General features: G+C 42.6%; 2 protein-coding genes across 7 annotated transcripts; both read right to left on the minus strand.

Moving 5' to 3' along the window:
• Nucleotides 1-52,542: 52,542 nt before the first annotated feature.
• Nucleotides 52,543-78,927, minus strand: MAPK9 (mitogen-activated protein kinase 9). 6 transcript variants are annotated; one of them, XM_041482231.1, is made up of 12 exons: nucleotides 78,820-78,927; nucleotides 74,838-75,012; nucleotides 70,859-70,988; nucleotides 69,655-69,713; nucleotides 68,620-68,758; nucleotides 68,238-68,403; nucleotides 66,915-66,986; nucleotides 62,952-63,134; nucleotides 62,318-62,442; nucleotides 61,722-61,785; nucleotides 60,149-60,220; nucleotides 52,543-59,411 (listed from the first exon to the last, which is right to left on the minus strand). In XM_041482231.1, exons 2-12 carry the CDS (start codon nucleotides 74,957-74,959, stop codon nucleotides 59,269-59,271), a joined length of 1,275 nt encoding a protein of 424 aa, XP_041338165.1. In that variant the 5' UTR covers nucleotides 74,960-75,012; nucleotides 78,820-78,927; the 3' UTR covers nucleotides 52,543-59,268. The 6 variants fall into 6 exon arrangements, 4 of the variants coding, with proteins under 4 accessions (XP_041338165.1, XP_041338166.1, XP_041338167.1 ...); XM_041482232.1 differs by having other exon boundaries at nucleotides 52,543-59,416; XM_041482233.1 differs by lacking the exon at nucleotides 78,820-78,927 and adding an exon at nucleotides 74,182-74,416 and having other exon boundaries at nucleotides 74,838-74,971.
• A 1,459-nt stretch (nucleotides 78,928-80,386) lies between these two features.
• GFPT2 (glutamine-fructose-6-phosphate transaminase 2) lies at nucleotides 80,387-97,276 on the minus strand. The gene is made up of 19 exons (XM_041482115.1): nucleotides 97,236-97,276; nucleotides 92,634-92,741; nucleotides 91,942-92,040; nucleotides 91,134-91,259; nucleotides 90,505-90,563; nucleotides 89,860-89,994; nucleotides 88,391-88,452; nucleotides 87,093-87,172; nucleotides 86,699-86,816; nucleotides 85,833-85,996; nucleotides 85,209-85,304; nucleotides 85,013-85,110; nucleotides 84,549-84,669; nucleotides 84,222-84,379; nucleotides 83,977-84,091; nucleotides 83,243-83,370; nucleotides 82,430-82,597; nucleotides 81,839-82,000; nucleotides 80,387-81,245 (listed from the first exon to the last, which is right to left on the minus strand). Exons 1-19 carry the CDS (start codon nucleotides 97,240-97,242, stop codon nucleotides 81,201-81,203), a joined length of 2,049 nt encoding a protein of 682 aa, XP_041338049.1. The 5' UTR covers nucleotides 97,243-97,276; the 3' UTR covers nucleotides 80,387-81,200.
• Between the last annotated feature and the right edge of the window lie 46,903 nt (nucleotides 97,277-144,179).

The raw sequence follows: 144,179 nt of genomic DNA on the forward strand, positions 1-144,179 counted from the left end.
TTACACAACAAATCATTGTATCTGCATGAAAATAGCACAAACTAAGGAAATCACAGCAAGCCAGAGAAACCCTTTACTTAAAAAAAAATAATGTGTTCACAAACACTTCTAGTAGCAGTGCAATTTTAATCTTGTCATAGTCTGTACTTTAAGTCAGTAATGAATATCTGCCTTTTTTCCTCCTGCATTCAGAGAGGTACTCAGGAACTCAGAGCAAAGAGCTAGGCTGTCTGAACTTGCACAGCTTGGGGGTTTTAATGGGATTAGATCAGTTTTAGTCTAACAGAGCATGCCCTCACACTGGATATGGCAGAGCTAAGAGCTGTGACTTCCTCATGTTTGTGGGTGTGAGCACTGCACTGACCAGCTGTGTGGGAAGGAGAGAAAGGATATGGCCCTCCAACAACTCAGCTATCCAGGGATTCATGGCATTTTTCAGACACATGTGGGGATAAGGAGCTTGCTTAGATGGCACTAATGAACAGGATAGAGTTCAGTAACCATATTAAAACTCAGTTTTGGTGACATACAGGCCTTCTGCAGATGAATGAATGTTATCTCTGTTGACACCAGATGCTGGAGTCAACCTCAGAAGTCAAGTAGGAACTTGAGCTTGTGAGGAGAGCCAGCCCTCACTTGGTCATCAAAAGCAGCAGGCAGATTATCAGCAGGTATCAGTATATTAGATTTTGAAAATTTGGTTATCTCATTTCCTGTAATTGCAGGATGACAGAGTATCAAAACACTAGTTCCCAAAAAGCTGACCTGGTTTTCATTCTTGTCTTGCTGGTTGCGTCCAAGATACCTGAGCCTGTTGGGTTCCTGAATGTCTGAAGATGAAACTCAGCATGCAATTGTCAAGTCAGGAAACTCTCCAGGAGATTTATTGCTGCATTATCAGAGGATCAGGGCTCTGCCAAATGCAGCTTGGAAGAAAAGAGCCATGCCCTGCCCTGGAAACATATAGGCTAAATAAACAAATCGAGGCAGGAAAATAGGAGCCCAGGAAGGTGAAGGTTACAAGAGGAGTGACACCATTCTCATTTTCCAAGATAGGTGTCCCAATTCATTCCATCCAGTAGTTTCCTCAGAAGCTGCTTTGCCCACCAGCATCTGCAGGAAAGAAATGGACAGAAGTCTGCATCACACAGGAATGAATGAGAGGTTGGCACCCTGAGCATTAAAACCAAAATAAAAATGCAGTGTTGTTTGCTATTTGCCACAACAGTGATCAGCAGAGCTTGTGGGTCTCTGTACCTCCACAGCCAGTCAGAAGGCACGAGAGGCAAGCAAAGCCCCCGATTTCCAAACAGGAGCAGTTTTAACAGGCCACGAAAGTACTACAAGCTTTGAGTCTGGAGTCTCAAGCAAAACCATCCAGATAAAATAAGTTTTAGCAGTGGTCAGTTCCTGCCATGGGGAAGGCACAGCTCTGCACATCCCTGGGTGAGAGGCAGCCCTGGCTGGTACCCATGAGCTCCATCAGGAACTGCACACACTCTGCTCTCTGCAGGACCAGGATGAGAGATTTCTGACTGCCTGCAGTAACAAGCATCCTCCAGCCACCAAGGCTAATGCAATAAAGTGAATTTCATTTTGGCGTAAGAAAAATTGAGGGAACAACATGATGTATTGGCAAAATTTTAATCATAGAAGGCCAAAGAGGCAGCTTAAAAGAGTTAGGCTGTTATTGATTGGGTCATAGTGATGCAGCATTTCAAAATAGGCTTAACACCTGCTAATTTCATTTCAGTGCTGCTGAAGCTGAGTCAGCTAACAAAGCCTCTTCTGGATCAAGCACGTTCAGAGCAGTACAGCAGTTCCTTGCCTTCATGAAAGTGCCTCCTCTCTTTGGTAAGGGCACTAAGAGGGAAGAGGGGAGAAAGGATGATCCGCTCCCTCCTTTAAGCCTGCCTGTGCAGCCAGAGCTGAGAGGAAAGAGGATAAGAAGCATCATGGTATTGAAGAAAATCCCTTAGATAAGGGCTATTATATTTGCTGCACTGGTGAAGATGAGGGAATGTTTCCCTTTCCCTGCAAATGGGGACTGAAGCAGCTTGAGTTTCCCAAAGTCAGAGCAGGTCAGTGAGGATAGGAACAGACCCAGGCCCTGATCCCTGCTATTGCAGCAGACCACACTCTCATCCTCTCATTGCTCTCAAACCCCTCCTTAAGAATTATGTCCTTGTTGCTCCAGTTACCTTTGCCCTGCCCTTGACTTCGGGAAGACAACATTGATCTCTGGATTGCTGTAGTGAAAGCAAGATGCTGATGTGAAGGAAGCTGCCCTAGAAATAGAATGAAAACTGGCACAGCAACCAAGCAGTGTGGAGGCATCCAACCACTTCTTCCACTGCCCACAACCAGCTCAGCAGGGCAGCCCTTCCAGTGGGACAGAGCAGCCCTGGGCAACAAATTCCTTTCTTCTTTGTGAAGGGAACAGTGAATGGGAATGTTCCATTCCTAGTAAACCCTGATCTTATCAAGAAGCCCAGGACTGAAAGAAGTCAGTCACACCTCTTGCACGTTCCTAACCCTGATTGTGCTGCTGTAGCTGCCATACAGTGCTTCAGCACTGCTGTCCTAGGTGCCTTATGGACGCCCAGGACAAGCATGGACAGATGTGGAGCCAGCCCAGATGTGGAGCCAGCCTGAATCTGCTGGGGCTCATTAGCAGAGGTACACCATAGTTGGAATATGACAATACTGGTGGCTTCACAGGACCATCCTGGCTCAGAGCAGCTCAGTGACTCCTGCCCTCTAGTGAGAAGCTGTTCTGTATTAGTTCTGCTGCTTGCAGAGTATCTTGTTGCAGTTCCCCATGTTTGTGCAAAGTCAAGGTTTCAATAACTGGGCAGAGGAAGCAAATTTTGCAATAGAAGGACTGTCATAGGGAAAATAATTTATTTTCCTATTGCTTTCATACTGTTTGGAAACAACTTTCATCCCAAGGCTAAAGATGAGAACACTGAGTCAGAATCTTATGATGGAAGCCATTTTGCATCCCTAACTACAACATTTGCTATCAGTGGAAATGATAATGCTAAAGCTGTGAAATAGCTCAGTAGCTGGCAATACAGCATCCACCTCCTCCTCCTTGACAGAAATGTATGGTAACAGCAAGAAACACTGCAAATCAACCATAATATACTGAAACAGGTCTCACTTTACCAGGATTGGCACTTACTACAGCCTTTCTGCTCCATTTACACAGTACAAAAGACAACTGTGAAATTACTAGAAATGTAATATGGAAGAATATAATTAGTTTTGCTGGAGATAGATGATAGAGGATCTTTTATGAAAAGTAACCATCAGAAACAAAGGTTGGATTGTCTTCTCAGTTTCACCAAGGTAAAGCAACCTGATTATGAGAGTAGAGACTATACCAGATATTTACTGTCCAGAGAGATTAGGCTGATATAAAGCAAGTGTTTCAAGAGATAAACTTTTTGGATGCTCCCACAGTTCTTGCCAGCCAGCTGGAATTTTGATATGCACATGTCTAACTGAGGGCCAGTATTCTCACAAAGTACCTGATTCTGATGGATTACTTGTGTTTTTTCAGCCTATAATTTCAGTACTTATCACATATTGCTTTTGTTGTTCAAATGCAGATTTCTTCTGTCCTAAGTAGGGGAATTGCCTGAACACCTCATGTGAGGTTCATTCCTAGCATGAAAACAAGAAACTTTGAGGTTCTAGGCAAATACCTCAATTTTTACTTTCTGATGTAAATTCAATCAAGTTAGCTAAGTGACAGTACCACCTTTGCAAGAATCCCAGGGTTACAGGGCACAGAGCCCAGGCAGCTCCTGCCTGGCCGCCACACACCTGAAATATGCAGGTGAGTCACTGGGAAGAAAGTAATTTCTATGCAGTGAGACACTGAGCCCTTTGCTCTGGGGCTGGAGAAGCTCTGCTGTGAGCCAGAGGTCCTCACCAAGGCAAGGAGAGTTACAGTAAATATTCAGGTCACCCTTTAGTCACTAGCTGTAGACCAAGAAACACTTCTCTGCCAATTCCACACACCCCACCCTGACCCCCCCAAGAAACTCAGAGTCACAACAAACCAGGTAAAGATTTGCTTCTTCTCCAATTTTTTTTCCCCCCCCTGAAGTCCTGGTCCTATATAAGTTGTCTGTTCCTATACTAGGACAAACCACCACAAACTGCTATGAACTCCACCAAGAGAAAACTGTTATAAATAAAAGGAAGACCTGAATAGCTTAGAAGTTCAAAATATTAGGGAAGAAGCAACAAAAAACCCCTTTCTTATTTCAGGTGTAGAACGGGTCCTTCATAAATGTGTCATGTATCCTACAGCAGAGACAGCCCAGAGTGACAGGAGGGTGCAGCAGACACAAAAGGTCAAGTACTTTCCCACCTCAGGATCAAACATCTTTCTTCATCTGCTCAACTTTTTGTGTTTTCAGAGTTGTCAGCACAGTAGATGTTGAGCACTTCTGGAAAATCACTAGGTACCTGCCCCCCAAGAGCTGCAAAGTACTTTTGTAGCTTCACCCACATCCCAAGTGATCGTTATTTTATAGGCACTGTATCAAAGTTCAAATATAATGATTGTGGGCAAGAAGCCAGTACAAGCATGACAAAGAAAATTCCAGTAATACATTAATTAATTTGACCATATGTCACTAAGCTTTATTGTATACCCCAAGTAACCCACAGACAGTAACTGCTTTTAGCTTTACAGAAGATAATATGCAACCATAACCAAAAGTAAATACAAGTCTCATGGTTTTTAGCTGTCCATGAAGTACAGAAGTTCATCCCACTCTTACCTTTCCTGGGACACAGACATGCTTCCCTGGCAGATGGTCACAGAGACCTCACATGAGCCCAGGAGCAAACTGTGGGAAAACAACCCACTTGATTTCACCCACTTCAAAACCCACAGGAGTGAAACACTCAGTGAAAGCTCTCAGCACCAAATTAACCCAAGAACTGCTGCTTACCCATGACTGAAGAGCCCCACGTGCTGCAAGAGAGCTTCAGAAAGTGCAGAAGTAAGGGGAGAAATCTCTCTCAGACACACATGCCCTTAACTGCAAGGCCACTGAATGCATACAGCATCTGGGACAGGTGTGTGGCAGGTGGGGACAGTGCACAGCTGGCAGTGATTCAGGGCTCCTCATCATCTAAAAGATGTTCCCCTGCACCCCCAGATGCTGGGAGGGAAATGGAGTGACCCAGGTGAGGGATTGTTCACACCTGGAATAATTTACCCAATTAATAGCTCTCAGAGGCATCTCAAAAATGTAACCCCTCTTAAGATACAGCAACCTGGAGAGGGGGGTTCACTGCCAGGGTGAACCTTCTGGGCTCTCTGTGCCTGGCTGTCCTATGCAGCAATTAGAGCAGCTGAAATCAGACACGGTGTCTGACCTGATTTCCAGCTTGATCTTTGGTATTTTATTGCCAGCAGTGCACCAGCCTGGGCTGCAGGACAGCACAGACGAGGTGCAGTGATGAAACACAAGAACTAGAGCAGCCACACACATTCCCTTGGGAGATTTTCCTTCAGCCTCTATCAGAACAGACAAGATGTGAACATGAATGAGTGTCCCACCAATACTACAGATCTGCCTGGGAGCAGAGATTTCCTGGGAGAAACAAGCTGATCTCTCTAGGGGGAGATTTCTTTTTTTAAATGACTTTTAAAGACCACATGACCCCTTTGTACTTCAGGTACAATAGCTAAGCAATAATATTAATGCTTTGAACTTCCCACCAGCAGTCTTAGCATGCTTGAGAAACACTCTTAAGTGGACTTTTCCAGAGTATCTGTAGGAATTAGTAGTGTAAATTACAGAATCTGTAATGCTCTAAAAGGAATTACACTCCTAATGTTAACTTCCTTCTTGTGTGACTTTGGTGTAATCAGGGCCAGGGTTCTCATTGCTGCTAAACCTGGGCCTAGAATTAGAAGCACTGAATGGCTCCTTAAGAGGGAAGTGCTGGTGGGATGAGACGTGACGCTCAGAGCTCCTCAGGACATGCTGTCTTTCCCTGCTCCTCTTTGAGGGGTGACTCCGCTCCCTCTCTTCCCACTTGTGGAATAGCCAAGGCCACTGTGGGGGTTTCTCAGCCACCCCTGCAGCAGCCAGGCACAGAGAAATCCAAATTTATCACTGAACTTAGGGGCAGTGAGCTGCTGCCTTCCCTTTTGTCCTCATTGTGACAAGCACAGGTACAATCTTTGCTAGAAAAATGATTTTTCACCACGTACCAGTGGCTTTGGCTGCTCTGCTGGATCAGGGCTCTGCATGGAGCTGGGAGCTCTGGTGGGAGCCAGACCTTTGCCAGGCTAATTTATATATTTTGTCAGCATGCTGGAAAGGAGTCTTTGGATATATTTTGAGCTCATGTCAAAACAGCACGCATGTTTTTCTGATCCCAGCACTTACGTTCTAAAATGCTTTGAATCTGCTTTCATACTTGATATTTTTAAAGAAGGAGTGTTTACATACACAGCACCATGGAGACAGGAAAATAAACTCAGGGAAAAAGTGCACTAGTGCATCAAACCCTGTTTAGAACACACACTCAATTAGCATATCTAAATTAATCAGTAGGATTCAGATGTCTTGTCACTACCATTTCAATCAATAACAGGATAGGATAATGATAAACTCCCATTACAAACCTTACAGATATTAAGGTCTCTATCCAGTCTATCAGCATCCACCATGTAATTAACTCCAGAGAACGTGAATCAATCTTTTCCTCCAGAACACTTTCTCCAAGATCTTCCCCCCCATCCTGAGCCCCCACCCTCTGACCATGGTGTTCCAATACAAAGCCCCTGTGAGGTGGTGATTCTTTCTTGTGCCTTGCTCTTGGGAGCACTGAGGTACCCCAGTGCACGTGAGTGGAGCTCCCAGTGCTCAAGGAACACAAACAACACAAGTACACTCACTTATAACATGAACATTTGCAAAACATAAATAAATGTCCTTAAAAATTTCCCAGGCATCTAAGCAAAAACTCACTTTCAAGACAGTTCTATTTTAAAACATGAGAAACACAAGAAAAAAAAAAAAAAGTAAAAAAAATTATAATAATAAAAACCATTGCTCCACAAAGTCCATTTTCATTGAGCCCTGAAAGCACACTGACTGCACTTGCAGGCAATATTTTTTAAAGTCTGGTAACAGGATTGAAAACACAACAATCATCTTCCTCCCACTGCCATTTGGTATGGGAGTAGTAGACTACAGTTCTACTACTACTTGGATCTTAGCTATTGAAGTCACAGCCCCTGAGGGCTGTAAAAAGTTGCTACTGTCATATATAAATCAGTCTTCTTCATAAAAATGACATGGTTGACATGTAGGGATAATATTATAAGGTAACTACCATGGAGGTTTCATGCTTGGATATGTTCAAGAAGATGTTTCTCTTTATCTCTGACCACAAATACTTATTGATGGTTTCTTGTCAGCTGTTTGAAAGCTTTAAAGAACTGCTGTCTCTGCTGGGGTCTGCTCCTTGGCTGAACTTTTCATTAACCTTTGATGACTCTTCAGAGCATTTTTTTTAGCAAGCAAGTGAAGAATTTCAAGTCCTGCAGTGAGTCCGTATGTGTGGGGGAGAAGAAGAGGAGGTGAAGATTTTTATAGATGTACACATATATCTTGTACAAATACACACCCAAGTCTTTAACTCTGACAGGATTAGAGGAAAAACAAATGGATACTTCTATTTTTAAGAGTTTGCAAAAATGTGAAAATAAAGAAGATTTCCTGTCCCTAGCTAAGTTACCTCTCTTTCAGCATCTTCACCCCAGGGAAAAGAACAGGAATGGCTTAAAGAGACTTGATTTAGCAGATGCAACTGGTGATGCAAATCTAATTAACCCAGCTCTCCTCTGCCGAGGGGATGAGCACTGGCAAGGCTGTTTCTCTTCCCAAACTCTCAGGTTTGCAAAAAGCTAAACTCTCACACACACTTAGATAGCACCCAGCTACACTTTAGTGTGGAAATCATGGATGAGGTGCCTGCTCCCTCCGGGGGCACTCGCTGTGCCCTGTGGTGGCAGCTGGCTGGCAAGACTGGCCCCGAGCTTGGCAGCAGCACAAAACCCCTTTGGGGAGGTCAGCACGTGTGTCACAGAGCTGCAGCTTGTTGGCATTGTCCCCAAAACGTGGAACACGGGTTCATTCATTAGGTGGAACAGCTCATTAGTGCGCTGGGGATGCCAACACCCATTGTGACACAGTTCAGCTTTTGCTCTGCTCCTTTGCAAGTTTAACTTAAAGCACTATCTCCAAAGCACTAGCATTTGCTCACAGAGGTGCTTTTTTTTGCATTTAAGTACCTTCCTGGGATATCACAGCATTTACCGAGCCCTCCACTAGTCATTTTTAGCATCCCTTTTCCTCCTGACGACCAGCACATCAAACAGCTTGCAAATTTTCACTAGCTGTAAGTGCAGGGCTGCCTTGCAAGCTGGCAGCTGCACTGAATTTTCAGGAATACGTAGCAGCTGTGGCCATGATTCTTCCCACTCCCCCCTGTTTTGCCAAGGCAGGTTAATTGCTTCTTCATGCAAGCTGTCACCCTGGTTCCAGAAATGCCATTGGATTTGGTGCACGCTGGGGGCTGTAGTCTTTTGGGAGGTTTGTGTTTGCAAGGAGGATATGAAACTGCAGTGCAGCTTTGGAGACTCACCCTGGACTGTGGTTTAGATATAAACCTTCAGATGTATCTACAAGTACAGGGCTGTAATGAATTTTAAATGCCTGAAAATAAATATGGCTCTTCTTTTCACAGCAACTCTACTGTTTCTAAAGAGGATTAAATAAATAACAGCATGCTGCTTAATCATAGCAAAATGTGAAAGATGAATTGATTTGAGGATTTAAGGGTGTTAATTTTGTTTGGGGAAATGCCTAAAGAGAGTGCCATTAAAGATAAATAAATGGTTCTGGTCTCTAGCTGGCTGCTGGAGAATTGTATGAAGGTTTCAGGTCAGGTTTTTCACTGCTTTCAGGCTTTGCTTTGGGAAGTGCCTGTAAGCAGCAGAAACAGCCTTTAGCTGTGTCTGAAGATGTGGTTCCAAGGACACACTCCCCGTCTCCATGGCAGGGGTCAGTGCCCCCTCTGATGTGCTGAGACATGTGTTTTCAGAGCACTGGGTTTAATCCACAAGGATCATATTCATGGAGACCCCCCTTCACTCCCCCTCCAAGGTACACGTGAGGGGATGGAAACTGTACATGTGGGCAGAAACAGGTCAGGAAGGTGGGAATGTCTTAGATTGGCTCGGCTGCAAGAGAAAATGCCTGAATAGCTGTACCAGAGCTTCCTTCTGATGGGAAAAGGCTCCATTTTAATGATGTATTTGATATGAAAGGGCACGGTGCTTCAGTGCATAGCTTGCAATAAGAGGAAAGCAGATATGACAGCTGAGGCTTCACAATGCTAGAATAGGCCTTTCAGACTTTAAGACAAGAAAAACAAACACCGAAGGACAAATTTATGGTTGGAATAATAGACTGGTGGGTTTGGGGGGACAGGCTTGAAATAAGCTTCCCTTGACAGCTTCTATATTTGTCTCACGCTGCCTACTTTTCATGTAGCATCCCCACCCCCACAAACTGCTCAGCTCTAGGTAGAGCTGGAGGTTTAACTAATTCCTCAAAGCACAGCTAAATTGTCTTGGGAATTATCCCTGCAAGTGCATACACTGCGCTGCAGAGCAGGAGACACACCTCAGTTACAGCCTGGCTTTGCTGGGGTGGCAAGCAGGGCTTGTGGGGTGCTCAGGGTGTTAAGGGCCAGAACTAAAATACACAGAAAGTTGTTCACAAAAGGTACTAAAATATATTATGGTCACTGACAGGGAGAAAAAAAAAATAAAATAAAAAATCCAGCTTGTATTCAGGGAGGGAATCACAGAAATGGGAAACCAGTTGAAGAATTCGAGCCAGGGTACTGTTACCTATATTTATATATGGGAGGGAAAGGAAGACATTTAATATATAAGTGTGTGTGTGTGTATATATAGATATATATATGTGTGTGTGTGTGGAGTTGCTTGGTTACTCAGGCAGCTTGACAGCCAGGCACAGCTTGGCATTTGTGCCTTTGGGAGCTAGGAAGCATGTGGAGAGATGGACAAGCATTTGATGGCAACAGAGGAGGAGAATTTTTTCCTCACTACCCTTCCCTGCCAGGCATTCCTCTCTTCCACAGGTTCTCCCAGACACGTGTCACATTTCTCTGCATTACCATTAACCCCAGAAATTAATTGCTGGTAGCTCTTTCTAGTACACTCAATATTCTATTTACTTTGAATATGCTTCTGTCTTCTTTTTATCCCCTTGAACCTTAGGGACATTGTTAGTACTCAAAGTCACTTAACCTACCCTGTCTTAAAATTGACTTGTCTATATCTGAGTACTTTCCTTTTTACACATTGGCAAGTTGTAGCCATTTAAGCACCGTCTTAAATGCATAAGAAGAATATACACCATTATGGATTTCTTCTACTAAGCTCTTGATTTCTTCTCAATTTATTTTCTTTCCAAGAATTATATATATGCCTTTGCTTAACAAACCCTCAGCTTCTGGTTACTAACTTTTTAGACACATCTCTTGATGAGCTAATTGCTGAATGTTCTAAAATTGAACAGAATGTCATTCCAATTTTTAAACATACCAGTAAATTCCCTGCATATTGTGGCCTTTTAAAATAATGATGAGTTTAATTTCTATATAACCACACAAAGCTTTATAAAGAAACTGTGTCATGTTCTACATTTTCACAAAGTTGAAGGGGTAGAAAAACTACCAGGGTGACTGCTGAATAAATGACTGTACAAATAAAGCAGCTCAAGCGTGTGACACACTCAACTTTCAGTATCTCCTGGTATGCCATAGACAGTTTTCCATTAATAATTCTTTACTGTCTGGACTCACCATAAAATTTTCAGAGTTACCCATGCTCAGGATTTTTTGTTTCTACAAAACAAGATTTTCAGAGAATATGACTGTATAGAAATGTAGTTATGGCTTTTGCAAAGAGTCATACATTTTTTCAGGTACTGAGGCCTTTAACTGATTCAGATTTTCAGGAATGGGTCCTAAGTATTTCAAGCTGTTTCTTTTGTCTAGCAGAGAGATCAGAATACAATAGAAAAAGTCTAAAGATAAAAAGAAAAAAAAAAACAACTCCACCACATTTGGAATTACTAAAGCTTTGCATTCCTTTACTGGACATCTTGGGGATCCAAAACCAGTGACTTCCCTGTTCTTCCAGTTTTCACCCTTACCATTATAACTGTACTTTCCAGGAATACAAACTCACTGTATCCACCAAAATGTTTTCTGTAGTAGCAGCTATTTACAGCCAGGGGAATATATTTGGCTGCTCTTTCTGCTGCCCTGTCTGGTTTCCTCTGACTCCAGGGAGTGTGTCCACACTGTGTTGTCAGAGCAGGGTCAGTGTGGTGCATGGACAGCCAAGCTACTGGAGATTCATTTTAGTCCCCCTGCTCCCCAGGATTACCCACGTGCTGTGATTAGCTTTTCTGTCACACAAACCTGAACACGATGCTGCAGCCTCTGGCAGGAGGGAGAAGCCCAGAAACTGCCTGGAACACCAGTGCCCTTCAAGGACAGCACAGCTAGCAGAGATAATGCACACTCTATTATCTTCCCAAATGAAGGACTGTATGTGCAAGGAATATTTTGCTTTTGTAGTATTTAATTTGGGGTTTCACTCTTGCTGTGTGTGCTGCTCCCTTTTCATGTTAGATGAGACAAGTCAGTACAATGGGCTCTGCTTCCAGAGCTGAGGCAGGGAGATCTAAGCTGGTGTTCCATTCCTCGGGGGCACAGCCATCCCCTGGGAACACTTCACCCATGTGGTGGGATGTTTGACTCTGCCTGAGGACAGGTGGTGTCAGCTGTAATCTTTATGGAAGGGTTTTCAGTGATGTCTTCCTTAAAACCAGTCGAGGGTGTAAGCTTTTCAAGATGAAGCTTAGATACTTCAAAGGCTTGATGATGCAGGGCTATTTCAGTAGTCAGGAAACCCTGAAAATACCTTGTCTTTTTAAAAAACCTCTTTCTTACATAACTGCCTTGCAAAAAATATACTTGAACCTTTCAATAGCAGCAACCAAAAACTAAAAGGAAGTGAGTGCATCAGCTCAACTGCTGTTGTGACAGGTAATTTTATATATTGGCTCGCTAAATAATAAAGTAAAATAAATTAGTTCCTATCAAAAGTTTCCTGGATGCATTCAGCTGGAGATTATTGTTATTTATTCATCTGTTGGATTGCTTTTGTAAAAGCCAAAGCTGCTTTTGAGAGTGTATGTGACTGGAATAGTCTAAATAGAGAAGCTGTGAGTTGGGAAGGAAGCCAGCAAGTCATTAATTAAGGAGCTGTACAGTTTGCAGTCAGACTTTGTGTATTGTGAAAACTGCCTAAAAATCAGTGACTTAGCTGCTCCAATTGCAGAAGTGTCCCCAAGGGCTGTCCCCAGGTGAGCAGTGCTGAATGTGCAGCTCCTTGTGCTCAAGGTACAGGAGCCTGAGCTCAGAGCAGCTCTGGGTGAGGGCAGGACTGCTGCCAGGCAGGAGTGTCTCGTCCAGGGCTGCTGCCAGGCAGGAGCGTCCTGTCCAGGGCTGCCCACGGGACTGGATCACCCATCCCACCCCACGAGGCCATGCAGTGCTCAGAGGAGTTACACTGCAATGGATCAGCTTTCTGTGTCTAGCTTGGCATGGCTTTATCTTCCTCTAAGATACAGAGGATTCTTTGCACCCAATCTGTGCTGCCAACTCTGCATTTCTGGCCACATCTAGTGGCCACCCCTGCAGAAATAGCTGGGAGGGAGATGGGGAAGCAAATGACAGAACAGCTGTACTTTAAGAACTAAAACCATTTCAGATCCTCCAGGTCTTATTTCATGGTGTTACTTTTCTGTCCTCTCTCAAAATCCTTGTGTAATGCAGTCAGGAGACATGCCTGGCTAGCACAACTGGCCTTTTCTGTGTCACTACACTTGTAACCCTTCCGACTACAGTATCAAACTCTGGTTGGTGCAATTTCAACGGCAACAGAATCATGTATTTAAATTATTCCTTATCTTTGTCATTTGAAATATATACAGTTAGCCAATTTGCATTTAAAAATGATGGAGAGGAAGATTCACCAGAGAACAACAGCTGCTCAAACAAATGAAAAGCATTTTCTTCTTTTATTTATCCTGGAACAGTGAGTGTGCATACAGCATCTGGTCCTCCATGAGGTCTTTGCTTCTTGCCCAGCTTCCAGCTGGAAAGACTGAGAGTCAGTGTGATCTGCTGACCTTCCTCAAGGTCTCCAGCGATGCCACCCAGAACAGAACAAAGCATCCTAGCTGGATGCCTTTCATGCTAATCCCCAAATCAATACATTTCCAAGATCATTACTGGGCTTTCATGCACTGCCAGAAGATTGTGTTCCAGCAGTTCTCTCACTCTCTGTGTTGTGTATCCTTTGGAGCATTCTACATTATAAATCATTTTAACTCTCATTGTATGTTGCACTGCCCTTGTGTAATAATCAGAAATGTGGGAAACCATTCCTTCATATCTTCCCAAACAGAGACTGGAAATGCTAAAGATAAAGAAAGATGGAAGAAGTTGCAGCTCAAATCCTTTTGAGTCCTTGCAATGAAGCAGAGTGTTTGGAGGGTGCTACCATGGCCTCACGTTCTGCCACATTCCTGTCAGGAAAAGCCAGGTTTCTCTGGTTGCCTAACAGAAAGGCACCTGAATAACAATCTCCCACGGCTGGGATATTTATTTTATGTTTAAAAAACCCCAAAGACATGTCAGAACGTCAGCATCCTACAGGCGAGGAGTGTGTTGCGAATCCTCGTCTGTTCACAGGATGGGTAAATCCTCCACGGCTGAACCTGCACCCTTGGGGCGGTGACTGCTGGCAAAGGACCCGTGGGAGGAACAATGCTATTGTCTCCTGGGACATCAGCAAAAACAAACTGCCTGTTATTGTGAGCGAGAACAAAGTCCGGGAGAGCAGCAGGCACCTTTGTCTTCTAATTAGCACCGATGGCTAAAGCTCTTTAGAGAAGGGACTTTCCCACTGTGTGTTTGCACAGAGGGAGCTGATCCGATGAGGGCAGCTGAATGCTGCGGTATAAATAATGAACTACACAATAAACACTATGAGACTGGTTCAGTTGAGGGAGGAAAATAAACACAGCAAACAAAAGCATTCATCATGTTAGTTAGAAATGCCATGTCGAGACCCAGCAGAGATTCTTACAAGCTTTCTCAAGAGTTCAGGTTAAAAACTTCATTCCATAAGTATAAAAAAAAAAATACTTTGCACACCAAACTTTGTGATGTCAAGTATCCACCCAAAGGGAGAATGAGCACTGATTTCCTTTTCTATCTATATTCAGTGTCTGGTGTAAGTCTGACCTTTTGAAGAGCTGGCTTTGCATATTCTTTCCAGGTGGCAGTGAAGAATTACTGCTTGATCTCTCCTCCAACAAGAAAAAATTAACAAAATATTTATTTCAACAATGGCAGTATATTACCCAGCCAGGGAACCTCGTGATGCACAGGGAAAACATTTCTGTAGTAAACCACGATAAGGGCTGAGAACACTGCCAGTGCTGCAGAGCTCTGGGCTCAGAGCCACTCTCCCGGCTTTATTCAGAGCTTGTTACTGATCTGATCTACAGCGAGATGATCACAGGAGACACTCCTTACATTATTTAACTTGGATGGGGATTGTTTTGTTTTGTTCTTTATTCTTCATTTGTGCTGTTATTAATGCAACACATCATTAGTGAATTTCACAGGTAAGTGACTCTTGTCTCTCTTGACACATTATTAATCAAGAGTGATGAAGATGCTGCATCCCTCACACACTTGAGCTACGTGACCATCCCCAGGCTTGTGAACTCTCTGCAGTGCACTGCAGGGATGAGCCACAGCAGCACACGGGTGACAAGGGCACACAGGAACATTTTGTGGGGCAGGCAGCAAAGCAGGCAGGGCTTCCCAATTCCTACACTCCTCTAAAGTGAGCAGGAACCAGCAGACCCACTTCATGCAGACACACAGACAAGCCAAAGCCAGGAAGGATATGTGAGATACCAGCTCTCCATGAGATTGATATCTGACAGGAGGGAAAATACCCGCCCTGCCAAAAAAAGACCTGCCATTCTGAGGGCCTGCTCTGCAGAGATGTGATACTGGCCATCTGCTCAGCTGCACATGGGTGCCTACCAGTCCTGAACTGGGGAGGCTCAGCATGCTGAACCCATTATTTGGGTCTGGCATTCCTGCCCCTGCTGCTCTCCAGTCCAATTTACTCAATTTAGGCACTCACAAGCAAGATTTTGAGGACAGCTGCAATCATAACACCATAGATGGAGGGAATAAACAGACCAACTCTTAATAGCTATTCGTGTTTGTTTATTTTTACAAACAGGCATTTCTCCTGGAACTCATACTGCAAGCAAGAAAATCCATGAGATCTCCAGAAGCTAAGGATGAAGTTAAGCTCACAGAGGTCCCTTCTAGCCAGGTCACTGAGCCATTGGGCAGCCTGTGACCCTGGTCCGTGGAAAGGACAACCTTTGTTTTCACATGTGCTCCCAGATACATGTGGAAATTGAGCAAGAATAAAATGCACAACTGAGCTTCCAAATTTTAACAACTTATCAGACTTTGTGTGTTGGCTCTTTGGAAGAGTTTAATGTCATTGGGTGGTATGGCATCTGGCTTAAGGGGACTCTGGATGTGGTGGTGAATCTGCAATAGAAGCTGTATGGAGAGCACACAAGGTACCCCATCAGTACTTGCTTTTTTTCTGTGTTTATTTCCCCTTTTATCCCAACTAAAAGTTGTTCATAATGAAAATACCAGTTTGCTCTTTGTCTGTGGAAGGCCCTAACACATACCTCTGCTGCCACACTGCCTCCCCTGCACACACTCACATCCAAAATGTCCAGCTCATCTCCTGAGCCTGTCAGAAATAGTTACCATCATAGCCTGGGCTCTTGAGCTTAGGAATGGTAATGCTGAAACATCCAAACAGGAGATGTCATCCTGTCACCACGAATGACAGATGATTATGGCCCTTTCTAGATGCCTGTAATTAAGGTTACTTTTAAACTTGGACATGAACATCCAGGAGCACAGTAAAAGGGGAAATCCTCCAGCAGCTTTGGATTTCTTTTCCTCTCTCTGCTTACTTACCCTACAGGTCTTTCCATAAATTAAAGAAATCACTAGCTGTTGCCTATAAAACATCCTAGAAGGGGAGATGAAATTCAGAGCTCCAGATAAACACGCAGATAAGCATCACAGCTAAGGCTGAAGCCATGGGTTGGGCACATTTCATCCCTCCCTGTCAGTGTTCACACAGGAACAATGTGGGAACAGTGCCTCAGAGACAGGCTGTTATCTTGAAAATCAGGACTGACTGCTACCAATCTCTCTCTTTGCCCTGTGCCTCCTCATACCAGTGCCACTGCTGGCTTTTATCACCTTTTTGCATCTATTTGTTACCATTTTTGTTCTCAGCCTGTGTCAGAAGGTTTTGTTAGGGCCATTCAATTTAATATGAGGTAGATGAGTGATGTCAGCAGTGGGCTCAGGTAACTGAGGACTGTGGTTCAGAATAACAACTTACTGCACATCCCATATCCCTGTTTGACTACGTGACACTGAACATCAGTCAAAGGAGGATTAGGACTTTCTTGGTAACAGCTAAACAGCAAAATGAAAAAGATGCCTAAGCTTTTCCAATAAAATAATGTATTTTTAGTCTATGGAGATTCACACCAAAACTCAGCCAGCAAATGGGGAAAAAGGAAAACAGAGATTATTGAAGGCTTATGTTTAAACAGTTTCAGCCCAAATATTTACTGATCACACACACAGAAAAAAAAATGCTGGTATGTTTTGCAATGAAGAGCTAGAGCCTTTAATTGCATAGGAAGCCAGGCTTGGGGATTCAAGAGAAAATAAACATGCCCCCTGCAGAATTCACTGTGAAGACTTTACATTTATTTACATTCCTGTTTTTCTTTAACCTACATTCCCCCTGACAGAGGGGTTGTTTTGGGTAATAATCTTTTCATATAGGCCAAGTCTACTAGAAACTATTTGCAATTCATTTAAAATATGGATTCTGAAATATACTGCAAATCCCTTCTACTAAGATAAAAAAAGCAGAGAGAAGAAATAACATGCCATTTAATCTTTGGGCTCATCAACTCCTGGAAGATTATTTTGACAGTTAATTTGATGTATTTAACTGAACTTCCAGTCTACTCTCCTTGAAGAAAGCCATCATTTATAACTTGCTGTTGTGTAGGAGCATCCCAGATAGCTGTAGTCTTTTGAAGAAATATTTACGAGGGGAAAGAGCATATATTAGTGTTTCCTTGCTATTCAGGCTTAGTTCTAAAATCCACAGTGCATCCTGTGTGCCTCCTCTCTGGCTCACATCAGCTGCCCCAGGGAGAGGGCAGCCAGGGAGTGCTGGTGGATGGCCAGCAGGAAAAACAAAATGTATGAGCTCAGAAAAAAAAAGGCTGATGTCCCCATGGGGACACAGGGACACACAGAGCCATGGCAGGCTGGTGCTGCAAACCAGGAGCAGCGTGTGCTGCTGCCCTGCACGGAGGCACAGCCACGGGAGCCACTCCTGCCCTTCCACTTGCCCCTCTCCTCTTGGCAATGTTGTCTTGCCAAGTGATGCTGCACAGGGACTGAAGAGCTCCCCCACCCCAAGGCGGTTTAACCATCTCTGTCCCTGCAGAAACAGGGAGAGGCTGTGGCCACACAAAACATGATTTTGCAGGATTTATTGCTGAGGGTTTGCACTTTTGGATTTTGGGAGCAGAAAGGCAGCAATCCCCCCACCCTGAAAGCCCTGACTGTGGGAGGGCTGGCTCTGAGCAAGGAGAGGCAGGACAGAGATGCCAGGCTGGGGACATGTCCTGGCACTTAGCTTCCCATAAACCACCTTCCTTCCCTTGGAGGTTTTTCTGAGGTGAAGCTCATTGCACTGCAAGACACCGGGACTCTGCTGGAGCTGCTGGGACTCAGGCACTGAGCACTCCTGCAGAAGCTCCCTGCAAGTCAGAAAACAAGGGAGGCTTTTGTGTTACAAATAAGAAGTAGGTCAGATCCCACAAATGCAAACAGACAGGGAAGAAGGCGCTTACAGTTCTTTACAGTCATCTTTGGGATCAGCTTTGTAACAAGCACCAAAACCCCTCAAAGCACTGCACCCAGGCACAGAGATCTGGCTCTTGCTGGGGTGCTCCTATCTGGGCATCACTTGTGGCCAGCACAATCTCCTTGCACATCCACAGGCTCTGCTCCTTTCACATTAGTGTGAAACTCTAAAAATAAACCACATCAGACTGTAGGAGCTGGGATCAGAGCCTTCACTTGGTTCAACAGAGCTCCCTGCTCAAGGTGATGTTCTGCAGAGCAATCCAGTGAACAGCACTCAAAGAAACAGAAGCATTTCTGGACCCAGAGAGAAAAGCCAGGCCCAATTTGAGCTCATTAGCATTTTTAAAATCCAATTGATAAAGCTGTGTTATCCCTGTGTCACCTGTGGCTGGAGGGCTGAGGAGAGCAGTGACTGCCCATTGGTTTAACACAGTTTGGATTGTACCTGGCATGGCTGTGGGGAGAGGACAGGTGGCACCAGCCTATGACTGAAGCACCGTGTCCCCTCTCCCTGGCTTGCTGTAGGTTCAGCCTCACTCCTTTGCCATTTATTCCCCCCTAATGCCTGTTTTGGACCAGCCCATCCCACAGCCTCTAGGCACAGGCAGTGCTGCCCAGGTGGGACTGAGGGCAGTGTCAGCTCTGCTCTATGCAAGCCAGCTTTGTCCCTGCAGGGACAGAGTGAAGGAGGCCCAGAGGGCAGGGGGCACTTAGAGAAGCTGCCATCAGCAGAACCAGGGTCATTCTCCTAAAGCCCAGCCAAATGCTGTACCCCCTGACTGCATTTTTAGGTATTTTTGACATGCAAGTTTTTGACTGTGCATGTTTTTATTCTTCCCTTTCTCTAAAAGCACAGTTTAGAGGAAATAAGCAAATTATTTTCCCAGGCAAGATTAAGACTGTAGTACCATTTAATTAAGCTGTTGTTTTAAATGTGCTCTGATGTTTACCAGCCTGTTGAAGGCCTGGGAGATGATAAATACTTGTCTGCAACCTCTTTCTGTGTTCTGAGAGCACATTTTAATTACAACCCTCTATCCCATTTGCAGCCAGACACTTTACAAGCTCTCCACCGTGGTGCAGATGAACAATGGCACTTTTTGCCCTCCAGACAATGCCAGGCACTTGCCTGGGAAGCAGCTGAACAAAGAAGGCTCCTGGAGAGAAATAATTGAGAGCACCAAACAATTTACAGGACAGCATCCCCAGCTTGTCTCTTCATGACATAAGAAACCCATAAATAGGTCAGATCTTCCAATACAGAGTTGTGTGGAGCACAGATAATAAATAGGAACCAAGTAACAGCGTCTTAATCATGTGCCAAAATCTTTGGGCCAAATTGTTTTGTTGCCAGACTTTGACCTCCCAGCCCCAAATTACAGCAAAGCCTGAAACACCATCAGCTGCAATTTGCAGAACCCACCCCAAATGTGGAGGCTCCCAGGAATGTGTTTCTCTTGTGAATATTTTCCCTCCAAATGCTGAAGTATCAAACAGTTAAAGAGCTGACTGTGGGTACAGTGGCATGAGAACAAATTCACCTGGCTGCAGCCTTCCTTGATAAATATCCTTCAGGCCTGGTTGCAAATCAGTAATTGCAGCAAGAGAAGTCAAAATTAATGAAAGGCAGCAAGGCAGCAGCCTCCAGAGCATGATTTGGGATGATCCACCAGTGAAGTCTGGGTCACCCTAACTGGCAAAAAAAAAAAAAAAAAAATCTTCTGAGTTCTTCTCCCAGCCCACAGACACTTCTCAGCTTTTCAGGATCAAGGAGTGAGCATCCAAGGGAGGTGCAAGTGCCCCAGAGGTGTCTGAGCACCAAGGGGGTTTGGGAACACAAGCTCCCCTCTTTTCCTCCCTTAATTTGTGACCTTAGCCGCCTATGTGGCAGGCACCTGGAAACCCTTTGGGCTGATCTAAGCCCATTAATTCTTCTTTCTGCTGTCCTGGGACTATTTAGGACACAGCTCTAGCAAGGCAGAGTCATCTGGCTGAGAAAAACAACCCTCAGTGCCAAAATCACACCTAGCCCTTCTGCTGATGCTCAAAGGATAATGCCAGGTAAGGATTGGTCCTGATCAGTTTAACCTTCACTGTGCTCATCCTTGGGAAGTACCAAATTAGTTAATCACAGCAGCAGTAAGAAAAGAACAATTCTCATCATAAATATTCACAGCATCATGTGCAATACAGAAAATCCTGTCTAAATGAAGGAAAATAAATTAGGAGAAGATACTGGCCTGCTGATTAAAACTTAGCACACACTCCCCACCATCAGCTGACATTTGCCTGCTCTTCAGATTCTGCAGTCACACAGACACAGCCCCTCTGGCTGCTGGTGACATTAAAGGATGAAACTCCCCAGATTTGAGGAGGAACAGGGATGATGGGAGCGACACTTGCAAATGTTTAGTCCTGAGATTCCTCCAGGCACCTGCTGAGCCCAAATCCTGCCTGTATCAGGGCAGAGCATCAAGGCAAGGGAAACCTGCAGGAAGGGCCAGGGCCATAAGAATCAGCTCAGAATTGTCTTGCTGATGCCAGAACCCCAAAGTGCAGCACCCTTCAGGTAATGGATTTGTTCTGAAACTCACACCTGAGAAATATATTCAAATATTGCTGGGCTTGAAAAATCTGATTCCCCTTGAAATTACCCTTTGGCATCTGTCTATACCTTTTCCTTACTGTAATTAAAATCAAACTTCATGGCAATTGTAACACTAGACCCAAATTTGATTCAAAGAAAGCAAAATTATAAAATAGGAGGAAAAGGAGCACCCCTTGTACTCCCTACCAAGCCCTGATTAATTTTTCATTTACAATTATTTTCTGTGCAGCACTCAAGAGTTCAGGTAGTAACATTAAAAATTCCCTGTGCCCTCAGATTTCCCTAATTAAAATTGACAACCCTCATTTTGAACCACAAACATAATTACCCAGTCCTCCTCACTGACTTGATAGCTGAGGTTGTTTGTTGATAATTTATGAGCAGTGGAGAAGATGAACAACAAAGCTGAGGCTCTGGAAACCTCTCAGTTCCTGCCTTTGAAGTCAGGGACATGCCAGCAGCTCGGAGGCTGCGCACAGGGTCCCCTCCTCAGGCTGTGCTGTGCCTCTCACCTGTGACGGACACCCACAGGACTCGTGGTCCCACTATAGGGGTTGGGAGAGATCCCTCTGAACTGCTTTTCTGGAGCATTTGCAGAAACATCAGGGCATGTTCTAAATTCCAGCTGGTTTGGGGGGTGGAAGGTGAGCTGGGGTTGCCTCAGGACACCCCAAAAGGAGAGGACATCACTTGTGTGGTCACTTTGGTGTTTGTCTGTCCCTGTCTGAGAAGCTCCTGCCATCACCCCAGCTGAGCTTGGCTTTCTCTAATGGCATCACACCACACATGCCAAGCCACTCTTTCCAAGAGTCTGAAAAAGAGTTTCCACACACAAGTATAATTAAAAAAAAATTCTCACAGGTTTTCCAGCATTTCCTTATCACCTACAAACCCCCCACATCTCAGCACCTGCACAAAATCCTGGCTGCAATGAATACTTTCAGTTTGAGGTGAAGTAAAACCAGCCCCACACAACCCATTCATCCCTCCTAGTCTGGGTTTTGGGGAATCTGAATTTCCTCCTTCCCAGGAGCACAGTTATACCTGAGCCACACGATGCAGCCATCCCTCCTGGTGCAAAGGATGTTAATGGCACACAGGATGTAGGTGACAGGCACAGGTGTCAGCCAAATAACAGTTTACATCAGAGGTGGGGGGTAGGGAAGCAGTGAAAAGAAAAAAAAGAGATGCATTTCAATGACTGTTTATGTCTATTTAGAGTTTTTCCCAGCCTTGCTCTCAGGGAGAAGGATAGAATCTCATTTTTGCGATGTGAAACTCAAATGCTGCTTAATGCAGAACAGCAAAGCTTTTTCTCCAAGCCTATATTTTTCCTGTGTTTAAAGGTGATGAGAACATGGTGTTGTTTTGTCTACCAGCTCTTGGACAGCCCAGCCTACTACAGCTGCCAGGAATGTGGGGACTGGGGGGAAAATCTAAAATGGAGAAGAGGCTGAAGCACAGAATGAGGATTATTAGAAATGCATGTATAAATGAAATAGCATGCTGAGAGCTAGGCAGCATCACTGAGCAGCGCAACATGCAAACAGACAGAGCAAAGCATTATTATTCCCTTTTTGGTCCAGGTTTTCCATACATTCACAGCAAAAGCAATTCAAGTCCACTCTGTTCTCCCCTGGACTTTCCCACCAATCAAAGGATGTTGTAGCTCTGCATCTTTAAAGAAGCTGTAACTCTGTCTGTGAAGGGCAAAATAATTTGGTTTCTTCTGCTGTTTATAGGAAATGAATAAATTTCATTGAATATTTGTACCTGCTCATTGCTCCCCTCTGAACCAGGAGTAGCACTGAGTGCCACTGATGGCAAAGAAGCACTGCCTCTTCAGGCTTATTATGCTAAATTGGAGGAGTGGATAAATGAAAACCTAACCTGGGTAATTAAGATTTCCCTCCCTAGAGCTGGCCCAAGATGATCATAATGATATTTGGTTGGATTCAGCACACACCAAAGCACCAGCATTTTTCATCTAAGCTTTATCCACTCCACAGTCTGCTGGACCCACCATTTCCACTGCAACACAGGAATTCATCCACAGCAGAGAAAGTAATGGCATGATTCTTATTATTTTAGTTTATTTGCAATCCCCCAAAAGAAAGCAGATGTGCTGAAAGACAAAAAAGAGAAGTTGCAAAACTTTCAGGAATCCACCACAACGCTCTTCTCTATTTAAACTAAAGTTATATTGTTCTGCTCTCAATCTGGGGCTGAATGAGATTTAGATTTTGGGGGTTTCTTCCCCCAAAATTTGTGGCTTTCCTAATAAAAGGAATGTAAAGTGATAGAAAGAATAGTCAAAATGGCTCATTTTGAAATATTGAAAGGATGTTCTGACCTTCAGAAGAAATTTTTCTTCCAGCAGTGGTATGAGGCAGCAGCATGGTGAGGCCAAGAGTTGATGAAATATTTGGAAATTAAATCTACTGGAAGGAGCTCAATTTAAAATGCAGCCTACTTCTGCTTCCAGCCAATATTGGGTTTTTCCTCTGACTTCAGGTTGTTCCTAACATTTGTGTCTCTTCTGCTGTTTTCCCTCAGGCCACTGCTATTTCATCAATAACCAACAGGAAGAATGACAAACTGCCAAAGAGCAATTAATATCCATCCATTTCCTATTGCATTAGCAAAACACTCCATTTACAAACCAGCTCTGCATGCTGAAAGCAGGGCACGTGCCACCATTGTGCCCATTTGTCACAAACCCAATACCTGCTCAGAGGGGGAACGGGGACACTGCCAGTCCAGGGTCTAATCCCAAACTGAGACCCTGGAGAAGCCCCTGGAAAGACAACTGAGATTAGGGTAGCTCAGCACCACTCCAGCTATGGTGTGGATGAATGAGGATTGGGATTTCCTCTGGAGACTTGAAGAATGTAGGTGTGCGCAAGCAGCAGAGTATAGCTCAACTCCCAACTCCTGAGTGCTATCACGACTCCTGAGTGCTATCAATCCTGCACAGCAGAAACCACCCAGACCTGTATCAGAGCTGCAGGGGAGAGATTCTCCTGCTCTGCCAAAAACCAGGACAGGTGGAAGGTCACAGCAGATGCTTTGCTTTTTCCCACAAGCACAGGAGAGGTAAAAGGAGTTGCAGAAGTTTATGAGTTGGTTACAGACAGGTCCTGGGAGAGTTTTGGGAAAGGACTTTTCTTCATGATCACATGCCTGTGTTGAATTAATAAGCACAAGTCTTTGTGTGCACAGCTGCTGTCACCAGTTCTGATCACAGGTTTGTCATCAGCACAAAACCCAGCTTTAAGAACATCTCATTAAAAACAACATGGGACAGGATTTCCCCAGTCCTCACAAACAAATTACACATCTCTGCTCCTGCTGTGTGGATGAACAAAAGAGCTTCTTTCTGGGATTGTGCTGCTCCTCAAATGTATACTAATATGGCTGAAAAAACTAATCCCTGAAGTGAAAGCACAGCAAGAGAAGCAGAGAGCTGGGCTGCAGAAGTTCCCACCGAGGTGGTCCCTTGCTCGCACTGAGAGAGGCAGTGACCTCCCCCTGCTCCTGCCACAGAGGGGCCTGAGCCATGCTCTGCCTATCCCATCACTCCAGCACACAGCTGAAAGTAGTTATTCAAGGCTTTACCACCAGCACAGTTGCCAGACAATTATTATATTTTTAATTCACTCCATACAGCATTTTGACTGTGTTAAGTCCAAAATGCTGCTGTACCCAGACCTCAGGGATTTGGCAAGGGAGGCACAAGGAGAGTGATACTGCTGACAATGAGGCAGGAGTGACATCTCAACATCTTGCTTATGAATGAAAATAAATTTGTGTTTTTCTGCTATTTAAGTGCATGTATTTTGTTGTTGAGGCTTAGCTATTATTGATTTTAGACATTTTTTAGTCAGATGTGGTTTACTTCAGCAAAGTGAGATGGAAGAAAATGTGCTTTTTAGTTTTTATGTCATATTTACACTGCTCTTATCATTTAAGAGAGTCCATTACAGTCACCAATTACTTCTCTTTCAGCACTTACTCTGAAATAGGAAATCCTTGTGTCCAGCAAAGGATGATGAACAGAAGCACTGGACAAACTCAGCATTTTGCAGAGCCAGGGGACTTCAGGCAGTGAAAAACAGGACTAGAACCAAAACCTAGTCCTGTTTTGGTTTTGGTGCTGTGGGGACCCCTCCACTCCTGCCTGGCACCATTCCTGAGCCTCCTTGTGCCACCAATGGCAAAATCTCTTGTGAAGCAGCTCCTGAGTCACACTTCATAGCCCAAGAAAATGAAATAAACTGGCAGCAATTTTACAGTTTTCATCTGCAGACCATAAGTTCAGGGTGACCAGTGAGTCAGTGAAATGGGCACAAACACCCTTCAGTCCTGCTGATGAGAAAGGTGTGGAGAATTTGGAGCACATCCACTGCCTGCTCTGCCTCTTTGCAGCAGGAATTTTTTGCTGCTCCTTCCTGGACAAACCTGTCTGAGCAAGGTGCAACCTGAGGGCATGTTGGGCAACTTTCTCCTGACTCATGGTCCGTAGGAGTGCTCCAAAAGCACCACTGACAGTGTCCAGGTGAAACACTTCAGTGACACATCACATTTCCCTACCACCCAGGAGCTCCCCGGCCCTGCTCCCGAGCTGGGAAGGCCACAACAGGTTCTGCCAGCCAGGGATCATGTCCTGCTGTTTGCCACAGAGCTGATCTCACCCAGCTTGCTCTCGTAGCTAATTGGCAATGACAAATCCATCTCTCCATTTCTAACAGTCCTATTTCTGCTGCTCCTAAGGAGAGCAGCTCCCCTCAGGCCTCAGCTGGGGAACCATCAGTGGACCTTGCCCACAGCAGAGCAGCTCACCCCTAGAAGCTTGTTAAGTTCACTGAATTGGCATCTCCCAAGAACACCAGTCTCAGCAAAACCACCCCACATGACCCCTTGCACTCCTGCAGCCTTCACAAAGTTTGTGTTGGGGTAGGAAAGTCCCACACTGGGATGCCACAGCACGGGCCTACCCAGGCCCACACACCAGCACCGCCAGGCTGGGGGTTCTACGAGTCAGGAAAAAATGCAAGTTGCTGAAACTGCTATAATTCCAGACACCCAGGACTCAGGTGGGTGTTTTTGCTGGCAGGGTAAGTCACCTCCTCACTCCTGCCCCAGGCAGGGGGACATGCAGAGTGTCCCTCGGGTGGGGACAGGCTGTGAGCAGCCCAGTGCCAAGAGGAGTGTGGAGATTACAGCAATTTGGACCTGTCTCCTTGATGCACACTGTTTTGCTTTGTGGTCACAGGCCTCTTTCAGTAAATAAAATCAGGGATGATTTCCTTTACCCCATGGGATTTCTTGATGCTACAATTAGCATGTGAGAAGGTTTAAAAACTCAGGAGTGTGAATTTATAGACACAGCTGTCAGAAAGGCTGAAAAACTCTCATCCCCTAAATTACCAGCATCCTTGGCTGTTCAGTACTGATACAAAACCACAGAAGGCTGTGCTGGCAATGCCATTCCTTGTGTCCTCAGAACAACTAAAACAGGATAATACATGTAATACAAATAAAACTGAACATAATGCAGTCTTCACAGTTATAATTTATTTTAAGATCTACACATGGGTTAGGCTTTCTATATAATTAAATCTATAGATTGCCTTTGAATGCTTACCTTGCAATTCCTCAAGCTCTGATGAAAAGTGTGCTGTTTGCAATGACAAGATTTATTGCATCTAGCACTCTATATTATAGCTGCTCCGCTAACCACAATAAACAAGATATGAAAAGCAATCATACAGATAATGCCATGGAGGAACAAGTACCAGCTTTGTCTTTAACCCCTTCACCTGCCTTTCTGCTGGAAACTCCACTCAGCGTTCCTGTTGCACCATCCAGCCCTGGTGGATTAAGGATTTTGTTTCTGTAGTAACAGACTCAGGGCCTGGGCTCCTTTTCCCTCATTTCTAAAGCTCCAGTATTGCTGGGAGAGTTTCCCTCTGTCACTAGGAAAGGTCACAGTCCTTGTCTGGAGGAAAAATAACTAAGCAGAGCCAAGCCAGCTGCTGTGGTGGGTGTTAGTGAGGAGTAATGGGACAGAACCATGGCTGTCCCTGTGGGACTGGAGCTTCACAATGCTTCAACACACACTTAAAAGCATCATTGTTTCTGAATTTAAACCCCTTCCCAAAGGCTGGAGGTGGGTTCCCAGCAGAGCTGGGACATCCCAGCACTGCTCTAGGCTCAGCCTTTTACAGCCCAGCAAGATGTTGTCAGCTCAGGACACAGTAATTTCATTAGTCATGTTTTGCATCACAGAAGCCTGGATTTGACCCTGGAGACTTATAAACATTATTTAAAGGGGGAATTTCCATGTCAAGGTCACAAGGAGATATATAAGCTTAATAAAGACACAGCTCAGATTGAATAGTCCTTCACTACCCACATGCCTGAGAATATTTTATCAAATCCCGCTCCACACCTTTAAATCATCACCAGATGCAGAAATAAACACTCCAGAGGCCAAGGAGGCAACCAAAGGCAAGAGTAGCACTGATAAAATTCTATTTTCTTGCCATCCTTGTTCATGCAGTGTAAACAATGAGCCCATATTCCTTGTACCTAGCCAAATAAATAAAGCCCTGCTAAATATGGCACACAGGAGGACAAGAAAGCAAGCAGCCACTTGTTTTCTGCCTCACACATGAAGACCTTTGGTAATTTCAACCCAGAGGAATGAGAAATGCTCCACAAGTTGGAATTCACTGCTCTATTACAAAGTTTTCTGTCCCAAAACTCAGTTAACCATTGACAAACAGAATAAAACATTTCTGTGCTCTTTATTACTCCTTTGTGTAGGCACAACTGATTTCCTTTTTTTTTTTTTTTTTTTTTTTGGCCCATATTTTTTTTCTAGTTTTAAGTCTGTCTCCAGTCAGTCAGAAGCTGGCACAGTCCTTATCCGTACAGAAGTACCCCAGAATAATAAACTCCTTGTAAGTGATGCCAAAATGAGGCAGTGGCAGGAGAGGGGGCAGCAAGGTCTTGGGTTTAAGAACAGACCAAATTGTTCTACCCAGGGTAGAAAAATTAAAATATGCTGGAAATAAATATAAAAATAGACTGAGGTCTGCAGTCCAAACAGAGAATATATTTAGTAGTTGTGAATGGGAAAGAGCAGAACATTCCTGGAAATTGTTCAAAAAGCATCCAAGCAAGATTACAAGATTTCCAAGCAGAGATTCTTAAGGCAGGTTGCTATGGATGCTGGGAAGGGTGTTATTCTCTGACCCTCATAACAAAATATGTTTCCCAAAAGCCATTAATTCCAGGAAATGCAAGGAGGACTTTTATTCTGGAAACCTCCAAAAAACAAGCAGTTTGGAACACAGCACCCTGCACAGCACAAGACCTTCAGCACTGGTGACAAATAACCCTGGGAAGGACCAGGAGAAGTGACCTAACCCTTTCCTTGGGCTGTCAGTCAGGGAAAACACTTCTGACTAAACTTATCCAGCTGTTCTTAAAAGTTTCTCAAGATGAGACTCTCCCATCCAACCAAAGAAACCCAGTCCCTGCCCACACCTCTAATGCCCAATATATGCCCCAGGTACTACAGCTGAACTCCTCTGTCCCTGCCCCACCCACCAGGTGTAAGGAAACCAACCAGGTGTAAGAAAACCAAATGCATATAAGTAGGTAAAATGATTTTTTTCAGGATTGGAGCAGAAGGAGACTGATCTATGAAAATGACGATAGTAAGGATCATGATTTCCTTGTATTTTTTCTAAGATCAGGTTTTGTGGCATCTGCTGCTTATCAGCTCCTGAGCTTCTGGAGAAATGAATTGTGAGAGAAAGTGAAAGGCCTGGCAAGTCTCAGAGCCTATCAAAACCTGCTGGTGTCCAAACTCTTGCCTTTACAGACAAGGTTTCCTGTGACAGAATTACAGAATGGTTTGGGTTGAAAGAGACCTTCAAGGCCACCTTGTTCCAAGCCCCTGCCATGAGCAGTGACACCTTTCTCTAGACCAGGTCGATCAAAGCTCTGAACAACATTTCAAGAATAAACAACCTGTTGATTTTTCCCCCAGATGAGAAGTCCAAGAGGTGTTTGTAGAAATGAGTATTGCAACATTAAAATATTAATGACAGAAACGTTTGTGGCTGGCCATGTGTCACTCTGGGCTGCTCGAGGACAGTCACTTCATGGCATGTTTGCTGCTGGTGGCACTTGCTGAAGAGCTGTTTGAACTCTTCATGCCCCACCAAGCTTGGATCTGAAATAAAATTGGCATGACAAGAAAACTTCTATGCTGCAACCAAGGAAAATTAGACATTAATGTTCTTGGGGAGGGAGCATGAATTTATTGTCATTAAATGATCCTCTTTGGTAAATGTTTGCATAAACAAACACTAAGTACCCCAGAAAACAGCTGATAGGCAAAAAAAAGTTTTGTTCTTATAGCCCAAGGAGTGAAAAATCAGCCACCAGAGGAAGCAGCCCAAAGGTGATATTTGCAGAAGTGCCTTTTTGACCAAAGTGCTCCCACAAGCATTTGTCCTGGACATAAAAGCAATGATCACTGCCACCTGGTTTAGGGGGTTAGTCTATTTGTAATTTAACACAAGAATTTCACAGAGATTTCTGCCTTATTGATTTTGCCTAATGGAACAAGCTCGTTTCCTAGGGGCACTGTGTACTCCACTCTGCACAACACATCCAAAGGGCAGGAGAGCACCTCCACCCCTATTCTAGTAGACTGTCAGCATTTAATTAATCCAGGAGCTGCAGGGCAAATTCTTAGTGCAATGAAAAAAAAAAAAAACGCAAAGACAAAACATCAATTTATGCTCTGAATGCCCCTGTGCATTATGATCGTACTCTTGGAGCATTTAAACTGGAGGCTACAAGGCTGGGCTGCTTGTAGCACTCAAGTGCCTGTCAGATTTCCCCCCTCTAAGGCCTCTCCCAGATACTCTTTATCCTTTATAACATCAAATGGTTTCAGTAGGAGGCTCTCTTTGATGCTGATTCTCTCTCTGATTCTCCAGGCATGGATAAATGAAGGTTTCCTTTCTATTTGGAAGTGTAATGAAAGCCCTTGGCATTCATATATGTGAATACCATGCATTCTCACACAGCAAAACAGAGCTGGGCAGGTTTTTTAGGAGCCTCCCATTGCACACCAGTGGATCAGCCCTGGACATCACCACCCCATGTACACACAATTGTCATCCCTGAACATAAATAAAACCTGCGTGGGTGAGGGGGTGCAGAAGATCATGAACATATTTTTTGGATTAACACACATTTTTCTCTGCCTGTGAGATCACTGACCAGTTGTGCCATCTACCCTTCTTCTATAATCTTTGAAGCTAAATTTAGAACACTAACCTTTAAAAATCACTTGTGCTTTGCTTTTTGTTAAAGGTTTCACTCCCTGTTATACTACACACTGTCAACTGCTGGACTGTTAAGTCCTGTCCACATGGCTGCCACTGGGAAACACACTTGTTTGGTTCTCTGCAGGTCAACCAAATAAAACACATTTTTTTACAAGAAAATATTTAATAAGCTGTAACAGCTTATCCATGCCAGAGCAAAGCCAATGCCTCCACACTCTGCCAGGAAACCACACAGATCAGGCCAGGGTTCTGCAAATTGTCCAGCAATTTGAGGTCCTTGGGAACTCCCTCCCAGATGCACAGAGCTCTTGGCAAGGAGCATCAGCCAGCAGAATGGCAAAAAGCTTCACAGGGACACCACGCTGCCCAAATCTGTTTCCTGTCAGTCTGAGCACAGGGTACATGGAAAACCACCTTTGGCTAGGAATTAACCAAAGGGGGAAAACCCTGTCAATACAGTTTTGGTTTCAATCTCCAAGACTTGACAAGGAGTATATCATCTAGGGCCATGTCCAGAAAATAAGTGATTTTGCAGCCTGACACGGCATACTACAAATTTAGGTGACAACAAGCCTTTTCTGGCACAAAACACAGACCAGAATTTGACACCAGAAGTTGATTCACTGTGGAAAAAATGGGTGTTGATTGCCTTGGCTTCTTCCAAGCACATTGCTACCCAGAGATTAAAGAACACACATGGTGGGGATGTACAAAACTGCTGAATTTTATGGCAGCACCTCTCAGCTGCCGAGCAACAAAACTAAAGTCAGTGCCTTTAGTGTTTTCAAACTTGTATGTGCCTTTCTAAACTTTCAGAATCAGGAGGTTGGGAAGGTGTTAGGGTTTTTTTTTTAAATGTGATAGCAAAACTTATTCCTGCACTGCTGCAAGGAGTTCAAGAGGGTTGTTCTGGTATATTCTGGTATATCAAGCTGAATTCTCCTTTGTCTGGGGCACATTCATCACTGCACATTCACCCACAGAAAGTCTTCATCCTTCTTTGGCTTTGGAAGAAATAGGGCAGCATGGGGACCCACGAATATGAAAAGGCAGAAACCCAACACCCAAGTACAGTCTGGGCCATTAAGAAAATTTTGGGTTCAAGACTAGTGTTTGTTTTCCTTACTGTTTAGGGAGAAGCTTAATGGGACTGTAAGGGCTTACTTGGGCTAAAACCTCAGCCTAAGTGGTGACTGATGAACAGTAAGAGAACCATGTCACCAATTGCCATTAATAGTTCCTCTGTGGGGGCTCAAGGATGGTCAAACTGCTCCTTCAAAGGTTACTTTGTGTTCTACCACTTTTAAATGCTTGTGTACACAAAATATTGACCTTTACCAGGAAGCAACAAAGTTCTTGAACATCATGGGAGAATGAGCCATTGCAACCAGGATCTTTGTCTCCTGGCCACTGGCTTGGGACAGGCTGCTTCTTTTTCTGCTCTGTTTGATGAGACAGCAAGAACCAGCACACTCCAGAGAAGCAGATGGACAACAGAGACACCTCAGCCAGAGCAGACATGATGCCCAACAGGGCTGCCACTATCCTAGTAAAATAACATGAAACAGCAAGGAATTCCAGGTGTACCCAAAACCCTTCCTGTTCTATAACCCCTGCTACCCATCACCACAACTGGTGGAATAAATAATGGTTAAAACAGAGTATTGGGTGCCTGATCTTTAGTTCTTACATTAAAAGTGGGTGCAGCAAGTGTAGGAAGGAATTTACCCCAAGTAAATTCTCTGCCATCCATCTGCCTTCCCACGAGTTAAATCCCAGAGACACCACCAGTGTGCAGATAACTGGATATTGGATTGCAGCCAGCCCTGCACAAGTAAAGGCACATTCAGGCCCAAGATGTTTTCTGGCATCAGTATCAAGCTTCCTTTCTAGCAACTAAAGATGCTTAAAGGGCATTATAATTGCTGCCTGAATATCAGAGACACTCCCATCACTGTTTGATTTCCTTGTGCAATAATAACTCGTGGTCAGATTCACACAAGGTTTGCAAAGGATCAAATCTGCTCTTTTCAAAGACAGCTGGGAATACCCCTGGAAAAATGTGAAAAACACAGCATGTGTTGGGACCGGTGCCTCTCCCTCATTATTCCATGTAAATACAAGCAATCTGACCCCTCCAAAGAGACTTTGCATTTCTCAGAAAATGACCATCTGTCAGGCAACAAAGGGCGCTCATTATTTAAATTAAGAATCTATTCCCTGCTGCCATTTTCACTCACTTCTCATTACAGCAGTCTCAAACACCCCATTCCCTTAGCTCAGAGAGCTGAGATCACCACTTACCCCCCCCTTCTTCAGCAGCCATCACCCATAAACACCCAGCTAAAGGATGCCACAGTCTGCAGCCCAAGAGAACCCCGGATTTGCCACCCAGAGGAGTCATGCAAATCAGAAAATATACACAAAGGGCCCCATAAACCAACTGTGTAATAGCGACTTTTAAGCATATTGTTATAAAATCTAAGTTTCCTTGAGTGGTGGGACCACAGAGATCCATCCTCAGGCTCGGCTGGCAGGGGCTGCTCCTCAACACTCCCAAATAACCCGCACTGTACTGGGGAAAGGAGGCAAGGCCACCAAAATATTGCGTAAGTCCTCATCTATGAGCCACAGCAACACCTGCCATGAAGCTACAGAAACAGAGGTGGAGGAAGCTCAGCAGAGCCCAAACTCCCTGGCACAGCTCTCTTGCTTTTGCAAGTATTTGCTGCTGAAGAAAAGAGTTTTTCTTGCTAGTCCTTCTTGTTAATCAAGAGGCTTCCTCCTCCCCACCCCCTCCCATCAAGCCAGAAGAATCATAACAACAAATCCTCAGTTTGACATGATTTGCTAAATGTCACTTGTCACAGGGATGCAGAGCTCAGGGAAATGTTAGTGAGAAGCCAGAGCAGGGATGAGGCCACAATGCCACTGCACCTCCGTGGTGTCCTGGCTCTGCCTCGGGCTCTCTTGAGCAGCCCCCTCCTCTCTCTGGGCCTCAATTCCCAGCTGGACTAGAGGAAACACTGAAAAACCTCATGCCCTGTCTGGGGGAGGTGAGTAAATGAACAGCTATGAGATACACAGATACTTCAGTGGTGTAAATAATGGAGGCTGCTCTTAGAAACACCTAATTCCTGTTTGGTTTGTGGAGTAGGTCCAGCTTCTAACAGGCTGCTGTCTCCATCAGGAAATACCCAGAAATTCAGTGGGTATGGAAATGTCTGACTTCCCTAGGGCTGGAATGACAGCAGGGCCAGCTCCTGCCAGCCACGATTAGAGCGTGCTGGGCTGGGGCTGACAATTGCACATGGTCGGGAGGTACTTTGTGAATTGAGAACTCTCTTTGCTGGAGGCAACTCACATGGCCAGACACAGGAAAGGATTGGGGAGTACTCATATTCTCTGCTGGAAAGAGCCTTGGGACTGCAAACTATTTATTAAACAATAAAACCCATCAAACTGCTTTTAATATTTTATGTGAGGGGAAATGCATTTCTATTATTTTTAATAAGGCAAGGTTTAACCGTCTTCAGAGGAAAAAGGAAAGGAGCTATTCAAAATAAAGGTAGATTCTCGACAAGCAACCCCAGCCTGTGTTTATTATGGATATTGTCACATCCCAAGATGCAAAAATAAGACCCAAAAAAGCCTGTTGTGTTAAATTGCTTTATGTTGGGGGGGGGGGGGGGAACCAACCAAAAAAAACCACCAAAACAAAAAAAAACCAAACGAGCCAAAAGGGAGGGTGAGCTTTAGGAACGATGCAATGACATCAACTCTTCTCCTGATCAAAATCAAGACTGAACAAGTAGAAGTATGTGAGCTTTCCCAGAGCTGGATCCCAGTGACCCCATACCAGGAAATCCTGAGAGCTGTGTCTTAGACTGAGCCTGGCATCAACCAAGGAGACACAAACAAACATTCAGTGACTGTATGGAGGTTGGCTGGAGCCTGTAAGAGGTGACCATGAATGCTGGTCAAACTCCAGCATTGCTGAACAGCTCAAAAGCATGAGAAGAAATCCCATTAAATGTGACTAATCAAAGATTTGGAGGGAATGGTCTGGCAGTGCCTGCTGTTTGCCTCCAGCACGGCTTTTTCATGCTGCTGGATGCTTTTGAAGATCTGCAGCCTGGTCATTTGTGTGTTCAGTGTCTGGCCACAAAAGCACCCTCTGCATGAGCTTGTTCCTGCTGCTGCCAGCTACTTTCTGGGGGAAAACAAGCAAGAAAACAAAAAAAAATTTCTGGTACAAATTCAGAAGATCTGGACAAAAATAAAGCACAGAGCTCATCTCTGGAGCAGTCTTCAAAAGAAATTACTTGAAAGTAAATCAAAGGTTCTCATCCAAAAACAGCAATGAAAAAACCGTTATAGAGACACCATTCCAGCAGTCACTTCAAGAGATGGGCAAATATTGGCAGAAGAATATGGCACTGTGAGCCTTCCCTCTGGAAGTCTTTGTTTCTGTCACAAGATGCTTTGCCTCAGGGCCTGCCTCTAGGAACCTGCTGTGGAAGATCCCAGAAAGCCCCAACTGCACACACAAACAAGGTTTGCCTCTCGCAGCCCAGATTGCCCACACCAGCAGTCACAGTGAAGCTCTGCTGAAAATGTGGGCTATTGCCTGCAAAAGGGACCTTCCTTCCATCTTGCACAGGAAGAACCTCAGCTCAGTTACTCTGTCTAGCTGGCCATGACACAGCAAAGCTGTGATCCCGAGGAAAACAAAACCTGCCTGAAAAACTCATGGAAAAAAGAGTGAACAAATTTGGATTATTTAGATGGGGGAAAAAAAGAGCAAGCAAGGAACGGGTTTCAAATGCATAGAGGGCTTCCCTGCTAAGATGGAAAATAGGACCTAATTTCCATGTTGAAATTGCTAAGGAACATTTAATAAAATAATGGAATGATTTGGGCTGGGAGGGACCCTAAAGATCATTCTGTTCTGACCACCTGCTATGGGCAGGGACACCTTCCACTAGACCAGGCTGCTCCAAGCCCATCCAACCTGGCCTTGAATATTTCCAGGGATGAGGCACTTGCAGCTTCTCTGGACAACCTGTGTCAGTGTCTCACCACTCCCACAGAGAAGACTTTCTTCAGTTTAAAGCAATTCGCCCTTCTATTCACATTTCTCCATGTAGATCTGAGCTTTTCCAGAAAATGATGGAAAATTAAAGAGTAAGATGTGCACAAGGGGTCAGATGTGCCAGACTGGGGGCTCAGCAGTGTCCAGCCTGCACCTCATGAGACATGGGGACACTCACAGTCACACACAGCCCTTCAAGAGCCCCTGTGCTGTGCCCAGCCTCTGGCACCAGTGTCACTGTGCAGGTGGGGACAAGGGAGCTTTGACACCTCACAGCACAAGAACTGCTTCCACCCCTCTCATGGCCACAGCTCCTTTTTCCCCAGGTGAGCAGAGGGGAATGTCTTGGCCACTCCATACCCATGGCCCTCAGGAATTGCAGCTGTCTCCTACTTCTCCTTCCAGCTCCCATTTAAAGCAGCAACACATTACATCTCCCAGCCAGCACAGCACCTTCACTATCAAATAGGTGGTTAAATGAAAATCCAAAAGAACATTTAAAAATTTCATCAATGCCACTTGGACATATGCCTTCAGGCTGTTTATCTTTAAATGAGATGTCACATGTAATTTAGTGGCTATATTAAGTATTGTTTTTCACTTTTAGCTGCATTGCTGTGGGCAGCCCTGTATCAGTGCACACCTTCATTCTTCATTAGGGGAGATAAATGAAAATGGCATCATTTTTCTGAATTAAAGTCCAAATACCTGACATGTCAATACCATCTAATGGAACAAAGCACTACAGATTCCTAGAGCAGGTGTTTAATTTGCATGTTATTACTGACAAGCAAGATTAATGCTTTGTTAAATACTTGTGGTGCAGTAACAAGAAAAGCAGAGGGGGGTTATACTTAAACCTGCAAACAAGGACAAAATATTGTAACTCCCTTTCTCTCTTCAAGTGATTCAGCCTTTACAACAGAACTAAAATATTACAGTTTTGTATTTGTTCCTATCTCTCTGCTGCATCTTTGCATTTTTGGATTGTGCCACCCACATGTTTCACAAAATCTCCCTATAACCCAAAGCTATGGAATGGCAGCAATGCTCTCAGTGGGAGCAGGGATGTTGCCTGCTGCTCCTCTGCCCCATCCCTTCCTTCAGGGAAGGGCTTGGGAGAACTCATGAAGAAACTGAGTTTAAACCTTGTCCCAGAGACACTCAGGCCCCCAGGACATTTCTTTTTGCACCACAAACTTGTTCTTACCAGACTGTTACCTATTTATACACTTAACACCTGAATAGCACAGGAGTCCAAGCTGCTTCTGGAATAATAACAATAAAAAAAAAAAAATCTGAACTGCAATTAAATTACAGCTCAGGGCCATTTGCTGCACAGGAACTCTTTGCTCTGCAAAGACTTGCTGCAAAGATTCATCTTGTTCTGAGTAACACCATGTGAAACTGGAGTCTCTGCCACTCTTCACGAGATATTCTGAGTTTGTCCTACCACCATTGTTTTGACAAGGATAGTGGGAACTTGCTTACAGTTTTAAAATTTTACACTAGAAATTTCAAATTTGAGTAAGCTTATACATGTTGTGTACCCAGCTCCTTTTCACCCCAACCAAGCTAGCAGACTTGTGCATCATCAGATGTAGGAAACTTTACAGGACAGGGCTTGTGTCAAAAACCTGCTATTTTATAGTAAGTACACCATTTGTCAGCCAGAGCACATGGTACCCCCAGGCAATCAGAACATGAAGAAAGTGGGAATTTCTCAAACCCAACCCAGATACATCCTGTCCCAGAGCAAACCTAAACCAGTAGGTCAGACTCTTCCCTTGACACAAGCCAGCAAAGCTCTGCTGTCTTCAGTAGGGATTAAGAGCAGGACCTTGGTTTTTCAGTGCCTCACCACAGTGCTCCTGCAGGACTTTAATAACCTGATCCATTCGTTTTCCAGAAAAAGGCCTTCTATTGTTTTGAAAACAACAAAATAAAGGCCACTACTCACTGGCTGTCAGGTTAATGGGTCAGAACAGGTCTGCGTGCTTTGAAAAAAACCAAAAGTTCAAGGCACAAACCCAGCATTAATTGCAAATAAAAAGCAAGAGTGATGTTCACATCCATCAGCTGCTCTGTCAATAGTGCAGTGATGCTTCAGCATTGCTGGGAAACATCATCCCCAGCAAGCAAGTCCAGCCCAGCAGGCTGGCACACAGCACATCTGTGTGGACAGGGCTCACAGGGGGACACCAGCCAAGCCCCACCTCATAAATCAGACAGCAGGGAGCAAAGCAGCAGGGACTGATGGACCTCAGCAAGAGGGCAAGGCTCTGAGCTGCCACCTGCAGCAATCTCCTTCCAAGGTTTCTGAAAGCCTATGACAGCACCATTTGGCCACTTCCACCCCTGCCCATGCCAAATGTTTCCAAAAGGAACCCAACCCCTCAGCTCCATGGTGGCCTCAAGCTTTAGGGGAGGCTCCCAAGCTTTCAGGATATGCCAGCACTTCCCCCATACCTGGCACCAGTCTCCTCAGAGCAGTCACTTGCAGCCTTTTAGCAGAGCCAGGCACACACAGGGAACCCCTCCAGCAGCTCTCCCTGGGGGCATGGGACAGGCAGTGCTGACAGGACACTGGGCAGGGATCAGGGGCTGCTAAGGACACCACTGTCACCCTGCTGTGTTACTGACACACAGCTGTCCCCAGGGACACATCCTGTGTGGATCCCACTCTGAATGTTTCACTGTGTGGCCACCAACCCAGGGAGACCCTGGGCCCCCCACCTGAGCCATCCTGCTCACCCCACACACGAGCCTTCCACAAGCCCAGCACAAGATTCCCAAGTGCCTGGTGGGGCACTTAAACACCTGCAGCTCCTCTGTAGTTTCCTGTGTTAAAAAAACTTTCATTTTCCTTACCTGGTATTTCCTTTAGGCAGCTTAAGGGTCCAACTCAGCAGCTTCACAGCATTTCAAATCAAGAAAAAACTCTTTATTCACACACCACAAACTCAGCCCACCTCCAACCTCACTGCAAACCTTGGATTGTAGGTACTGTCTCTTATTTATACCCACCCCAGGGCCATCAGGTGGAGTGCTAAATTGTAGCAAGCTCATCCCTGTTGCCAGGCAATTGATGGCAAATTGGGCAAAGAATTTATTGGCCCTGAATTGATGAATGCAGCTGAGAGCACCCCTAGGCCAGAGGGTGCAGAGAGAGGATCCAGCCCCACCTGTGCCTGATGTGTCCCATGAAAGGCTGGTGGAGGGAAGGTGTCCCTGTTTAGCCACGGCCAGCATTTTGTGAAAAGCCTCGGTCAACAACCAGCTCCTTCAGCTGCTGCTCTGGCACTGCCTCACAGCCTGCGAGAACTGATTCAGAGTCATTAAACAAAGTAGAAACCTGTGCTGCTGGGTTCCTGCTGCATTGCATATCATAGAAAAAAAAGAAAAGAAAAGAAAAAACACTGCATTAATTACTGTTGGCTTAAATAAATGTGCTTATGTGCAGCAGCCAGTGGCCATGGCATGGACACTCCTTCTCAGAAGCTGCTCCTGCAGAGCTTCCCAGGGGCCCAGCAAAACCTGGAGACAAATGGGGCATTCCAGCCTCCCAGCCCTAATGGAAAAAGCTCATTACTACGATCAAAAACTTCAGTGCCTTCAACCTGTTCCTATCCTGAACGTGCACTTTCAGTGATTGCTTTAATGTTTGGGGAAGTAAAAAGGATTTTAGCAAAAGCCCATCTGGGCTGTGGCACTGATTTCTCCCTGGAGCTCCCATGTCAGGGTGCTGGTGGCTGAAAGAAGCACTTTTGCCATCAGTCATTCACAGTATTTTATTATCCTGGAGGAGCAAAAATAGGATGGTAACTAATTCTGCAGCTTCGGTTGTGGTTTTGCTTTTATTTTACTTAAAAGTAATTACAGACTGAGAAAAATGAAAGATAGCACGTGGGCTGTATCTAAATAACTCCTTTGCCCACCACTGCGCCCTTGCTATAATCTGCAGGCCTGTCTGCACTCTCAGTAAACTCTTTAAAGATTTAATCAAACAAATTAATCCCTTAACTCGCCCATTCCCTCATAGCTGTCATTCAGGAGGCAGCTTATTTTCTGATTTCTAAGAGCCTGATTTCTGCCAAGTGCAATTTTAAATGACACAGTCCTTTAAAAATGGCCAGATAAAAGATTTGCTCTGAAACCCCCAGTTTATATCCTGGAGTTTGCTGTAAATGAAATTGAGATCCATTTAAATTCAAGCCCATGCCAGTGAGCTCTGTGAAAGGCAGGGCCTGCTCAGAGCTGTGGGAGGAGGTGATGGGATTGAGCAGGACTGGATCTCCTCCCAGCCCCACTGCTGCCTGCTCTGACCTTGGCCAAATCATTTAAACTCTCTACGCTGTTTAGTCATCTGTAAAATTAGTATATTACTATTTACCCACCTCCAAGAGATAAAGTGAAGGTCACCATTTGTGAAATACTTGGAGACCTCTGGGGGAACAGAACTCAGGCTGTGTCTGCTGGTTCCCAAACAGCACCCAGAGCCCAACCCTGCAAATCCCAGCTCTGTGGCTGCTCTGAGGGGAGAGATGCCATGGGGTGAGCAGTGTCTGGATGGGAGCCAGCAGCTGAGATGGGTCTTTGTCCATCTAGCAACGAATTACTGTTTCTTGGAAACTAGCCTGGATCAGCTCTGCAAAGAGCTCTAAGGTTTAAATCATGAATTGAAATATTTTCACTTGAAATGACAAAATAAACAGTTCAATGCCTGATGGAACTCTGCAACGTTCATAATTTAAACAGGAATGAAACTGGAAAACCTTTAATTGGTTCCACCAGCCATTTTTCCTGGAAACATGTCCCACCCTACAGACTGCACGGGCACTGCTTGAGTTGCTGATGGAAATGGCCTTGGAATCTGCTGTACCTGGTGGCTGCTGAGCCATGTCATAGCTTTTCCTTTTTACCCAGATGTTAAGGATGCAAAGCTATGCCAATACCTGCTAATAGGCAATTTGAAAAAAAGCTTTATATAGGAAATGTAAATTTAAATCTTCATGCTTCAGTATCTTTCAGCCTTTTCTTTATAGCTGCACCCAAAAGTGATGCTCAAAGGGATGAGCTGGGGGCAGATACCTTGGGCCTAATGCTGTGCTCAGGTCAGTCCTCTTAAACAGTTTTCTACAAGGTAAGGTTTTTGTCAGACAAATAAGGACTCATCTGGATCAGATTTAGGGCTTGAAGTGCTGGGTTAGGATTGAACCAAATAGAAACAAATACATGACAGAGGTGGGCAGGCATATGATAAATGAAAGGAAAAACCCCCTCACACTGCACACTGAGCCCAGTCTGCCAAGGACTCTCCTCTTTCTCCAGTGGGCACGGATGGAGAACAGGCTGCTGGAGAGGCAGGTGAACTGAGCCACTGCTGCCTTCACATTCGTGGCCTTTCCTCCATGCTTTACAGGCAGTTGTCATGTTCCTAAATCCCCTGGGTTTCTGTTAGAAGGACATTACACCACTACAGCATTGTCCACGAGCTTCTCCAGAAGCTGGGTGAGAATGAGGAGACTTCCTAAGTCCAGAAATCCTAAGAATCTGTTTAAAACCAAGTGCATTGCCACAGGCACCTGCCCACACAGACCCTCTGTGTCCAGCTCCGTGGGGCTTTTGCAGGAGCTGCTCTATGGGACACCCAGAGCTTCCCACAGAAATCCCTGTATCATTAACCCGAGCTTGGCTTTGAACCAGGGCTTTAAGAGTTTATACAAGTGGTAGCTAAAAGGCATTTAATAGTGCACTACAGCCAGTAAGCAATGAATTATTTAGAATATTTTACTAAGAATAATTGCTGGTTTTAAAGAGATTTTTTCCCCAGTCTTCCCTGGGGCCTAGAAATGCTTTCATGGTAGTAATAGCAAGTAAGGAAAAAAACCCCAAAATACAAAGCTACCTAATAGAAGCTGCCTGGGATCAGCTAAACCACGGTACAGAGGAGGAAGAGTATCTTGAATGTGGTTTCAGCATTTGTTTCTTAATTAAAGTAAATGCAGAACCACAGACAATAAAGCAAACGGAGTACCAAGAGCCAGGCTCACAGCCCAGCCAGTCCAGGCAGGACTGTGTACACTGTCACACATTTGAAGTTGTTGTAACTCCCCCAAAATGCTAATAAAAAATAAATGTTGCTGAGGTCCTCACCCTCAGCCTGAGATCCAGCGGGTTCTCCCCAACACAGTCCCTGTCCTGGCACAGCTTCACTTCAGCATAGCCATGACACAGCTGTCCCTAAACACATTTGCTGCATTTTGTCTTCATTTTAGCTCACACAACTGTCAAAAACAAGCAAAATCACTGGACTTTTTGCAGTTAACTGTGTGCTTTCCTCGCTGCTGATCTGTAACTGCTCTTTGCAGTGGGTGGGCTGGGGGCTCTGGGGCTGAATTTTGGCATAGAGGCATTTCCCAGGGGTCAAGGAGGAGCAGCCAAATGCCAGAGCACCAACCCTGCCTTGGATGGTGCCTTGAGCTGGGGATGGCAGATGCCACAGCCTGGGGACAGCGGGGGGGACAAGGCTTTTTCCTGGGGGTTCCATGTGAGTTACTCCAATTGCATGAAAGCCAAGGCTGGTGTGCATTTAACCCCCTAGCTCTGGTCCTGCTCAGGCCAGGGCTGAAGCTTCCAGCAGCACTCACAGAATGCTCTGCCTGCCCAGAGCCCCCTCTCCTGTCAGCTGCTGTTGCAAAAACAACAGAAATGTTTGTTATTTGTGTGCTACACCAGGCTGTGAGCAGTGCTGGGGGAAAGGTGCAGGAGAGGAGGATCAGAGGCTCACTGCACAGTGATTTGAGAGGTTAAACTCAAGCAGGGCTGTCCCTGGCTTTTGCTCACATGTTTTGGAAAGTCATCCTTTCCCATAATTCCAGGTGAGAAAACTCTTTCTTCAAAGCACAGGAGGGAAGGAGATGCTTCACTCAGGACACTGACGAGTCCAGAGGTGAGAGGGAAAACAAGCCCACCTCCAAAAACTCAGTTAAAAAAAAAAAATCCAAGGATTTTCCAGCTGCCAGTCATTTCCCGCGGACTGCCAATGCTTCCTCTAATTAATAGCACTCTGCTCTGTGAGTGTCTGCTAATGATAAGCTCCAGGCAAAAGACCCAGAGCAGGGAGCTCTCCATTGATCCTGGTATTGATTTTTTTATCTTTTTCCCTGTTGTTATTGTACATGCAAATGGCTGGTAATGACTCAACATTACGACCACTCTCTTCAAGTGACATTTAGGAAAAAATGATTGAATCAGAGGCTCTAATATGCTGCTGTCCCTCTCTGTCCCCCATGCTGGCCCTGCAGCACTGGCTGTGCCTCAACCTCCTCCTCCCTGGCAGCATCAGAGAGGGACAGGGCTCACTCACTGTTTATCTTTATTCTCACCAAAATTTTGCCCTCATGTGGACTGAACCAGGCACCCCTGGTTCCTCATGCTCCCCTCCAGCCATGAAAACCTTCCATGGATGGGGGGTGAGGTGAGAGGGAGGCACTGACCCACCCTCACATCCCCAACCCTGCAGGGTCCCCAGCTGAGGGGAGATTCCAGCTCTGCAGTGAAGCACAAAGCTGCAGCACTGGGTGCAGAGAGGAGCAAAGTCATGTTCAGAGGGCAGTGGTTGCACAGGAACCACCTTCAGTCATGTACCTTCACACCAGTAAGTTGTCAGGGCTTTTTGGGGCCATAATTTTAAGCCCCCTAAAGCAATCAGTCACTGTGTTTTTAATATGCATTTTACTTATCAGTTTGAATAAGAACATGGATATATTCCTTCCACTGTTTTCTGCTACCTGCTTGCTTTGTCTAGGAAAAATAACACATTATTTTTCACATGTCTCTCTCCTTCCCTCTTTCTTCAATACCTTTGTTTGAGACTAGTGAATTTTGTGCTGTATTTTCCAAAAATGAGTGCAAAGAGCTGCTAGTTTTCCATATGCTTCCCCATTTTCTTGCTGCTTTTCCCCCTGTAACATGCAAACAATGAAGCTGTGTATCCAGCCCAATATGCTCCTGTCAACACAAACCAGAAGACTAAAAAACCCAGAAGCACCAAATAAATTTTGTTGAATCTTGTCAAAAGAAGAGCCCTGTGAGAAATGCCAGGTCTGGGTGTTGGAGGAGAGGCAGGACACCTGCAGTGTCTGGTGCCCCTCCATCCCAGACAGCTTTAGAGTTCAGCTGGAAAGTCAAAGACTACAGATATTCTTGGGAAATTCCTGACATTTTCTCCCTCTGGATGGGCCAGAAGTTATCACGAAAGCTGTCTTTCCTCTGGTGTTTTTGTATTTCTTTTTTGGGAACCTCCTCAGTGCAGGCAGAGCCAAGTTTTCCCCGTGGCATCCATCCCACAGCTCAGCTAGTCATGAGGGATGGCAGAAAACCCACTTAGATCCCTGGCTTTGCACTCAAGTAAGTAAATCACTTGCTAAAGAGCAAGCTATTGGGTTTTTTTCCAAAAAAAATTCTGTAAAGTTTTACAAATTGAATCCTGCAACTTGGACATGGTTTATTCCTGCCCCAAAGAGCAGCCTGGCTGAGTAAATCACTTGCTAAAGAGCAAGTTATTGGGTTTTTTTTTTTTTTCCCAAAAAATTTTGTAATGTTTTACAAATTGAATCCTGCAACTTGGACATGGTTTATTCCTGCCCCAAAGAGCAGCCTGGCTCAGGAGGTGGTGGGGACACTTGACTCAGAGCTGGTCCCTGGCAGAACAAGCTGCCCCATCTTGGGCTATCCCAGCACAGCAGTTTTTGGAGCAGAAGGAAGAGCAGCTTGTGGCTGGGGGAAATGTTGGGAGTGGGGTCAGACCTTGGCTCTGTTCCTTCACCACCCTGAGGAAAGGCCCAGGGCGGGGGACAGTGGAGGTGTCCGACCTCCTGACAGTGTCCCTGCAGCTCCCCCAGCCTCAGCCCTTCCCATGGCCCAGGGCTTGGCCAGAGGGAATGGAACACAGCCCTGCCCCAGGAGCATTTGCAAAAACCCCTGAGGTTTGAGCAAAGCATCAGCAAGCTTAATGACACTAAAAGAAAGTCTTCATCACACTGTACCTCATTGAAGAGGTGACCTCTGGCACCCCAACCCAGGCAGGAGAGAAAGCAATGAGTGAGAAGTGGGACAGGGGACAGCAGGAGCCTTGAGGAGCTGTGCCCATCCCTGGAGGAAAGCTCCCTCTGCCCAGCTGTCTTTGAGGCACGCAGAGCTGTGAATGCCTCACGCACATCACATTGGTCTGATGACTCTCTGAGATGTCTAGACTGCTGCTGGAGATGATAGCGAGCTGGCATCAGCCGAGCTCTTTGAGCCTTTCTTGCTTTTTCTTTTTTTTTTTTTTTTAACTGGTAATAAGATTCTTTTCATATTATGCACTGCTGGAAAGCCCCGTTTGCATGCAGACAGCTGCTGTGTTTATAGACACCATCCAAAATGCAGCTAAACACGACAGCTCGCCTCGAGCCGAGCAGCAGGCATTTGTTACAGTGATCATTTCCAGAGGGATCCCAGGAGCTCCCAGCATTTTCCCTAGTTTAAAGTCAAAGCCTCGCCCGTATGCAAAGACAAAAGTCCCACATGGAAACACGCTTTGGGATGAACCTGAAAGGGAAATAAAATCCTTAAAACTGAATGACAGCCTGAACACCAGCAGCTCCCATCAGTGTTTATCAGAAATACAAATGCTGATAAATAGGCTGTTCCCTGTGAGGGTTTAGAGTCATTCTGAGAGCACAAGAAAGTCTTGAGCTTGTTTTTAGTGCTGAACAAACCCAATACTTGAAATCCTTCCTTGCAGATCTGTAGAGCTAAAATAAAAACTGAAGTAGGGAATTGCATCAAAACTGCCTCCATTAAAAACCAAGTCCATGAGGCAGGCAGTTTGGGAGGGTTCCTTCCAAGCAATTTTCCCCCATTATAACAGAACAGGAGTTACTTTACACAAGAAAACAAAGGATAAGAGAATTAATTTGAACACACATTTCCAGTGCAACTCCATTTCCCCCAGATGGAAGCCCTACATTAAAGCAAACAGGTAAATTATGGTTATGGTACAAAACACAGTTACTGAGGGAGAAAAGCATCTCTAATGAAAGGTATTTGCATACATTTGGTGAGGATGCTTTTGTTGCAGAGTGATGCAGATGATGAAGCCTTGTTTCCCACCTCCCCACGAAAATTCACTCATCCCCACCGCACATTGCCTCGGAATAGCCGAGTACACAGTGCCCTCTCCTGCCAGGAGCCTGTGTTTTTCAAATATTCCCCCACACCTGTCTTTTTGCCCCCTTTTTAAGGAACGTAAATAATTTATGGCTTGTTTTTGTAAGATGTTGGTTACAAACTGTCACAGAGCCTGAAAAAAGGATGGGATTTTTCCTCTCCGGGCGTTTTGGCTCCGGCAGCAGCCCCAACCCAGCCCAGCTCCAACCGGGAGAGGGAGAGGAGAGGAGAGGAGAGGAGAGGAGAGGAGAGGAGGGGAGAGGAGAGGAGAGGAGAGGAGAGCATTATGTTATGCAGACAGGCAATATCCAATATTCCTGACAAGTCCCAAAGCTTAAAAGGCTCAGGTCCTTATGGCATCGAGCCACACACACACCTGTTCCTCCTTTACTGGAGTGGGGCAGCACCTTTGTATAAGAACATGCATCATAACAAGGCAAACTAAGATTAAAAGTGTAATCAGATTTCAAAATCAACTTTTGAACCTCTGCTTGTTATTACTTTGTTTCTATTCCTTTTTGTAAAAAGATTGCTATCAAACAATACAAGATTGCTGCCAGGAGTTTAACAGAGGTCAGACTCAGGACATGGGCAGGTGCCTGGTCCAGAGCCCATCCCAGCCAGGGCTGGTCCATCCTGATTCTCTTTCTGCAGGTGCACAGAAAACATTTTCTTTGTTTCCCTTTATTCACCATATTTAGCACAATAAACAGTTCTTTCGAATTAAAACCCAAGTGGGATTTGAAAAGAAAAAAAAAAGCACAGGAAACTGTTTTTATTTTTAATTCAACTGCAAGAGGAAAACAGGAGATGAGGCTATGACATTCATTATTCCAACATCTGGAAGTCCAGGCTGAAAAGAAACCCATCAAGAACAAAACTTTCAATTCATCAATGGCAAACCAAGAGAGCATTAAAGCCATTCATTCCACACACAGCTCGGACTGCATCCTGCAGAAGGGGGCAGCAGTGTTTCCCCATGCCAGGACATGTTCTCCAGCCCAGCTGCACAAGGGGCTCATGGAGAACAGGGTGGTTTGGGAGCACAGTGCTGGGCTCAGGTCATTCCAAGCCGTTCCAGTGCACACCTGGAAGTGCATTTTGGGCAGCTCTTGGCTACCTGCACAAACCAGATGGCTACTTTAACAAACTGGAAGAGCTGAGCCTGGCACAAGGAGGTGCCCTGCCAGCTGCGTGCAGCTCTCTGTGTTTTCTACCCTGCTGGCAGCTGAGCTCAGCTCCAGCCCCAGGCTGAAGGCGAGGAAGGGCTGATTAACCCAGGTTACAAGAACACTCCAGTGGTGTAGCTGAGAGGGACTTGGACAATGACAGGTGGTGACTGGACAAGAGGGAATGGCTTCAAATTGGCGAAGGGTGGGTAGATTTTACATATTAGGGAGGAATTCTTCCCTGTGAGGGTGGTAAGGCCCTGGCAAAGGCTGTCCCATCCCTGGAAGTGTTTAAAGCCAGGTTGAACCAAGCTTGGACCAACCTGTGATAGTGGAAGGGTGTTCCTGCCCGTGGCAGGGGTTGAAACTGGAATACCTTTGAAGTACTTTCCAATCCCAAGCATTCCATGACTCTCTAACTCTGTCATCAGTTTTTGTGTGCAGGAAGTTGTGAGCTCTTATCTGGACAGTGACCCCACACATGCACAGTCCTGGGGCTGATCGATGTCCCTTTTGGAACAGTCACATCCCATCTGTCTGCAGAGCCAATGATACCCCACAAAAGGCACAGCAAGGGGACTCTGGTGTCTCTTCTAGAGCTCAGAGGAGGTTCCAGGGGAACAGGCAGCTGGCACAGGACCAGAACTGAGGGAGGCTGAGTCCCACAGCTCGCCTGGAAGAACTATTTCAAGCATGTTACATTTTAACCACACATGGCAGCATCTCTGCGCTCAGGGAGAGGTCATAGCAGAGAATCACAAGCTCCATCCCAAGTCAGTCCAAAATAAGAAACAATTTTTCAAAACATCCCAGCTCTCTGCAAGCTGAGAGTCTGGAACAGAGCTCTTCCTCTGCCTCAGGGCAAAAAAACCCCAAAACCACAGCTCTTTTCATTGCTGACCTTTACATTGTCAGGAAACTAATACAAGCAATCTTCTCGGAGAAGCCATAGGGAAGGTGAAAGGAGAAGATGGCATATGAATAAACATAAATCCAGAGGGGAGTGGGGGAGGAAGTCAACATTATATGGTGCTGTGCCTCATCAAGGTCATAACTGGGAGAGGAAGCACAGAGTAGATGAGATGCCAGCTGTGACACCCTATTGATGTTGCTCTGGAGTACTTTGGGCTCCTAACCTGCAGCCACTGTGCAAAAGAGGCACGGGACTAAGGGCTGCTTGTCCCCAAGTCCCAGCCCCATGTGCTGCAAACCTGCTGCCTCCAATGGCCCTCCCCATGTGAATCCAGCAGTACACAGGCCTGGGGACCAAGAGCAGAGGTCAGCTCTCTGAATTTCCCATTGAACTCCCTGATTTCACCCACACCGTGTTGTTTTAAGTGTGACTGCAATGGGGACCATGAGGTTGGGCTCCTCCCAGTGCCTCAGCTCTCAAATGGGGATCCCTGGGCTGCCCTGCTCCTCCATCCTGCCTTAGCACAGGCACCAGGCCAGCTCCCTCCCAGCCTCCCCACGGGATCTGGCCAGGCAGGCAGATGTGCCTGTGGAAATCAGGTCTGAGCAGGAGCAGCTGCTGGTCCACACAGCTGTGCCTGTCCTTTGGGGCAGGGAGAAAACAGATTCATCAATGAAACCAAATCTGCTTCATCAGAAATTACAGCCATCTGTCAGCTTATTAATAGGAACAGAACTCCTGTAAAGCACTGCCATGAATACTCCAGGAAGATCTTTGTTTGGAGGAAAAGTTGAGGTTGCAGCAACTGCAGCATTGGGTGGGGAAGGGTGGTTGATGGTGGAATTTAAACCAGTTTATTATTTCACTTCTGCAAAATCAAATTAGTGGATTCCTCCCCACCTTCCTCCAGTATAGCATCTTCCCCCTCAGCTAAAGCCTTACTTACTTGGCTTTTACATATTACACCCCAGGCCTTCTTTAAATTCCCAAAACACTCACATGCCTGCTCATTTCTAAGGACTCTTCCTGCTGAAGGGAGTGCAGGTTAAGGTGGGAAAGCATCTCAATAACCTCCCTAACCCAATTTCTGCCAGGAACACATCCCAGGTTTGTCAGGCAGGCAGAGGGAACCCTGAAGAGGTTTTCAGAGAGAGGCCTGTAAAACATTTACGGAAACACAGCAGCACTTAAAACAGCTCATTTTAATTTCTTATATCATGAGACTGAAGAGGTGGGGAGGAGGGAGAGGAAACATGTTTCCAGATTATTTTAAACCATCTCCATTATTTCTGAGACATGCATTTAAACTGCAAGGGTTGCTCTTCCTTTAGTAATAACCGAGTTATTTTTGTGCTGTGCTTGATTCTCCTGTGAGAACAGGCAGCTAAAATAAACACTGTGTATCTATTCACATCAAAGTTTTTCCAAGAGGAATTGAAACATCGCTGATGTGGCCTATTTTTCCTTAACCTCCAGCTTCTTGTCCTTGAAGCAGCGTGGCCGGGGGAGTCGCCTCCCTTGCTGCACCGCTGCCATTTGCTCGCGGTGGATGCTCCAGGGATGAGCAGCCTGAGCCATTTCACATCCGTGCAATTTTTCTCATGCCTCACCAGCTGGGTGTAGTGCAGGCAAAACACACATTACAGGTCTCTCTCCTGAAGTGTGGGAAGGGGAATGCAAGGAGATGTGTCCCTGATGCTGCAAAGGGGGCTCCCTGCTCCCCCTGAGCAGCCCCGGGATTGGGACAGCGCTGCAGGATTCCCCTCCCAGCCAGAGAATTGAAACATTTAAGGGTGCCCAGCTCTCAAATGAGTCACCTGCAGGTGTCAGACAATGTACAGCCAACAGAGCTGGGGTAGGAAAGCAGCAGTAGCTCCCGCAGATGACAACGGGAGTGGGCAGCAGACGGGAACAGCAGCTCAGGACCTCAACCTGCTGTGCACAAAAAGCAAAGCTGGAGGCTGAGACAAGATCCCAGCTCTGGCAAAATGGGCCCTTTCCAAGTACTTGAAAAGCTCCAAACAGCTGCGGGGAGGAAGAAAACTCTCAGGGCCTGTGGCAAGGCAGAGCAAAGCACACACACAAACAAGGTCCCTTCTTGAGCAGAAGAGGCAGCGAGCTGGTGACAGCACGGGAGGGCCCGGGGACAGCAGGCTGGGCAGCTCACAGGCTCCTCCTGAGGAGCCACAACTGAGGAAAACTCTCAAGGTATCTGACACAACTTGTCTGGCCAGAAGACTCCCAAGAAACCAAGACAGCTCTAAAATCCATGTTTTGTGGGATCAGAAGAAGACAGGACAGGTCCCAAGGAATGGCAGTGACAGGCTTGCCTGCCCTGGGGACTTGCCAGCAAACCCTGACAGCACCAGCTGGCACCTCTGAGGATGCTGATGGGCAGACAAAAGGCTGAGTAGGAATCTGTAATTGCAAGGTAAAGGATTTTAAACACTGAGGCTTCAGGGAAAGCATCCCTTCCCACAGTGTGTAACCAGGAGCAGGGTCTGTGGATGCTGCTGCAGTCAATGCCTCCCTGTTCCAGGATCCAGCATTACAGGATTAGGTAGGCAATTATTCAGTCATCCAAACTCATTTTCATGTAAGGTGCTTGAGGAACTCCAGAGCATCTAAAAGATTTTTTGCAGGGCTGCACAGAGCTCTTGAAAAGCCTCTGGTCTATTGTGTATTTCCCCTTTTTGCCTTAATCCAATATCAAGCATTTCTCCAGGGAATAATGTGCAGGCTGCTCAGCAGCATTAGCAGTAAGTCATTATTCTTTACAAATTGCAAGTCATGAATTTTAACAACACTGAGGAAAGTGTTCATTAGTATTTTCCCAATTTCTAAAATTAGAAATTGAATGGAGATTTACCCATAGCTTGTTATCAAAGCCAAAAGGCAGCAACATTTCCAGGCTTCACTTTCCAAAGAGTGCTGCTCTGCTATTGTGTAGTTAAAAGGAGTGAATGTTTTAAATATAACATTGTTAATTAGTTAAAAGTTACAAGTATGTCATGCAAATTGACATAAACCAGAAAATACCTCAACATGCTGCATTTCAACAGATGGCAAGTGGGTAATGTCAAATTACACTTTGCCTTGTGTAAAGAAAAAGATCCATTTATTTCCTTGAAGTATTCCTCAATTTCTTCTTAGTAAAGGAACTATTTGTAGGATTTTAGTATCTTTTTTTTTTTTTTTTAATGAAGTATTCCTCAATTTCTTCTTAGTAAAGGAACTGTTTGTAGGATTTTAGTCTCTTTTTTTTTTTTTTTTTTTAATACCTTTGCTGTAGTCTTCTATTTTCCCCTGCAGTAAAAGGGAACTGCAATTTAAGCAGAATCACCAGTGTCTCCTAAAATATGTTGCACTGCCATTTGCTGTTACACTACTGGAGTATTCCACTATAAAAACAAAACCCTAAAAAAAAACCAATCAACCCACAGATTGACTCCTTTGGCCATATGGTTATTTATACTTATTATAAATTAGGGTAACTAAAAATTGCAGCTTTTAAAACATAACACTAAGGACTGGAAACGTATTGGGGGTGCCAATAATTGTATTTATGGGAACATATGTTTAAAAAGGCTAACTTTAAAAGACCAGAGCTTTTCTAAGAGGGAAATTAATCTTGTGCTTTACAGTGTCTGTGTTTCTACCAGCCTGGAGCAGAACAGAGCACTGCAGTTGGAGTTTCAGGGGATTCTTTGGAAACTGGGACAGCAGCCTAAGTAGTACAGGCTGGGGGAGATGGGGATGGGAAATGCAGAGAGAGCAAAGGAGATGCAGAGGGTTCTGCATCTTCCCCTTCTATGCACTCATGTGTGTGCATTGCTGAACAAGAGCATGTTTCATTGCACCTTCACACCAAGCAGTCACAAATGAGCAGGTTTTTCATTTGAATTCCAGCATTTGCATTCTCTTTTTTAGACCTTATTAGTATGAGAAAAATCAGCTTCTGAAGTCCCACTTTCCTCAAAAAATATTTGAGTCTTGTTTAATCACATCACTCCCTCCTTTTTAAAAACTTTCCTGCCAGCATCATGAACTTACAGGAAATATAAAGAGAAGGTATTGCATAAGTGAGGAATGTTCTTGGGTAATGCTTTGCAAAGCACTTCCCTGCTCACACATCATCATCCTGCTTAATTTTTTTTTGCTGCTGTTAGTTTGTATTTAGTGGATTAGATCTTTCTTGTAGCTCAAATAGCAACTTGAAAAATCCAGGGATGTTTTGGGATGTACTGAGCATCCCTGCTTTATCCAGATACTCTGTTGCAAAGCCTTGTAGAGAAGAGATAAAATTTCCACACAAGAAAGAAACATTGCTGTAAAAATAATTTCAGACTTTCCCAGGTGAAGCTTTCACAACACCAAAAGCTGGCTGAGAGCCCTCGCCCTGGATCTGGGAAGGCAGCTGTTAATCCTCCCTTTAATATCAGAAACCCTTCATTAAATCCAGTAGATCAAAGCTGCAGTTCAGTTTTAGTTCCCATTCCCTGGAGTCAGAGCAGACAGCTCTGCAAGGTGGAAACCTCATCACTGTCTTTGCAAAAATACTCACATCATCCTCAAAAGAAGCATAGTGGAACTATTTTTTTCAAGCTTCTACCATTTAAACAACAAAACCCCCCAAAGAAGTTTCAAAACAGTTGGTAGTAAAACCAAGTGCTGTTAACATGTCCAAACGATCCAGTTGTTCAGGAAAAAGATGCTCCAATCAATTTCTTTAAGTTTTTTCATTCATTTTTCATGCCAACACCTACGTTTCCATTAACTGGAAGCTAAAGTGGTAACTGAAACTTCATACATCAAACATACATCACTGGATACATAAAACATTCTACTTCAACATAGGAAGAACCAAGTAAGAAAAAGTGTAGTAAATAAGACAGACAGCTCAAATCTTATGTATACATATTTATTTGTAATTTTACAGTGGCTTTAGTACTGTTTTACAATAATGGTTTTGGAAAGAAAAAAAACAAACAACCAAAAAGCTTCAGAAAAAGGCTTTAACTAGAACTACAGAACTAGTTGTTGACAGTTTTCCTTAAGAAATTCTAGTTTCCTAAAGAGTATCAGTCCAAAAAACCAATGAAGCATGATTGCTGTCCATAAAAAAAACCAAAACAAACAAATCCGAAAAGACTTTCTAGTCATCCTGAAACCAAAGTCCAGCATCAGACAAAATAGCCACTGCATTGAGAGGAATATGTTCCTATTGCACAAGCACTGAGAATGAGATATGACAATCAAAGCCTAATTCCATAGGCAGAAGAGGCCACATGTATCTATAGTTAGACTTCAAAGCACATCTTTCTTCTGAAATTATATACCAGGCTAGAACTAATGTTAAGGCCATAAAACCAGAACACTGTAACAATGATAGGGCTTGATGCTACTTTTGGTGACATTTGGTAAACAGAAGGTGGGAAAGAGGACACCAAACCAACAACTGATTCTGAGGGGAGTTAAACTTGAAGGCATTCAAAAGAAATTCTCAAAGAACTACATTTTGGAGGGGGTTTGAGTCATTGGATAAAACTGGATTTCAGAACTAATCACTTAATGAGTCTATTACACTCTTTAATAGCCCGTGTTCTGTAATACATTAAATAATATATTTTCTGGAATTTACATTTAATTTGTATGAAAGCAGTTAATTATTTCTGCTTGTTATTCCCTCTTTAAAATAGATGAAGATTTGTATAATCTTTATAAATTATCTTAACAACCAGGTAAGGCTTCAATGTACTGAGTTAACTGCACACAGGTATCTCTAATTTGCTCTTCATTAGGCATCTTAAACTGCTAAAACCACCTGGGGAACCACGTTGTGATTTAAAGAAAGGGACAGTTAGATATTGCTGTCTGTTCTAATGGTGTTCACTTGATTAGTGTATAAAACACCTGAAAGCAATGGCTCCAAAGAAGCAGTAGCTATCATGGAAGTTTAAACATTTTACTTTAGCAAAATCTGGGAATCTGATGAAGCTGAAAATGCACATTAGTCATTTTATAAAGTTTGGCTTGCTACCAGTTAAGAAAATATAGGTATCAAAACCAGACAAATACAGTGCTAACCATCTGTTACATTTTCTTTTAAAAAATTAGCACCAATTTAAGCATCTGAATTCATAGAAAATGTGACACACTTGGGTTTTCAAAAAAAGGTTTTCCCCATTAAAAGACAAGACAACAGCACATGCTCAGGGGGTGTAAGGAGCTCTGTGATCAGCAACAAACACAATCTCTGCTTCAGGCAGCCAGCACCAAATGCTCTCTGCACTGACTCCTTCCTCCCCTGCTTCTGTTATCCTCAGGAGCCTGCGGAGTGCTGAGCTACTGCCCAGCAGGGAGAGAACACAGCACTTGCCCAAGCACACCCCACACACCAGGGCTTTGGTGTCTGGAGCCCTGCAGGGCAGGGACACTGACATCTGCTGCAGGGGAGTCCCACAAAGCCATCCTGGCCTCACCACAGCACATACAGCTTCATGATGCATAGCCAAGAGTCAAGAAAAGGTTTTTTGTTTGAAAAAAGAATGCCAGTGCTCACAGCGAGCTGCCCTTGCTACAGGAACAGACATTGCTCTGTCTTCATTTCATAGATGGCCAGGCAGTCACACTGCCAATCAAGTCACCCACTCAGAAGGTATTTCTCAAATGATCTCTCACCCCATGTGTTAAATTTCAGCCCCCTAAAGGTTTCTGATTTCTAATCTCTGAAAACAGTTTTAAAGAAACATGCTGATCACATCTGTCAGAACAGCAAAGGCTACAACCAAAATTTGAACACATTAAGCATGTTATGTCATTCCTTTTCACACCATATATGATTATATTTAAAAGAATCCTAAAGTGCTTCAAACCCAGCAATCAATAAAGTTGATTTCTTTTGTGCAAAACTGCAAGCACCTTTTAAAAAAATAAGCAGCAGTATCACTGTATAAACTTAAATAGTTAAATGTATTTTCTCTATTTTGTCTTGAATTCTTGGACCAGAATGATTTGCCACGTTTTCAATAACAAATTGCAGAAGAGTGCATTTTATTAGTTTAATTTTACACCGGACTTGTTATACACATTTGAAATAGAGGACCCAGGAAATTTATATCCACAAAGCAACACTGTGGGATTGAAATACAACAACTGAAATTTTAGCTGCAAAAATAATCATTTTATAAAACACAAACAAAAAAAAAAGGTTCTCTCTCCAATTTCCTCCAAAGCTGACATGAGAAAAGATGGTTTACTTAAAACATTATTTTAGCCCCAGACATTATTTTAGCATGCAGAGTGGGCAAAAACCAAAACTGATTTGACAACTTGCGTAAGAAGCTTTTAGAACATCACTCATGTAAAAGACAATCTAAAATACGTAAAATAATGAACGAGAATACACTTTTTTGTCATATTTCAAAACATTAAAAAAATAATTCAAGACACTCTGGAAAAGCAAAGAAATCACTAGATTCATTATAGAACTCAAATCCAAATTCTGCATCTGGATGCAGGTGTCCCTGGATCAAAGCCAGTTTTGAGCAGGAATGACACAACACACATCCCAGGAAAGAATCTGCTTCCCAGAATCTGGTCTCACTAGGTTTAGCATCAAGCCCTGCTAGAATCCAGATGACACACGTAGAACATGCAGACAAATGCAGTTCAGCACTTACCCAAACACTCAGTGCTGCTGCAAGGCTGAACCCACGCTCCCCAAGGACCACAAAGGTCAGTCTGCACCTGGAGCTGTCGCCTCCCAGCTCACTCCCAGCTCACTCCCATCCACAAAGAGGCCCCTGTGACAACACCAGGCTCACCCACCCCATCCTTGGAGACTCCATACATCAGCTGTGTTTGGAATAGCTAAATCCTACTTCATTCATAAAATTATAACTTTAAGGAAAGTGATTTAGCATTTAAGGTCCTTCCTTTAAGAAAGAAAAATTAAACATATGGAATAATTTTTTTTCTTTTCATTAATTTGGAATAAACACATATGCTCTGTTAGGATGTAAAAAAAGATAAAACCTCTTTCAAGAGCCCTCTGGTTCCTAACAGCTTTTGAAACTCTCCAACCAACTAGTTAATTTCTAGTCAAGGTTGAGTTTTTCGTTATTTTGACAAGAAAATGCAAGCCCTTGCTGGCAGCATTACACAACTTCAAAGGCTGTTTGCAAACTGCAGTTTCCAGTCCTAAGACTAGTTTATTTTGTATGAGCCATGCAGACAAAGCCTTAATTTTGACATTCGTTTCTTGTCTTTTTTCCACAAAGACCTAGACTTGTCATATCACAGTATTTCCTCAAAGTACGCTTACAGGCTGCTTACCCAGATTGCAAAATGCCAAGCTTCTCTTTCTAAAGGCTTTTTTGAGGAAAAATGATGTGAGCACAGATGAAATGAACTGTTTAAAACATACTCCATTTCTGCAATGCCATTCAGCTACTCAGTGTTCAGATGTTTAACAAGTTTCTGGTAAAGTATCTATTGACAGCCAAAGATCCCTTTCTTTTTCAGGTGAGCAGTTAAGATTACAGATTGTACCTATGTTGACCACCATTTATTTTAGTCATAGCTCATAAATTGTCTATGTATGTTGCAGTAGTGTTAACACTATACAAAGTCTCTCAAAGGAAAGTAACGTTCATGTTTACAAAACTGAGCTGTTTTCTTAATATATATGTATACACACACATTCTTAATTTTTAAATACATATAAATATTTATAAATGCCAAAGTGCAAAAACACGGTCAGTTGCATCACTTTACATACATAATTTTAGTATTAGGAATAAAAGTGATTATATTGCACACCAAACTCTCCTAATTTTTAAACCCCTGTCAAGTTACATTGGATTTTATTTTCCACCTGCAAGGAGGTTCTCGTGGCACTGACAACCATGTCACAAACCTGGCACTGCATTTCCCCTGCAGTCAGGAGCAGTGACATGGGGAGAAGCTGCATGCAGTGCATCGAGGGCCCACAGGAGCACCCTGGGAACTGCAGCATGCACCTGCCTGGGTTTGGTGGGTACTGTCTGCACCTGGGTCCTCTGCAGATCCATGGTTTTGAATTAAACTGGAGTCAAAATCCACAATATTCACAGACATTTCATGCATGCTCTGAAGGCATTCTGTAATTAAGCTTCAATGTATGCCATAGCAAGAAGACATAAAAAAAATTTAGGTATGAGACAGCTTTTCCTACAAGATTTACAAATAAACTCATTTAATCTCAAGGCTGGGGTTTCTTTTCTTGTTCCAAGAGTTTCTGTTCAAGCTAACAGTATGTACTAGGAGGAGGACAGATACCAGTTCAAGTCATGAAGACAGGACATTATTGTTAAAAACATTGAAAGACAATTCAAATCACAGAATAATTCAGGTTGGAATAGACCTGGAAGTCATCTGGTCCAACCCTCTGTTGTGCTGAGCAGCCCAAATTCAACAGGAAAAATTCAACTCTGCGAGTATTCAAATCACATGGGGAAAAAGCAATAAATCTTTAAGTCTTCTAAAGTAGAAACTGTTAAAATGAGCATAGCACAGTGCAACTTCAGCTGAAAAATTTAGGTCTTGAAAAATGAAATTCAGCAGATGAATCACTAATTGCTCATTGTTAATAGGTGTCTTCAGCTATTTTAACATATACAAATAACATGGACTAAAAAAAGCAAAAGAACAGCAAAGTGTACTGTTCTGCTATATGGTAAATAGGTATTTTTAAATGTTTTTCCAGTGACAAGAATGCACTAAAAATATTTCACATATACCATCAGTATCCAAAGATAAAAGTAAGTTATCCATAGGTTGAAAACCAAACAATAAGAAAAAACACAAGCCCCAAATATCTCCCAATTCATTTAAGAGAATTTTAAAAAATCAGATATGCCAGAATACAATTCTTAAGTTAATGTTAACTACCTTGTCATTTTTTTTTTAATCTTCTGGGACATTAAAAAAATCTTGTTATTTCTACTACAGCAAATTAAGCTATTAAAAAGGGGCAAAATTTTAATATAAAAGCAAGGTTTGCATAAGGACAAAGTGCTGCTTTTTGAGTCATAAGGTCTGGAACAATGGACAATTGTGTTTTACATGAGAAGTATGTCAGTAATGCAGTGGCTCTCTGGGCCAGTGTATTTTACAGGTTCTATTTATATATTCAAGGCAAGAGTATCTGATCAACAGCTAAATATAGATCACCTTTAAGAAAGTGGTGTTTTCCCTCACCTAGTACATGTCTATTACTCTTACAGTTCTATAGCTCAGTCACACACATGCACACATGAGATATTTTAGCAAATTTCACACCTGTGCACTCCGAAGTGGACGTGCACAAAGTCACAAGTGTGTGTTACAAAGCAATTTAAGCCCTACCCTACTGCAAATGCATTTTCTAATTCAACAGACTGTGCAATGTAACAGGCAATTTTGTATTATCTGATTCTGAAAACTGTATTGATAAATCTGTATGGAAACAGCAAATAACCTCCTCCTCTTGTCTGACACTGCATTTAGAAAATCTGTATTAAACATGTCTTTCTTCTCAATACAAATAGACTTTCCTAAGGTGAGAATACGGCTAAGCTCTGTTACCTAAATGCTTAATTTACAAGTGACTCAGAACTACTGTACTTTTATTTAATTACTCACTAGACAGAATGGACCCATTAAAAAAATGGAAAATATTTATGCAGCTTTTTGAGGGCTGCAAGTATCTCCAAGTCATCTCTCCTTTTATCAGAGCTTGCAGTTAATTAAGAGCATCACAGATAAAACTTCTTTCTCTGTTTATCTTTGTTAAAGGATGAGTATCACGAGCTAGAAAATACAGAACATTTTAGCACACTCTCCTCTTCTAAACAGGCACTGCTTCACAGAAAAGTCACTCGTCCTTCCTCACGATCAATTTAAGCCACTGTATCTTCCATCCACATTTAAAAGGCTGAAAAAGACACTCAGGTGAAATACAAAATAATGGCTTTATGCTTTAAACTTCACGTTTATCTCTTCTACAAGAAGAGAGAATTACTGAAAAGTGAAGATAGGGTTTGATTAAAAGAAAAAAAAAAAAAGTGCTTTGTGGAAGAAAAACTGCCCTTTAAACACAGTACTGAGAGCATTCCACATGTGAGCTCACACTTACACACAACACTCAGGTCGTTAAATAAAGCAAACTGCCACAGTCACACAGCAAAACAAACTCCATAGGGACTGTACATTCAAAAAACCCACTGATGAGCAATACTGCACTAAATGTAAACAACCACTGTGTCACAGAAGCCTGCCAGCTTGGACTGGAGATTGATGAAGCCACTTAAGAGGAGTTATTGGCTAAAAGTCTATTATAACTGCTCACCTGAAATAGGCTGAAACAAAGAAAAGCCTGTAATAGTGTCTAAATTTAATTTTTTTTTTGTTCTTTAGACATTGATTTGCTTCCATTCTACAACATTAAGCAGGCAATTTCATAACAACTGAGTAAAAAAAACAACAGGCATTACTTTAGCAGAACATGCAGAACATGGAGTTTTTCTACTTGGTTCCATTAACTTACAAGCAATTCAGGCCCAATAGAAACGAGAGTTCTTTTCCAAAGTCAAGTCTGCAATCACGGCTGATCATCGGCATCCTTCGAGGGGTCCTGTCAAGGCATCCAGGCTGCTGTCTGTGTCTGAGGCCAATGTTTGCTCTGTTGACATGGATGAAATGTCATTGATAGATGATGACTGGGAAGGACTGGTGTTGCTATTCACTGCTGCATCTGTGCTAAGAAAACCAAACATAATAAAATCTGAGGCAAGACAATATTACAGTCACAAATAACCATGCTTCTGGGCTGTGAGCAGCACTTTCCCCACAGAAATCCTTAGAAAATCAAGGAATTAATAAAAAAGGAGAAAAGCAAGCAGTAAGGGCCCTAGCACTCAAAAGCCAAGGTGACCTTTTAAGAGATTTTTATTTTTCTCCCTCTCTGTGGAGGAAATGAAGAAAAGACTAACAATGCATAGTGTGAATAGTGACTTGAGTGTCAAGAAATCTAACAGATATAGTTAATAAAAGACAGTACAATATTCTGATTACTGAGCTGTGAGAACAGCAGCAAACACAAGGATTCAATCATGGGCACAAACACTTAGCACTGTAAGTATCCTGAGGGAGCCCTAAAGCTGTTTAGCCCTGAGGAAAGGGGCTCGTGCTGAGCCTGAGAGCAGCACTCAGCAGTTACCCGAGCTCCAGGTGAGCTACCTGCTGCTGATACTGTCATTTGATGACTGAGCCCTCTAGGGACAAGGCAGCTCGGGGTGTGGGACATGCAAGACCAGTGAAGTTTTTCTACAAGTTCAGAACAATTAAAAAGCAGAGCACGTGGGTCTCCAAAGGCAGATCAGTCTCAAGAGTCCAAACAACGAAAGCTTTGCCTACCTGGATTATTGAGCAGATTTCTTCATTCACAGGGGTATGTGTGACAGTTACAGAACTACTGAAACAATGACTAACCTGAGGGCTGATCTTTTACCACACCATTCTTGCTCCTTTCTTCCCAATCCATAACTTCTTTGTATATTAATTCTTACAAGAGAACAGTGGGACAAAAGAAAAAAAGAGACAGAAAAGCACGGTAAGATCACAGAGGATTTGTAAATAATTCACATTTGTATCAAGGTACAAGGAAATGGTTAAGGGTTAGTCTGGAAGTAGAACTGTAGAGGTATTTATTTGCCACCTTGCCTACAGCAATGATAAGAGAATTACACAAATTTTCTCAAGCATCACAGAACGACATTAGGACTGTACCAAAATCAACAGATATAAATAGCATAGCTGTAAACTTAAAAATAACAAATATCTTACCCCAAAATTTTATGTATACCTAATATGCACTAATATTAACTTAAAAAATTAAAAATCAGATTTGGATTCAAAATCTGATTTTATGTAAACCTCCCTGGAAATTTTACTTTGATAACAAAATTATACACAAATTTTTATTCTTCAAGAACCATCTCCATAGGTGTATTGAGGAAAGTCTGGATATTTTGAAGATGGTTAAACAGTTAAAATATTGTGTGAAAGCCCTCATTTACTAGTCAAGGACAACTTAGGATACAGTCACCTGAACAATACCCAGAAAAATCCAGAGCTGTAACTTAAATCACAGAAGCTTGTGTGTGTACCCACAGTCTTAATGTAACTTAGGTAACAATATCTAAATAGATTAAGAACTCTTCAATTCTGAGTAACATGTTTACAAATGCATTCAATTACATTTAGTGGACTCGTTTTACTTTTCCACCTTGCAGTAATCAAAGATGATTTGAAGCCCACCTACCTGTGCAGGCATGCCCTAAGGATAACGTAGGTATAGATCAGCCAGAATCAATATCTGAAATTTACAATGCTGTTTTACAAAAGAAAGCAGCTTTCAAAGTGGTCATAAAAGATGTCTATTACCCTTGGTCTTGTGATGGCAGATGTTAAAATTTTAACTGCCTCACCATTTAATGGTTTTGACTCAAACTGTAAGGTGAAATTGATCTTAATACTACAGTGCTGTTTATTCTTTGGTTTAAGTCAACAGTTTAATCTATGTGGCCAATAAATAAGCAATGAGATTAGAGAAAAAAAACTACACCAAAGGACTCTCCTGCTATTTAGATTTCTAAAACAAATGAACTAGTGAATATTGTCAAGAGATATGGCTTAAACAATGCACACTGAGAAGAGGCATGTTTCTTTCTCAGAGAACTCTCTATCAAGGAAAAAGCTCTATAGGTTACAAGCACTCTAGGAACAAAAAGGGAAGGAAAAAAAGAAAACTGCAGCATTTTGTTGAACAGACTTCAGAATGTTCCATGTATATTTGAGCATTCACACACCTAGGTATGTATTCACTCCACACACAACATGCTTCCATCCCTGATTTCTTTTCCTGTTGCCATAGGCAGTACTGCTTATCTGGAACAGTGGGAATTATTTGGAATAGTCTGTTACACAATCCAGCACACGCTGCAGCCACTCACTAATAACACAAGATACTACAATAAGTATAATTTGTCATGCTCACTCTTACCTTTCCATTCTTCAATTGCATGTTCTCTTTCTTCCAATTGTGCATCATAGATTTGAGGTGGAGGCTACAAAGAAAAGAAAAGAAAAGTCTACAGTGCCTACTACATCAGGTTAACACACCCAATCTTAACTAAAAAAAACATCTAAAAATGACAACTTTTTGAGCATTTTTTACCTTCATTGTTGGCAGTTTATTCCCTATACTTCAAAGACACATTCATTTTACAACTCCAGAATCTGTTTTTAAGTCCTGCCTCAAACTGAAAGGCTGTTTAAAAGCATCAACCAAAATTAAATTAATTGCAAGGCTTTACAGGGCCTTAGAGCAAGGCCCTGCTTCAAAAAGCCCAGGATTGCCACCAAACAGGCAACTCTTTCTGTAAGTGAAATGAAATATTAACAACCACTTGCAGAATTGTATCGGCTCCCCACCAGCAGCTGTCCTTCAGGTGATTCTGCCCCTAATGCTCATCTGAAGGCTTCCTGTGTGGCTCCTGCTAGCCAATGAATTCAAAGCATGCTCTTGACTAAAATTAGAGGTATTTTTAAAGTTATTGAATTGGAATCTTAGAAAATTTATTTTAATTGCAAACTTACAGCTTCTGCTTCAGCTGGATCATACCAGACAGTAATATAAGGATGACGTAAGGCTTCATCTACAGAAATTCTCTTGTCTGGATCTACTACAAGCATTTTTGACAATAAATCTCTAGCTTGGCTGGCTAGAAAGTAAAGGTGAAAAGAACACAAATGTAAAAGAGCTGTAGAATTTAATGTCTGACACAGGAAATAAATATTGGAAACACAGGACATGCACTGCAAAATTTCACTTCTGTTCTACAGAATATAGTAAGGTGGATTGTTGGTTTTGTTTTTTTTTTTTTATTTTCTCAGTAATTATCTAAAGATAAAATATAACCCACATGAGCTGTATGCACTTAGAACAAGATGATCAGTATTAAAAAGTATTACTTTTGGAGAACACTAAATTACAGACATTATTCAATGGATTAAAATTAAGATAATTAAACAGAATCCTGGGACAGACAAAGAGTACTTAGTAACTACTGCTAAGATCTGAGGACTTGTCATAATTGAAAAACAGAAAGCATGCAGCTTTTAACGTTGATACCTACTTCAATAAATATTTTTATTAGGCTTTAAATTAAGCGTGCTGCAGACATTTTAAATTAACTTCATAAGAAAACAGAGAGAAAAAAACTCGCCTTACTTTTTAACTTGTCCCGATCAGATTCTGATGGAAATATCCAGTCTGGGAAGAGCTCTTCAAACTTAATACCAGGATATTTTGGCCTGTTTTCTACATAATTTCTCACTGTAGGCTGCAGTTTCTTCATGAAGTCTGCTGATGGTGTTCCTAATTGTTCAATAACTTTATTCCATTGATCAATATCTGCACCATATCTTTAGGAAAATCAGCTGAAGAATTTGAAGTCTGCACTCTAAAAAAAATACCACTTAAAAATCTGAGAAGTTAACAGGAATTTGAACAGAGGACACAAAGATGAACTTGACTGCAGCATCAGCAGTATTCTGAGCTGCCATGCAAAAAGCTACAAAATCTGAGTCTTATTTTTGTGTCAGTGTGTTCTGAAGGACAGGCTGGAAGTGCTGCACAATGCATTATGCTTAAGTATCTTTTTCTAACTATAATATTTTTCTAGAATCCAAAAGAAGCTTCATTTGGCAGTTGTACCCATAGCAAAACAACTCTAAGGTCAGAAAAGAAAGGCTGCTGTGGAATCTTCTGAAGTGCAATGTAACATCAAGAGCACTGAAGATTCTTGAAGGTAGAGAAAAAGACACAAAAACCCCTAAAGCACAAACACATCCCACCCAAAGTAAGGAGCTTTGTACCTGTCTCCTAAGGAAATGAAACTTTGAGTTGGAGCATTTTGCAGGGGTGTGGTTGGATGGTTGGGGGCTTTTTTTGGTTGGTGTTTGGGTGGGGTTGATTTCTTTTTCTTTTTGAACTTCAGAAAAGCTCCAGAGGAGTTCTGAACAGGAAATCCATATTCCAGAAGGTTCTATAGCAGGTTCTTTTGTTTAAGTGTATCAACCATCATACTCACAGATAACTCTGTTCTTATAATTCAAAATTTACTATTTTGTAAGAATATTATTTACAAATCACAAATTGAAATTGAGCCTCAGGACTGTCTCTTCTCCCCCTCTCAAGCGAAGGCATTTTCCCCAGCCATGGTGACACTTGTTACAGAGGCGGCAGAGCCTGCTCTGAACCAGCCCAGCTGGGCAAACAAAGCTCATTTATCACACTCAGGAGACACTGCATTAATATTCCTAACATTTAAGTCAACTCAGATCTACACTTTCCAGTTCTTCCTGATAAAAAGAATGTGCAATTCCAGCAGAGCCTATCCACTGACCTTGTAAAAAAATTCATTGCTAAATTCACCATCTAGCACTTCAACCTATCCATTCTCATAGACAGACTGTGCAACTAAACAACAAATATGCTGTACTTTGAATTAAGATGTATTTAAAAAACACTGAGGTGCTTCTATTGCAGTTAGTGTGTCAAGAAAACAATTATGAATAGATGTATAGTCACTGCTCCATGCTAAGATTTTAGGCTTCTGATACAAAGATTGAAAATTTTATTTGCTTATTGAGTGCATTCCAATGGAAAAGCTATATTAAAATAAAAATTCAGAGCTGATATTGTTAACTGTCGTGCTAAAACAAAGTACAGACAAAGAGAAAACTAACATACATCAGGAAATTTTGTTCCTAGCTGAGAAACTGAATGTGTGAGAGCTCCACCAATCTAGATTCAAGAAGATGCTTTCCCTTTGAGTAACAGCAGCCTCATTAGTCAGATAATCAAATTAGAGTCCAGTTTATTGAGGCCTCAGAAGACTGCAGGGAAGGGCAGAAAACTTAATGACCCATCCCCACTTTAGAGGTAAAAACAGGCAAAAAAATTACCTCACTTTCAAAGTGCTTTACAGATGGTGAAAGTTGAAAAAATTTTCAATATAGGATGGACTTAAAATAAGCCTCTTATCAGAAACCCAAGTTGGATTTCAGTATAAAGCAGGCAGAGTAAGCTCTGTGACTGACCTGGCAGCCTTCACACAAAGCCACTCTCCCCACTCTAGAGACCTCAGGGTCAGAAGGGACCAGGCATTTAATCCATGCCAAGTCTATTTGCCTTTAGGGACTCTGGAAGAAGAGAAGTTGAAAACAGAGTCCTTCCTACAATCACAACAAAGCATGACTTTTCCCAAGAAAGCACAAATGCCCCTTGTGCTTTTTGCATTGGTCAGGCCATCAGTTTCCTTCTCCATAAGGGCAGAAAGAACACCAAAAACACATGGCTGCTGCCAGGCTTTTCCACTATGCCACCTTAGGTGCCTGCATTCCCTGGTTTTTCTCCATTTCTCATTTCCAACAGCAGCTGGCAGTAACTCAGGCTTCCCCAGCACAGTCAGGAGCAGGGCCTGTGCATCCATCACCCTGGCAACACAGAGCATCTCATTCCACCCAGAGCACTGCTGCAAGTATCCCAGAAATACCCATCCACCATCTGGGAAAATACAAATTACTGACTCTAAGAGCAGTTTTCCTGAAGATAGTCAAGGGCAAGCATTGGGCAATATGCTGAACTTGGCTCCCTTCTCTCAGTGCCCAAATACTAAGACGTCTTAAAATTTAAAAAAGCAACAAAACAAAAGAAACCCCAAACACAATGAACAAAAAGAATGCTTCATGGCCATGCACAGCAGCACTGCCAAGACAATCCTGCAGCTGAAGGTGATGACCTGACCCATGCAGTGATCACCCAGGAAAAGCCTCAGCAACACAAACAGTTGTCAGTACCTCACATTAAAGAGAACTGAAACTCCTACAAGAAGCAAAAATCCCTGTAAGCACAGCTATGCACTTCCCTATCAGGGGAGGAGACTCCTTGAAACATAGACTGGTAGAGCTTCAGTGGCCCTGAGAGAATCACAAATGATAACTTGGATATTCAACAAGCACGAACAAAATTTCCTTCATTTATTCATGAAAAAATCAAAATAGCCCATGCTAACAACATGCGGGTGAAAGACACATAACATCCATGAAGAATTGTGTTAGGTTGGTCTAAAGGCTTCAAAAGGTAAAATAATAAATATAGAAAGGAAGAAAGGTAGAAAAAAAAGATACTTATTTAACATTTAATCAATTTACTACTAAATAATGTATGATCAACTGTTGAAGATTAGTGTCAGGAAATTTAGCATTAAAATTGGAAATCCTCCTCTATAAGATACACAAGTATTTGTGAACAGGCACCTGATGTTTCAGTGGTGGTTGCTCCTTGCTGATGAGCAAAAAATATGATATTGGCTTCAAAAACTTGGAGCACAATTATGAAGAGAAGGTGCCCAGAGAAGCTGGGGCTGCCCCATCCCAGGAAGGGTCCAAGGCCAGGTTGGATGGGATTTGAAGCAACCTGGGATAGTGGAAGGTGTAGGGGGGTTGAAACAAGATGGTTTTTAAGGCCCCTTCCAACCCAAATCATTCTGAGATTATGGTTCTATGAAATCCTGGAAGGAGAAATGGAAGAACAACTGTCTTATAGAAGAAGTCAGTCCAAAATCAAATTTTTATAAAATGAGAAAAAAAAGAACCTCCAGAAAGTTTTTCTTTTTATGTTAAATAATAATAAGAAAAGATCTCATGCAGTGTGCTGGCCATTAGGTCACCTTTGCCCAGCAAGCCCTAATAAACAAGGAAGATTAAAACTCAAAAAATTGTGCAATGAAAAAAAAATTAGTCTACTGTTCAAACAAATAATCAGCAAAATCCATGCATAGTTAAGAAGTAACTTTGTAGGTTTTTGCTTAAAACACTTATCTACAAAGAACAAGAGTAAAAAATAAGTTATTTTCTATTTTTCAAACCTAGCGGTATCTGTCTTTTAAACTACAAAAGCTGGAGCTCATAACACATTGGATTCAACCATTATAAATTACATGAAATATAGGCTACTAAGAAAATAAAATGGAAAGCTCAACAACTTGGTTAATGACACTAATTTCAAAGAGTACAGTGGATCTAGTAAAACATTATTAAAAATATTGTTTATGCTTTTATACAGATCTAAATAATTGTGTTTCTGTTGGAAGTGGAATGGGACTCAAGGATGACTAGGGAAGGATACGATCAGTGCCTTGGAATATCACACAACCTTTCACCAATTCTCCCATGATGCACCCAACTGACCAGATATCAACTGAAAATAAAAGTGAAATGATCAAATTATGGAGTATCATGAACAAATGTGAGGAAAACAAACAAAACAATCTGCATCTACAGTAAGACACAACAATGTGGAAAACCAAACTGCTCACATGAATTTTCAATCATATCAACACCAAGTGAGTGTTCCTGAATTTTGTATTTTGTAAAACATAATCAGTGTTTACACTTGTGAAACCACCATGAAGAAGGATACAATCTCTTCCTGGGAACAGGACTTTATGGAGGACCATTTCTGCCATAATGCACCCAACAGACCAGATATCCACTATCATATGTTAGGTGCAACAAGGACAAAAGATTAAAGAGATTTTTTTTTTAATACCACAATTATTTATTTCAAAACTCACATTGTATCCCTACAGTCCTGCAGATAATTTGTTTTTGTCCCAACCAGAACAAGCTTTGCTGAAGTTCTGATCCACATCAGCACTTGCTGTACAACAAGCTGCCTTCTGCACTAAATAAAGTGTTTTTATCATTACCAAGGGCACAGCAAGGTCCCACAAGTCCCTTGTTTTACACACCCAAAATTACAGATACTCAAAACCATCCACAAGCCCTTGTGATAAACAGCATACAAATGCAGTGCTAGTAAAAATCAGCAGGTAAAACCCCCAATAATGCAAGGACAATTCCTTGGGAGCAATTTTGTTGGCTGAATGTTCAATATATTACAGCTGTGTTAGTTTTAATAATGTAACACCCAGCCTCTTTGAGCACCAAGCAGACTTAAGAGAATATTAGACATGGTTTATGGTAGGGAACTGCAATGTATTTTAATAATCAGAGAGGCAAAAGGGGACACACTGTAAAAAGAAGATGTTTCAGAATAAAATTACATTGATTAAAGGGTTTATTATTCATATATTGATTTTTTTGTTTGGATTTTTTTAATACTAGCCACCATCAGTGTCTCAACAGTTTTTCTGAGAATTAAAAACGTGGCAAAAAGATAATGGTGAATATATGACAAAATATAACTATAGCAGGGGAGAGGGAGCTGTTAATGTTAAATGAAGAAAAGCATACAGAAAAGGATCACATTTTGAACAATAAAATTATACTGTAATAATTTTCATTTCCAATACCATGATTAGACTACTTTAACAACAAACTGGATAGGGGGAAAGCAGCTCTCCCTCCCTCCTCTTTTTACAGTAGTTATGTTCCAAGAGAGACATACTTGAGACAGGAGATTTAAAGCATTACTCCAGCAGCTTACCATTCTCTTTGTATCCCATTCCCAGGATAACCTCTGGTGCTCTGTAATACCGTGTTACTACATATGGAGTCATCATGAAGTTAGTACACGCTGTTCTTGCCAATCCAAAATCAAGGATTTTTAGTGTGCAATCTGATTTTACTACTATGTTGCTGGGTTTCAAATCCTAACAAGAAATTACTTCAGTTAAGGAAGGATTTACATACAGAATAATACCCACACACCCCCCTCCACAATCAGGATAAGCCAAAAAGTAACTTTACTAACAACTGCATTTTCCTGCCCTGGTGTATGTGCTTATTTATACAGCCCCCTCCCTTCCTCCCTGTTTCATAAAAACTGTGTTCACAAAGAGTATTGTTAATGATCTACTACTACCTACTCTGTGGATGATACCAGCTGAGTGGAGATGCTTGATCCCACATAGCATTTGATAAAGAAGATAAGACATTCTTTCATGATCCAATTCCATATGAATAACCTGGCACAAATTTGCATCCATCAGCTCCATAACCAAATATCTAAAGCATAAAAAAGAAAGTATTAAGAAAACTCAAGTCTTATTTTTCACAGGTTTAAGTTTAGCATATGAGATATTTAAGAAAAATCACCTTTGCTAACCTAAGTGTCAAAAAAAACAATGATAAAAAAACCATGCACGATCACAGTTACAAAGCAAAATTATCTATTCAAGAAGTCCTACTATTAACAATTCAGTGTTCAATATTCCATCACAAAATATTAAAATTCCACTAGTTTTATGAACAGTAATACAGAGAATAATTCTATCTTTATGCATCATGAAAAACTAAGACTGAGCAAAGTTGATGTAGAGATTGCAGATATTGCAACATAAATGCTCTTTCACTGTATTTTACTCTAAAAAATTAGGATAACCACAGTGAAAACTAAGAATCATAAAATAATTTTCAGTTGTCATCTACTTACCCTCTTCAGACACAAACACTCCCTCATTTACCCAAGCAGCCTATTCATCAACCACAACAGCACATTCACTGGAACCTAGGCTATCCCCAGTCAAATGGCCATGAATCCTTTCTAGACCAATTGAAAATGCTTGAATAAAAAAAAAATATATTCAGTTCTGAATTGAGGCCAAAATATTGTTGTGCTGATGTGACTGGTACAGAAAAAAATTGCTCTCATGTTATCCAGACCATGTTACTACCCTGAGGTGATCCATGGAGCTGAAGGACCATGCACACAAAACAGATGCATGGGCCAGCAAAGTATGGCAGACTGATGAATAAAAGGTAAATATCCCTTCTTCACTGCTCACTTCAGCTTTCAGCTACTCTTGATTTTCAAAGCACAAAGTCTGTAGGATACTGGAAATCCAACTCTAAGGTTTTGGCCAGTATTTGTCAGAGAAAATGAAAAAAAGTCTAGTACTTACACATCCTGAAATTCTTCTAGTGACTTCTGTGGTGTAAATACATTTAATAAACTAATAATCTATAAAATAAAAAAAATAAAACATTAGAAGAAACTTCTGCTTTATGGTTTCACATAAAACTCCACTACTGCAGAAGTTACCAAGCAAATAAAGTGCACACTGTTACTATATACACAATTTGAAAGTTACTTGCCTTCACTTAATTCACATATGCTGAAAAACTGCCAATTCAGAAATAGTTCCAAACTGCAGCGTGTGTGCCAAGGGAACCAAGACAGGACAAAACCACTTTTTTTTTTTTTTAAGTTATATGACACCTTCTAGCTCCCTCCCCAGTGTCTGAAATATATCCCATTTCCCCCCACAAATAATAATCTCTTATTTTAAATCACATGCTGTGCAAGGAATTTTAACCAAGGCTGTCCAACACCACGTGCACAGAGGTGCCCCACGCCATCCCATTAAACTTAGATTATGATGTACTATTTCCAGAACTGCTAAAATTGCCCTACTGCCATCTTTAATAACCACCTTGCTTTTATTCTGCTACATCTGGGCCTCAGCAAAAGCTTACTTAAAAAGCAGCCCTGAAAGGCTAATCGACTGCAGGAAGTTTGAGATTTGACTGCACAACTTCAATGACCAGCAATATTTCTAGTTCATGTTAGTACCAGCACACAGCAGTCACATAAACCTGATATTCTTGTATTTGAATAATGAAGTGTTGACATCATGGCTCACTTTAGAGAGTTTAAAGAAGTTCAAAATTCTCAAGTATTGTCCATAGCATTTTAATTTTGTAGACAGTGCTGCACCCTTAAAAACCTCAGTAGTTAAACACTGCATTTAATAAAAATCTGCCTAAGCTCAGATTTAAATACAGTGAAGTTACAATGGTTAAACCCACAAACCACCCCAGTGCCAAACAGGCTTTGCTGCACATGGCTTACAAAGGGCAAATGCAACAGAGCAAGGTCTCTAATGCTGACACTGATGGCAGCAGAAATCTCCTCCCCATGGTACTTCAGACCCCCAGCAGCTCACCCAAAAACTGAGCCATACATTGTGGAGAACTGCATTGCCCACAGCAAATCTTTCCAGCCCACCACTATTTCCATTCCTATGGTTACTAACAAGTGAGAGAGCAAATCCTGAGCTTTTTAGATAAGGCAGAGTAAGGAGAGCAACACAAAGCCCGACTCACATTTTTGTGATTGACGCACTTTAAAAGAACGAGCTCTCTGTAGGCCCTTTTGGCGTGGGTTTGGTTCTGAAAAGGACGACTCAGCTTCTTCACAGCAACATTGATTCCAAGCACTGTATCAAATGCAGCACTAGAAGTGTTCAAAGACAAACAAGCTGAAGTCTGTTTGAGGGAGAGGAGGGGGCAAAAGGGAGGCACAATGAAGAAGGAAAGAAACCAAGATTTAAGACAAAGTATATCTGCTAGGCTGTTGGTACTACATCTGATTTTAATTCAGAAAAGAAACATCCTTCAAAAACTACACAACCTTTAATAAATACAAGTAAGTCAAACAGAAGCACTGACATTCATCAGAGGTCTTCCTGCTCTCCTTTTTGTCTTTAGACTTGAAACTGCTGACTCAAGACTTACACCCAAAATTGCAAGATCTAAAAATATTTTAGGCTTGTTTAAAATCAAGAAGCATTGCAGCTGCCTAATCTGTATATTTGGAATATTTTTTGGGCACTTTTGCTGACTGACAATCATTTAGTATTTGCAAAAGAAATTTCTCTCAGCTAAAGGAGAGTCACAACCATGTCTCCATGATCCCTTCTGCAGGGATCAATATTCTCCTGTACATGGATAGTTTGCAATGATAAAAGAAATTCAGTGCCTAGCAGAAAATTACATTCATCATCTGCTTCTGGGTGGAAAAAAATGCATTGAATTGAGAAATAAGGAAAACTCAGACTGAAGGGAGGAATACAAGAGTTTAAAAGTGACCATGACCATTAAATTTACCCTGGTTTTCACTTGTGTTTGTTCCTTCCCTCTGCAGTTTGAGGTCAAAGTTACACATGCTTTAATAGCTGAAAGAATCTAAAGGTAAAGTATCTATATAAACAAAACAAGATTAAAGTGGGAATAGTCTTCATTAGTAACACAGACTATTTGGCAAAAATATATGTGAATTCCAGCACATGCTACTCAGGAGTTCCAGTCTTTAAAGAGTTTCAGTTTAAAATAAGGATTCCCACGTTACCCTATTTCCATTTAATGTTACTTTCATAGCGTAGGAAAGAATTCTCATTCACATTTTTTCCAAGCACATTTAAGCTCTTTGTGAGCTCCCTTCCCATCTCATGAAGTTGTATGTGACACCACACCTAAAAGGGCCATCACACTACACTACTCTAACAAAAACTACAGCTTCCCTGTGAGTACAACAATACTCAAATTGTATCAAGTTTCCCAGCATAAAGTCACTGTTTTCCCTCCTGGAAAAAAAGCAACACCACCACAAAGCAGGGAGATGCGTTTTCTTGGGACATGCCTCCCAATTTGAACCAATGTGCCACTTAATTAAAGACCTGCTAGCATTTATTTCAGCTTACTTCTGTGAAGTGCACAAGTCATTACCAAGTGTTACAGTAAGTCTCTGATTTAAACCCTTTATGCCTGTGCAAAAGGAAACACGGAGTGGGAGGAAAGCAACTGGCCAGACAGTTGGAGAAATTATTTTCCTCCTAAACATAAACATGAAAGCACTGATATTTCAATATTCACCCAAAAGATGTTACATATAAATTAATTTTTATATGTTAATGCATTTAATGTTTAATGACTTCCCTAGGCTGATGACTGTACCTGTGAATTAGTATCAAATCAGTAATCAAGAGGGTCTGCATGAATTAGCTGTAAATCACAGGGCAGCAGCAGATAAAATAATTTTAGGGGAAGTGTCCCTGTGTGATGTGACAATCAGATGTATGACAAGCCTCAGTTTAAGCACATATGAAGAACTCCATCTAAACCTCTTATTTTGGAGATTTACTAGAAAATTTAGGAAAAGGACAAGAAAGGAAAAAAAAAAAAAGTCAGGAAGGTAAAGACAAAAGTTATTTTGATTCAGTCCAAAATAGATGAGCAGATTCAGATGCATTAATACTTAGGAACAAAGAAGTGCAGTAAATTAAATATGTGTACTTTGTACATAAAATACAAAAGCTATATGCAGTTTTTCTCCTGGCCTGTGTTCAGTGTGAGCTAGAAATATCCTCTACATAAAAAATGAGTTACTTTTTCATCTTCCTCGAGCTCTCATTTACCATTTTTCCTAAGTATGTATTTTTAAAATTACTTATTTTCCTACATTTTAATATCAAAATTAAAACTACATGGAGCAATACCAATGGAGTTTCCCATTAATATCATGAGAAAAAAAGCACAAATTTAGACTTCTAGCTAAAGTGACACAGGTGGTATTAAAAATTCCTCATAGAATAAATTAAATCCAGACAGAAAACTCCAGAAAAACTTTTCCTATTTTTTATATTAAACACAGGATGATAAAAAAGCCATCACCTCTGTGTGTTACCCTAATGTCTTGACAATTTTTTCAGCCAAACACAGCAGGATAGCGCTCATCTTACACTGAGTTTTCTACAAAAACTAGGAAATAAAATGTATCTTTCCCTTGCATAAAGATTTTAGGAGAAACTAAGATGTTGCACCTTGTTCAATTTGAGGTATTTCACAGGAAGATGAAAATTCATGCAATGTTTCACTCTGTTGTTCCATAAATCAAGTAGTTTCAAAACAGTGAATAAATCAAATAATTTCCTCTTCCTCCTAACACAATGACCTTAACACTATCTGCATTTCATTCTGAAGCAGAGATCCAAAGTAATTTGTCTTAAAAATGCTCTGATTCTAATGAAAAGAGAAACACTTCGAAGCACCCCAAATTCCTGCACACCATCTCAACCAAGCACAACTCTGAGAACACAGGCACCTGGAAAATGTCAGTACTATAACAAATCTTTCCCAAATCCTAATGACCAAGATCTAGGACCCCCTCATCACTCAACCCACTGAAGAAGAATGAAATATGGTGTTCTCACTTTGATTGTTTGTCACCTATCAGCAGGGCAAGAGGGGTAGCTAAAAATTTTTAAAATAAAGGCCTGCTCTCACAGAAATGCACTCTTTCCCTATTTATATAACTTATTATGGTTATGAAAAGGCCAAGAAGACATGGGCAGGTGCTGTTAAGGAGCTGTTCACAGTACATGAGTCATCACACTTATTCTGCAGATTTTATAGATGAAGACAAACTGCAGGCTGGATTCAGAGCACAAACAGCCCACCATGTGTTGTGATGAAGTCAATATCACAGAGTTCCTGAGTACATCTGTTTGCTCCCCTGATTATGGAATGAGAACCCACATCAATAAACATTTCTGCTGTTACCAAGTAAGTTTTGCCCAACAAAATAAGGGCTGACACTAAATTGTGCAGAATGGATTGCTGCATTCTAAAAAACATTTGAAAGTGTTTACCTTTAGCTGGCCCAGAGGTGTGGTGCCATACAAGAGACTAAGGTTCAGGATCAGCCTAAGACTCCCACGTCCTGGGCCAGTGGAGGCTGGACACAAAGCTGGGGTGACACACCAAGGGAGAGCCGGCCAGCCCAGCCCCTCACACAGCATCCCTTTCTGGTTAATCCATGGAGTGACAATGACACTGATTTGCCTCATCCTGCCAGTTAATGGCAAGGCACTGCATTGATGGCTCCTAGAAATGGACAGGAGTGATTGGGAATAAAAGAGGGGGAAGAAAGGGGGCCATGATGAAGAAACGAGTAAAACCCAGAATCTCTCACCATTGTCATACCTTACACTGCAATATCACAACTGCAAGGGCAATGGGAGAACTAGAAACAGAAATAAAGTGATTAATGAGAAAGGAAGAGGTTTGTTGACCATTCTAATTTATGCAGTTATCCAAATATTAATTTTCCCTAAAAACAGAACAAAAAATATGACTGCACATGAACTATAGCAAGCAATTGGTTTAGAATTTATTTAGTCCATAACCCTGTAACAAAAGAATTTATTATCAGTGTTTTATGTTCTGGTACCTCTATCAGAAATACATGCAAACTTTGCTTTATATTTATAGCTTTTAGTATTTAAACAAAGTATTTATTACTCACCAAACAATGCCCTGTGCCCCTGATCCTATGGGCTTCAATTGCTGGTAACGTTTCAGCACAGTGAATGTTGAATCTGCAACTTGAACACTGTAAAATTGACTATCACATTTACTGTCAGTCATGGTGTAGTGTCATGTAGTTCTCTCTCTCAGGGACCTGGCAAAGTTTTCAAGATCTTAAAGAAAAAGAAAGAAAACAAATGTTCAATATCTCACTAATTTCAGGCAGATAAGATGGGAAATATTATACATATTTTAATACATATGAATTTTTCAACAGCATACCATTAAACATTCATTCATAAACAAACATTCTTTCAGTTTTGTGCATTAGCACTGCTAATGAAGTATACTTGCAGACAGACAGCAATTACAGTTTTTACAGCTTTAAGGGAATGCGTGCTCCTACTCCAATCCCTCAAACAAAAAGTATCTAAGTAAACAACTCTAAAAACAAAACCACCCAAATACAACTCTCTACTCCTTGAAGGCTACTCCATAACTTAGAACTACTGCTATGTGCTAGTACTGTAGTAATCTCTGTATTACAGAAAAAAAAAAATCAAAAAGTATGTTATTCAAACACTGAGAACAAAGATAAAAGTGACAACATACATCCATGAAGTTCATGGACAGAAGGAAACAGGGTTTTAATAAAAGACTTAATTAAAACAGCAAGTTTAAAACAAAACTACCCCCTAAATCCCTGTGGCTGCTGCAATTTCCCCAACATTCCCTCCAGCCTTGTTCAGCAGGAAATTTCAAGGAGGGCTCTGCCTTCTCATCTCTGCCAGGCAACCCTTCCCTGATCCAGACCTATAACCACACATTCTCCTTCCCATGTTATACACACCACACACCCTGCACTATCAGTCAGTGTCCTTGTAGTACTACAGAATTAGACTTTTGTGCTACAGTTTAGAAGAGACTTTCCTGACACAATAGAGAGTAAGCTAAATTCATCTGTCAAGAATGAATAAGAGCTAAGTAACTACATCAGAGAGCACAGTAATGGACTCAACCTCTTTAGCTCTGAAGTGCTACAGTAACAAGAGCACAGACCTACAGTTTTCCTGGGCGTCCATCCCTCTTCCAAACCTTACAAGTAAATTACCTCAGTAATTACTGAAGAGCTCTCTAACAAATCTTTTCCTTCATAATTTCGCATTCACTATGACAGATAGTGCCATTAGAGCCCAGAGTGATTTGCACAAGAAAATCACTTGAAACTTGTTCCTTAAAACAGGAAATGCAAGCAGCCCCTTCCCCCGGAGCAGCTGTGCTCTGTGCTGTCTGCTTTGGTTACTGCAAGAACAGCTCGTCTCTCTCTTCACTGGCCCCACCAGTATCTGTGAGCCAATGCAAAACAGAAAAGCCTCAAGGGCAATCCAGACACCCACCCTAAAAGGGCACAAAGCCACACAAATAACTTTTGGTTGCTTTAAGAATTAGAATTTGGATTTCTGTCTTCCTCAGTGCGTGTAGGAAGGAGCAGCATCTTTTCCATGTTTTAAGTCAGCTGACAAACTCAAGGAATCTGCAGTAAAATAGATGGAAGACCTCCAAATCCTAGTAAAGACTGAGTTTAAACCAAACTGTAATAGTCTTAAGAGATTCTCAAGAAATGTCTAGAGTCCCTTTTACCTTCTAGTTTCTGAAAATCTATGCAGCATTTTAAGAGGCAGACATTCAACTGGGTCACCTCCAGCAGCAATTTAGACAGTCAGTTTATTTGACATTTCCTCATAGAAGCTTTACAAAAAAAGCAGAGGAAAAAGGATCAGCAAAGGGAAAATGTGGGCTACCAACTTTGTGCTCTGTCACAGGGAGAAGAAGGAAGAAAACAGTATCTCCTACACAATAATCTTAGAGGCAGTCAGATGCAGCTCCACAGCCAGCTAGCTCTAACATGAGAGCACAGGGTGCCCCAAGGGCAGCTCCAGACTTTCCCAGTACATCCCACTCTTCTTTCCAACCCTTTTCATTACTCCAAAGCTATGCACTCTGAGGTACCAAGTGTTTTGATGAACAGTTTCTGAGCAGATATGGGATTTTCACTGCATCGTCAATATTGTAAGAAAGGTACAGCTGAAAGGTCAAGATACTCCCTCTGCAAGGACTTAGAGACAAAACCAGAAAAAGTACAGATTTTGCATAAACTGGGTATCAAGCTACAGGATATCAACTTGTTAGCTACACAAGAACAATGCTGTACCTCTTCAGGAGTTAAGGAAACAGTTTTCTGTAAAAGGGATAAAGAAATATGGGAAAACAAAGTTATCCTGATCCTGAAAAACTTCCCCCTTTAAGAATCACTGTCTGCACAAAGCCACCTTTCAAAAATCACTTGGAGATCAGCATAAGCTCTTTAGAAAAGCCCCAAAGAGAGAAATGGGTTATCAGAACACACAAGTTTTATGTATGTCAACACATTTGCAAATCTCTGTGCAAAGCAGCTCTCCATGAGTCTTGACTTTCACTAGGGCTTCAAGCTGCTTGAATGCATCAGGACATATACTCAGACATACACATGATGTACAATTAGGTGCCATGGGATTGTAGCTGTTCACAGGACTTCAGACAATCCATTCTGGGGACAAGAGCCCCCAAATAAAAATAGATTTCCTGTTGTGCAAGTGAGACATATATCTGTCAAATAAGTTTCTTAGTACTTACTTGTTATTCTCCTACTAAAAAAATTACCAACACACCAAACCTGCCCGTAGTAGGCTTATATAGAATTCCAGTGAGAAATCCATAGAAGCTGAAAGCAACTGCCCTACAGAATATATCCTGCATTGAACAGCCACTTCCCTAAAACATATTTATTAAAATGGCAACTTATTATTAACCAGATTTGTACTCTGGATATCTTCAAGTCAAAAGCTTATGAAACAGACTGGGAACACATTCCCAGGGTTGTTTTGGTTACAGAAATGTCATACTGACAACGAAACACAAGAACAACATGAAGCTTGGCTTGTTTTTTAAGCTAAAATTCTACTGCTGACAAGATTAGCAGTGAATATATATATATATATATACACACGTACTCATGAAAACATATGGGAATCCCGTGCAGAAAATCTCCCCCTCTTTTCTTATTCACCTCTGCAAAAGCATTTCTAATTCAGGTGTGCCCTTTTAAGGACTATCACCCAATAGTATCAAGGGTATTTTTTTTTTAATCTTTACAGCAGTATATATCAAAAGGAAAGAGTCCAACTACAAAGTCACACTTACACCTCACTCCTATACAGACAACCTTTAGAACGAAAGTGTAACAAAGCACTAGCTGAGTAACGCCGAAGGATTACAGCAGTTTAAAGGTAGCTTGCAACTGGAAACTCTTGGAAAGCAGATCTTATTCTTTAAGCAGCCCACACTACTACTGACCAAACGAAGATTCCACCACTACCTGTTATAGTCTCATTCAGCTATTACATACAGACGCAAACACTGAAAGGATCTCAGAACTCTGCCAGGGCAAGCTGGTGTAAAGATAGAAAAAGTTTAAACATGCGTGTGCTGTGAGCAATTTCGCTGTTCATGTAAGAAGCGAGCAAGAAGAGTCTTCTCACAGCTTTCCTAAAACTTCTGCTAAGCAGTCGCTTCGGCCCCAGCGAGCCCGGGCTGGCCGCGGCCGCAGCGCTCGGTCCTGCTGCCCTCCCGGGACGGGGCTCCGGGGGCCGCCGAGCGCGGGGCCGGCCCGGAGCGACAGAGCAGCAGGACGAGCAGAGGCGGCTCCGCGGGGCCGGCACTGCGGCACGGGCAGGGCGGGGGGCTCGGCCGGAGGAGGAAGGGCCCGGCCCTGCCGCTCCCCCGCGTCCCTCCGGCGCGGCCGGGCCCGGGCAGCGGCCCGCGGGGCACCCCGGCTCTGCCCGCGCCGCGGGACAAGCCGAGGACTCCGTCCGGCCCAGGGCCCGTCCCGCCCCGGTTCCAGCCCCGCCGCCCCAGCACGCCCCTCGCGGCCGCCCCCTCACCTGGGTCGGACGCGGCGGGACCGGCCCCGGCCGCCGCCTCCCGCTGCCCCAGCCACAATGGCCTCCCGGTGCTCCGCACGGCGCCGCCCCTGACTGACAGCCGCCGCGGCCAATCGCAGCCCCCACCGGAGGAGCTCAGCCAATCGGACCTGGGGGCGGGACTTGCTGGCCGCTATATAAGGGAGGGCGCTGAAGGGCCGCAGTGACGGGGCAGTTCGGCCTCCGCCCCCGGTGTGGTGGCGTTGTGTGACGGCAACATGTCACCATAGTCATGACGTCATTGCATGACGTCACGGGAGTTGTTGTGTCATTGCCTGACGTCAGCCTGTCACGATAGTCGTGATGTCACCTCACAGCAGTACCATGTCATGACGGGCTGTGGCGCCAGTCCTGCTGCCGGCTCCTCACAGCCTCGGCTGGCCGGGAGAAGCCCTCGGTGAGGCAAACACCCGCCCTGGAAGGAGGCCCCACAGCGGCACGGTGACATCACTCGGTGACATCACACAGTGACATCAGACAGTGGCCGCCTGCCACCATGGCACACCACAGCACTGCAGGCCCCAGCCCCTGGAGCCTGACAGCCCTCAGCTTTTCCACAGGGATGGCTCAGGAGGGAAGGGATTTATTCCCTCCCCGAGCTATTTTCAACCCCACACAAAAATCATACGCCTTCTCTCCATTACACACCCCCCGCCCTGACACGGGGACTGCTTGTTTTTAAAACAGGTGCTGCCTAAAAATAAACTCAATTTGCCACCTCTCCTAGGACTGATGAGAGCTTTCATTTCTGTGATTTCTGTTCTCACAGATGATTTTAGAAAAGTGCACCTGTAATTTTTTAATAAATCAATTTAATGTTGCATATAGACTAGGTTACCTCAATATGCCTTCATAGTTCACTTTTTAATATGAAGGGAATATTAATTCTAGATTAAGAGTAAAAGGGGCCTTCTTATCACTTAGCAAAACATGTTAGATACAGTGTTACATATTCTTGGCATTTAGGTCAGATTAGTATATTTTTTGTTATTTTGGTTCTATTATGTGGTTATAAAAAGTACTAGGGTGGTTTCCAGTAAGTAGGTCCTATTATAACAAGCTGGTGTAACACTTTCAAGCTCTTAACCCAAGTAAACATTCAAACACCTCCATTTAGAGCCAAGCCTGCAGAGGAATATCATAAACTTCACTAGTGAAGTATTTAGTAAATAAAATGCAGAAAAATTAAATCCTATGCTTTCTGGCCATTTGGAAATAAAAACCAAACAAATGAACAGAGAACTTCTTGTGTTATTTTCTTTTTTTTTTTTTTTTATTTTTTTATTTGTTATTTTTTTATTTGTTATTTATTATCTGCCTTATTTTGTTGCAGGTTTACAGGTTCTCCCCTACTGCAAGTTGGTTCAAAACTAGCAAAGTTTGCTTTTGCAAATATACATGGTACTAAAATAGGACTTTCTTCAGACCTGAGATAGAAGTAATCAAGGTAAAAAAAAAAAAAAAAAACCAACAAAAATGAAACAAATAAAAACCCAAACAAGCACACACAAAAAACCAAACCACAAAATAAGAATTATATAATCTTTTAATTGCATTGTCATTTCATTGTACCCTCTTCAAACAAAAATATCACTTGAAAGACATCCAGTTCCCCTATTCTGTTGCACTATACATGTTATGCAAATAAGAGCTGGGGTGGCATACAAAACAAATGTCATTCTGGCTTTTCAAAACAGTTAAAAGAAGCAGAAATTGAAAACATAGCTGGGAATTTACAGCCACTGAAGAACTTTGCAAATGACTGTTTAAATATGAAACACAGATGCAATGGGGGAAGGGAAGCTGGGAAAGAAGAGGGGACAACAAATTTCCAGTTTGAGGCTGAAGGAGGAAAATCCCTATCAACTGTACAGAAGTATCAACACGCTCAGTATTTACATTCTGAGCATTACCAATGTTACAGATAAGCAGTGTACTAAAAAAAATAACTTAAAAAAAGCTATACAAATTGTACTCATAAATACTATATCTTTGAAACTAGTTATGTAGTGTAGGCTAAAAAAAGTTCACAGTTACTCTGGAGAGAGCTGTATATATATATATATTGCACAGTAAAAAAGTTCATTCAGTATACTATGTGTAAACAATTTTTATCTTCTTTGGTAATTTCAGGACTTGGAGGAGTATTTGCTGTGAGCAAAAGCACTTGGGTACAAGGCACATCGAAAGCTTTTAAAGCTGCAAGATAATTCCTTCTGACACTTTCCAGTTAGCACTATCATTCTTTTTAGAAAAAAACATTTACCTATCAATTCAGAACAACACATTCTACAAGTATAACTCAGAGGTCTGGTGACAAAGGCATCAGCTGTTCTTGGCTGTTACTCTACAGTAACAGATTTGGCCAAATTTCTTGGAAAGTCCACCTAGAATGAAGAGACAGGCTTTCAGTACGACAGAGGAATACTGACATTCTGCATTTGACAGTTCATTTAGTGTGCTTTTTCTGACTTCCTAATGAGTTCTGCTTGATTCTAGGCACATTAACACACACAACAGGCTATAGATCTGCAGATAATGACTTTCAGCTGAATTCATTTGTGCTTCCAAAACCCTCCTAACAAATACATATTTGTTTTGCACAGGATACCTTTTCAAAGCAGTCATCATTGTCAAACTGACACATCAACAAACGAAGGTGTACAAAGCACTGACCTATTTTAAAGTACAATATCACATTTCAAGATTAGGTTCTCTGAAAAAGTCCCATTTGCACTCTTAACTAACCAAACAGCAAAAGAGCTTTATATTTTTTTAGAAGGATACTAATTAAAAATACAAAACTGAAAAATTGGCACTGAAATGTTACCTCTATAATCACACTCACTATGAGATTGACTAGTTATTTTCATAGCTAATGAATCTTAGATATGCCATATAATTGGGTTTCTCACTTTACACTGGTAGGAGGAAGTTCAAAACTGCATTAAAAGGAGTGTTAAATATAGAAAACACTTACATCATATCCTCTGAGAACAGCCAGGTGAAATGAAAGTAACTGAAGAGGAATGACACTCAACACTCCTTGCAGGCAGTCAACTGTATGAGGCAGCTCAATGGTTTTGTAGGCAAATTTTGAGCTTTCAGTGTCTTCTTTAGAACACAGAATGATTGGACGACCCTGAAAATAAATTTTTGCATTGTTAAGTGAAGAGGTAGCCTAGAACTGCTTTGAAGTATTGTTCACAGCATGCCTGTATGTGTTTGAAGACACTCAAGTAGCTAACAAAGGCAACGCCAGTCTTGCATAATGGCTCTTTACTTTCACTATATTGTAAGATTTGAATGTTTTCACCCTGTACAGTTTTAACATTGTTCCATTTGCTTCAAAACAGAAAGACCCCAAAACAAACAAGCCATATGAAAGCACTTTTTACTGCTGATTTTAACCTGTAATAACAACCTCCAATGCAGATGTAGCATCTTATTTGCAACTTAATTAACAATAACCAGCAGTACATCCCTTTCCAGGTGCACGGTCAGCAGCAGTGCAGTGTGCACAATCTCTTTTCCTATGACACAGGGGAAGTTAATTCGTTGAACACTGTACCTGCCGAGCAGTGACCTGTTGCAGAGCATTCTGGCACTTGGTGAAACAAGGATCCTTCATGATCACCATGATAACAGGCATTTGTTTATCTATTAGGGCCAAGGGCCCATGTTTCAGCTCACCAGCCAGGATACCTTCCGAGTGCATATAGGTGATTTCTTTTATTTTCTAAAAAAAAAAAAAAAGGAAATGCCTCAAGTTATTACTAAATCAGCTGAGAAGCAACAGCCGCAAGAATCAAAACACCAAGGCTGTACATCTGCCACTTAAATACATGTACCTGGTATCAAGTATTAGTGAAAACACATGGGTGGCTGCTGGGATTTCTAGCAGGCTGTGGGCAGCAGAGCTCGCCCATGTACACGGAGTAACCAACAGGAATTTTAGGAACCAAACACCCAGCACAATCTCGGCTACTGCAGTCTACCTTTAACACAAACTCCTCTGAGTGATGGGTATGTGCCCATTTTATCAGGATGTTCATAACATAATTAATGGCTTTTATGCATGAGCATCTCTTCTCAACATCAGCACATTGTGGTTTTCTGATGTTGTTTTCAAATGGGTCAGCAACTTAAATTGTTAGTTTCTTGGTTTTAAATAGACTGATTAAAAACTGTGTTTATTTTGTGAAAGAAACAAGAAAGTGGTATCAATCCAGGTTCACCTTATGTATGTGTTTAAATGCTTCTAGTTATAAATAGTTTTATTGCAGTAGAATTAAATTGTAATTAAATATTAGAAATAAACTATGTTGCAGAAGCCACAAAATATCATTTTAAATAATATCAAAGAATATAGAGAAGTTCCTACCAAAGCCCCTTCCAGACACGTGGCATAATTATACCCCCGGCCCATAACCAGCAATGATCTCTGTTTGTACAGTTCAAGAGCCAAATCATGTATCTTCTCATCCAAGGACAAGACTTCTTTAATCATTTCTATTGAGGCACAGGAAAAAAAAAAATCAATTTTTTTTAAACTGGAAAAAATAGTTCATTTGTACTAGAATGTTCTAATTATCTAAAAGAACAAATACACTTAATGCAATTCAACCATTAACTTAGCAATTTGGACTGCAGTTTAAGGATATTTTCTTCCAGCCTTACTTACAGTAATAAATTTAAAACAACTATTGGTTGAAGCAGTGCTCATATATCCCATTTGAATCTCTAAAGGAAGTAGTGAAATATCCATTTAAAATCACCTTGAATTAGTTTCATTTTATCTATCCTGATTTAAAGTGGGAGGTTTTAGAAATTTCAAACCATGAATTTAGGAGATCAAGTAATATGTCTCATACAAAACTACCTTATTGTAATTAGAAAACCCAACCCATGAAAATTCCGATCTTCCTGCCAAGTTTCTTGGAAGGGCACTTGTAAAACTGGCAAACAGTGCAGAAATGAACAGTCCATTTTTCTCATATTGTTTGCCTTTCAGGATGAGGGGGAGAGTGAAACTTAAATGAGAAAGAAATATCCCTGAGTAGTATTTTATGCTGGCAACATCCCCTATACCTCCTCAAACCCAAAATATCAATATACCTGGCAATGATTTTAGTCCACTTATAATTTCCTGTCTCCTTTTCTGCAAGGAAATTCTGTCTTCAGACATCATTAGGCCAAACATTACAAGAGACACGAATTGGCTGGTATAGGCCTGGAGACATAACAAAAACATTTAGCAGCTAATTCTGCAGAGAGTGAATATGATCTCAGTTTGAAGTGCTGCAATTAAAATTTGAGTTGTATTCCACAGGACTGAAAGTCAAACCCTGAACAGCAATTACCTTTGTGCTTGCCACACCAATCTCAGGCCCTGCATTGATGTGCACACCACAGTCAGTCTCCCTGGATATTGAACTTCCAACTGTGTTTGTGATGCCAACTGTCAGAGCACGGCGTTCTTTACAATACCTCAAGGCCATGAGTGTATCTGCAGTTTCACCTGGAAAACATTCACACCTTCACTTCAGGTTGGCAGAGGATAATAATGATTCCCAAAATGCATCAAAGTCTAGACAAGTGTGTTCTAAATAAATGTACCCACACTTACATAATGCAAAGTGCGATGGAAAGCAATCTTAGAGCAGTCACTCACAGCAAATGCAGCTCACCTGACTGGCTTATAAAAAAGCACACATCATCCCTGAATACAGGTGTGTTTCTATCCAGGAAGTCACTGGCAAGTTCCACCATCACTGGTAATTCAGTTAATTCTTCCAGGACTTGGCGAGTCTGTATTCAAGCAGAACACAGTATTTGTTAATATTGCCACCCACTAACATTTGGACATTTGACAAATCAGAGAAAATCTAAATGAATTCTTATTAGAAAAGCTGGTAATTACAGCTCACCAGAGCTTTAAAAGCCAAGGTGGAAAAAGTTAACTTCTAGCATGGTTATTAATGGCATTGAAGCATTAATAAAGAATGTGGCACTAAGGAAAGCTAAATAAAAGGGGGAGATCCCTCAAAGAAAGACAAAGTCTGAGATAGAAGAAAAAGCAGATGAAAAGCTGTTGTCTGAAACCCCAGCAAAGTAAGTTATAAATGCATTTCAAGCAAGGTTGGGAACATACAGCCACTGCAGCGTGGTAACTGGTCCCACAGCCAATAATGATCAGTCTTCGGCATCTTCTGATTTCTTTCAAATGATCCTTCAGCCCCCCCAGCAAAACTGCAAACAAATAAATACACAATGGTGGTTTTCATTTTCTAGATAGGATATTTACAAATTTCAAACTTAGTGCAGTTTGAAGGACTGTTCTCCTTTACCTGTGCTGCTCTCAAAATTCACCCTGCCTCTCATTGTGTTGACAACTGATTCTGGTTGTTCAAAAATTTCCTTTTGCATGAAGGCACTGAAGTTACCTGTTTATAAAAACATGACATGGCAAAGCTTAGATTTGTTATTTTAAGTCTATTCCAGTTACAAAGAGAACTTTTAAGACTAACTTGACTGTGTTAGCCTAAATAAAAGCTTATAATAGGCAAGAAGAAAGGAAGGATGGATAGGTCACTTTATTTGGTTGGTTCTATTTCCCAATACTAACAAGGCAAATAAATTCTTTCATAAGGAAACATCTGTGCTCCCCTTCAATTCCTAATTTATAGTCAAACTTTGCCAACAACTACAACATGTTAACATTAGTTACATTTTCACTAGATACTGAAATGAATAGAAGTATCTATGACTTTTCCAAATCTAAAATGGATAGGGTCCCAGACTGCCCATTCTCTCTTGGTCTCAAAACTTGGAATTGTCAGCTCCCAGTACAAACAGCTTGAATAAAATGTAATTGTCACAACAAACTAGCAGTTTGCTGCCTCAATTACTACACAAACAGTGTCGTAAAAATCCATCTTTGATGATACGCATTTACAGATGTTTCAACCCACCCTTCATGATTTGCTGCAATTCCATCTGCAAGGTCTGGATGGCCCGGGAAGGATCATCACTAGCTGAACGCTCCAGACGGTGAATCGAGAGCTTCCCGTCAGTTACAGCTGCAATGTCATCATCTTCTAAGAAAATCACTCTGTTGGTGTGCTCAATGATGGCACTACAGAGAGAAAAACAAGCAAGACAAACCTGACACGTCAGAGTTGGTAATAGCAAAGCAATTAAATATGCCACAAGAGCACTTCCAACACTGCTTCTCTCTTCCTTTTGGACCTAACTGCAGACAGAGCCATCCTAAAGGCAATGGCTCCATCTGCTGCTCCTCCTGCACTCTCACAGCAACCCACAGCAGGAGGCTCAGCAGCCACTGCATCCTTTCCTGCTGGTCTGAAATGCCTCCCAGTGTCCTTGATGGCTCCTGCTAAGGTCCCGCTCATGTTTCCAAGATAAATGTGTGCCTGATGTCCAGGTTCCTGCCCAGTTTGGAACCACACTACTATTTTCTTCCTCCAATATCTGACTTGAAAACATCACAACCCCGACTAACCTATAGTCTGCCCAAATGCTCAGCTGATGAGTGTCCATTTGTACCCAAATTACTTTCCTACACTGGATATATTTCACCTAGAGGTCAGCAACTGGCAGATATTGCACTTGTGAAAGTTTGTCAGCAGCATCTGAACTGCAAACATTTTTCAAGCACCTGAGCCTGGGGGCTTTCTGATGTCACCTGGATTAAAAGCTCTTCTTTCAGAAAGCCATTGTACAAGAGCAAGGCAGCTTAAATTTCCAGAACTATCTAGCTATCTCATTTTTAAACAAAAAACCAATATTTTCAGCAAAGTTGAAGTATTTTTACTACCTTGCGTCTGAAGCAAAGAAGAATTCTACTGCCTTATCCCCAACAGCATGAAGGCAGGTTGAGCTATCCAGTCTTTTCACTTGGGAGTTGCAGATGTTCTTCACATTCTCAATGTTGCCTATTAAAGAAATGAGACATTTCAAATGCAAACCCAGTTCTGTTCAGTTAAGATTACAGACTGTACAGGTTTAGGGTATCACAGTTACAGAAATAGGTTGGGGCATGGGACTTTCTGAACTACACATTCAGTAGTATAAAAATATCCCCAGCCAAAAGTTATTTGGGGCATCAGCTGGTAGTTTTATGGTACAAAACCCAATTAACCTAATTTCTAATCATAAAGTAACAGCAATTTTAGTTCTTAAAAATAATGTATTTTGATTTATCAACTTACATGTTCTATATAAAACTGGAATCTGTTCAGTTGAGAGTTTGTACTTGCTTCTAACCCCAATGAGCAAAGGACTCCCTCTCCTAGAGAAAGGAAAACACTCAAGTTTATAAAGAGAAATGTGCATACAAAGAAGTTACCAGACATTGGTGAAGCTGAAAAGACAATATCCCATCTAGCTTCCTAAACAGGAAGAGCCTCCTTCAACCATGATCCTAAGGTCATTACATGGCAGGAGTTATATAACATATAATATTATAATATATGTATTGGTTCTTCTTAAGATTCACCAAATATTATTATATAAGTAATTACCATGTGCCATGGTGATTCTTTACCTGTAAACTACATCCAGGTAGAGGAAAATGTATATGAACCAGCTGTTTTCTTTGCAGTAATCAGAAAACGTCTTAGTACAGGGACCAATTTGAACAAAATCTTACTTTGCCTTTAAAGTGAGACAACAGTAAGCTCCTGTGCTCTTTAGAATTGAAGTGCTGTTACACTCCTTAGCCTTCCAAACTCAGAAACATCAACCATCCCTACTGCACCTCTGAAACTGTAGAATATTAAGACATTTTTTTAATTATATGGGTTACATGTCACTGAAGACCTTATTAAAAAAATATCACAGGAATAAAAGAACAAGTCACACTCAGATTACAAGATTAGCTTCTCTTAAATCCCTAGCCCTAAAAACCCAAACCTGAACCACATATAGAATAGCTCATTTCAGAAGATGTTCTCCAGTTGGAGTGATGATACAGCTGGCTTTTTCAAAATTTTAATGCAGTCTTATTTTAGACCACCGAAGCAATGGGCTTTTGGGCTGTAATATAAAACAGTCTTTATTCCCATCACTTGCTATTTTGATCACTTGCTATGTCACTTGCTATTTTAATATCTTTACATTTCCTGAAAGTTGTTTTTCAAGTCATAAATAAAAGCAGAACTTACACAGAAAGACACCATCAATGCTGTGACAGCTATAGAACTCTATTTGTATAACCTGTTACTATGATGGTCTTTCAGCCAACATGAATGTACTTATCTCAGTCTTTACTCAATGGGAACTAAAACTGAACAATATCCCTTCCCTCTCCTCTTTTTGACATCGGGAAAAAATTAGCATGCTCTTAACACAAATTTAGAAACACAAGATACATTGAGATTCTTTATTGACTCACTCATTTTGGTTAATTAAGCACTTTAAACATCAATATTTTAGTATCTTTAAGAGGCTGGCTTTTTTTTAACCTAATAAAAAGCATGCATTATGTATAAAATGGACTTTTACTAACCTGGTAGCAACTGCTTCACCTGGGTAATGGATGCTCTTGAAAACCAATGCAAAAGCACCTTCCTGGAAACCATGAATACAAAGGAGAGAAAAAAAAAAAAGATCCTAAACAACTTATCTCAAATAGTTGCATCTCATTAAACTGGGGCCCCTCTCTGAAGAGGCACTGAAGGAGCTGCTATCAGGAGTCTCTTCCTGGAGGGCAGACTGCACCTTTAAAGGAATTGGCCATGGAGAAGAGCAAGCTGACATGCACATTAATGGTGCAACAGCTAAAAGATCAGGAAGTGAACACTTAGCCTCTCTTTATAAATAAAAACATTAATCTTGAATGCAAAGGTTATGAAAATGTCAGAGATGCTACTCATAATCAACATGAAGATTGTTAGACATTTACTTTCAGTAAGACCTTCAATCAGAATTTTACTTGCAGTGCATTACTATGCAGTTTCAACTAAAAACCTGGAGTTACTATTTCTAGTTCAAGCAGCAAATTCTCATTAATGTATTTCAAAAACAAAACACAAAAAAATCCACAACACCAGAAAAAAACCCCAGAAACAACTGTACAGTACTAACACAGCTGGCAAACTCCTGGAGGAGGATTCCCAAAGCAGGAGCCAAGGCCCCCCACCCTGCCAGCAGGACAGAGATGGTGACATTCATTCCCTCCTCTCCCAGGGCTCCACTCAGAGCACTCTGCCCCTGTTCTGGGTCAGGTGAAGCCTCCCTTCCCCTCAGCTCTGGGGCTGCTCCCTCTTGACCCACACAGGCCTTGCCTTGGTGTGGATTCCAGCCCTGCTGCAAGGAATCCTACAGAGCTGCTTTAAAGAGGAGACGGGAGGTGAAAAGAGCGTCAGAAACTGCAGGAAGGGGAGGGAAAACATCTGCCCGGAGACTGGGGGAGGAAACAAAGCCAGCTTTCTCCAAGTTTGCAATGCATCTATCAAAGTTTTTAAGCATTCACATACTGAGTAACAGTAGATTCCCACTTCACAGTTTGGAAACCAGTCCAGCTTGTTAGATCTATTTCCAAATAGGAGAGCCAAGGCATTGGCCAAACTTGAATCACAGCAGTGTTTCAACACGATCAGAATAACCTTTAGGAACACACTGCCATTTATGAGAGATTTTGACCCCCAGAGGCTCCTATTACTTTTTTTAAGTTAAACTCCTTCATTAAAAAGCTGTGTTAACTTCTTGCTAAAAACAAAACAAGACAAAAAACTCAAAAAACTAAATCCGCTGCTACTGCAATTTAAAGATTTAACAGTAAAAAGTCTTTGAAGTCTCCAAAATTTTAATCTCATTTCTTGGTCTATTAAGTATTATTTAGAAGCCTAAAAGTGTTATTTGCAGCACCTTCTAAGAACTCCTGCAGAGGATCTAAATGCATAAGGCAGAGTGCTAAGGAACCCCAAAAATAGCTTATACTGTTGTACAGGGGAAAAAAAGTAATTTCCCACTTACCAGCTGTTGAATAACTCTCTCTACCAAGGCTGAAAAACTGGTGTCTTCACTCTCTCTGTTGTCATACATGTATTTGATCAATTTGGGGATTGTTTCTGTATCTGTTTCAGATTCAAATTCATATCCTTTGCTCTCCTGAAATATCATATAGAAGAGTAAAATTGTGTCCATCCTCAGGCAGCAAACACTGAAGAGCCTCTCAGCTGCCTCCCACCAGAAACTGCAGTCAGAGCTTGGAGCACTGCATTGGACCAGTGCATATAAATCACTATAGATAAAATACAAGGACTTATCATATCACAGATACTCTTTGGGAAATACTGGAATAAGACACACAGTAAGACTTGTTTGGCATCTGTCAAGCACCAAGAGACAGGAGGGAGCCCACTCCACACACCCTCTCAGAGAATCTCAGCACAAACTGCTGATAACTCTGCTCATAAATACTCTGCATTTAGGATCACAGGAACATGTTGCACTTCACCAGCTCCTGAGTATCGTTATTAGGCAGACCCGTTCACACAGTTTTTTTATAGATGATATCAAGAAACTTGAATTCATGCTCCACTGAAGTCATGAACGACCTGATGGTATTTGGGAGACTATTAACTTTCTAGTTTTAGAATTGAGTTGCCACAGACTCACCAGAAATTTTCTCAGGTCCTTATAGTTTGTGATGATTCCATTATGGATGACAACAAATTCTAAGAGAAAAAAAAATACATATATAGATATATTCATGAGCAACAAAAAATTAAGATACTTAATTCAGAACACAAAATTACAAGGGGAAAAAAAGCTTAGAAGTACACTTGAAACCACCTGCTATAGCTTTCAGTTTATCACAACATGGACAACTGCAAGCAGAAGCTTACAAATTCTGAAAGTATACAAAGGCAGTTCCAAATTACTGAGAGGGTTCTAAACTACACTTAGTAGAGCACCAAGCCATCTCAAATAAAGAATGATATGAAATCTCCCTTTTCTGGACCAGGCAATATTGACACATTCATATTTTCAGTCTTACCTTTCAAAACAAGAATGTTGTACTTCAATTAACTTGCAATTTTCAGAGAACAGATGTCATTAATTTTTAGTGTTACTTTAGCCTGAGAAGAGGCTATTTGATTTGAAAAATGTCTGAGCTAAATGGAATGGCAACAGCTTAGCCCTACTATAAAAAATAGATACCATAACAATAGTAAGAACATTTGTGTTCTGTGGATTGAATTATTTCACATTTGTGTGGTTCAAGTGCTGCAGAGATTACGTACCATTCCTTTTATCTGATCTCTGAGGGTGACTGTTTATTGCACTTGGTACTCCGTGCGTCGCCCAGCGAGTATGAGCAATTCCAAAATGTGTTTCAAAATCGGTTTTTGAATCCAGGTCATCTTGTTCTATACAGGAGAAATTTAGTTTACTGAATAATTAATATTGTCTCTCTCTCTCACACGCACACAATTAGTAAAACACAAAGACAATTCCTACAGGCAAAAATCTAAAAGCTATCTTCTGGGGTTTTTTTTTAACCATTTGCTTTCTTGACATTATACTTCTGAAAGTTCAAGCTACTGTGGTTAAAACCTTGTTTTCCAAGATAGGAGCATTTTTAGCCAATACTAACAGACAGGCTAACAGACCCCATTACTACAAATTATAATGTAAACGTATTAAAACACAGCTTCAGGCTTTCACAGATGGAAGCACTGCATAAAGCAGATTGTGATGACAGCCAGCTGCTTAAATGGTCATAAATTCTGTCAGAGTGCATGTTTCAGCATTTCAGCCATGCAGCACAGAAATCACATGAGCAAAGAGCCAAAGGAGCCCAGGTTTTGGACAAAGGAGCAACCAAAAGAAGGGAGAATAGACTGACAATTCCACAGTGCTAGATCTGAAGATCAGCTTGCCTTTTAAGTGCAGATTTGAGGGGCACAAAAAATTCAGCTGCTTGGATTTCCCAATGCAGTTATTGCTGATGCAAAATCATAACTGCAATTTTATGGTCTGACTTTCTGCTGAGATGCAGATAGTATCTGACTGGGAGGCCAAAGTAAAGGGGTCATTTTTAACACTTACTGTACAACTCTTCTTCCAGGGCCTTTACTTTTCCTCTTTTCTTAACCAGTTTGATGAATCTTTCTTTATCTTCATTATTATTTCCATCAATTGCCACTCCTACAGCACAGGACACAGTCATACGTGTTATTTAAAGCATGAAATACACTAGAATGAGGAAAAGGCTGAGAAAATACACACAGGCACACACCACTGAAATCAATATTTTTATTGTTGTTGCTAGACCTGTGCATGTTCAAATGAAACCACATTAAGTCTATATCCACTGCACAGATTAAAACATACATGAGCCATCTCAAATTGTATTTGACAACAGAATGAAATATTTTGCCTATGAAATGAGCCAACTCAAATTTAAGACAAGTTTAATCTTCCCCATCCTTCACTGTGGTTCACATTCACAAAAAAGGCTGAGGTACAAACTACACGGCCCTTTATAGAGAACTTTTTCCACACCCTGTTTGTCTTGCTTACATGTACTAATCTCAACCATCTAATTACAGAGCTAAACACCCAATTTTAAGTCCTGAGGAAAGCTGTAGCACTCCAAGAATCAAGCTAATTAGTTCTGATCTGTTAATCTGTAGAATAAAGAAAGAAAAAATCCAAGAGGCTAGACACTGAAAGTACCCAAAAAAGTAATGGAATGAGCTATTGGTTGCTAAAATTAATCTGTTGAGTTGGTTACATACCTGCAGAGTCATAGCCTCTGTATTCCAGTCTCTGTAATCCTTTTATCAGGGTTTCATATATTTCCTTCCTAGTGCGAGGCACTCTGTAGTTTAGATAAGCAAAAATTCCTGTTTAAGGAGAAAGGGGGAAGGAGGGGGGAAAAGAAGCAAAGAGGTTATTTTAAAAATTTGCATCACTTCAGACTCAATTTAAAACTCTTTCAGACTAGTGTCAGGGAGAAGTCCTAGGGGCACCCAACCTCCCATTTAGTACAATTCCTTCTAATGCATTTTGAAATGGAAAGAATTCAAGTACAATAAAGGACTCAGAAGCCAAATTTCAACACATAACACAAACTTTACTGGCGAGTTTCACTCTCCTCATGTTACCCACCAAGAGTTAAACAGTTAGGAGAGGTTAAAAAAACTCTACTTTTCACGAAAACCACAGCTGAAAATGGGAACATTGTGATCTATTTCATATCCAGGCATTCAAAGAAGGAATATATTCACCAGTACTAACACAAGGAGACTTTTGTAATCCAAGTCATGGCCTTAAATACCCATGGGTAGGTACGAGGCACAACATCTATTTCTGAAAGGCTCCAGCTTAATCCCGCATGCATCAGCCACTTCAGCAGAAAGAGAATGGAGAAGCAAACACGAGGAAAGGGCAGAAGTCAATAGGGTAGGACAACAAAGGAAAGAATCAGAAGGTACCAAACGGGGTCACGCACAACACGAGCGCTCCCCCTGCGCTGCCTGAGCACAATCCAAAGGCAGGCGGGCACGAGAGCCCGTGCGTGCCCCTGCCAGCGCCCCGGGGCACCGCAGCGAGCCCCGAATCACTCCCTGATCCCTCTCCTCCTGAATACACCAGTCATCGACCAAGAAAAGGCTTCTTTTTTCAGCTGGGGCTTGGTTCCCTCACCCTAATTTTTTTTTTTTAAAGTACACAGGTATTTTTTTTATTAGAAGGGCGTTGGGGATGTTGTTTTATCTTTAGAAAAGGTGTAATAAAAGAGTCACCTGCAAAGAAAAACACAGCCATTCCTTTTCTCTGCCTACTGCTCTTCCTGCGACTCTGGTATTTATATGGATACATTAGGGCCTTTTATTAACTCTTGCAAATCTGTACCCCAATAAAACAAAAACAACTAATTTCGCTGTTTCAACAGTTTCTCCGAGTAACAAGTCAGGACTGGAGACTACAGTGAGAAAAAAAACCCCAGACTTTAAGAGCTCTACAGATAAGCAGTTCAGACAAGTGTTTTAGATAGAGAAAGCCTTTGTTTGAAATTTAACACCCTCTTCCCCCTCAATTAAGGCTTTTGAACTGTAAATGGCCATAGTGAAGAAGCTGTTATAATGATACACCAATAAATCTCCCTAACAAATATTACTGTGAATTTGGTTGCTCCATTGGTTTATAAGACATTAATACTGTTGATTTGACAGTGAGACAAAGAGAGTATTACATGTGCCTCTGAATTTATTTTGGAAAGATTAAAGGGTGGATAATACTTTGCTGCTTCAGAAGTGAGATTTATGAGGAGCTCAGACTAATTATTTCTAGCGCATCCAACATTAACGGAGACATTAAGACAATAGTTGCATTTAAGGAGGTATTTGGGAATTTGAACTGCTTAATACTGTTCTTCATGGATGCTTTGAAAAATAATGCCTCTGGTTATAAGCAGTCACTTCAGACTGAGAGCCTGTTGATCATTTTTCCAGACAGATATTTACCGTTCTCTGGCACTAACCACGAACCTCAAAAGCAGCATTCTTCAATTTCTTCAATACGAATTTCTCAACATCATTCCAAAACATTGCCACACCTCATTTCAGATCCAGCTCTACTTTCTAGGCCAGATTTCACAATGAATTTAAGCCTCAACATCCTTGTATGTTCCATGTGGCATCTTTCACTACACGGAGCTCCAGGAAGAACCTTCCTCTGGGGCCATCCTTACAATGCTACCAGTGTGCTGCATTTGTTAAAAAGATCCTTGTTTCCAGGGAATTGGAGCTGCACTTCCACACACGTGCATTAGAAGATGCAGAAGTCACCAAAGGCCATTTAAAATGAAAACAATAGCTGCAGCCTGACTTCAAAGAACATGTTATAAACTCTTCCAGTTAAGGGAAATAAATCTTACTCTAAGCACTGAGAGTAACACTTTCTCTAGTACATGTCTGTTTCACAATTTATCCACTCACGTATTTTTTCCTCCTCAGTCATCATTTTGGCCAGATTTAAAGCACATTACTCATGTAGAAACAACTTGTGATAAAGACTCCTTGTATCTTAATTCTTTCTGGAAGCACACTAGTATGACTGAATCTCAGTTGAATCATCTTATGATAAGAGTTTTGTGATGCACACAAGCTCCTTTATGATGGCCTCCCCAAGGTATTAGATGCCATTTCCAGATCTTGCTTCCTTAAGAAGACTCAAAAACATAAAATCCAGGAAAAGCACCCAAGAAGTGTTTTACTAGGACATTGTCCTCTTGATCTGAATGTTAAATCTAGTTTATAACTTTCCATAATCACAGTTTGCTTAGAAGGATGAACTAGGTCAATCGTCTATGGCTTATCTTTAGAAGCAGATGCTAAAAACAGAAAGAGAAGGTTGCTAAAACATAACTAAAACCAGCTTCAATCATGTGCAGACACTGAAAGCAAGGCTCTCCCTTTGCATGTATATCAAGACTTCAGAGCTTCCCCTTTCAGGATTACAAGCAGAGAGAGCATCAGAAGAAGGAAAAATAAATTGAGTATTTTCTGTGGGAAAATTCCACAAGAACTCTTGCAATTGCAAGACTTCACCAAAATCAGGAAGGGGGCAGCCTATACTTGAAGTTTGAACGAAATTATTTACTTTTTGAAAAATAAAAGGATACCCCTAAGCACATTGTTGATGCCAGAAACTTAGCTTTGAAAAAGTCTCAACTTCATATCCTGACGAAACTAACTTTGATTTAAAAGAGGTCATCAGTTTAAGTGCATCTTGACTGTTTTTTAAACCCTGAATACTTTTGCTTGAATACTTTGGCTATACTGCCTTACATGTGAGAATGATAACATCTTGACTTTGCTTCCTTACGAGCATGTTTATAGCAGAATTTATGACCTGTGTATTTTCAAAACATAAACCAAGGGCTATAAATCTTCACATGCTACCTGAAGCCAAAGAAAACAAAATAGAGTCCATTATCAGCACTTAAACCTGGAAAGATATGAAAAAATAAAAACAACAACAAAGAAGTAATTTCAAAACTGCTGGTTGCAATCACTAGAACTCCAACACTCCCTACAGAGATCAGCATAGCAGGCTGAGGGATATCTTTCATGAAAACAAATGTAATATAAAAGGTTTCTAAATGCTGATGGGAAAAAACCTAGCTCAGTTCTCACTTACCCTTCATGAACTGCTGCTCTTTGCCATTTCGACCTGAGTCACTTGCTCCACCCCAAATTGGATGTTCTACCGAACCCCTTGAACACTGTTAACTTCCCTCACTTCCCAATCAATACACAGCCCAGACATGCAAAGTTTTTGATATCACCATTACGTGTCTCAGGGCTTGCCGTGGATACCCCAGGGTGGCTCAGGCGTTGAGCCAGGTCTCTCACCTGGAGGGGTTTTGTTTAGAAGGCACCGAGTTTGTCTCATTGATAGTGATCTGTCACGTAGGAGCTCACACAATAGGAGTTGAAACAATATCACCTCGTGTTCCAGTGAAAGAGGATTCCAGAGCTCCTTGCTCCTTCTGAGGTTACAATTAAAAAGGATGAGGAGGCAAGGAAAAGATACCTAATTCAGAAAGTACAATTCTGGGAGCAGTAACTCAATTCACTTTCAGTCTACATCCCACAAAAGAGGTTTTGTTGATGACGACTAAGAAGTACAAGTGCAAATTTTTCTATTTTCGTCAGACCTGAGAGGAGATGTCAGTGACAGATTGGCAAAGTTTCACCAAACTTTCCTCCATAACCAAATGCAATCGCGTTAGCAGCTTCCGAACCCACACTTTGATTTCCATCTGATCCGAAGCATATCTAAGCAATTGTGTACACGCTATAGGAATTATCTTTTCCATCTCATCTTTATTAGAAGAAAATGAGGTGAATAAACTCACAACCGCTAAGAATTAAGCTCCTTCACTGCCTTTGTTTGAAAACCACAAACTCTCCCTTATCGGTGCAGCTCGGAAGTGAGTCACGATTAATCAATCCCTAGTCCCGGATCGGGAAAGACAGAGCCCAGCGCATCCCGTGCATCCGAGGCAGCGGGACCAGGAGCAGAGGTGAACCAGGCAGCCCGGGCATCCCCGGGGCAGCCGGGCGGTGGGAACGGGACGACTTCCATCCCAACAAGACCCGAGACACGTCGCCAGGCACGGGGGGCTCGGGGAGGGAGGCACGGAACGGCGATCGCGTCTGCTCGGGAGAAGGGCCGGGCGGAGCGGCTTCACCTTCACCTGCCAGGCGCTCCCCGTCCTTCCCAGCCCCGAAAGGATGCAGCGGGGCCAGTCCCAGCGGCACCGCCGGGCTCGGGGACAAAGCCGCCCCTGTGCCTTGCTGGCCGGGCTCAGCCCGCGCTCCGTCACTCACCGCACATGGTGGCAGGCAGGCACGGTCCCTCCCGCTCCCGGCGAACGCGGCTGACGCCAGCCCGGGCCCGCCTGCGGCTCTTATGCTCCGGGTACGGGGCCGGGCCGGGCCGGCTCCGCCCGCCCCTGCCCGGGGCCCCGCGGGGGCACAGCCCAGGGAGGGGACAGAGCCCAGGGAGGGGACAGAGCCCAGGGAGGCAGAGCCAGGGAGGGGAGAGAGCCCAGGGAGGGGACAGAGCCCAGGGAGGGGACAGAGCCCAGGGAGGCAGAGCCCAGGGAGGGGATAGAGCCCAGAGAAGGGGCAGAGCCCAGGGAGGCAGAGCCAGGGAGGGGAGAGAGCCCAGAGAAGGGACGGAGCCCAGGGAGGGGACAGAGCCCAGGGAGGGGATAGAACCCAGGGAAGGGACGGAGCCCAGGGAGGACAGAGCCCAGGGAGGGATAGAGCCCATGGAGGGCAGAGCCTGGAGGGGATTGAGCCCAGGGAAGGAGCAGAGGCCAGGGAGGGGACAGAGCCCAGGGAGGCAGAGCCCATGGAGGGCAGAGCCCGGCGGGAGCAGAGCCCCGCGGGACGCGGCGGATCCCGCCCTGCCCGGCCCTGCCGAGCTCCTGTTCTCAGGAGTCACAGAGCCATTAAGCTCGGGGAAGACCTCCCAGATCACCAATCCAGCCTTTGACCGATCACACCTGGTCAAACAGAGCACTAAACGACACGTCCAATCAGTTCTTCAACACCTCCAGGGATGGGGACTCCACCACCTCCCGGGCAGCCTGTTCCAATGCTTGGCAATCCTTTCCTTGAAGAAATTCTACCTGGAGTCCGACTTCAACCTTCTCTGGCACAGCTCCAGGCTACATCGTCTGGTCATGTCAAGACAGGATGAATCCCATGGCCACCTCAGCCCTGCTCAGGGATTTTCCTGTCAGTAGTGACAGGAAGCCCAGAGAGACCTGGCTGTGTGATCATGGGCAGCACAAGGAGCAGTTTCTGTGCACCGATTCTGATTTTCCACCTCACGGTGCCATGAGGGAACAGGACAGGTCCATTTTGTCAGGAGCTCGTGGAGCTGGGCAGGGGAAGGTGTCCCCTGTCCTCCAAGGACTGACAGCCACACTCAGCAGCCAAGTGCGCCTGCACAGGCAGGACAGGAGCACCTGCTCCGAGCTGAACGTGCTCGCCAGGCTCACCCGAGGGACAGCTCCAACTCCTGCTCAGCCCCTGTAGTCTCTTCCATGTACTTGGCAAGGAAGAACTGCTCCAGGAGCCTTGTCCAGCTCTACCTCCTGGCCCAGGCTCTCTCCTGAGGGCAGGCACAAGGAGCAGCGGGGACACTGACGTGGGGTCAGGTCTGCATGGTCCCTGCAGAGCCTCGAGTTCTATCTTCTACAGGAACTCATCTCATCTCAGAGAGCTCCTCCAAACCAAAGGAATGAATGGGGGCTTTTAAAGCAACACACTTGGATTGACAGCATACACAGAACAGCTGAAACCATTATTTGAACAAACATGCCTTTTAAAAATACACAAAGTTTCATTAAATAGTTTCTTCTTCCTTATTAAAAAGTACCAAAATATTTTATAGACATGATCCTAGTTATCTCATAGAGTTCTTGAAATTCAAGTGCAAGGTGTCTTATTTAAGCTAGAATTTAATGACTCTTTCCCTCTTGCATTTATTTTGCAGGTCATTGTTTACCCAAAGTAGTGATTCCCTTAAACTTTGTCACTTTTTATTTGATGGAGAAGTTGAATGAAGGATAAAGATTGGTACATTAACATTTCAGTTACAAAAAAAAAAAAAAACCCTTTTGTGCCACTTTAAGAAACTTCATCTCAATTTTAAAGTAAAAAACTAGGTTTAAAATATTTTCTGGTCATAAATTTAAAAGTGTTTAAATTATCTTTAAAATTAGTTTTTAAAAAGGGATAAATTAAGTGAATGTTTCACTTAATGTTGGACACCTATGCACACTGTGCTCCTTAAAAACCAGTATTGTTTTCCTTCCCCCAGCCTCCCAGAATAAGACCAAACAGGCCCATGATTTGTCACCATGTCAGTCCCAGCTCTGTCACTGACCTGCCACGTGACATCACGCAAGTCATTTTGACACTCCATTCCAGTTTTTCTTCTCTGTTTAGGTAATTGCTCCTCCTCCAAAGTAACTTCTGATCTTGTTTCCCCCAGCCCAGCCTGAGTGAAGAGGGACATTCCTAATCACAGCTCTGTGTGTTAAGTAGCATTGCAATTTATATTAAATTATATACAATAAAGGAAAACTTATTATTTGCTCCTTGTGGAGCATTTTAACTAATGAGTGATGCAGACAGTAGGAAAGAAACACTTTTTTTTGACATCACTGCAATGCTAATTGCCAAAGATCACGAGTTAGAGCCCGAAATTCCACTCATGCAAGACATTTCATGTTTCCATGTGACATTCCCAGGGAGAAAACTAAATAAAATGAGATTCAGCTGCTAGGAAGAACTGCATTAATTAGTGGTTAATGCATCACCTTGATAACTTATCAGTCAACACTTCCCAAAGGCATCTGTCTGATGCCATTTGGCTTTTTCATAACTTTTTGGAAGTGCATTAGACAGTACACTAATTCTTTTTTGCTAGTGGGTTTGCTCGGCTTGAAGGACACATTTTACAGCACTCAGATGAGATGATCAAACTGATCTCATCTCACAACTTCTTAAACTCTAAACACCAAAATATTTTGAAGTATCACCTACTGTATTCAACATAATAAGGATCCAGAAATTCTGCCATACTCTGGAAAAGTGCTTTTCTCACAAGACCATTGAAAAACCCAAACCAAAACAGAGCAGTTTTGACAGACAGTTTGCAAATTGAAGGTTGCAATTTTCCTGTCACAAGAGACAGGCAACTGATGAGCAATAAGGAGGTCAAGGGGTGCAACTTCCCACTAAGCTCTGAACACAAACCTGAAGGGGCACCCAAAGGTTCAGGAATTTTTGCCCAGCTACATCTTTATCTTTCTTTTCCATCTTTATACAAGTGATCAAAAACAGAAGTAGGAAACAGTGGGGTACAGGACGGAGATCACTGTATCATTGTTTTTGTGTCAGGTAATGAGGAATTTGCCTGGGGCACCAATAGGCAAAGGCAAGGTGCAGTGAAAATCATGGAGCATGTGGCTGGAAAGAGGAGGGATTTATGTTTAGGCTCCCTCTGAGCTTAATACAGGTACTAGTTCTCACAGCATTTATGATCTGCCCTGAAAAGCAGCCATCAGCATTTTAAGAACAGCTATTTCAAACTGCATTTGCATGCTCAAGATGTCCAGATACATCTCTGATTACCTTGTTCTGGTCCTTGACACCCATAGGGACTGAATTGCCTGGTGAGGAGTTTCAGTACGTTCCTTTGTCCCAGAGAGTGAAAGGACCAAATCCCTCTCATTAGTAAACAGGGGCAGGAAAAATTAGTGGATGTGAATTGCAAAAGGGAACTGTGATAAATATCAGGAAAAATTAGGAGGAGCAGTTATGCAATGAACAGGCCCCAGAGGGTGGCTGATGGCCCTTTCCCTGGTGACACCACTGGGATAGACCCTGTCCTGTGAGTCACCACTCAGTGACCTGTGTGGGGCGTGAAGGACAAGGGGTGACCAAATGGCAGTCCCTTCCATCTCCAGCACTTCCATGGTTATGACTGGGTTATAAAACTCCTTTTAAATTGCCTTTTTGAACTGCTGTTTGAGTGGCTACAACATTTTCTGAGAACTAGTAGACTGTCTCTATATTCATATTAGAATGCACAGCACAAATTCTTATATTAACAATGAAATCCATTCTTTTAGTTTATATTATATATATTACTTTAGTTTATATTATATATTTATATATTACATATTTATATTGTATATATTTAAATACATATATTTAACATTTATTTTGCATATAAATATATATTACATATATATTTATATATGTAATATTATATATTTGCATATTACATATAATAATCTATTCTTTATTTAGAGATTTCTTACTTCAAAATGTGGAAATTGAGAGCCTAAAAGCAGCGATTGTACATTGCAGATCATCATCCCCCACAACTAGGCTTCTGCACTTCTGCTATTTTTATGTATTACTCCAAATAAAAAATATTTAAAACATGGACAAATTCTGAATATTCTCATCACCATCACTTTCATTTTAACAAAATGGGACAGTGTTATTCCCTACCAAGGCTCTCAAGAATATTTGGGCTGACAGCTTAGTCTGGATCTCTCTGATTTCTTCCCAGTCTGATAACCATGACTGCTGTTAACCAGGAGTCACTCCAGTGAAGATGAATTTCACCAACAGAAAATATAAAAAGGAAGTGCTGACCTTGCTGGCATATGAAGAAGGTGAGGCTGAGCTTCAGGACACCCTCTGCATTCATCTCAGCTCCACAGCGAGCTGGAAAACAACCAGCAATGCTTTTGAAGTGAAAACAGCAACACCTTTCTTCTGCTGAGAGGTTCAAAAGAGAAGAAAGAGAAGAGAAGAAAAAAATGTTTGTAATTTCGATGGTTCTCTCAGTGGAGGTGTCAACTAGCTGCTCACCTAGGATCTGTGTAGGGCTAAGGTGTTGGTATTTCAGTTTAAAAGTATGAAATAGTAATTAACAGCTTTTCATTTGAGAACAGGGAGAGTTAATTGTCATTTGTCACTGTCGAACAGTCGACTTTGAAATGATAAAAATTATGTGTGGTAGGAGGAGTTACACATAAATGTGAATCAACATCATACCTATGACTGAGGATTAAGTAACCATGATTTAATTCAGTGGTGGCTTTTCAGCCGAAAGTCGTGAGGAGCATGTGTCATGTAAAACCAACCCAGCTAATTAACTAGATCTTAAATACTTTAAAAAACATGAAGGCACATTTAGTAACAATTCATCTAAACCATTGTGTTTTAAAAAGCATTAAGTGGTTTCCTGAGATTTTGATGTAAATTCCTCATAACAGGAGCTGTAAATAAATTGATGGCAAGTGTCAGAGAGAAAAAAAAATTCTTGGAAAAGTCTGTAGATTTTTCAAGCAAGCCAACTTTCAGTGCTGGATTAGTTTTCTCACCATATTATGTGGTTCTTCAGGTCAAAAGTGAGAAATGCTGACATTAAAACAGATATCTGCACACCTGCCCTCCGCTGCCCATTTGTGGGGTCCAGGTCCATCTACTCATTATTTTTCATAAATTCAGGATTCTCTCAGCTTACATGGGGTTGGAGGGAGCAAAGCTAGCTACTTACAATAGTTGCAGAAAGCATGCCCATGTGAGAAGTCCAGAAGCTTAAAATCCAAAGATGAAAAAAGCATTGGAAGAAGAGAATTCTCTCCAGTGATGCCCCAAAACATGGCTTGGCTGAAAGTGTTTGAGCAAGGAACTGGCCAGAGAACCAAAAAGCTGCTGCAGCTCCTCCATATAGCCCAAACAGCTCCGTCACACCCCACACAGGCCACGGCATCACCACAGCATCACCTCTTTGTCCTCCACTGAAGGAAAGCCTCACTCTCCTTCCCCAGCTCCTGCAGAGCCCTCCTGTGTGCAGCCACCCCCCGTGTGCAATAATTCTGCTCTGCCCCAGCTGCTCTGGCTCACCCAGCACCAGGGAGCAGAGCAGGGTGAGGTGTAACTCCTGCGCTGCTCTGGGTAATTTTATTTCTAAGCATATGAGCCTGGCTTGCCATTTTGGTAAGAAAAATTTCGTTCCATTCTTCTCTCAATTTGTTTTCACAGCTTTAATGCTTCAAGGATTTACGCTGGCCCTTGAGAACAACACCTCTGAAGACAGAAAATGGTTTTGCTGCTGGCTGCCCTCTGGGTTGCCCTTTAAAGAGTTCTCTGGCAAGAAGCTTCTGATTTTGTGAACAAAACCCTGTTGTTTTGCAGAACACATATCTACACTCTCCCCAAAGCCAAGCTGAGTAACAATCCCATTTTCTCCACTGTCTCACCCCTAACACTGTTTCTGTCACCACTGCCCAGCAAGAAGCTGCTACAGCAGCAGCTGGAATGAGCTGGAGGGAGACAAGGTGCTGGCAAGGGGAGGTACTTCCAAACAGCTCCAGTTATCAGCAGCTCCAGGCTGAAAGAAAACAAATCCAAGTTTCTAAAAGCAGCCCATATAACAAGATGCATCTGGCTTTACCTCCCACATTCAAATCTATTTGTTTTATCTGTCCCTATCCCCAAATCCTAATCCGTCCCTATCCCCAAATCATAATCTGTCCCTATCACTTCCTTCTAGTTGAGATAGGCATCAAAGGACTACATACTGGGAACATAAACACCACCTCTTCCCCCTTTTCTCCCATTTTTGATTAAAATAAATAAATGGGGGGAGCCAGATTAAGCTAAAACAGTAATTTTTTTAGGACTGATGTATTAACACTGCAACTTCAGTGCTACTATTTATTTTAGAGCAGGATGAAAGTAAAGTACTTTAAGTCCAAACCCAGGTAACCAGGCATTCCCCAGCTTTAATAAATAAAAACTAATTATGGTAGATATGTGATGCTGTTGTTTAGCAACTCATACAATATTGAACACAACTCTCCTCACAGGTGGATTATTTTCTGTCCCAGAGTCACAGCTATTCTGATGATGTCTGCTCTTGCCTACACATTCTATATTTCTCCTTATGAGCTTGACACAAATCACAGCTACAGCTTCTTCAAGTTGTTTTTCTAACAGCTTGTGATCTTGTTCTTTTGGCAGCTTATTCAAAGAAAAATGGCATTAACTGCTTAAATAGAAGCAGTCATTTTCTTCCACTGACAATTAATGATTCATCTACATCTCTGTTTCCAGGGGTTTGGGGTTATTAGATCTGCCACAATCTAGCAGTTGTCAAAATCAGCTTTGAGCACATCAACATTGCTAGAAATATAGATATTGCACACAGGGGATTCCAAGATAACTTTTCTATCACCACCCATGTGCAAAAGCAGTTCAGTTTTTGTGCAGTTCCTCTGTACTGGAGATTAGGAAGCACCTAAAAAACTGCAGAGCATCTGTTTGTTTACTACACACACAGCATTGCTGCAGAACAGCGTGATAGAGACCACTGAGTAGAAGTCACAAGTTGATAATTAACAGAAACAGTGCTCTACAACCTGTGAAAGTGGGCAGGATGTTATCCTTAAGTGAGCCTGGAATGGAGGAAAAGTTGTGCAGTGAAATGGCAGCTCCCGCACGGTGTCACCTCGAGTGCACGTCCCACAGCACCTCCTCTGCTGCCGCTGCCCCTGGGGCTGCAGGGTGAATCTGTCCCTGACAGCTTCTGCCAGCTACACTGTGAAACAGCTCTCATAACCAAGCTATGAATTGCACTGTTTTACTGCCAGTAAAAATTCCATGTATTTTCTCTTTTTTTTTTTTTTTTTTTCTTTTTTTTGGTTTTAACCCATGTATTTTCTCTTTTTTTTTTTCTTCTTTTTTGTTTTAAATATAGTTTTCCTCTATTAAGCACAGGATTTTTGTGTTACAGTAAAATTAGAAATCCTCTTTGGGTTTCTCTTACTCAGATGAACTCTATCTAGTCCCAACAGCTCCAGTTACTAAATGGATTTAGAACTTCGTGTTTAGAGTATCCCATGAGATGCATGAAAGGATGGCATCCCTGTGGGGGTGTTTATGCTCTTGCACTGCAAAGTTGCCTTTGGCAAATGAAGTTCCTGTGGTATTGTCATTGGGCTCTGGGTACTTTGGTCTGAACATACCAGATGGGGTAAGTTGAGGACGATGTTTTGCTTCAAAACTGAATTTTCTGCTTTTAGCAAACCTAAAGTTTGCCTCATCATTTTATCTGGGCAAGTGGGAGGCAAGATGATGGTTTTGATTCTCCACTTTTAACTGTGCTTCTGTGAGTTGTGTGCTGAAACTGAGCTTGTACTTCTTAAATATTTCCTATTGTTTCTGCAATTTAAAGAGAAAAAATACTAACTCATGGTAACTTGGACAAAATTTGTGGAAGTTGGGGGAGTAAGTAAGAGCAATTTGCTAGAAAACTAAAGAGGAATAGATGTTTCTGTTTTCTGTATTTGAGTTACATCCTAAAATGAAGGGATTTACTCTTAATATTCTGCCCTAGCCAAAATGTCTCGTTTCAATTCAAGTCTGAAACCTTTTTTTTTCTTTTTTTTCTTTCTTTTTTTTTTTTTTTTTTTTTTTTTGTGTACATTTTGACAGCAAAGACAGTCAGTTTTCAACTCAGTTGACCAAAACTGGCTGGCAAACTTGAAACCCAAGCAGCTAAATCCCTTATTTGTACAGCTGCAGGCGCTGGGCTCTCCTCCACCCCCCTCGGATGATCGAGTTGCAGGACATCAACTCTGCAACCTCGGGTCCTGCAGCAGGACCTGGAATGGTCACAAGCCTCCTCTGTCCTTACAGCCTGCAGCAGGTCTGCCCACGTTTTGGAGGGAAGTATTGCTAAAGTCTTCTAACCATAGCAAAGCTTGAACTGCTGCTTGTGCAGCTACAGGCACAGCCTCGCTGCAGCCCAAGGGAGACTGGATGCAATCCATCAATCCAGGCTCAAAGCTTGGATATGTTGTTACAATACAGCTTGAGTACGTTTTAAATCAACTCAAACACAGATAGGTGTTGAATTAAATGGCCAACATTTAACATTAGTCTGCACATTTATGAATCCACCTATCATGAAAAATTGAAATTTACTTCTAAACAACCTAAATGAAGGCAGCTTTATCTTGGATGTGCTAAAAATATCATAAATTAATGAAAATTTTTCAAATAAACATTTTATTTTATATCACATATCTTCTGAGTTCATTTACCAAAAGCAGCAGTAAAAGAAGGCAGAAGAAACAGCTTCACAGTCTGTCCTGCATCTGCCACTGGAGTTGCAACAAGAATTTCCATGTTGGAAACCAACAGGAAGCATGTCACTTCACAAGAACCAGCATCCTTGGCACCAAGGACCGGAAATTTGCCACTTTAGGTTTGCAGAAAATTCTGTGGAAGGTCATTTGCTTCCTGAACTGTGTCATGCTAGGCAAATCCCAGACAGGAACCTTTCCCTTTTCCAAGAAATGGGGGATTATCATCTGCCTAATTACACATTACAGTTTAGAGAAAAAAAAATTCCAATTTCGTTGAGTCTCAGTCACATTGTTTACTGGCTGAGTGCGAGGAGCACAGATGTTAAAAAACCAGCTGCAGCACCTTCTCTACATATGAGATGTGAGAGGAGGGCTGCCAGGGGCTTAGCTAGCCCTCAGTCCAACTGGAGAGAGTCATCATCCTGTCTGGATTGGGGCAAAGCTTTCTTATGACATCGCTTCTGCTTCGAGGCTGCTGTGACACACCAAATCTGCTTCCCTGTCTGCATGGGAGGGTAACACCTAAATCAGCTTGGAAATCCAGGAGGCCCAAAAATGAGAAGCAGAAACAGGGATTTTAAAAAATTTTTTTAACAACCAATTCCCCCCCTGTTCCAGAGTTTACCTAACACTTCTGAAGTCCCGGGCAATGCACTTTTGTTAACTTGTATTTACCTAAGGCTTAAAGGCTCTCCCAGACCAAGGTGTGTGTAACCACCTCGTGATTCACCAGCAGCACAGCTTCCAGAAGCTGGTGTTGAAACATCCTTTGCAGCAGATCCCCAGAGTGTGCTGCAAGATTTGAGCAGGAGAGGTTCCCCATGGCTGCTTGCTATCTCCACCTCCCTTTCCTTATGGAAGGGCTCTCCAAAGCCCCATTATTTGTTAAGGTGTTGCTCGTGGTTGTCAGAAAGCTGTTGGCCCTGGACAGGAGCCCAGGCTCTCCCAGTGCTCAGCATCAGAGGAGTGTAACAAGATAGGAAATATTTGCTGTCTGAAGGATAATGGGAAGTCGAATAGCAGGGAAGGGTGGATGCTGGAGCAGCCTTGGAGCATAGGATCTCTTGGAAAACACTCGAGAAGGAAGCTGCCAGGAGCTGAGACAATGCCATAGTCCCCCTAAAGAGGGGGAGTCTGGAGCAACTAATCTACATGGTGGGAAGGGAGAAAAAACCTACAATGTGGAAGAAACAGGTATGAGAGACTGAGAAGGGTGAGCTCAAGGCAGAACCTGGCCAGACCAGCAGCCAGGCTGGTGCTGCCTCGGGAGAGCTCAGCACTCCTGTGCTTTTACTCAGGCAAAGAATTTTTCACTCCTGCCAAACAAATTCCACCTCCATCTTCTTCCAGGCAGTTGCAGTATTGAAAATGCTGCAGTCTGCTCTCACCAAGTGCCTGGAAAACAAACCCAAACCAATCCCCTCCTGTCTCGAGTCAGGATGCCACCGGTTAACATTTGCTGTGCGGTTTCTGTTCCTGAGCAGGAGAAAAAGTTCCTTGGAGGGGAAAAACTGCACAGTTTGAATTCTGCAGCGAATAAATTAACATCACTTCTCTGTCTCCTCCCCTTTCCTTTCTGAGGTTAGTACAAAATGCAGGCTGTAGCTGATGTTCAACAAATAAACCTGCATTCCAGAGCAGCTCCTCTTAACTGGAAGAGGAGCTTAACAGCTCCTCTTCTCAGGAAAGGGTTTGCTGTCACAAATAAAGCAAACCAGGAAAAAGTAATTTTCAAGTGATTCTCCTGTCCAGTTACTTCTTTGGTGAAAGACAGCAAAGAAACTCTTTAGCACCCCTCATGATGAATTTTCAGCTCTGTTTGTTTTGACTTTTTGTAGCTCAGCCAGAAAATAATATTAAAAAAAAACCCAGAAAAATAACCCACGTCTGAAAATTTCCACTAATGAATTCCAGACTTCTGGACTGCAAAACCATCTGCTTTCTCCCAAGTCATGTTGTCAACAACTAAGTACAGCTGTATGAAGGGTAACAAAATATTGCAGTTATTTGTGTTTCTACACCCCCAGATTTGCAGGGTTATTGAAGAACAGCAGAGAAACTCACCAGGTCCAATGCAAAGCTTTATCCTTAACTTTGCAAAAATCAGCAGCATTACCCTGATCACATTAAACAAACAGGTTACATAGGTGAACCATTTTCATTGTTTTACAAAATTCTTACAGTAAAGAGACAGTGGATGGCAAGGCACACTACCAGGGCTTTCACCACCCAGCCTGGGAGGCAGGAATTGGGATGCTGCACATTACTGCTGTTCAGTGGCTCAGTTTCTGCTGTTGTCCAGGCAGCCCAGCAGCTCCAAGGAGACAGTAACTGTGAGAGCTAGAAGGTCCACTGAGCTTACGGCGTCTCTCAAACCAAATAATTGCACTAACACTGCAAACAAGACAAATGGTTTTGTCCAGCTCTGCTGCCATCAGGGACACCCAAACCTGCTCATGGCTGTGTGCAGAGTAAGGGCAATAGCTGGGAGAGCTCCCTGAATGTGCTGCTGGCACCTGGAGCATCCCCTGCCAAAGCAGCAGCATCAGCCTCGGCCCCATGGCAGCAGCTGGTGGGAAGAACCTGATTCAGCATCAGCACCCAGCCCTGTCCTCTTTGGGAAGGCGCTGTACGATGTTCAGTGGCTCTGAGAGGTTCAGTGCCACCTTTCTGTGCCCTCCTGCAGACACCAGAAGATCCAGCTCCAGAGGCACAGGGCTCCTGCTCACACACTGGGCATCATCAGAGACTCTGGACAGCAAAGGCACCAACCCGAGCCTGCCCCTTCCTGTAGGAGAGCTTCCCACCACAAACCACAGCAGGAGCCTGCTGCTCCTCTTGATAGCTCAGGGGTTTATTTTTTGCCTTTGGAAAGTGGTGTCTAACAAAATTTTCTTCAGATAGATGCAGTTGAAGCAATTGCTTGTTAGTTTAAACACATTAAACAGCCCATTAAACACATCCTCATCAGCTGCAGAGGCAAATATTGTGACGTAAATAAAGTTTTAGCCAAGTCTAATTCTGATGTCTTTGAGAGCTCCATCCTTAATGCAAACTTCTTTCTTGAAAAGTCCTAGAAGCATTTATCATTTTAAAAGAAACACAAACTAATTGATCAATAGAATTAATACAGCAAAACCAATGCATTAATTAGAGGTCAAGGAGGGTTGATGCACTGGAAGGCTTCCTACATGCTGCTAGAATGTTTTTAACTTTCAGGTTTCCCCACTTCCTTTCTACAGCCTTTTTTAAAAATAAGGCACAGGGGAGGGAGAAGCTTTGAGATAGACATTTAGAAACTGAAACCAGATATTTAACATAGAGCCTGTCAAATATTTCAAGTCAGAAATACCCATCAATGCATAAATAGCTTGTGCTTCAATTGTTACAGCCTACATGAAGATATTTTTTCCAGATAGGCTGGGAAAAAGCACAACTCTGAATACAGCACATCTTTCCTCTTAGGGACACAGCTCCTATAAATTTCCAAGAACAGAAATAAATATTATTTTGGTTATTTTTCTGACTAGCAAAATACAAACCCCAATACTAAATCTACTCTGTTAATGGTGTAAACCACAGCTTATTCACTGCCCTGAACCTGGTGTCTGCTAGTACTTAACCAGCTTAAGGTTCTTTCTTATCCTTTAAATGGATGGATTTTAAACATTAAAAAAAAAAAAAAAAAAAAAAAAAAACCCAAAAAAAAAAAAATCCACAAAACCAAACAACAAAAGAAATAAGAAATATTTGTCTTTCATAGGCATAATCAGTCAGGTAAAATTGGTGATGACTACACAAATAAATAAAATATAGCTAAAGGTCACCCATGAATAAGAGAATTTCAGCCACACAACAGTGATTCACCTGATCTACAGCTGAGTTAATTCTCAGGTGGAGACTGCCTGCCTTTCAAGGAGAGATCCCAAATACACAGCTGCTTTGGGAACCTTAGTTTATTTTCCACAGAGATGGTTTGAGGAGTTAGGATGAGATCTGAGCTTTTGGAAGCATGAGCTGCATTTGTGGGCGTTGCATCCATCAGGTCCTTTGCGAGCTGGCCCAGAGCAGAGCTCTCCTGGCACAGGGGATGCGCCTGCTGCTCCACCTGGGTGTGGCTTTGCAGGTCCCGAGCCTGGCCCCAGGGGCACCCTCTGCATTATCCCTTGGTTAAAATAAGTGAGGATAAATAGATGAGACCTATTTATTCCTTTCTTATTCAGACTGGTGCATTCTTGGGTTTAACTGCTTCTTATCAGCTCTGGGCCAGGCTGTGTCCAAGCCTAACTGCTGGCCTCAGGGAATCCTTTCCCTCTGATAATTTGCATCCAGTACCTGTGTGTCTGCTTATGCTCATATCTGTCACTTTTCCTTAGATAAGCAACCAGCTGCCAGGAGAATTCCTAAGAAAGCAAGTCTTTGTTGCTGGAAGTTCCCGAGCCAGAAGGATAATGCTGGGGGCAGTAAATGCACTTTGGGGTTGGGGCAAAGGCTGTCTCTTACAGCTGCAATCTCAGGTCTGTGCCTGTGGCTCTTAATGGGCAGAGCTGTATGTAAAACAGATTATTCACAGCACCTACAAGTCAACATTTGCATTTGGTTTTAAAAGGGCAAAACATCTGCTGAGGAGAAAATAAATATTCTTATTATTTCTCATGGGATAAAGGATTTATCCAAGGTCCCAAAGAAAGCCAGAGGCAGTGTGTGATGCTGAGGATGGAAAATCTGTAGTCTCTGTCCCAATCACCAGAGTCCTTCTCTCACCTCACAGATCACATTTGAGAACAAAAAGTAATGAGGTATTTCATTTTTCCATACAAGAATTCTGTCAGATCATCTAGTCAGGTAGGACTTGCCCTTTACGAATTTTGCTTTTGAAGACTCTTACCTTGCAATTCTTGCTGGGCTGTTATTCTACACTTGAGAAAACACTTCCAAGAGGAGGCTGAATGTTTTTTTTGCAGCCAACAAAAGTACAATTCCAGTACCCATTTCTTCTTTACCTGTTCCTACTGAACTGTAATGTGCATTGCTAGTGAATCAGTGCCAAAATGCAGTAAAAGCTTTGGCCTCTTGGCAGCAGAAAGAACGAGGAAGTATCCCCTGGTAAGCTACATCCAGTTCTAGCTCCCTTTTTATTAAAGGACCACCTCTCACAAATTGCATTTACTGACAGAGGAGGTTTCAGTAATAGCTGACACAGTCTTTTAGATCCACTAATCTTTTAGTGGATCTGAGCACTGTTTACTGGGCAGAAAATTAAAAAGCATGGCTGCAAAATTAGCAGGAAATGTATCCTTTTCTGGTATGCAAAAATACAATTTCTTTCTATTAAATTTGGCTTAGATTTAACAAAACATTTTACACAGATGGAGATTTCTTTCAAAAGCAAGTTAACCATTCTAAGCTAACCAAGATTTAATGATTCTGGTAGAACAGCCAGATATAAATAAACTATCAACCAATATTAGTTACATTTTATCTTTTAGATTGATGTATTTTTTGCCAGTAGATTGTGTTTTATTTGGGCATAATTGTTAGAGTAATAACACTATAAGGAAAAGTTCAGACTCTGATTTTATGAAAATGTTTATTTCCAGTATTTGTGGTTCCTCTGCTTTCCATTTTCCATTCAGGAAAAGAAAGAAGCTGGGTTTTAGTCCTGCTCAAAATGAAACGAAACCAACAGACATTTTGCCAGGTCTTTTGTGGTAAAGCAGTATCCTCACTGTTTGCAACCAGCCTTTCTGCTTCCTTCCACAAAGTGAGGCATCAGAAGAACACTGCTGGGAGAGAGGGCATCAAAAGGGAGGTATCTTCAGGGGAAATAATTTCCTCCTCCAGACTGAATGTAGCTATCTAAAAAGCTTCCAAGAAAATGGCTTAGCACATGCATTCTATCCCCCAGCATCCCAGAGTTAGCAGCTGCGTGCAGAGTTTCAGCAGTCATCTCATAGAAATACAGCAGCAATTTTCACTGAGGCAAGAACTATCAATGGATGCAGAGCAGGAACCAAATTTTACAAGAGATCCCCACACTCCTCACAACTTCCCTTTGAAGCACAATCCCTCTAGCTCAGGTGTGGAGTTGCCAGTCAGCAAACTGTTCAGAACAGGCTCTGAGCAGCTGATTTCCTGACCTTCACAAAGAGCTGTGAAAGCACAATGTACCCCCTGAGGGACATGAAATACCTATTGAGTCTGCTTTCTGCTTAGGGGTGTCTCCAAGGTGAACCCTAGAAATAAGCTTGTGGTATTTTCCTTTAGCTCTAAAGCACCAGTTAGACCAGGGGAAGATGGCTCAAGGGTTAAATGGGCTTTAGCAGATCCTATTTAAATCTCATGCTCCAGCACTGATTTTTTTTTAAATAAATGTAGAAAAGTCACCAAAGTCCAGATCATTAAAAATACTTGAGTACCAGTTTCCTTGGTTTTACAATGCCTTGTGTTAAGGCAACCTGAGAATTTAAATCCTGAGCCTTTAAAAGCACCTCAGCAGCACTTTCAGCTGAGGTAGCCATATTTCAGTTACACATGGGAAGAGCACAGTTAAGGAGGAAAGGATGTTCTTTGGGAAATAAACCCCACTGAAACATCAAATCTACCATGAATAACTTGATGTGGGAGATGATCAGATGATAAAGCAGATGCCCAATATATCTCTCTGACCTGATACGTGTATGAGACAAGGAGGAGTTCCCTCTGCCAGAATAGCTGTGAACCCTCTCCCAGACGTGTCCATCTGGGACAGATCCATCCCCTACCAGCCAAACCCACCCCATGCCTCCTCAAGGGCCCAGTTCCTCTCCAGCTCTTCCTTCTCTGGGTGCTCTGTCTCTTTCCTTCTTGATGGAGGAGAAAAGATTCAACTTTCTGGTCCCCACCAGTGACCATTTCCCTGATATTTTCTGCAGGAGCCATATGAGTTCAGATAATGAGGATCCATCTGCACAAAATGGGCTTTATTCGACTCTAGCTAGGAGTTTCTTCAGCTCACATGCAAAGCTGGATTAATCTGTTCCTTGCAAAACCATCTAAATATTAAAGTTATGTCCTTAAACTGCTTTGAAGTCTTTTGGTGAAATCTAGTCTGGGAAACACTCCACATGACCATGCCAATAATGTCTCTAAACGTTCTCTCCAGTGAAGGGAGTGACATAAAACTTTTAATTCCTTCCTTACTACTCACTCTGCTGTCTGCCTGCGTGTAGAAATAGGCAAGTGAGGGGATCATGTGTGTGTCAGAGACACATCTCCTGGGCTGATGTGACACATGCCCTGGGCTGATGTGACACATCTCCTGGGCTGATGTGACACATGCCCTGGGCTGATGCGGGAAGGGGCTGTCCCAAGGCAGAAATGACCCGTTCACGCTGCAGCGTCAGAGAACCACATTCCAGAACCTCCTGAGAGAAACAGAAGCTCAAGAGTGGCGTCAGCTGAGCAAGAGGCAGGGAAAATACAACCTAGAGAAAGTCCAAATCATCTTCTAGCGAACCAATTCAAATTAAAACTGACAGATTTGGATTTTGGAATTATACAATGAGTAGAAAGTAGATCAGATACACTCATGCAGCTACCAAAGAGTTGTAAAAGACCCACAGAGATGTTCAGTCTCCTGTGTGTGTTTGCTGAAAAATTACCTGTAGTTGTGTTGCTGAACTGTCTGTAGAATCCAGCTGGGTACACAGGAAGGATGAACTGTCTGGCGGCATCTTCCTGACTTCTACTGGCCATGACTTGATTGCTTTTGTGCTATCTACAGCCATAATTCAGGGAACCTGGCTCACCTTTTACAGGGTTATAGACCTGTCTAAACAAACAAACTCCAAGTGTAGCTGGGCTAAAATAACAGCAGAGGTTAAAGACAGGGCCTCCAAGGAAAATAGCTGAATAGCACAATTTGGCAAAGAGCTAAAGCTGAACATTGTGTTTTGTTCCCAGTGCTCCTAATGAAGACTTATGTAGAAAACTTAGAATTGTTTGTATCACCTCAGTAGGAAACTGGGTAGTTTTAGGATTCTGCAGCAGAAATGAATCCTGGAGGATAGCTAGAGAGGTGATTTCAAGCATCACCATTTTTAAATGCTGACTTGGAATCACTGTGATGAAAACGCCTCTGTGTTTCATTGTGACTCCACCTCTGAGAACATCACTGCCTGTGCAGAAAAAGGTGTTTAAGATAACAACAAGGACAGTGCTTTAAAAAAGATAGCAGACAATAGCACAAGGTTTGAAAAGCTCCTCAGAGAGACACTGGTTTACAGCAGGGTGAGCCATACCTGACACTAATTGTAGCAGATCGTGACTTCTGCAGTGACATTACACACAGAGCTACATTTTGGGGGTGGGAGAGCTTGGATTGTGACAGCTCAGTAGCTTTCATTTGCACTGCAAAGTCTATCAGATTTGGGGGTTTAATTTGACACTGCAGATTACAAGCAGTTTTGACCCTCATAAAAAGAAATTTTTCCTTGATCTTTACATTCAACTGAGCCAGTCTTACACTTCCCCAGCAGAGCAGACTGATGAAAACAGGCTGCTGTTGGAGGTTCTGCTTTCTGTACAAATCCAGACTTGCACATCAGCTAAACCATATTTGCTGCAGGGGGAGAAATGTTGATTATTTTTTTCTTTCCCATTCCATTATTTCTTTTCTCTGGGGCATCCATCTTAACATCTCATCCTCTGAACAACATCAGGGCATGCATGACACCACCAGTGAGGCAGGGGACATCATCAGCAGCCAGAACTTTACCTCTGAGCAAAGTTACTCAGTGTCCATCTGAACATTTACACTGGATGTTTTCTTTTTCAACTTCCACCAAAGGGTGTTTGTTTTTATCCACTCCTTTTATTTCCTCAGTAGCAGCAGAGATGTTTTGAATAAGGCAAGGGGAATACTTCTGATTGTTTGGATTCTGTTCAACATAGACAGATTTATGTGTTTACCCTGGAAATGACTTATTGGATCATACTTTGAGCAGAGCCAGGGAGCCCCCTTGCCTCCACCTCCCCCAGCCAGTCCCCAGGGCTCTGCCATAATGTGGTTTTCATTATAAGCAGGAGCATTTTCTTCCTTACTACAGTATTTTTCATTATGCAGGGAGGAGAATAACTAGGAAACTCAACCTCTGAAGGAAAAAAATTGATTAAAATTACTGGGAGGGGGGCAATAAAGGTCTTTATACTCCTATGTGTGCAGTGATGTTAAAGATGTGATGATGGAATGTGTTGGAAGCCTTATCCTGTGTCTATAGTGCAGCAATGTGATAAACTAAGGATTGGTTTAGAACACACCTCAAGACTCAGTTTGGATCTTTGGTGTGCCCAGGTTATTGCTGAAGTTCAGGTGAATTGGTTTGATTGGGTTTCTTCCAGTGGTGATCTTACCAAGGGAACATTTCTGCCTGCCAGCCCACCACCCTGGGGCTGCCCCTTGCAGCTGAGTGAAATTGATAAATGAAACTGATTGTTTCTAGAAAGATGAAAGTGCTGATGAAATTCCTCTTCAGTTTCACCTTTATTTGGGCTTTATTTTTCCCATGCCTTCATTATATAAAGGTTAATCAAAACCAAGATACCTCTCTTGTTTCTGTCATGTCCCTACAATGAGCTCTGCAGGAATACTAGAGCATAAACTTTTTTGCCTGGAGGAGGAGAGGACAGAGATCCCTTGGGTGAAGAATTAATTGCCACTTTTTGGTGACAAAAGTATTCATCCCAGTAACTTGCTGAGTGACTGAGCTTTTGCAAACCTTTTTTGCCAGTTTCATTCACGTCACATTTGCTCTGCTGTGAGGGATTAGGGCCCAACTGCCTGCTCAAAAAACCACTTTTGTAGTTTATTACCTGCAAGAAGAGCTGGAACACCAGCAGAGAGATCAGTCTTGTGCATGTGAACCCCAATCAGCCCAGCTCCCAATTCCTGCACAACAGCAGCCCATCCACAGGAGACCACTTGCTGCAGACCCCGGGGAGTGTGGGCTGCTGTGAACATTTCAGCACAGTTTTTTGTCCCATGGAAGTGTCCTAATAAATCCCCAAAATAGTATCAGAGCTTGGAGGGATTCCTACCTCTGCAGCCCCTCGATATGTATCAGTTTCAGAGGCTGTTATGTATTGAATTACCAGAGTTAGCATCGTGGTAGAAGAGAAATTCCACCGGATGACAGAAAGATCTCCTGTTACCCTCCTAAGGGGGGAAGAAGTGAAGGTCTGTAGGGCAGAACTGCTCTTTGACATGTCAGGTTCCAGCCACAAGGGGTTATCTCAAACATCTGCTGTTGATTTGCCTGACTCTGGAGGCAGACACACTTCACACAGCAACTTTGCCTCTGCATTTGGGGTGCTTTTCTTCAGCTTTCTCTTTTTCTTTTTCATCTCTTACTCCATCAGTGTGGGTTAATGTGGAGGAAGTTTTACTGAGTGATTTCCTGGTTTGTACGATATTTTTACTTTAATGAGGACGGGAGAGGATGAAGCTGAGCAGTGAACAAGTCTATCTGAAATTCTGAGGTTTCTGTGTGAATTCCTGGTGTGGGGTTCATGCACCCCTCCCGCAGCAGCCAGGCATGACAAGCCTTTGAAGCATGAGACGTGACACAGTCACCTCTCCACAAAACGAGACATTTCCAAATTAATATATTTTCTCTTCTGATACTTCCTTTTCAGCTGTGGCCTTGCATGAGATAACCCAGTTCTACTGGTTTGTAAAGAAAACACAAAGGCTAGCAGATATAATGACTGAGGATATTGAGCAAGGAACCATTTACCCAATTGTAACCACTTGAGCCATTCTCCAGATGTACCTAGAGCATCCCTACCATATCACATGGAATTTTCTGTGGCAGAGAAGACCAGCTGCCAGGCCTGGGACAGAAACAGAGCTGCTGAAACTCTTCTAGACACATTTTATTAGACATTTTCAGTGTAATAGCAAAGCTTGGAGCAGTGTGACATTTCTTGCTTTGGGTGGGACGAATGATATTTCATTAATCATTGCTTGTTTTGGAGTTACATCACTGTCCATGAAATTGAAAAACAGAGTATGTTGTGTAGTTTCAATAGGTTTGACCGTCAAATTACGCAAGTCATCTGCAGTAGGGAAGTGAACAGGTCACTCTCATGGTTACAACGCCCAGTGTGCCTTTTTTTTTCCTTCCTAATGTCTTTTTCATCTGAAAGTAGCTGTGCCTAAGTCACACTGAAAATGACACAACTGAAAAATTTTGTCAGTGACTTCAGCTCTACCAATGATAATGTTGAAGATGCAGACTGTCCCAGCAAAAAAACCTTCTATTTTTCATGTGTTAAAAGCCAGGCACAGAGCTGCTAGAGTGAGGCCTGGTTAAAATTTGCCAGTAATATTTTAAATAACTCACACTAGGGAGTTTTGTAACTTGTCATATTTATGCATGGGAAATGCACAACCAAATTGTCATTCCCCTTCAGCATTCCGAGGCAGGACTGGCCATTTCCAGCTGTGACCTTTGCCCACGCTTGTACATTGCTCAAGGACAGTAAAATTAATACCACAGGGATGGATGAATTCTTTGTGGGATCCAAGCTATGCTCTGCTGGGTACCCGGATCCAGCTGCCCTTTGCAGCAGGGGGTCCTTGTAGATGTGGGCTCTTCTGGACTGAGCATTTCTGTGTGCACAGCACAAGTCAGGATCCTGCAGCAGATGCTGGAATTTTTGTGCCAGCTATAGTCCTGGAGAGGCACTGGAGATTTGGCCAGTTCTTGTTGCTGTTGAAGGTAATGGATTTTGACATAATTCTCAATGGGCAGCACAATCAGTCTTCCAGGGGGGATTCTCCCACACCTGTGATTAAATGTGTGTACAAGCTCCTGAGTCAGTATTTCATCAGTCATTCCTTTAATTGAGTTTGTACTTTTCAGACATACAAAATAAACATTTATTTCCTTTGTTAAATGGAGAGCAATAAACTGGGGTTGTACATATTTATTATCAGGAAATAGTATAATACCCAGGAATCAGAAGTGTGTAGGTTGGTGTGCTGTACAGCTAACCCCAGGATGAAAACTTCCCATTACTGGTATCAGAAAAAGACTTTGCTCACCACTGTTCATTCACATACATGTTTATGTTTGTACATGAAGCAAGATGTGGCCAACCCATAAAAATGTAGAGAATGATAAAGCAAGAGAAACAATATATAAAATTATAATCTTCTCCATCTACAATATTCAACTACATCTGTGTTGGATCAGAGTTTGGCTGCTGAGGATGAGCTTTCAAAATATGTTGTTCCCATTTTTGTTTCTTTAGGGAATTGGGGAGCTTTTCCTCTGAATTTTCATAAGCTCATCTTTTCATATGGCAAAGAGCTCACCAGTTACAGAGTCACAGTGTGGTAGACAGGCAGAAGAAAATGCTAAATGGAATTTTATTCTTTACATTTTTTAAACTTCACGAAGTCTTGGGCATAAAGCTCCTCAGCACATAATCATTACATGGCTGCCAGGCAGACACACTCTGATTTCTGAAGTGGAAGAAACCAAGATGTTGGAGCCTGATATGCTACTGCAGAAGCTAAAATAATAATTATTGAATAGTTTTCACCCTGAAATTCCAATATCCAAATATAGTCTGAGACCCTACTGCCACACCGGGAATGGAGCTGGGAAGTCCCTGTAGTAGTTTGTAACAGAAATATCTATTGAGAGACAAGGTTTGAAGTAACTAAAGAAAATACAAAAGCCAAGAGTGCAAGTAGCTGGCTACATTTTAAGACCCAAGACTCAGAATACACCATCTGTTATATGTTGAATTTTAATGAATTTCTGTACAGTTCTGCTCTTATCCCTCTTTGAAGATCTATCATTTACCATTTATCATTTTTGACTCATTTCAATGAGTCAAAAAGCTCATTCACTGCAGTAATTTCCCATCAACAATTCATGGTCAAGAGTTGGCCACGTCCATTGAAGCTGCTCAAAGAGTGAGCCTGTAATTCAGAAATGGCCAATTTCTGTGTGCTTGAGGGCTCACTTCATTTCTAGCCCCATATTCACATGGCAGTTCACATAACCCAGTGACCCCTGCCCAGCCCTGCCATAGGCAATATTCCTAGGCTCCAAATCAAAATCCACAGCTTTTCTGTTTCAGATCTGGCTCCTTCTCAACCATAACTACATGGCTGATTAGAATTGGGGGTTTTTAGTAATTGGGGTTGTGCACTGAAGACTCAGTCTAGGAGACCTCATTAAGTGTGATGTAATCAGCCCGTGACAATCACAGCAGTGATGCTGGAGCCCCACAACTGCAGTGCCACTCCTGACAGTGCCTGGGTGGAGGTCATTTAATCAGTAAATGTTTTCAGCACAACAGTGAACCTTTTCAGCTTGGAAAGTGAGGGATTCTAAATTGAATATGCAGCCCAGGTAATGCTGGCTGCCCTGTCCTGTTTTTAATCTGTTATTTTTAATCCTTTGTTGCTATGGGAGGTCTTGCTGGGATGTTTCTGATTTGGAGAGCAGTGCTTTGCATCATTTCCCCTCTAAACCAGACTTGCTTTCTCTGTTGTGGTAAGCAGTGAGACATTATAGTAGTTCACATTTGTTTAGGTTTGTGGATTTTTTTGATGGTAACTACTTACACATCCCCTTTTTGGAGCAGCTGCTTTTCTGTAACTTGCATCTGTGGCATATTTTTGAGGCCAGGAGATAACAGATTTGTTGCTGAATGCAGACATAATGTATGTTGTCAAGGCTCATACACAGTGAAAATCTGCATTGCTTCAGAATGCACCAGGGTTTATTTGTTTTCTCAGTTCAAGCCTCCCTCAGTGATCACTTGCTGGCTGGAGGCATAAATTCTGTGGCAGGATCAAGGGAGCTGATAGCTCAGGAATATTTCAGCCACTAAGCCATTTTGGGGTATTGAGGGTCAGGAGGGACTTTGACTCCTACAGCTGTGGGGTTTTAAGGCAATAAAGTACAGGATTGTAACAGGATACTATTTGGTTTCTTATGACACTTAAAAACATTCACAAGAGGACACAGGAGCCAGCCTTGGTTTGTAGCTGCAGAGAAAGGGCTGTTTGGGCTGTGTGGGGCTGTCATGCTCCACACCACTGATTTGCTTTAGAGGATGTCCACAGTGGCCAGCACAGAGAGCAGAATGCAAGAGACACAAAAGACATTCCCATGTCACTTACAGCAGGCTGGCAAAACGGGCTGAGCTCTCCGAGTCCCACACTGAACCCAGCGCCGTTCCTGGCGTTTTGAATTTGAATCTCTCCCATCTCCTTGGCACAAGGCAGCTCTGACCAGTGATGGGCAGGTCACATCCCTTCCACCCCCAGAGGCTCATCAGACATGGGCAGAGGCTCCTGCTGCTTATTTTGCTGTTCTGAAGTGAGAGCATTCATGTTTTCCATTGCAGCACTCCTCCTTGCTCTCCACCAGCTGGCACCAAACCCCTCAGCTTGGCAGTTCACTAGAGAGGGGAAGGAAATGTGACCAGAAAGTATGAGAAAGGAAGAAACAATGGATTTTAGGGGAGGGTCTCCTTTATCTGATCTACAGTTTCATACACCCTGTCAAGACTCACATGTCTTGACATGTGTCATACATCAAAAGAAAACCCAAAAGAAGAAACACAAATTTTTTTTTTTTTGCTTACAACCCAACAGAATGGAGGATTTTATTAAATTTAACAACCAAAGCATTTTCATTTTGCTTCAAACCTCATTTCCTGATGCATTATCTATCTTCTGAAAGATGCCCACATCTATCTCCTTCAAATTTCTATCTTTAATCACTGCATTCCCTACATGGAAAAACCATTATAGCGCCTGAATGTGCCTGAAGTCTCATTTCACATTCAGATGTAGAAAAACAGGCTAAACCTCTATTGTAAGTTATCAAAAGTAACACCAGTTACACTCTCAGTGTCTTTCCTTGATATCTCATTTCCTCAAGAACAGGAATGTGGTAGATCTCACCAAGATTTCAGTAAAGGCTTTGGTTAGGTAACACCAGGAAAATCAAAGAAACTGGGGGAAAGGGGCATTAATAAGGAACTGTTGATAAAATAATTTCCCCAGCTAAAGAGAAAACATTGATTTTTGATGAAAAAGGGAAACACCAAGCCAGCAGCAGAAAAAGGAACTATTGACTGCCCACGTCACTTAGGGAGTTCCTCAAAGACAGATTTTGAGACATGACATCCTCAGTCTACACAAGTGAGAATGGACATTGATTGCTTTCTATAAATACTTGGAAAGATAATGCCTGTGAGAGAGAAGAGCTATTTAAGAGCCATTTTTGCAGGGGAACAGATGAGGTTAATGACAACAGGCCAGTCCAGGCTCAGAATCAGGCACCATCTGAGCAGGGGGGTTCTGGAACAGCCTCCAACAGGCAAAGAATCCAACTACCTGCACCACAGATTGTGGCATTCCCCAGAAGAGGGCTTTATGAATTATTTATTCCCAGATTTATGCCACTGCAAACCCCTGCAGGATGTGCCACAGAGGTGGCAGCTGTTCTTTAGCCCTGCAGGTATCACAGACTGAGCAGTACTGGGTGATGCTCCAGCTCCTCTCCCACTGTCCTGTTGTACACTCTGGCTTCTGGGCATTGCCACTGAATCCAGGCTCTGGCTCCTGCCTCCTGCAGCATGGAGGCGTCAAGTTCCAGCCTCTGGAAACCTCAGAGAGAAACTTCTCTCTAAAATAAATCAAGACTGAGCTCAGCAATGCCAAAGTGGTAAAAATCCTCATGTGCTGCAGGCATTCTGGGGACACAGGAGGGCTGGTATGGTCTCTGGAATAAACTGAGGGTCCCTGAGCCCTTCATGAGGATCAGCACAATGCAGCCCACACCCACCCTTTCCACCACCCTCCACCCTCTGCTCTCCATCCTTCTGCCAGGCGTGCATTCCCCTAAGGAACAAGGAGGCAGACAGCACAGGGATGATGCCTAGCACAGAGGTGGACATGGGGTTCTAGAGAGGTCATTTGCCACCTCCTCTGTGGCCTGTTAACCTCCCTGTGAGTGGTGTAAATGGGTGCAATGAAGCTGCACATCCTTCCCAGGCCGTGTGGAGCTGTGGCCGCCCCTCTCCAGGACTGGCTTTCGTGGGCACGCTGTGCCTGGGAGCAGTGGGGGCTGTTGAAGGGCAGGAGGAAGGAGATTTCTCTGGCTCCTGTGCAAGGGCCACAGTTTGACCTTAAAACCAAAGAATGTGAAGTCAGCTTGTGAGGATTAGAGATGCTGGGATTCGGATTTCTTTTGAGTTTTTCTCCGCGCTTTAAAAATCCCACAAGCACAGAGGAAAAAAAATGCACCCATGCAGTCTGAAATTCTTCTGGCTTCCAGCTCAGCTCAGGATGACTGTGGCACAATGGATTCCAGATGCTGAATTTCCGGCAGTGGCTCTCTCTCTCTCTCTCTCTCACACACACACACACACACACAATTCCTCAGCTCCACAGGCTCAGACATAATCCCAGACTCCTGCAGACAGCAGAGGCTGGCAGCATGAGAAACAGACATTGCAGACTCCCAAACTCATCCCCCCCAGACCTGACTAGCACACAGGCTAGTCAATATTTTGGATATTTTTGGGAATGTGTTGGTGGGATGACGTCCCCTTCCTGTGGCAGCCACCAGGAGCACCAGTTCACCGAGTTTGGAGCAACGTCATTTCCAGTCCCATGGGATTGCAAACAGCATCAGGATCAGGAATCCAGAGGTGTAGCTCAGTAATACAAGTGGCTGGTTAACCTGTTGGTGCTTGTAAGCAGAAAATTAATGAACTGATTCCAATTATAAATATTCCAGAGAGGGCTAATGATGATTAATCTGTTGTAACTGAGTTAGTCTTTTATGACTTGTTATTTATTGCTCATATGACTGTACTCACTCGTGACACCTGTTCCTCATGGAAACATCTATCACCTATTAAATCTTTGTAAGTAATTTAGTAGGGTAACCATCATGTATAAATAATATTTATGTCACTTTTTAATATGGTGAATTACACTAGAGATAAATTGGAGATAAATGCATAACCCAAGTTTACCGGCTCAAAACCACCAGATAGATTTACATCTTGCATTTTGTGAGGCTGCTGCCCAGTATCAGTAACAAGAAGCACTTAGACTGCAGCATCTCTTGGTGTGATGATGGAGACCATCTCTACTTGTCCTGTGCAACACAAATCAGTCCTTGCTGCAGACAGGAGACTCCAGGAATACCCACAGGCAAAGGCCCTGCTGGGACTCAGTGCAAGGTCAGAGGAAAGTTAATTTTATTGAGAACTTTTGCTATGAAGATATAAACTTGCAATAAAATGTTGGCAACAGCTTTAGGCTGGAATTTTCCAGAAACTTAAGGGGAAATAGGTCCCCAAATCCCACCAAACTGGTACCCTACGCTTAGAGGTTTCCCTGAACAGCCCAGCCTTTGCTCTGACTCATTACCCATACCACTGCTATTATTTCTTCATAAGCTTTTGTTTAAGTTATTGTGCTCTTAATTTCCTGTTTCACAATCCTATACTGATGCCAGCAAAATATATTAATTCAGGTTTCTAGATTTGCATTTGAGCATTTAAAGGATTAAAATTAATCACAGCTTTTCATTGGCTCAAGGCGATCAAAGGTTCAGTACACATATTTCAGATTAGTATTTCTCCTGACTGTGATTTGTCAAAGCTCAAGTGAAGAAATAAAGGCAACTGGATCTTTACCAGCCATGTAAACACTGGGGCAAGCCCAAGTCTAGCACGAGTAGGTGAGCCTCCACTCACTGCAGTGCAGGTATGCTGGCTCATGTCCAGCTTGATCCCAAGCAGGGAAGGGCACGGACAGAAGTCAGGCTGTGCTCACGGTGAGTAACACACCCCCACAGCCCTCTGACTCAGGGCTGCTTCCCCAGCACCCTCATTATTCCATCACACTTTAATCCTCTATTTTTTTTTTTTTTTTCTTCAGCAAGAAGCCCTTTCTCCCAGTAGGTGGACAAAAACAGGTTAAGTGAATGTAAAATTGGGCATGAGCAAAAGATCTGTCAGCAAAGTATCAGGTTTGTAGAAAGGCTTGGAGACACCCCAACACCAGGATTTACTTCTGACTTGTGCCTCCAGAGCCTCTGTTATGCAAGATTTCTCTGTACAGTGCCCAGAAGTGTGAAGGAGGAAAAAAACCCAATAGCTGTGAAGCATCTGGACTGCCAGGAATATCTAACTGTGGAATAATTCAAGTGCTTCCAATGAGCCACAGAACAAAGGTACTTGCCCAGATCACCCAGTGGGCTTATGGCCAAGCTGGAGTGAGGATCCCAGCCTCCCAAGCCCCAACTGGCTGAGCATATCTCCAGCTAGAAGAATTTTGTGGACAAATTTACCTAGAGTTCTTCAAATAGATTTTTCCCCTGACACTTGGCCCAGTCCCTCACCAGTTCAGCAATGGAACCTGGCCCTTTGAGTCTCATTTCCATTGCAGATTCTCAAACATCTTAGTAAAGGGTCTGGTGTCAAGATGTTTGCTGGCTTTGGTGGTCTGGTCAGATAGGAAGAAGGGAAGTTAATTCTCTAGGGCATCTGTGTGCAGTCCTAATTCTTTCTCCTAATCATGTGTCCAGCCAGACAAATCCACAAACATGCAAGCTGGTAACAACTGCAGCCAACTGAATTTTTCTAATTATTTTTCTGTGCACAAGATCTAGTGTGTCTGAAGCTCAGGTTCCATTCCAAATGTGTTGCAGTTGATGGAAAGACTCCTTTTGGCTGCAGTGCCTCTGGGTCAGGGCCCTGGGACAAGAGGCAGAGCAGTGGCTGCATTTGCTTTAGAAATTCCACCAGAAATGCAACACTTGTTGAGGGAGCACCATTCCCTCAGCATGAGACAGCTCTCAGTGCTCTGGCCTGCTGTTCCAGCCACTGCTCCAGCCAGTGACGTTCTGGTTACATAAATAATTACCCTTTGGACTCAGGAGGCATCACTTTTCCTGCCAGCCATCTCTGTCCCTTCCCTGAGGTCTAGCACTGATCCACAGACCTTCTGTGAGCCTCAGGTGTGAAAAACAGGCCACTTCCAAGGCCTGAATGGAAACTAGAAAACAAACCAAGCTAAATAAAATCTCCAAGCCAGGCATTTTTTGCACATGTAGCAACATGTGCTGCTATCCAGAAAGTCTGAAGGCTCTCCTAGATTTCAGACAATGAGCATCTTTACTGAGGTAAGAGTCTTTTGGGCCATTTTCTCTTGCTGCAGCCAGCACTGAAGAATAGGTATCAAACACCAAGAACTACTCATTTTCCAACCTGATCAACATTTATAACCTCTGTTTTCTTAGTTATGGAAAACATATTTTTCTTCATTTTAGGACATACCCTGGAAGGTGTTGATTGTTGAGTTCTGAAAAGGAAAATTAACTAATTTTTTAAAAATTATTTTAAGTTTATATTCATTTTAATGGTTTGATAAAGCCAGCATGGATGGAAGCTATGCATAAATCCAAGAATAGTTAATATCCATCAAGGCTTTACTGTGCAGCATCCAAGCAGCTCAGGGTGAGTCAGCTCTTGTATTGGAACCAGTTGGCTGCAGGGGAAAAGGATGGGAGGGATGGAGGAAGGGAAGGAGGGAGGAGAGGTGGGGACCACAATTTTGCCTAAGGATGGAGAAACACATCCTGCACCACGTACAGCTTGAAATCCTCCTGGATACCTCAGGAAATCAGTGGCTCTGTTACTGCCAAATTCCTGATTTATGGAGCTTAGACACCAGAGTGCCAATGCTGATCTCTGCAGGTGCAGGTGTGTGAGGATAAATGCAGGAGAGGATACCATTCCCAAGCTGGCGTGCAGAGGCTTAGCTGTTAACAACCACAGGGGAGCCAGTCCCTTGGCACTGAGATGGGGCCACAGGACTTGTCAAAGGGACAGACACTTGGCTGGGGACTGAGAGCCTGAGTTATTGGTTGGATAAAGGGAAGAGATCCAGGGATGATGGGTTTCCCATCAAGATTTCCCAGAGAGAAAAAAAATCTCTCCAGAAATCCTGCCCTGACCTTTCTCCGTGCTCCTGTGCCTGCCCAGAGCTCACTGTCTCTTACCCAAGCCAGAAAGGATTTACCTTGGCTCCCAAGACTGGATCATGTTAGTTATTGTTTGGGCTTTTTAGACTTAGGGTTGGCTAGAAAACAGCATTATATTTAATAATAATAAAGAAATAAATGGAAGCTTCAATATTTATTTCCTTATTTCTTAGAAATGAAATTGAAACTTTCCAAGAAAATTAGCTGTCCCCAACTCACCCTCATAAATCTTCCAGTCAGCTTGACTTCAGGCAAGGTGTTTGCTTGCTCGTTTTTGTTTTTTTAGTAAAAAGCATAATCAAAATTTCCCAGTCTTTTTGTCTGCTATGGAAGTAGGCAGGGAAAGAGACTGAATGGGTGTTTTCAAACGTTTTAAACCACCCCTAAATAATCTGGAGGTCTAGAAGTTACCACATTTCCTTGGTGAGGGTCAGCTTTCACCCCAGCCGGAACCAGCTGCAGCTGCAGTTAGAGACAACAGAGTGTGACAGAAAAGCCCATGACAGATGGCATATATATAAATATATATATATATATTTGTGTGTACATACCAATCCATACAGTCATCCACCTTTGCAAAATGCTTTGTGACCCCCAAACGAACACTGACTTTTTCAGAGCAAAATATTAATATTGCTTCATTGTGGCAGGAAAGAAGCTTTCCACTTCAAGAGCTTTATTAGCTAATGGGGAACAAAAAAAATTTAACTGCTTGCTGGAAATGCAGAAATTAATTGCACACAATTTCATTGAATTCCTAGGGAAAAAAATATTTAGTATTTTAACGGCTTTTAAATAAATGGACTGCCAACTGCAAACAGCTGAGCTCCAGAGAGAGGGCTTGGCTCACAGTGGGAACCAGCCCAGGGCTAACTGCTAACGTGGCTTTTATTCAGTGATTTTTTTCCAGGTATGGCTGTCATCCAAGAGGATGATAAACTGCAACACCTTATAATTATTCCAGCAAAAACAACTTGGAACAATGCATTTGAAATTAAAGGGTGCCTTAAAGATAGAAAGTGTGGTGAATATACTTTCAGTACCTCTTTGTATTATTCTTCAAGGACAAAACTCTGTCTTCTCTACAATTTATATGAAGTGAGAGAAAATCTGAAAACTCTCAAAACTACTGGACACCCCATGTGCCAGCAGTGACTTTGGCTGGGTTGTTCTGAACCATTCTTCCCTCAGCCTTATCAGTGGAATATGGCTAGCTCTCCAAAAATATTCTATTTACACTTTAATCTTCCAGCACTTCAGAGAGCCTCTCAGCAGATCTGTGGTGCTCCAGCAACTGCAGTCCATCAAATGCATTGAAGAATGCAAAAAAATTGATAAGAAAAGCTGTGGATGAGATGCTGGGCTGGGAGTCAGGAGGGTTTGGGGCTGCTCCAGCACAGCCAGAGACCAGCCAGGCAGGGTGGGAGAGCTCTCCCCACCACCCCACGCTCCCCTCCCACTCTTTGCTTCATCCATCTAGGGCACGAAGCCTTTAGGGAAAGCAGCATGTGTGTGTGAGGCCAAAGGCAGCACGGAGCATGAGGCAGCTCCACTCTCATATCGGGCTTTTAGGCATCAGTGAAATATCAACAAGAATTTATTGACTTAGACAGCAGCACTCCCCTCCTCTCCACCACCACTCGTGCATGGCAAACACAGCCCAAAACCTCAGCAGCACCTCCCCACACCCAAAATCCCCCCAGGCTGCCCTGGCCCCCCAGGAGCTGCCTCTGGAAAAAGGGCTCTGTATCTGCAGCAGGAAGGTCAACAACTTCTGACACTTGTTCAAATAAAGGCTCAAATTCATTTGACTGCTGTGGTCTCTGAGGGCTTCCCGAAATTGTGTGTGTGTGTGTGTGTGCCCATGGAAACACGATGCTGAAAGGAGCAGCCTTGTGCTGGGCAGGAGGATGTTCATCAGGGCATTCCCCTTGAGGGGCTGCAGCCTCTGGAGAGCAGGAGATTGAGCCTGAGGAATTTAGGAGATACCTCTACTCATTTCTGAAGGAGGAAAGGAATTAGGATATGAAATGAAAGCTGAAGACAGGATTAGGGCAGAGGGAACTAAAGGGTAGGCATGTTGAGTCAAGTGCCCCATTCCTAAAATCTTCTCCAATATTTTTTAAACAAAGTTAATGAAATTTTTTCCAGCCATAATTCTCTTCAGGTTTGTATTTTCTTCTCCCATGATTTGTGGCATGACCTTGTTATTTATGAGAAATGTGAAGGCAAAGGGATATATGTGCATTAGGAGCACTGAAACTCAGACCTTTACAGGACTTTTCTCATAGAACCTCAGAACATCTGTTTATTTTATCACATCCAATTACCATGGAGATGTGAACACCCTGTGTTATTCACAGGAAGATGACATAGCTATTCTTCTGCAAAACAGAAATTGCTTTTTAAGTATTTCCAATCATAAATCAGGAAAACACCCAAAAATCCACGTTCCACCCATGGCCCAAAATACCACACCCTATTCTGTCAATTTAAAATAAATGAGTGTGATAACCTTCAGCTCAATGTGATCATGAACTATTGATTTGTCCTTCTGGGAACAGACAAGGAAAATTGTCTAGACAGTGCAAGCTCCCCTACATGAACCTCATTTTTCTGGTTTCCTTTCAAACCCCACTTTCCATTACCTCAGAGTGAATTATGTCCTATTTGCATTACCTAAATAAGGGGATGTCCCATCTTTATTTAAAACCTACAAACCCCAGCATCCCTCAGTATGTCAGTGAGGTAAGGGATGGTGTTGACTGAGGTACGCCCGTGGTGGCTGCACACCCCCAGCATCTCAGGGAACACCAGCACTGCTTTGGAGTGGCTCTGGGAGCTTTGTGGGGGATGTGCTGCTCCTGGGTCTCCTGATCTATTTGGATAATTAGAACTCAACTGTATTGGGAATTAATTCAGCGCCTCCGGCTCTTCCAGCATTACAAGGACAATTGCCAGGCACAAGGTTTTCCTTTGTAAAATGCAGCTTTAGTCTCATAATCCCAGCCTGATATTTCACCCTCCAGCTATTTCCCACATTTTTTTAATGATTAAAGTAGGCTTTCAATTAACATGTCTTATGGATCAGATACCACCTGCAGATACAAATATAAACATTAAAAAAAGAAAGGTTGCTCAAAAGGCTAGAGAAAAATCCCACACTTTGTCATTTCTTTAAATCCAACCACCCTGATAGAGAGCAGATGCTCTTGCTGGTGGCTCTGGAGGAGGTGAGGTTGAGTTTTCTGTTTGCTCACCATTCAGCACAACTTCCATAAGCAGCAGCACTGCTGAGTTCTGTGCTGCTGTGGGACACAAAAGGGATCATCCTATAAATGAGTGACTTGTTTAATGCAAGAGGAATACAAGCAGGCATGATTATCCATTTAAAAATATTTTAATAAACAGCTTCATACATCAGGTTATTTTTCTGCAGGATTGTACACATTGCTGAGTGAGAGGGAATTCCACTCTCTTACACCTTTGCACCATTAGGAAGGCAGTCCTCAAAATCTGAAATGACTGGCTAATATAATCAGAATAAAACTACACATTGCAGGAACTCCTGATACGAAATGAAGATGACTTATCTGGCTGCAGTTTCCACTGGGGAAACCACAGGTTTGCACAGCCTTTGCTCTGGCAGCCCCAGCCAGGGGCACAGCCAGCTGAGCTCATTAGGGCCCTCAGCAGTGATGCAAAACAAGAATTGTGTAAGGCTGTGAGATAACTTGTCTGCTCTCCTGGGAGAGAGAGCAGCAAGGTTTCAGAGGACTTCCAACCTGCAATGGAATATTTTCTTGCAGAGTTCAATCAGAGGCTCACAAATGTTTAAGGTTATATAGGCTGTTAAGCGGTCTGGAATACACAATTGTAAATGTTTGTGTATCCTTTTGTAATCTTTTACAGATTAAAAAATTGTATAATGGGCTATGCTTGCACTTGAAAAATTTTAGGTGGTCACTAAGTCAAAAGAGCTTTGCTTGGCTTAGTTCTGAGTTTAGCTCATCAAGACTTGGTCTTCTTAGCTCTCAGTCTTGTACCCACATGGGCTTGGTGCCTGTGTGCCCCTGCCCTCCCTCGGCAGGGCACGGGGCAGGGAGGGGACAGCTGGCACATAATCTGGTCACACATCTCAGGCTCCCCAGCACCTGCTGTGTGCAGGGGGCAGTTTGCTGACTAACAGCCCATTCGGGCCCAGCAGTCACAATTAGGATCAAATCAGGATCCTGCTGTGCTGAGGAGTGTGTTCTCCGGGAGAGCTGCAAATTTATACATCATGAGAGCCAGGAGGATGCAGAGCACAAAAAATATGAATGTTTTTAAAACATGTAACATTCATGGAGTAGTTTGGTTTTTTTTTCTCCCCAAATTAACACTAACTCTTCTTCTTTTGATTTTTTGCTGTATGAGTCATAGCTAGTTAGTTAGGTAACACAGCAGCAAAAATAAAAATCAGAGGGAGATCTGAGGGTGAGGAGTCCTGGTCTTTGGAGTGAAGTAGGGCAGGGGATCAAGACACTACAGCCAGGAGAGAGGCAGAGGAAGGAGCTGCCACGTCAAGGAGAAAGAGCCATATCACTTTTGGAAAAGGACAATGCAGGGCAGGAGCAGGTACAAGGGGATGGTGACAGAAGAGAGAGGTGCTGGCTTACAAAAACCCTGGCACATGGGTTCACATGTGCCTGAATCAAAACACTTCTAAAGGTTTACTAAGAACTAAAGAAAACACTGTTGGTTGAAAATCAACCCAAATCATCTTACCTTCAAATTAAGAACTTAGGAATTGCTATTAAGTAATAATATTCTGTAACTGTACTGTTGGTTGAAAATAGGTATTTATCCCCAAATCATCTTACCTTCAAATTAAGAACTTAGGAATTGCTATTAAGTAATAATATTCTGTAACTGGGTCATAAAATCCACCCCTTTCCCTGCAAAGGCAGCTGTGATAACAGAGTTGATTTTGCTTCTCATTTCTTACAAGCAACTGAAGCACTGTGGAAAATCCAGTGATCTGTGTAAGCTCTGCTTCGTGGCTGGCCCAGCTGAGCTGGACTTTCTATGGAGCATAATGTCCTGTGTGGGGAAGCTCTGCAGTGCCTCACTGCAGGCACAGCCAAACCAGAGGGCACACCTGCCTTGCTCCTGCTGCTGCTGTTTTGGAATTGGGACCCCAGGACCCCCAGGACCCTCCTAAAACACCCCACTGGGCAACTGTCCTGGGGCTCTTCACCAAAGGCAAAGGCAGCCTGATTTGTAGAAAGCAAACTGCAAATGTTTTATACCATTTCTTTTTAAATGGCTTGTTCTCCAGTTCAGCTTCTTGGCTGCTTTCCAGAGATGAGCATCCAGGATACTTCCTTTGAAATGCTTGGAAGTGAGTAGTTGTCCCTTGGAGCTGTGATTAGTCCCTCTGGGAAGGGTACCAAGGAGAGGCAGCACGTCACAGCCCCCTTGCTAATACTGTTAAGTGCACATGGATCGTCTGTAACACGGTCAGATGCTGTAAGGCCAGCTATTGATCAGAGGCAAGAAACAGATCTAAATGAGCAAAGGGAGACCAGTGATGACTTTGAGCTGGCATTCAGTGCTGGTCTTTCTTCAAACCAGACCTCTGCCACCCCAGGAAGCACCCAACCCTCCTCCTGTTTTCTGGGGCCAGTTACACCTACTGAAGCTCAAATATCTTTGTGTTACAGCTGATGGCTTGAGCAGAGCACCTGAGTGGATACAGAAAACTCCTGAGAATTCTGTGGGTTGGGTTATAAAGCAGGCAAAAATTACAACTGCTCAGTCCCCTGTAATGTTTTGAAACCTACATTTTATATATTACTAAGCTATGTATGAGGCAATGATCAGTTCTGACTGAGAAATCTGGAATTTATGTGTTCAGCTGTTTCTTGTGATACAGGAAGGAAAACATCTGCATCAATTCAGTCACCTCTGTGAGCAACAGTGTAGATGAGACACTGCAGAGCAGGCAGAACTTGTACTAAAAATCTGATGATTAGGACATATTTATGCAACATTTTTTAATCTTTTAGTACATTTAAAAATATGACAAACAACTAACAAACAAAAAGCAAGTCTTTTACAGCTGACTACAGTGGTAACTAGTTGGGGCTAAACCCAGAAATATCTGGGGTTTTTTACAACTTGGTTATATGGAACATGACTTTTCCTGTGCATAGCAGTGCAGCAGTTCAAAAACAAAGGTCTTTTATGGACAAGCTACAGGCCCTTCAAAATACTGCCCCACAGCTCTCCTGCCAAATGAGGAGGATTTTACACCATATAACATAGTGTAATACACCCAACACACCCTGTGACGCACCAAGTAACTCTGTGTCACTAACAAAGTTACTGGAAGTGATGCTAACAGAGGTAGTTTTCTTTAAAAGTATTTTTTCACTCTGAATTATGTGGGTTGGCTTTTTCATCTGAGCTGAAGAGGTGGTCTGAGAAGCCTCATTTGAATTCAGTCAGTCCAGCCCGAAAGAAAATTTTCTTTTTTAGAAGTGCTTGAATGTTTTCATTAAATCACTTTTTTCTCTCCTAGAGACTTTATAACCATGCAAAGCACTCCAACACCGAATTTACATACACCACCAGCCTCAGAAAGAACAACAAAATTATCCACATTCATTGCACAAGCTCTGAAATGCTCTGTAGGGCCATGATGAGCCCATACCCAGAAAGTACCAACCAGGTCCTTTGATCTGAACCTACACATCTCACACTTGGAGAAAGCAGGACTGAGGCTGCAGCCTGCTTTTCAGTGATAACTGACAGAATTCCAGAATTCCATCCAAGAAACAAGGGGTATTTCTGCATTGGCTTTGTCACTGCTGGTGTCTGGAGCAGATGTCCCCTCTGCATTCCTGCACGCTGAGCACCTCCACTCCCCTCTGACGTCCGCAGCCTGGGCTGCTCCTCCTCTTCCAGCTCTCCCATGGTGATGAGCCAGAAGGGGACTTCACCTGCTGCACTGTGTTATGATTTTCTTCATTCAGTGCTGTGCTGGAGAGATACAGTTTGTGACAGGGCCAGTGTGTTCCTTAGGGCTGTACAAGCCTACAGCATGTACACCAGAAAAATGCACATAATAAAACACCCTGAATAATCCTGACCTTCACAAGCATCACCTCAGCACCAGAAATACTTAAATGAAAACTGTGTAAGCTGAGAAAAACACAGGTATGTTCTGAATCTCTTCAGGCAAAGCTCCAGCTGAGAAGCTCTTTTTTTCTATCAAACAAGACTCACAGGATCTGGGCTCTGTAGGGAAATTGGCCACAGCATCCTCACACAGAAAGCAAAACCTTTTCCCTCTGGCTGGACGTTACTAAACCCACACATCTACAGTAAAAGCTCTAAATACATTTTCAGCTTGCCCTTTTTCTGACCCACTTGAGAACACCTCAGATTCACTATTTCCTTAAGTTAAACATTTTACATCTGAAAGCTGCAGACATCAAAGGTCAGTTGTGGACTCTTATCAGCTTTACCAGAGTTTTCCATGGGAATCTCCCATTAGGGTCCTGTGTCTCCACCAAACAGGGTGGAGTGGCTCTGATTACTAAAGCTCTCCTTAGCCCCATCTACATCTAATAGCAGGACACTGAGGGAGTTCCCATCTGTCCTGGCCAGCAGACAGAGAATTGAACCTCTGACATCCCCCCAGAGGCCAGAGCTGATGTACAGCTCTGCTAAACTAGGGAAGGACACAGCCTTTAACCTGCTCACCCACCAGTAACAACAGAAGAACTCTGTTCTGAGCCAAAATTAAGTGGAGCATCACTTTATTCTCTAGGCATGCACATGTTGTCACTTGGGCTGGAAAACAGCACCCAACGGCAGTGAAGGGACACATTTAAGCATTACACCATGTGAACCACCACCAAGAGGGTCGAATGGCAGGGCTTCCCAAATCAGAGAAAAACCTGTCTCACTTGGCCTTTCAGACTGAAGTGCTTCTGTTCCTGAATGAAGGCCTGTGACTTGTCTCTGAGAAATTCTATTTATTTTCTTTAAAGCCAGGACTGAGAAACAAAGCTAAAATCATTCACATCACTAAGCCAAACCAGATTGCCCCAGTTCCACCTCCATGCTAGTGTTTATTCACAACTTGGGCTCTTTTGCTGGGAGGCCCAAGGACATCACACAAAGGAAGGACTTTGTCCTGGACCCTGGTCCAGCCCCTGACACCACCACCCCAGCTATGAGCAGATGGAAGGGAGATTGAGGTTTTAGGTTCTGTTTACAGAGCTGGGCAGGATCCTGCACATCCACATCCCTTCTCCAATTAATAGCATGTTCCCTGCTGTCCTGAAATGAAATAATAAAGGGCTGACCAGCCTGCTGGGGACATCTCTAATAACGTGAGCCATCTGCACTCCTACAATGGGTGGTTCCTCCCACGTCACCACAGGGAAGGTTACTGGCAGGACACCCAGTCTACTTCAGGACTTGTTCCCAGAGCTGTCCTATCATCCCATCCTGAAGGGAATTTTACTTACACACTCTGATATTTCTGCAAGCACCACCCTTCTGAAGTAGCATGTTGCAATTACACGTCAGAATTTGGCTAAGTTTGACCAGAAATTTCGTATCAGTTACTACTTCTACATTCACTTAAGAACAAATAAGTCATTGCTAGCAAACCCCTTTATTCTCTACTTCAGATGTGTCTTTCATAGGATGGTTTACTAGAGTATTTTTTTTTAATGTAAGCTTTACAAAAAATAACTTTACAGAAAATGCAATGTCATTGAGGAGCCATTTTTGCTATTAACAGTTACCATGTGATTTACCAGCTACTGGGACACAAAATTAATATTCACTTTTCTGGAAAAGCTGGGGTTTGGCTCGTCTACAACTCTGGAAAGCAGGAGGACTGCAGTGGTAATTCATCTTCTAGATTATCCATGAAAATGAAGGAGGTTTTACTGGTAAAAGTTTAATGAAACAAAAGGTTATATTGCCACATAGGTAATAAGCACCTGCCTGAGACAAGTTGGCACTGAAAAACAGACAACACAGTGACTAGAGTGTATTGAGAACCGATTTAAACCGCTCAGAAGTTCTGGAAGATTTTGGATTCTGGCCAGTTCCTTGGAAAATTGTTACTTTTTCTAAATTTAAGTTGGAACAGAATCCTAGTATGCTGCTGCAGAAGAAAAGTTCTGGTTTGTCAAAATCAAGATGTAAAAGCTCAAACAATTTAATTACAATAGGCTTATAGCTCAATCCTGAGAAAATTGAAACTGTCCAAACAAATGGAGCCAAGTTGAATCATATATTCCTGTGACAGTATCCATTTCCTAGAGCATTTCCTAGGAAATTTCCCAGGAAATTTCCTGCTCTCCCTGCTATAAATGGATATATACAGATGTAAGAGATTAAGCACATAATATTTTTACAAAAGCAGCTACACCTGGAAACACGGGCCACATAAGAGGGTTCAGCCTCCTGGCACTCTCAGCTGGGCTGACAAGGAAACAACTCAGTGGTTATCCCAGGCCAAACTGCAGGTGTTGTTGTCCACATGTGGGCGTTTGTAAGGGCAGTCTGAAAGCAATTATAAACCCAGTCAAACAAGAAACCTGAGGTTAGATTGTCTTAATTTCATTTAAGACATGTGATTGAAGCTCTGCTTTTTAGGCCATAGTAGACTGTCATAACATGTCAGTTAATTATATAAGCCCAGTTATTAAAAAACAAACAAGTTTTCACTTTTATTGGAGTTGAAATATTTCCAAAGCCAGCAGTAAACAAAGTGTCTGTATTAAATAAATCTCAGGATGAATGTATTATTGACACATGGATTAACTGGGCTGGATATTTCAAAACCACGTCTGTGCCTTTGCCTGTGCAGATGCTCTCATCAGGCCAACAAAAAGTATTGTCTTATCAACAACCCTGCAGGAATATTTGTCTAAAAATGCTTCCACTGCTCCTGTTGCCACTCAGCTTGCAGGGGAGAGGGATCTGTATATTTTGTCTGCCAGCTGGAGAGTGGACTCAGCCCTGCCTGTCTGACACGCTGCCCTGGCTACCTTCACACCTCTCAGGAGGATTTTGGGCTGGAAGAGTGTTTCCCTTCAGCAGCCCTGGTGGCTGATGCAACCAGTTTAATTCAGCTTTAGTTCAGGTCCACAGAGTCTGCCTGAGCTCGCTGCTGCTCCCAGCCCCAGCGCTCTGCTGGCTCAGCATTACCTGTGCACTTCCACAGGGAAGTGATCCAGGCAGGATTGCAGTCAAGCCAAGACAAGCTCTCTCGGTTACACAGCAAAGGAACTCATGGAAGGAAAGTGTCTGCAGAAATGGCAGGGGCTTGAGATTTAGTGGAAAAACTGAAAAACTTGGAAGCAAGCCAGGTGCTCATCCTCTTCGGAAGCAGCCTTCCCACCCTTTCCCTTTCTAGAAAATCAGATGAAGCTTTGCAAAGCCTAATTCTTAAAAAAACCCAAAAGTGATGAAATGAACATGTGCTACCACCTGCTGTCCATTATTTGGAAGAGCAGGGTCCCCAGCAGGGCCTGGCACCCACGCTGTCCCCACAGCCCCAGGTCCCACTCTGGCCCCAGGACAGAGAGCAGCCTCAGTCCATGCAGGGCCAGTCTTGGGGAGCTCAGGGGCGCCAGTCACCCCGGAGAGAAGGCATTTTGTTTAATTCTCCTGAACAAACAGCAGCATCGAGGAGAGAATTAGGAAATGAGGTTAAAGAGAATGTCAGAAGAGTGCTCAGGCTGGTGCAGTTTCCTGTGGTGTCAGGTCCATGGACAGACATGGAGGTACCAAGACGGAGAAAACAGCACTGGCAGCTCCAGACATCCACGTCCTGGGTGCTCTCCTGGGGCCCCTCACCACCCACGGGCACATCCCTGACAGGCAGCTGCTGTCACACACAGCCATTAAGGCCAACGATTCACCCAATAAATATGGGTTTAAATAGACCAATTTCTGTACAGGTCACTTCCCTTCCACACATCCCCACCAGGGACTGGCAACTCAGATCTGAAGCAATAAATCACCTTGGGCTGGCAAGAATAACGGCCCAGAGCTCACGAACACAAAGAATGCATTTAATCCTTTTCTGTTGCTGTGGTGAGCAAACAGAGCGTGCCCGGTGCGTTAGGCAGCTCTCTATGTTAATGTATTACCTATAATCATTTGTAGAACACAACAGAGACCAGTAGAGTCAGTCTCATACTCACTATTCACTGTAGCCAAAGGGCTCCCAGGAATCATCATCTTCCCCAAGTCTTGACGAAGAAAGAATTAAGGGAGAAAAAGGGTTTGGTTCTAATTGTTGTAAAAAGAGCCACATATGTTCTGAACCTATGGTAACAAGATCTTACAGGGGAAAAAAAAAATAAAGAAAAGAAAAAAATTCTGGACACATCAAAAATCTTCCTTTATCCTTCTCAAGCTGTGCAGAGGTTTCTCTTTTTGCCAGGGCCCTGGGCATCAACATTACCCATCTCAAATTATTTTTGCAACATGTCACTGGTCCATGGTGCCTCCCATCCAAAACCCTCAAAACATCTCTACACCTAATTAACCAAGCACATTGTTTTACAAAGATTAAACAAAGGAATCCCTCACATACAATGTTACACAGCTGAGCAGCAGATTCCAAACAGCAGCTTAGTGCAGAACACATTACAGACATGTCCTGAACAGCTAAAGCACTCAGCTGTGCTGGCAGAGACCACCCATCAAACAATACTGAAAAAGAAACTGGAAGAAGTTTCCTTTTCCAAGAACAACTGTCAAAATAAAGTATGGCTAAATTTAATTAATAAATGACTCAGATATAATACTCTGATCAACTGCAACAGAAGGTTGGATTGCAGCAGCTATTTCATTGGTAACTCCCCTGGACTTCCCCAGTTTGTTGCAGTTTGCTCTGAAAGGAAGCAACCCTCTCCAGGTCAGTTTGGAAGGGATCATTTCCATAGCAAGTGTACCCCAGTTTTATCTGAAACCATTTTTGCACAGCCAGCGTGCTGGAGCAATGGGATAAAAAGGCCAATACAGCATCAGTAAAAGTAGAAAGGCAAAAGGTAATCAGAAAAAAAAGCATAAAAAGGCAAATGAGTTAATCCAGGCTTTACAAATATGTCAAGGGTTTTTCTCTTACTTTCCATCTGCCATGAAGACGGGAAAGAAACATTCTCTGGTGAAATAAAAATGAGCAAAGGAAGAAAACAACGTGTATTAAAGTCATTTTTCCAAAGCCTCAATGGCATTTCTCTGCCACAGCACTCCACATCTCTCCGTAGGCTCGAGCCAGCGAGCGGATGCTGGGTTACTTCACTCTCATAGCATGAACTCGTACTCCTTGCTATTCTCAATCTGTCACATTCAACAATCACATGTGAAAATGACTCAGGCTGCCAGTTGTCTCCGTGTTGTGCTCGTTGAGCATTTGCCAGTTCCTCAGGAGTAGGCTTGATATTGAAAGCCACACTTTGGGAAACGTGATTTAGCCTGAGCCTGCTGCATTAGGCTCAAACATCTTGGGTTTTTTGTCTGACAAATTTTTGTCCTTTTTTTTAATCTTGCAGGCCAACAGTTCTGGACACAGAGGAAACAACAGCAGGTCAGATCAGTGGCTTATTCAACTTGGCATTTTGTCCCTCCTGGGGGCATTTATTCAAAGTGCCTACTACTTTTGAAGGCATGGAAAAGCCCTTAATGTACCACACCAATCATCAGCTGTAAACGCTGGACACATTTTCTTCCTGTCACCTGCAGTGATCACCTGGGAAGCATGCAGTGATTTTCACCCTTTTTTTGAGCAGAAGCTGTTCCGTGGTGCAGCCTTTTAGCCTGCATGGCTGCAGACACTGAGCCACCTCCCACCCTGTGCTCCCCCAGCTCAGTGAGGTCTCCCAGTGCTTGAAAACAAAACTCTTCCAGTTTCATCACCTCAGCCCCAATGCCTGCCTTCAAAGCCTTCAAAAAACAACCAGAGCCCCAAGGTGCTGCAGCCTCCTCTGAGTGCAGGGGCACCCTGTGGTGAGCAGCTCACACAGATGGATGTGCCCACACTGCTTGGGGTGATTCTACTCCAGCATGTCCAAAGAAATGGATCTGGCCCTACAGGCAGAGAGCAACCTAATGTGTAGCTCCAAGAGAGGCTGAAAAGTTCTCATATTTAATTATTTTGGCTGTGCTGATGTTTGACCCAATGCTATGTTGTCCCCTCCCTCTGCACACCTGATGTCCTAAAGAAAGTATTTTGTCAATTCAGATAATATAGAAATAGCCACAATTAAATACCAGCTAACTTTATTCGGTCATTTAGTAATTTTTTTTTGCAACCACTAATGAAAAAAACCCCAAGAATAGTAGGCTTATAATAGCCTCAAGATTAAAGTATACTTCATAAATTCTCTGGAGGGTCTTTTTCCAACCAGAGACCGCCCTTAGCCAAAATTCTTTAGATAAATAACAATAATCTCCTATATAAAACATTCAGTAATGAGGATATTCAACATCTTGGAAATGCAAAACATTGCATAAAGAAGACTATGTATAATTTAATTGGAAATTTTATTCAGTTGCTCACTGTCAAATAAGCAAAATTTGGGCCTAAGATTTGACACAGTAAATAATAATATTAAGAGATTGATTCCAAAATCCTCGTGCAACCATTTTATTGTTATTCAAAGTAATTAATCTGACTTGCTAATTTACTAAAGGTAAACAATAAACCACTTGTTCTGCCCTCAAACATCAAAAGTAAGATCACAGGGGTAATAAACAAAGTTTGCTACGTTTCCTAATAATGCAGTAAATGGACTTTTTCCTCAGGAAGCCTCTCCAGCGTCCCCCAGTTCCACAGATAGCTGTCTGAAAGCATACGGTTTGTGTAAAGCCTGTGTGTACCATATGCACGTATCACTTCACTTGCCACTGAAACAGTTGTGTCATGGGTGGAATGTGGCAACTCTACCCACACACAGTAATGTGATACAACAGACGAAGATAGTGGAAAGCCGTGAAACTGTATGGAGAAATTTAAGTAGATTGAGTCCATCTCTACTTCAATGGGAATTAGATCAGGCCCCAAACGAGAATTTATGCATGACAGCTGGATTAACATATATATTTCCTGAAAGACAGTACCTTTATAAACTGAAGAGTTCCATAGTGTCACACTGGAGCATTAGTTCATTTTTTATTAAGAGAGAAACCATCATTTTGTAATTCACGGTAATTTCCTCCAGGACATAGGTCTCCTTAGTTATCTCTTTTGATTCCTGATCCTACTTAATTTGCAAGGGATGAGACTGCAGCAGGGACAGCTTAGTGTATATTTGAGTTATAGTCCTCATATATTCTGGTTCATGAGCAGGAAGAAGCGCAAGCGCGAGAGACCCAATTAAATTAAAAGTTCAGCACTCTTCCATTTCAGCGAACGGTCAGGCGACAAATGATTACAATATTATTGCATTTTCTTACACAAGAAAACCTGCCCAACCTCGTTTCTATAAAAACCCCCATGCCCAGTGGGCAGTGCCCTGCCTGCCTGATCCACGGTGTGAAATCCTGGCACTCCGGAAAGCTGGAGCTTCCCACCCGTCGCATGAACTCCATCAGACACGCGGTGCCACGGCAGGGGGAAGCTTTACAATGCGGGAGCACAGATGGGATCAGCTTGCAAGTAAATATGTTTCTGCTGCTAGAGAAAAGCATAGAAAGCGACGATGAATAAAGATGAAAAATAAGATGCTGACAGAGGAAGAGGAAAAAGCCGCCAAAATGGGTACAAAGGGAAGAGGATTTGGTAGAAAACACCAAAGATCTGGATGGGTAGTTTGAACACTGGCTTTCCTTCCATTAAAGAGAATCCTTCCATCTTCCATCAATAACGCCATTATTTGCCATTTAACCTCTCAGTTGTGACTCCGTAACTGGGCATTCAGGTATTTCATAGCAATTTGCTCTATTCACTCACATACATAAAAGCCTTTGCCGTGAAAGGCAAAGCCTTGTGCTCTTTTTGCAGAGCTTTGAATGCAACCAGGAGCTCTGCCCATGTAAATAATGCAGGCAGGTCATACCATTAACATTTTCTTTCATATTATTAAATTAGTTCTAATACGAAAAGATGGATATATTCTTGGAGAAAGGTGACCAAGACTTCCAGAGGTGATTCTAGGAACAAAAACATGCAAGAATCCGCCTGTGTCTAAAAAATGACAATGAGGTAAACAACATCATGGTTCATAAATCCAGCTTCTTAACAGCCTTCAGATTTTAATATTTGATTAGGACAAGTAAGAATTATGGCATTCTTAGATCTGTTACTTCACTGCTACAGTATAGCACAAATGTACACACTAGGAAATACTAATGCCTCAAGGCTCCACAGACCTGCATGCTTGAGACAGAGAACAAGATTCAATGCACATTTTAAACTGCTGCAACCCTGACAGTTTATCAAAAATCTAAATAATTGTAAGAGTCATCTAAACATAGTACACAAGCATCTCAGGTGGTGGCAGAGTTATATGGTAGTATCCATAACCGGAAAAAAGGAGTTTGAAACTCTTCTCTCACTGTGAAAATCTTTCTACTAAAATGCAGATATTTCTAGAAAGAAAGCTTTTGATCATATTCAGTTTCTTTCAAAGTACTTATTCCACTTTTGTCTAAAAATGCATATTAAAGTAATTCTAAGGCTGCAAAGCCTTTACCTACAAATTGTGCCATCCCAGGATTAAAATTCCTGAATTCATCTCTGTTGTGGATATGCATAAGGGGAGATTTCAATTACCTTTTTACATACAGGTCTTCTGGAAATCACTGAACTCCATTCCATGCAGAGAAAAGGAGGAATATTAATTGCCTCAATGCTTTTTGTATGGAGCTTTCACTGTAGTTTTAATGCTCAATAAACATCAAAGATTTATCTTTACTATCCAGCTGTGAAAGAAGATGCTCTTACATTCACTCGGTAGATGGAGAACAGGCCATAAAACTTAAGGCTGAAATCATTAAAAATGCAATGATTTCAGAAGCACAATATGAGTGTTCCAAGTCCTCATTTTTCAGACTACCTGTCATTTTAGGCATATGCCATGTTCAGAGCAGCTATCCCACTGATCTCAGCCATGGAAGCCATCCTGCAGTTCAGATCCCTGCATCTATACCCACACCGACTGAAAATGCAGACCATAATTAGGCTCTGCCCTCCTATTTGAGATCCTTCTCCATCTCCCACTTACTCCTTCTTTCCTTCTCATTATCTCCCCTGCTTTACCATAACTGTGCTCTCCTCTTCGATTCCTTTCCTGCCTGCAGTTACGTTGCTTTTGTCACATTTCCTGGGCACACAAAGTGAGGGAGTGGGTAGGACTGAACCCTTCCTTGGTCACCTCTTGTGTAACCCCAGACACAAGAGATCCCACAAGCCACGACCCCTCTGTGCCTGCTCTCCCTCAGGTTGAGGAGATGCATGAGCCATGCAGGATGGAGTACATCCTTTACTACAAAGAACTTAGAAGTCAAACAAGCCTCTACTGTGCAACTGTACATAGATATTTCAAGAGTATATCTTCACCAAATTTAGCAATTTAAATACAGCAAAAGAATACCATTGCTCCGCCACAAAGACAACTCTCTACCACAAGTTTCACATCCCTCTGTCAGTGCACAGAGGCACCAGGACCTTGTACCAGCTGTGTTGGTCAAACGGAGCCAGTGGCCTCCCTGAGGCCTCCCAGCACACTCCCAGCTCCACTTGGATGTGTGCATTCAGAGAAGTGTTGGTCAAACAGAGCCAGTGGCCTCCCTGAGGCCTCCCAGCTCCACTTGGATGTGTGCATTCAGAGAGGAGATGGTGGGGGTACTGAGATTTTTTTAAACCACTCACAACAAATACTTCTATCTCCAAGTGTAAGGAGAGAAATGTAGGACATTCACCTGCATAGAGTGGGACATGCAACTGTGGTGGTACAGGAGATTTGGCCCAGCTGAAGGCTTATTCCACAGCACAAAAAGGCATTTTTTGGTTTAGAGTTAATGAATGAAATCTTACACTCAGAGTACAGTACATCTAATGTTGTGTTTTAAATGGTGGCCAATTTCTGCTTAACCTGGTTGTCTTTTGCAGCACTACTGTCCCAAACTCAGGACAACAGCATTCAGTGTGACTTGGCAGCTCCGAGATGTATGGAACTGTCATGGGCAGGTAAGAGATTAATGGGAAGGGCTCTCTCTTGATTGATGAATCTGTGACCTTGAGCAACCAGAGCACTTGCACCAAGTATATCTGCCATGTGAGACAGACAAAATGAAAGAGGCTCATGTTACACTCTCAGATCTCATTAAGCACCCAGACCAGAAACACCGATACTGGCACTGGCCATCTGCTCTGCTGTTTGCCTGGTTACAGGTCTGATAACACTTTCAGGGAGCAAAAGTTAATCAGACGTACAGATGAGCAATAGCACTGCTGCACAGGAAATTCAGTGGAACATAACAGTTTCTAAAAAAAACCCCCACATACCTGTTTTTACTTCATTCTGCTCTTTCAAACCACACAAGCTGGCGGTTAGAAAAAAATTGTTGACATAAAAGGCTGTAACTTTAGGCTCTCCAAATATTGCTGTTTTTTTATAAATAACCCGTACAATCATAATAAAGTTCACTAACTTGAAATCTGCCACATTGCAGTGATCTCCTGTTAATCTATACAGGATTATTTTTAATTGCTTTTAAATTATTTTCTCTAATGTTCTCATTTGCTTATCTCAGTTATTTGAGAATTACAGTATATTCTGCCATTGGTTCTCCATTTGCAGTGTTGCAGGCTTTTGTCAGTAGACCTTTCCATGTTTAATGTACTCCATCCCTGAGGAATCCAGGTTCCCTGCAAGCATTTTTTGAGAGACTTATGATCAACTGAATTTTCTTTGCTGAGCAGCAATTCCTGGAAAATCCTGCAACGTATTCAAAGACTTTCC

The sequence above is a fragment of the Pyrgilauda ruficollis genome, unplaced genomic scaffold, assembly GCF_017590135.1.
Source record: "Pyrgilauda ruficollis isolate IOZ18807 unplaced genomic scaffold, ASM1759013v1 scaffold57, whole genome shotgun sequence".
NCBI classification, from domain to species: Eukaryota; Metazoa; Chordata; class Aves; order Passeriformes; family Passeridae; genus Pyrgilauda; species Pyrgilauda ruficollis.

Excerpts from the sequence above, each read along its gene's own strand:
- MAPK9 (XM_041482231.1), bottom strand. The coding sequence starts at position 74,959 with ATGACTGACAGTAAATGTGATAGTCAATTTTACAGTGTTCAAGTTGCA. Across the intron at positions 63,135-66,914 it reads GATATTCCAAGGCACTGATC|ATATTGATCAATGGAATAAA; the intron begins GTATCCTTCCCT and ends GATATGGTGCAG. Across the intron at positions 61,786-62,317 it reads ATCCAGCTGAAGCAGAAGCT|CCTCCACCTCAAATCTATGA; the intron begins GTAAGTTTGCAA and ends TTTTCTTTGTAG.
- GFPT2 (XM_041482115.1), bottom strand. Across the intron at positions 91,260-91,941 it reads CCTGGAAGAAGAGTTGTACA|AACAAGATGACCTGGATTCA; the intron begins GTAAGTGTTAAA and ends TCTCCTGTATAG. Across the intron at positions 84,380-84,548 it reads CTTTTTTATAAGCCAGTCAG|GTGAAACTGCAGATACACTC; the intron begins GTGAGCTGCATT and ends AATGTTTTCCAG.